The following is a 144,179-nucleotide window of genomic DNA, read 5'->3' as shown; positions in this document are numbered from 1 at the left end:
GCAAATATGTCTCTTCTTTGGTGAGCTTTTGGGTGTTTTAGGGGTGAGAACAGAGTTTGCACGAAGCCACTTACTCTTATTCTTGATAAGACTGGAGTTCAAGGTAGAGGCCATATATGTGTGTTTGGATTTATTCTGTTTTGAGTGGTGGATGAACCTGTGTAACTGAAGGAAGTTGAGGGTTCAGACTGGTACTGGCTGCAATTGCTTCTGGTTTTTTGTTCCCCTCCCTTGACTCTGCCTTCTGCTGTATTGGCTTCATTCCTGGACTCCCTACAGCTGCCTCTGGGAGCTACAAGCCATCTCCTAAGGGGGAAAGATGGCTGCAGTGCTCCGGGAATCTCGATCTCCCCAAGCCCAAGGTCAGCATGTGGAACACATGCTTCTCTCCTAGCTGTCTCACTGAGCGGTTTTGTGAGGCTCATTAGGTCAGCTGGCCATCCAAGAAACAATCACTGTGGCTACTATCTAGGTGATATGTCTGCCCTGGGGGCTGGGGTGGGGCCCATGCTAGCTTCATGGGCTAAAGGTGGGGGACAAAGGCTAAAGGCTAAAGGTTGAATACAATGAATTGTTAGGCCTAGCCTTGGGGGACTCCACCCTGGCCTCTTTGGGCTATGCCCCTTCCCACAGGATGGGAAGTCCATGGGGCCTAAGGGAAGACTTTGCTCTGGGTATGTGGAGTCCCTGAATTCCATACTTTAATAGTTCCAGGCCTTATTCCAGGCTTTGCATAGACCTCCCTGCATCTGTCCTCCCGGCAGATTCTGATGCCTCTGGTGCTATACCCGAGGGACAGTTGTTAAGGGAGTGGTGGGATATGGATGCAGTTTGGATATAGAAACCAGGATACCCCTTGAGTGCACTTGAGGCCTAGGGGTATGGAAAACTGCGGTGGAAAGAAGCTGGGCTGCTTTCCTGACACTTCATGTTCCTACGGGAAACTCTGGAAGCCTGAAAAATATAAATTCAAAGCTGTTCCCCTGGCCTCAGCTTCCTTCAAGGAACATAAAGGCTGAGTCTAGTGAGATGCATGCTAGGGGCATCTTATGAGCAGAGCTTGCCCATCTTGGACTTGGAGAGGTGGAGAGAAACCTTGGGACCCTGTGGGACTTAGTTTGTCCTCCTGCCCTATGTGTAATTGGGTCCTCCAAGAATCCCATACCAAGGTAGGATTAAATGTGCAAGCATTTAATTAAGAGAAATACCTATGGGAGGAAATACAGGTGGAACCAGCTGGGGAAGGTTGGGTAAGCCATGCAGGTCTGACCCAGAGTAAAGGAGAGCGGAAAGGAAGGCAGGGTGGAAGTGTTCTAGACCATGATGCAGCCTAGGGAGATTCAGCAAAGCCATCGGGGGAGGAAGGCAGATCCTTAAGCCAAAGTCCACCATCCATAAAGTCCCATGTGTGTCAGGAACAAACCTGGCTTAGTGTCCCTGCCTTGTCAGTCACGGGCTGGGGGCAGCCATGGGAAATGCAGCCCCTCCTGAGCAAAACAGTGATGAATGTCATAGTTCAGTGCTGGGGTCCTCAGTCAACTTCACCTCCTGTAGTTAGAGGTCTGCAAGGTGCACCCTCATGGCCTCTGCACCTTGAGACCTCACATATTAGGGGTGAACCTGACTTGATCCCTAAATAAGGAAAGTTACTAGAAAATTGGGAAGTGGATCCTGGGGACAGCAAAGACTCCCAGTGACCCAGGACACTGAAAACGAGCAAAATTGAGATATCCTGGGCCTTGGCAATATTGCTTTGAGCTCCGTACAGCCAAGCAAATCCGGACTATCAGTCGCTTTGAGAATGGAAACCAGGACTCCCAGTCTCTGGCCTTATCCCTAGTGGTAGTTTGGGAAAGCTCCTACTCTTACTAGCACATGAGTCACCCAGAAATCTCATTAAAATACATCTTCAAATAGCCAGGCATGTTGGCACGTGCCTGTGGTCCTAGCTGCAAAGGATGCTGCCATGGGAAGGATGCTTGGGCCTGGGAGGTCAAAGCTGCAGTGAGCCATGATTGCACCACTGCACTCCAGCCTGGGTGACAGATTGAGACCCTGTGTCAAACGAAACAAACAAAATACACTAAAAATGCAGCTTTGGAGTTGGCAGGTCTGGGCAGGGAGCGAGGGGTGTGTTCCTCAGCCCCCAGCGGATGCGGATGTGGGGGGTGCCTTGGCCGCATCTTGAGCAGCAAGGAGATACAGCTCTGGCATGAAATGGGTGCTTGAGAAGTGGTAGTTCTGATAACCCTCGTGTTTCCCCAGAAGAGGGCTGTGTAGATCTTTTGCTCAGACTCCCACAAACATTTCCAAATGGGGTCATTTCTGCAGAGCCGTTGCCAACTGGGGAACAATGAAGTGACACACAGCGGTGGCACAGAGAGAGGCTAATGGCCGGCACGTGCTTCCCTCGGCAGGTGTGGGGAAAGCCGGACCGGCTGAAGGGGAAACCTCTAATTGGCGAGGGAAGTCGCTGGGCTTAAACAGGATGCAGGGAGAAGGCTCCATCGGGGCTCCACGGTGGCCTTGGGATTGTGCTTCCAGGGGGCACACCAAGAGCAGCAGAAGCCAACTCGTAGTCAGCGATGAATCTTTGTGTTTCAGCAGAAGGAAAGTGGAGCCAGGAAGTGAAGCCTTTCCTGGTCGTTGGACTTTCCATTACGGGAGCGCCCCACTGGATGCAGGGGATGCCTCTGAAAAGTCCCGTGAGCATTCAGTCCCATTTGCACAGCACGCGGCGCGGTACTGTTCATGCAGCAGATTTTAAAAATGCTCTATGTTTGTACCCTTAGGGCTGCTGTAACAAATTACCAAAAACGTTGTGGCTTAAAACGGCAGGAACGTATTCTCTCCTAGTTCTGGGCGTAGGAAGTTTGAAATCTGTAGCACTGGGCTGAAGTCAAGGTGTCGGCAGGGCCGCAGTCCCTCGGGAGGCTCCAGGGGAGAATTAGTTCCGTGTCTCTTTCAACTCCTGGAGGAAGGCTGTAATTGGTGAGGGACAAACAGACAGAGAAACTACCTGTGTGTGGTGCTTAGAGACAGGCTGCTTGGGTTTACATCTCAGCTTTGCCACTTGCCAAAAGTATGACCTTAGGCAAGTTCCTTTTCCTCTCTGAGACTCAGTTTCTTCATCTGTAAAATGGGATTGATAATCATACCTGGCGTCCTCAGCTTGTGTTAGCATCACTCCAATCTTGGCAGTGGTGGCTTGTAGTCTCTCTGCTCCATCTTCACAGCACTTCCTCCTCTATGTGTGTCAAATCTCCTGCTGCCTCCCTGTCTTTTTCTTTTCCCTTTTTTTTTTTTTTTTTTTTTTGAGACAGGGTCTTGCTCTGTCTCTCAGGCTGGAGTGCAGCAGCATGATCATGGCTCACTGTGCAGCCTCAACCTCCTGGGCTCAAGTAATCCTCCTGCCTCAGCCTACCAAGTAGCCGGGACTACAAGTATGCACCACCACACCTGGCTAATTTTTGTATTTTTTTGTAGAGACACAGTTTCACCATGTTGCCCAGGCTGGCCTCAGTTAATTTCACTTAACTCCCAGGCTTAAGTGATCCACCCCACTTGGCCTCCTAAAGTGCTGGGATTATAGGCATGAGCCACTGTACCTGAGCAGCCTCCCTCTTACAATTAATGTGTTTAGGATCATTCCCATTTGAAGATCCATAACTTCATCACATTTGCAAAGATGTTTTTATTTTTATTTCTATTTTACCACGTGGGGTAAAGCATAGTAAAAAATATTTAACATTCACAAGTTCCAGGGATTCAAAAGTGGATATTATTTGGGACACTACTTCTCAGCCTACCATGTCACATATCTCCCCCATTAGGATATAAGCCCCTTGAGGGCAGGGATTTCATCTGTCTTGTTCACAGTTATGAACAAGTGCCTATAACAGTTCCAGACATGTGTTAGAGGCTTGATCAACATTTGCTAAATGATTGAGTGAATGAATTTCTAAGGCAAGAGGAAGGAAGTTTGCTACTGAGAGACACTCGCACAGAATCCTTTTGTGAAGGGTTTTTGGTCATCTGAATAACTGCCTTTCATTCATGCTCTTAAAAAAGTGAATCTTCCAGCATCTCAGTGACTCCGTGATGCCTACCTTCCCTACACAGGTTGAGAGGTCATTCTTACCAAGAGCAGCAAAGACAAACTCATAGAATCAGCGATGAATCTTCATGTTTCAGCAGAGGGAAAATAACTGCCTTTAGCTCACATTGCAATCGCTGTACCTTTTCATGCCAACATTTCATTGAAAGTGTCTGAGAGCACACAAACAGACTGAAGCACCGCCTGTGTGAGGTGCTTAGAGACAGGTTGCCTGAGTTTACACCTCGGTTTTGCCACTTACCAGCAGTTGACCTTAGGCAAGTGCCTTTTCCTCTGTGAGACTGTTTCTTCATCTGTAAAATGGGATTGATAATCATACTTATCTCACTGAGTCGTGGTGGGGAGTTATCCATCTGATAAATCTTGAGTGTCCAGTGTGTATCAGTCACTGAGTACTCAGTGGGATGAGCACAGCACAGCCTCTGTCTGCCAGGAGCCTACAGTCTCTGGGAGGTCAGGAGAGTGAGGCTCTGCTGTCCTGGGCCACTCCAGCAGTGCTCACATGTTCATGATTATTTTCTTTCTTTTCTTTTCTTTTTTTTTTTTTTTTTTTTTAGACTTAGTCTCACTCTATTGCCCAGGCTGGAGTGCAGTGGCGCGATCTCAGCTCACTGCAACCTCCACCTCCCGGATTCAAGCGATTCTCCTGCCACAGCCTCCCAAGTAGCTGGGATTATAGGCATCCACCGCCATGCCCAGCTAATTTTTGTATTTTTAGTAGAGACAGGATTTCACCATGGTGGACAGGCAGGTCTGGAACTCCTGATCTCAAGTGATCTGCTGGCCTCAACCTCCCAAAGTTCTGAGATTACAGGCGTGAGCCACCACCCCCGGCCTCTTTTTTTTTTTTTTTTATTTTTTTTTTTTGAGATGGAGTCTCACTCTGTTACCCAGGCTGGAGTGCAGTGGTGTGATCTCGGCTCACTGCAGCCTCTGCCTCCCAGGCTCAAGCGATCCACCCACCTCAGCCTCCTGAGTGGCTGGGACTACAGGCACACACCAACACACCCAGCTAACTTTTTGTATTTTTGGTAGAGATGGGGTTTTGCCATGTTTCCCAGGCTGGTCTTGAACTCCTAAACTCTAGTGATCTGCTCGCCTCGGCCTTGTAAAGTGCTGGGATTACAGGAGTGAGCCACTGTGCCCGGCCTGTGATTATTTTCATTAATAAAAAGTCATTATTATTTTCCTTCCTTATTATTGAGCACTGCATCTGCAACTGTCATCCTTTTTCTTGCCTCTGACTTTGTGTCTTGGAACTGAGGGACATTGTACCTTGGAACGGAGGGGTCAGCCTGGGATTCCAACAGAAAGAAATCTTGTCCTCAACCGGCCAGGGTAAATAGGAGGAATTATGTTGGCATATGATTAGGGAGGGGGAAAACAAAAACGAGATTGGGAAGGAAAACAAGCTAAGATTGATGCTAAGTAGATTTAAATAGCAAAAGTGCTGGCTGAGCTAAAATGAGTATTAATCCAGAAAATCTTTCATTGCATGTGGTCTGAACTCTGGACCTTGTAGCTACAGGACAGAAGCAGGCGGGCACATTAGAGCAGGGCCTGTGTGTGACTTCAGCTGCAGGGAGCTCTTAGAGTGGGGCACTTTTGGGTAGGGAAGTGAGAAGAGCTTTAGGAACATGCTTTGGGCAGAGAATGTCCTTGCCTCCGTCCCTCTGGATGGTAGCAGCAGAGCTGTAGGTACATGGAACCTATTTTTATTGTTATTTCTTTTATTTTCTTTCTCTCCTCCCCTTTCTAGATTAGGAGCATCCTGGGAGAAGCATTGTGCTGTCTCGCTCATAGTAAGCAATCATACTAGGAATACATTTCGCTATAAGTAACAGAAAACCCAACTCTTACATTACTTCAACAAACAATGGTTTATTTTGCTTCCATAACAAGAAATCCAGAGGTAGGTGGATATTAAAATTGTTTAGCAGCTCTCATGTTGTGATGCTCTCATGCTGTGATGTTCTTGGGTTAATTCTCTTCATGCTTAATAATGCCCCATGGTCAAAAGACGGCTGTTGTTCCTCCAGACATTGCATCTTTACAGATGAGAAAGAGAGAAAAGAGACCAAAGGCCTCAACTAGCCATATCCATTCCCATTTTCATCAAGAAAGAAAATGCTTTTCTAGAATCCCTTTAGCAGATATCCGTTTATATCTCATTGGCTAGCGTGGAGCCACAAAACTAATGTAGCTTCAGGGAAGGCCGGGCGCGGTGGCTCAAGCCTGTAATCCCAGCACTTTGGGAGGCCGAGACGGGCGGATCACGAGGTCAGGAGATCGAGACCATCCTGGCTAACACGGTGAAACCCTGTCTCTACTAAAAATACAAGAAAATTAGCCGGGCGAGGTGGCGGGCGCCTGTAGTCCCAGCTACTCAGGAGGCTGAGGCAGGAGAATGGCGTGAACCCAGAGGGGCGGAGCTTGCAGTGAGCCGAGATCGCGCCACTGCACTCCAGCCTGGGGCACAGAGCAAGACTCCGTCTCAAAAAAAAAAAAGAGAAATAAAGTATTATCTTTTTTGTTTGTTTGTTTTACAAAATAAGAAAGCCGACGGAACAGGAGGTCAGGGATGGGTTTTGAGAATGAATGAAAGATGGAAGGAATTGGAAATTGTCTCGGGGATAAATGAATGAGCCATTTGATGATTGGATGAACCCGCAGTTCGTCTCAGCCTCGCAGTTTGCTATGATAATGTGTCTTCCAAATGTGCAGAGAAATAATGTGGATCCCAGCACAAGTAAGACCACTGGGCATTAATAACCAATAATTTGAGAACTGTGTGATGTTTAGTTTTAACATGTGCATTTGGTCCTTCATAATCGGATCCTCTTCAGGGTGTCTCCTTAAACTCAGACAAGGCATACACGGGTCTCTTGAAGATACCTTTATAGATGTCTGCAAACAAATGAGTGAAATGTAAGACCATCTGGTCTCTCTAAAGTAAAAGGAGGCAGTGCTTGGGGTCCTTGTCTTGCTTTCAGTCTTAATTAGCTCTCTTTTGTCCTTGCCCCAGCTTCAGGAGTTTACCAGTGTTTTGCCCTTGAGCCCTGAGTCCTTGCAAAGGCAGATGGAAGTTCAACTGGATTGAATTGGGGCATCTCTGCCCACCAGCTCCTTCTCCCGGGCCTTTGGAGATGGATGTTTGGCCAAGACCTTGTCCAACTGGGGCATCTTGGTCCAACAGCCTTTTCTTGGAGGCTCTGGGGGATACGTGCTTGACTACTAGTCCAAAAGTGGAAATAGGAAAGTGTGACCTTGGCCAAGGTACTGAACTTCTCTGAGCCTCAGTGTTCTCCTCTGCATTGACTTGCTCTGAAATGCAAACGAAACAATGCACCTGAAGCCTCTACAGTAAGGTCTGGGACACACTAAGCACTAGGAACAGCGTTCCTCTTCTCCACCTCCTCTTTCTTCTCCTTACAACCATTCGAGTTGGAGAGACCTGGCTTTAAATATCCGATCAGTTATTTATTTTGTTAGCTACAATTTTCTCACAGGGCAAGGATAGCACCTCCCAGTGTTGTGAGACGTTAGACATGTGATCGCTGGAATCAGATAACCAGAGTTCAAATCCTGGTTCCACCTCCTACCAGCTGTATGTCTTTGGGCGTTACTTCCCCTCTCTATGCCTCAGCCTCCTCATCCGTGAAGTGGGGAGAATACTACTGCCTATTTTTTGGTGTTGTGTGAATTAAATAAATTATGCCGAGTGCTTAGAATGGAACCTGGCTGTGGTCAGTGCTCAATCATGGTGTATTACTGTTGTTTTTTATTATTAATATTATTAGTCTTCTTTGAGAGATGCGTGCAGAGGATGTGACACCCACAGAGCTCAATCAAAGATATGTAATGCCATCTAAGCAATCTTCCGCAGGTCTGGGCAGGAAGGGTTGACCCCTATTGGGAAATGGAAGGGACTATGGTCTTCGTAGGGAAGACCATATGAGCGATTTGGAAAAAAAATCACAGGACCCGGCAGTGACAGATACAGGATGGGTATCCACACTCCTAGCTCTAATTATTAAATCACATTCCATCACCAAGAATTAAATTATAGACCGTTAGGATGAGAGGGATACTTAAGTGTCACCTAGTCTAGGATTTTCCGATCACTCAGCCTTTCACTCATTCATTGAAATGTATATGTTTAAAACACATACTCTGTGCCAGCTGCTGTTCTAGGAGACAGAAGTGAATACAACAGGCAAGGTCCCCGATCTCATGGAGCTGATATCCTGGTGGAAAGAAATCATCAACAGATGCATAAATAATATGCTCGTGATATGGGCTAGGCAGAAAAATAAAGCAGGAAAGGGGGTAAAACTGCGTGAGGCTGGAAATGGAGTAGACAACAGGTGGTCAGAGATGGCCTCCCTGCTAAGGTGACATTGGAACAGAGACTCAAAGGAAGTGAGAAAGTGAGTCACACACGTTGCCTGGGGGAAGAGCATCTGAGCAGAGGGCTGGGATTACAGGCTTGAGCCACCACACCCGGCCTGCCCGTTTTTTAAATTGGAGTCTTTGTCCTTTGTATTATTGAGTTAGTTGTAAGAGTTCTCTATATCTTCTGATACAATTCCCTCATCAGATGCATGATTTGCAAATAATTTCTCCCATTCTATGGATTGTCTTGTCACTTTTTTGACTTGTTGCTTTTTTGTAGTTACTTTTTTGACAAGTGATATTGGTTTTCCAGTAAGAACTATGTTGTGAATTTCACCTTTAAATGAATTTACCTAAAAAATGTGAAGAGGTGGCTGACCCCTTTTATTTTACACATGGAAAGACTGGGGGTCGTGAGAAACCCGAGGCAGATGTGGGGCTACCAAACGGATGCCCTGATCACCAGCCCCTGCCTCTTTGCACCAGCTTAAGCTTTGCTTGGGGAGGACACAAGCCAGCATTCTATCCCATCAATTGTGTGTGCTTGTTGAGTGAACAGGAAGGAGGCATCTTGTCTGTACGTTACTGCGGGTGCCTATGGACAGGGCAGCTTTTCACCAGCAGAGCAGCGTGATAGGGTGTCTATGTGCAAGCTGAGTGTGTGGGCATGTTACAGAACCCACTGTGTGTGTGGGGGGGGTGGTATGTGCCAGGGCACCCACACTCGGATGTAAATGTGAGCTTGTGTGCACACATGTATTGCATGTGAGCACTCAGCCAGAGTGGGTGGGAATTAGGAACATGTTCCAGCTTTGCAGACCTGAGCACAAGAAGTAGAACATGGGATGTGTGTGTGTTCATACTCAGGACAGGCTGACCTTGCTTTTGACCTTGAGCTTCTCTGCATTCAATCTTCTCATCTGTAAAGCAAAAGAGAGCTGGGCCAGAACAACTCTCCCCACCCCCTTTGTACCTGCAAGTTTAGTTCAAATGGAAATTGTGTATCAGTATTCTACCAGGAAGACTGCCATCAGGCACAATGGATAAGAGGAAGACTCTGGGATGAGGCCAGGGTTCCGCAGACTTTTTCTATTAAGCGCAAGAGAGCAAATACTTTCGGTTTTGTGAACCATCTGGTCTCTGTCACTATTCTTCAACTCTGCCCTTGTAGCACAAGCAGAGGTAGGCAATATTTACATGAATGGACCTGGACTGTTTTCTAATAAAGTTTTATTTACAAAAACAGATGATTGGTCATATTTGGACCCTGCGCCATAAACTGCTGACTCTGTGTTAGAGAGTCTGAGCTCGTATCTCACCTCTGTCGCCTTCTAGCTGTGTGACCTTGGGCAAGTTACTTAACCTTTCTGAGCCTCAGTTTCCTCATCTGTAAAATGGAGATGATGATCCTACCTCCTTCATGAGTTGTGGTGAGGACTAGAGAAGGTATTTCATAGAAAAGTCCCTAGTATGTAGTAAACACTCAATTAATGTTAGCTACTGTAGTGACATTCTTATGTATGTGCACGTGTGTGCCCATGTGTGTTGACTCTGTGAGTGTGCTCGGCAGGCATGCACAGGTTTAGCACACATTGCCAGCGTGGGTGATCAAGGAGATGTGCACACAGTGCATGCAATATGCCTATTGGTGCAGAGTAGATATATACATGGGATATGTACTTGTGCTGGTTATGAGCTGAACAAGTGTGGGAGTCGTCTCGAGCACACAGAGTCTGTGGGTGCGTGGAAAGCTTGTATTTACACAGGAAGCTGAGTGAAAGGAAGACAGAAGTGGAGGGGAAAGTCAGACCGAGCCTTAAAGAATGAAAGACAGAGAAAAAACCTGGACTTTGAAAAATTAAAATACAGGGCAGAGGAGATAAGTTTGACCAAGACTTAGCAGGAAGATGTGAGCAGGGAGGAGGAGCCTGGGGCTCCTGGGGGCTCTAAATGGGGCAGGTCTGGAAGGTTCCAAGCCTAGGCTGGGCCAGAGGATGAGGCGTCCATGGCTTCTTCCTACGGAGAAGGAGGTGCCCATTCAGTCTGTCCTTCCTCTGGGTAATCCAGAGCCCTGAGATCAGATCTATCGTTTGAAAATGGAGAGGCCCTGAGCATAAAAGAGTACAGTGAGAAACGAACACGGGAACATGCGCACCTCCAAGATCCACCCAGAACTTGAGAAGGTCAAATGCCAGCCACAGAGACCCGAATTCCTATCCAGATTTCATCACGGGCTGCCTATTTGACTTCTGTGTATTTATTCAGTCTCTTTCACTTTCAGTAGCCCCATCTCCAAATGGGAGACAGTAATCATTTTAAAAAGCTAACAGCTACTGTTCCCTTCTAATGTATCTTACAATGTATCCATCAGATCCCTGGGCTTCATCTATGGGAATCCATTTAATCTTCACAACAGCCCTAGGAGGCTGATGCTACTATTATGCGTATTTGACAGGAGAGGACACTGAGGCACAGAGTGGTGAAGTGACACAGCTGGGATACCAGCTCAGGCAGGAGCACACTAGAGGCCTAAATCTTCACCACCTGATCCTTAACAAATAATTGCACGAACTGCCTTTCAGCAGTGGCCACACATCCTACAAAAGAAGCGTGCAGGGCGCATGTGGTGGCGGGCACCTGTAATCCCAGCTACTCAGGAGGCTGAGGCAGGAGAGTCACTTGAATCTGGGAGGTAGAGGTTGCAGTGAGCCGAGATTGCACCATTGCACTCCAGCTTGGGTGACGGAGTGAGACTCCGTCTCAAAGAAGAAAAAAATGAAAAGAAAAAGGAAAAAAGAAAAGTGCACAGCGATCCAGTCTTTGGGATTGGGAACAGGGGTAGGCAGGGACGCCGGGACTAAATGCTTTCTGTTAGGCACTAATTCCTGTGTGCTTTTGGTTGCAAAATTCCATTTCTCATGTGGAAAAACTGAGGTCTGGCGATAAGTTGGTGGGCGTGGCTCACTTGCTGCATCATTTATCTGGCCTTGAGTTCTGGAAGGCTGCCCTTCGATAAATGGTCAGAAGGGACCAATCATGGCCTACTTGGGTGCCTACCTTGCTGGCATAAGCCTTCTTGAGCCAATATTTAATTAATTTTAGGAATGCAGCCAGAGGAAAGGAAATTTGTGTTTGTACCAGGAAACCATGCAGAGATAACCACAGCCTCTCTTCACTGAGCCAATCCGTGGTAGCTGGGGGACATGAATGGCCGTTCCTTTCACTGTCCTCTGGCTCTCTGTGTTTCCTTGTGAGTGTTCAAACATGTGGCATCTGCAGGGAGTGACAGGTGCAGTGGTCAAGGTGATGTGCTTTGTAGATCTTGCACCATGGGAGAGCCAGGCGGCTGCTCTGAAATCCCAGGCTACATTCATAGGGAGACCATGCTTCTCACTATGGCTCCCAGCTGCAGGAAGTCTTAGACAGTTGCAGTTCTAGGAGGCCTGGGACTGCTCTGATGGCCAACTCAGGCTGGAGAACTCCATGACAACCTTGAGGAAGCTTCCTTAGGTGACACGGGAGCCTAGCACTCTGCTTTTCAGCCTCCTTTCTCTTTCCCTTTCACTTAAGAACAGACTTATTTTTAGCCTGACAGCAATCCCAACCTTTCCAGCTCCTCCCTAGTTTTCCCTCACAGATCTTTCTGCTAAAAAGGTCCTTGTAAGTTTCATATCTTTTTGGCAACTACATCTTGGAGGACCAAAGCTAACACAGCTGACGAATATCCACAATGTGCTGGATGGAGATTGTTTTCTGTCTGCCCCAAATTCACTGAGAAGCAAAAAGAAGCCTTGACTGATTTCCCCAAGAGGCTACACTTATTCCTGCAGCAAAAGCAGATGAAAAAGGTGACATTTGTCAGGATGATGGCTGTCAATACAGATCATGAGGAGTTTATACAAAACAGATTTTTTAAAACTCAGGTGCCTTTTTGCAGTATTCTTACATCAGGCTTAGGTTCACATGCTGGCTGTCGCCCTTACTAACTGGGCAAGTAACTTTGGCAAATCATTTACCATGCTAAGTCTCAGTGTCTTCATCTGCAAAACAGGGCTGGTACGAAATCTTGCTTCAAAAGGTGGCTGAGAAGAGTTGATGACGTAGCTCATGGAAAGTATTGCAGAGTTCCTGGCATGTACTAGGTGCTCAATAAATGTGAGCTCTTTTTATTGGTGCAATGACTACTAGACTCGCTTTTGTTATTTTATTTTATTCTCTCATCCAAATGGCCCATTCGGAGGAGAGATTCTCATCTCCATTTTAGAGATGAGAGACTGAGGGTCTGGAGCATTAAAGACATACCCACAGGCACCAGGAGAGAATATAATAATATCTAGGTGTGGAGATATATGAGAATGGACATCCCGTTCTTGAAGACCTTTCAACCTCCCTATTATTTCCTACATGCTACACTCCCCTCAACCCACAAAAGATACTCCAATGTTGCTGAGGTTCTGTCTACAAATTCTAGCTGAGTCAATTTTCAGTTTTCTTTTATAGTTTCTCTTGGGGAGGGCCATGAATTATTAGGTTGGTGCAAAAGTAATTGCGATTTTGACCTTAAAAAGTAATGATAAAAACTGCAATTACTTTTGCACCAACCTAATAATAAGTGTATTTCCCACTCTCCTTCCTAAGGTCAGGCACACTCCTGTTGACCTCCAACTCTCCAGCAGAACAGAGACTTGGGCACCCTGGCTGGCCCAGCAAAGGAGCTCAGTGAAAGAGCTGGCGCATGAAGGAATCCCTTCACAACTGAGCTCAAATCCTCTTCCCAGGAAGATAGGGTTGGAGTCCTTTGTCCCCCACATTGCACAGAGTAGCAGAAAGTCCCATGCTGGCAGAAACGTGGCTGTCCACCACGGGTTATCTCCAGAGTAAGAATCACATGCTGAGTGGCTCAGTGGCCGCTTTTTACATTAGGCCATCAGTAGCAGCTCCCAGAAACTGATTCCAGGACATGTAGTCCCATATTCCCTACCCAGAGCGCATGCTTCCCAAGGGCAAGAGGTATTTTGTTGCTGTTCATCTGTCTCCTTCCGTGGTCAGGTACACACAGGGTATCTGGCACCTGCCTAGTTGCTACTGAGGCTGGAGGCCAGTGGCAAGGTAACTGGGTAACAGTTTTGGGGGTTTCGGGAGAGGCAGCCTGCGGGAGGTGGGTGGGGAAGACTGTGTTTCCAGCAGACGCCTGCATCAGGCCTGCCAGCTCCTTCAGCTCCTCCAGATTCCAGCTTCAACTTGACAAGGCTTTCTCCTAGGCCTCTGGCCTCCACCTGGGATTAGCTTTGAAGCAATCAGAAAGCACTTAAAGATATAAAACAACGTGTAAAGATGTAAATAATTCCCAGTAATTTTACAGAGAATTAACTCTTTCCTAAGGCCGTTGGACCTTCCCTGCCCAGGTTGCCTGACTTGGAACTGAGTAATCATGATGTCAGTGTGTGTTAGATCAGAGAATAACCTGGAGAAGGCCCTGGTCCCAGAGCCGCATTGAAAAGACTAGGGAGACAGAGGCACAGGAAACGGGAGGGGCTTGTTGAAACATACACTCCTGAACCAATACTGAAGTTAAAGCCAAAACCAAAACTTGGGCCTGGGAAGACTTCTGCTTTCTGTTTGAAAGTTTCTTGCTTCAAACAAGATGTCCAAAGCAGTGTGGGGTGTGTAATACGGCAGAGCCCAGGCTCCTGAGGGGGAAACCCCTGTCGCTGCAACTTACCAGCTGAAGATCTTGGAGAAATACTTTGCTCTTATAAGACTCAGTGTCCACATCTGTGAAATGGGCTGAGATGTCAATGGAGTCAAACTTACAAAATGTGTTTATGTAAGGATTAAATGAAACAGTGTTCATAAAGAGCTGAGCACATCTTAAATGCCCAATTACATAAGCAATCAATAGCTATTATGGCTATTATCATCCTCTCCCACACCGCCCCGGTATTGGTACCTCCTGCTGCCCTCTCCAGTTGGATGGATGTTGAATCTATCTTTCTCGTTGCTCAGACCCCAAACCGTGGGAGTCATCTTTGGCGTCTCTCTCTTACACACCACTGTTGACCTATTGGCTATACCATAAAATAGATCCAGAGTCTACCTTCTCCCCACTTGAATGTTGTTCCCTGTTTCCACGCTGTTCTCCCGTGGATTACTTCATAGAACAGGGATCGGTAACCTGTAGCCCCTGGGAAAAATCTAGCTTGCTGCCCTTTTATTGCACAGCCATGAATTAAGAATGGCTTTTACATTTTTCAGTGGTTGGGAACACAAAAGAAAAATGATATTTCATGACACAGAACAATTATATGAAACCCCAGTTTCAGCATCCATAAAGTTTCATTGGGATGGAGCCCTGCCCGTTCATTCATACACTGAATATGGCTGATTTTGTGTTATAGTAACAGTATTGGGCAGTTGTGACCGAGATCATATCGTTCACAAAGCCTAAAATATTTACTATGTGGCCCTTTCCAGAAAATGTTTGTCAACCCCTGTTTCAGATGCCTCGTGGGCCTCCCTGTGTCCATGTTTACTGCCCCACCATCTGGTCCCTACATAGCTTTCAGAGTCATCATTTAAATGAGGAGGTATGAGGCCAGGCATGGTGGCTTGCACCTGTAATCCAAGCACTTTGGGAGGCTGAGGCGGGAGGACTGCTTGAGCCCAGAAATTTGAGACAAGCTTGGGCAATGTAGCAAGACCCCCTCTCTACAAAAATTTTAAAAATTAGCCAGGCAAAGTGGAGCGCACTTGTAGTTCCAGCTATTTAGAAGACTGAAGTGGGAGGACTGCTTGAGCCTGGGAGGTCGAGGTTGCAGTGAGCCATGATCGTGCCACTGCACTCTAACCTGGGCACCAGAGGGATACTCTGTCTCTAAATATAAAAATAACTGATCATCATTCCTCTGCTCACAGCTCTCCAGTGTCTCCTGAGTGACTCAGAATAAAGGCTGACATCTTCACAATGGTCATCAAGGCCCTACACAATCCACTCCCCAGTTCTCTTATTTCATGGGGCCTCCTTTACCTTCTGGTCTCCCCCTTGCTTACATTGCTCCAGCCACACTGGCCTCTTTGCCAGTCTTTGAACATGGCAAATAGATCTCTGCCACAGGGCCTTTGCACTGGCTGATTCCCAACCGATAAGGCTTTTTTCCCAGAAGAAGAGGACACATTCTCTCACCTCCTTCAAACCTCTACTCCAATCTCAATGAGACCTATTCCAATCACCCAGCTTAATCTTGTACCTTGCCCCACTCCTTTTGGACCTCCTGACCCTTCTTACTCTGTTCTACTTTTTTCATTTTCCTATAGCATTCATTGCCTTTTAAAGACCGAGCTAATCTCCTAATCTGTTCTGTTGATCACTTACTGACTGTCTCCTTCCATTAAAGTGGGAAGTCCCCAGTGGCAGATGTTTTTGTTCAGCTTTGTTCGTTTCTGGACCCCAAAGCCCCAGATAGATCCAGCTTCCAAATGCACGACCTGTGTGGTTGCACAGGGCCCCTGTGCTCAGAAGGACCCCTGCCCAAAAGGACCCTGTACTTGGCTCAGTGCTCTGTTGTCACCATTTTGAACTACTAGATAATTTTTGAGCGGTGAGTCTCATGGTTTCATTTTGCATTGAGCCCTGCCAATGACGAAGCCGGTCCTGACTATAGAAACAGGTCAGGCACACAGTAAACACCCTGTATTTGTTGACTGAATGAATGATTCATATCATGATTTAGCTCCATGACTTTCTGCCTGCCTCTGTGGGCGCCGTTGCTGCCTCTCCCGCTTCATCCCTCCCCCACCCTTCCCTTTTGAAAGACTGTCTACTGATGTAAGTGGACAAGGAGAGGAGTCAGTCCGGGGATCAGGGAGCCGGGAGAAGATCGCCTGCAGCAACTGAGAAGACACAATTACTCCAGCAACTGCCCACCCAACCGCAGCTCGGAGCCTCCACTTAATGTAATTGAGTGTGAAGGCCGGCTGGAGACACAGGCGCCCCTGCTGCCCCCTCTCCATAATATAGACACTATTGGTTGCTAATTGGCGCCAGTGGGCTGGTGCTAATTGTCCTAATGCACTCTGCTTGATGGAGGACGAAGCTGCGCAGGACAGGGGCGGGGGCTCCTTGGTAAATGGTGGGGGTGGTGGGCGTCCAGCATCAGCAGACACTGTACAGTATTCATAAAAGTTGGAACAGGCTTTAATTTTGCATCAAATATTTAAGCGGGATTGGGGTGGATATTGAGGGGGAGGTGGATCATGGAGCTTTGCTTGCGGTAACCCGCAAGAGGCCTGGGGAATAGGCCCCCTGCCATCCTTATCAATGGGTTATCCAGACGGCTGTGTCCCCAGCATTGCCTAATTAATTGTGTGAATTTCTGATGACCCTTTTAGTCCCCTAGCTCCTCCCCCAAGCCCCCAAGCCCCGCCTCCTTTTGAGCTGCTCCCTCTTGTTCTACTTGTTTCTGAACATTGTGCTTCAGTGATGAGACTTGACTTCAGCCACAGAGGGAGGCAGCATTGAGCAGAGGGAAATGCAGGGAAGCTGGAGATGGCCTTGAACTCATCGCGTGGTCTCAAGAAACTCACCTACCTCCTCTGGGTCTCAGTTTCCCTAGCAAGTGTCCGTTGGGCTAGTGAGAGTTAAAATACTCCATATCCTCCAACTGTGCACCTAGGATCTTCTTAGAGGCTGTAGAAATATACACATGTATTTGAATATATAGTTAGACATATCGATATGTTTAAATATATGCATATATTCAAATGTATGCATATATTTAAATTTGCAGCCAGGCTTGGTCTGCTGCTAATCTTGTTCTGCTTACTCTGAAATATATATGTATTACTATGTTATCCTAACACATACTGCGTTTTTAGTAATGGCACAAAGGTGTGGTGTGCTGGTCAATGCTTAACAATTAGCTCTCCAGGGGAAAACATCGTGAACTGTAGCAATTGCTAATTTCCATGGTGTAAATATTGCCACCATAGTAGATGCCAAGCTGCCACTGTGATGTCACAAAAGGCAGAGTTTGGAAGAAATGTGGATTAGCAAATTATTATACAGTATTTCCACCATACAAACACAATAGATGAAAATAACCTCAAGTGTAGAGATAATAGCATACTATAAAATAATCATGAGGCAACGAGTTTTAAGTATTTATCATTTTTTCTTTGGAATAAACTTAATTGTAAGTTCATATAATTTAATTTTTCATGATGGCTGCAGTTAATAAACAGCTACCAAAAGTTCTGAGAACTTAACAGTGGCTTTCATGTGCCTGTACAGGCCAGACCCAGCACCTCATTGTGTGTGTGTGTGTGTGTGTGTATGTGTGTGTGTATGTGTGTGTATGTGTGTGTGTGTACGTGTGTGTATGTGTGTGTGTGTGTGTGTAGCACGCTGCCCATGAACTCCGTGATATCTCAGAGGGAGTGCATAGAACAAAACTCAGTTGAAAAAGAATTCAACTTAAAATCAGTACAAAGATGAATATTGAATAGAAAATGGCCTGGGTGATTTGTACGTGTAGTAAATATCATGAAGGTGTTACTCAAAGGATTAGGTAGTTGACCTTTGAAAAACATGGATTTGAACATCATGGGTCCACTTATACACTGATTATTTTCAGTAAGTATATTGAAAAACGTTTTGGAGACTTGTTGCAACTTGAAAAAACTCACAGAAAAATTGCATAGCCTAAGTATCAAAGAAATTAAGAAAAAGTTAGATATGTTAACAATACATAAAATATATGTAGATACTAGTCGATTTTATCATTTACTGCCATAAAATATAAGTGTTTATTACAAAAAGTTAAAATTTATCAAAAGTTGTGCAAACAAAAAGAACATACAAAGTATGATTCATAGTCAAGAGAAATATAAATAATAAAGATACGGTATTAAGTCATAACTGCATAAGAATTAGCTGTTGCCCATACTTTGCTACTGGGATAATTTTGCAGCCACCCCTGCTGCTATTGCAATGAACTCGAGTGTTGTAAGTATCCACCTAAAATGCTATGCAACACTAATCGTCATCTCCAAGTGAGCAGTGCCTCTCTCCAGTAAACTGCAGATTGCAATAAAAAGTGCTCTCTCCCGGTTCTCACGTATTTTTCCTTATATTTAGTGCAATACCATAAACCTTGAAAAACACCGTGGGACCCATATGAAGTGCCACTAGTGATGCTGGAAGTGCTCACAAGGAGCAGAGAAAGGTCATGACATTACAAGAAAAAGTTGAATTGCTTGTTATGTATCTTAGATTGCGGTCTGCAGCTGCAATTGCCCGCCATTTCAGACAGACAATTCATCTTATAAACAGATGACATAAACTTATGGTAATGATAAATACAGTGCAATGCTCTAGATGTATTTTCTCTTCCTTATGATTTCTTTTCCGTTTTCTTTTTTTGAAGCAGGGTCTTGCTCTGTCACCCAGGTTGGAGTGCAGTGGTGAGATCATGGCTCACTACAGCCTTGACTTCCTGTGCTCAAGCTGTACTCCCATCTCAGCCTCCAAAGTAGCTGGGACCACAGGCATGCACCACTGCGCTTGGCTAATTTTTTACATTTTCTTTGCAGAGACTGGGGTCTCGCTATGTTGTCCATGCTGGTGTCGAACTCCTAGCCTCAAGTGAACCTCCCAGCTTGGCCTGTCAAAGTGCTGGGATTACAGGCATAACCCACCATGTCTGGTCCTTTTATTATTTTTTCAAATAAAATTTTCTTTTCTCTAGCTTACTTGATTATAAGAATACAGTATATAATACATATAACATACAAAATATGTATTAACAAAACCAGCTGTTTCTGTTCTCAGTAAGGCTTCTGGTCAACAGTAGGCTATTAGTCATTAAGTTTTGGGGAGAGTTAAAAGTTATATGCAGTGTTTAGTGTCAGCACCCCAACCTCCCATGTTGTTCAAGGGTTAACTGTAATTTGGAAGGGAGCTTGCAGTCTTCCTCTGGGTGTCTGCAACACATGTTGCTAGCAAATGAGCAAGGGTGGGAGTAGGTAGGGTGGCCAGAGTTCACTGCACTCTACCTTGCTTGCTAGAAGGCATGAAATGGCCATTTCACACCCTTCTCTTTTACTGATGATTTTGTCCTTTTTCTCCCTCTTCCCAACCCAAGGCACCTACTTGGAGTCACAATCTCCATCTTTCTTCTCGTATTTCTGTCCCTTCCACTGGCTCTTCTACCTTTCTCTGGACTTGTTTGCATTGCTGGTAATGCCAGTGGCCTAGTACCATGTGCCACCTACCATATGCTTTGGGGAGAAAGAGTGAGGTGGGAAAGATCCCCTGAGGGTAGTGACGGAGCCTTGACTTGAACTAGGACCAGCTTACACAAGGTGTAGGGAAATCATGAATGTTTTACATCCAAGACACCATTAAAAAAAAAAAAAAAAACTACATTCATAATAGAATTTATGCAAATATTTATATTCCCAATAGATTGTATTTTATACGATGGTTCTAGAACACTGCATGTATTTTCAAGCTGTATTAATATAACCCATAGTTTTCACTGGAAAATGAATAAAAACATTGATCAATTTCAAGTATCAGGTCCCATGAAAAATCATACACTTCTATAATGACGTATAGGCTTTTAGAATTATTTTTTTGTTTTCTTGTTTTCTAAAAGTCTCTGAATAAACTGACCTTGACTAAGAAAAAGAGTAGAAATTCAGCAAAATACTGGTCTTATTACAACCTAAAATTGGGGACTATTAAGAGTGGGTAGTAGATTTTCCATATGTAAAAATGGGTCTATTTGTGGAGTTTTGGGTTTCCGGCAGGAGTAATTCAGAGGATAATATTGCTAATTTTATTTTTTTTTAACTTGTATTTGAGTTTCAGGGGAAGATGTGTAGGTTTGCCCTCTACATAAATTGTGTGTTGGGGGTGGGTGGGTGTACAGATTATTTTGTCACCCGTGTGATAAGCACAGTACCGGGTAGGTAGTTTTTTAATCATCACCCTCCTCCTTCTCTCCACTCTCAAGTAGCCCCAGTGTCTCTTGTTCCCTTTTTTTCCAAGACACCATTTTTCTCCCCACAAATAAATTGTCTCAATGTGCTTTCCCCTAGATTTGTCCCATGATGCCGTCGTTGTTGCTTTTCAGTTCTAAATATGGACTGGAGGCTTGCAAACTTGAATGCCCCCGGAGGGCAGACAGGGATTATAAATGTAGGAAGGCAGGCCAGCTGGGGCAAGACAAACTGGAGAGTCTATACCCCTCTACAGGGGTCGATTCGTCGGTACTGCACCAGCCTCCTGTGCTGTGTGTGGCCAGAACTCTTCATTGAAGCTGGAAGTGATGATTTGAACATGAACGTTCTTAAAGTCACATGGGAGCCAAACACAGCCCAATATGGCCTGTGAAAATCTTAGACAACTCAGAAAATATAAAGAAGAAAATAAAACAATTAGTTTTTCTAAAACAATTCATTTTGAAGTCCTGAGCCACACTGAAGAACTCAGACTCCCCTAAAGATACCATATCGGAAATACTACATCAAGAGACCACAGCTTCAGGCAGTTCCAGCCCTTAGTTTTGTGGGTCAGTCCCTCTGAGGACCAAGTTACTAAGAACCAGAAGGAGGCATTCCATACAACCCTGCACACATGGAAGATTCGTTTTAAAATATATGTAATTTTTACTGTTTTAAGTCACTAAGTTTGAGGATTATTTTTTTAGTATAGCAAGAGATAACCAGAACATGGACTTAGCACGCCCATGATATCAGCAATTCAATTGTTTCTACTTCTTAACTCTTAAGCATAATATTACAATGAACATTGTTGTGTATTCACCCTTGCCTGTCTTTCAGATTATTTCCTTAGCTACAAAATTGTTGGATCTATAGGAGTCTGGATATTGTTGAGGCTTATGATAACTATTCTGGCAAATCACTCTCTCAGAAATTGAATGAATCTATTTATGATAATTACTCTCCCAAATTACTCTCCCTAAAAGTTGAATCAATTTATACTCTAACCAGCAGTGAATGAGAGTCCACCCCTTTGGGCACTTTGACGTATTTTTTTTAGTTATGTGAGTGTGGCTGGTTCTGAGTTGTGAAGGGAAGATGAGGAATTGGAGGAGGGAGCCTTAAGTACCGTGGTCTTCTGACTAGACAAATATGAAGTGAGGATGAAAATTCATTCCTAGTTGAGAGTTTGCGGTCTTGAAAGCTGAACTGCAGTTTTGCTCTTTACTGAAGCCGTAAAAAGGATTTGCTGAGTTAATGTCTTGCATAAACAAGAGCTCAGTGCCTGACCCTGGTGAATATCCCTTGCCTTAATTCATAAATTCAGGTGTATTCTCATGGTATCTTTCTTTGTTGTTGTAATAATCATACAAAAATCACATAAAACACAGCCATTGGCCTCTCCAGGGTATGTGATGAAATGTGGGCTTGGTGAGTGTTGCTATAATTACAAGCCAGGATTTGAGTGGCACAGCCTGAGACAGAAGTGGCCCAGACTAGCTGGGGCCAGGAATCTGTGAGGTGACAAATGCTGCACAGGAAAGGAAGTGACCTGGAGAAGAAATAACAACAGAAAAGTTATGAGAGAAAGATAAGGAAGGTCCTGTATCCCTCACAAGCAGAAGAATCTGTTCACAAGTTGAGCCTGGAGAGAAAATAATTTTCATCAGGTCCTAGCACCTGTTTATACAGTTAGTACAACTAGATTTGCTTCTTCTTGTTGCTATCATTACCATTATAATGTAAAGGCTAGAAATACCACTTATTTAACACTTGTGCCAAGCACAGCATCCAGTGCAGCACTATCTCACTAAATCCTTTGAAGAGTGTGTGAGAAAGACTATGTTTGTGCCCATTTTACAGATGAGGAAACTGAGCCCCCGAGAGGTAAATTGACTTGCCCAAGTGTTACAGTCTGTTTTACAGCCCTGGATGCAGCGGGATGATGTTGGTGGCAGGATGAGGTTTTCTTCCTTTCTCATTGCTTTCTCTCATTTTTCATTTTCTTTCCTCATTTTGCTTCTACAGGAAAGGGAATATTTGTTAACACTGAGAGGAGAGGTATAAATTCTGCTAGCAAAATTGCACCTCTAAATTCCTCAGTACAGCGGATGCAGGACTGGCTACATAATTTGTGGTACTCAGTGCAAAATGAAAATGCAGAGTCCCTGCTCAAAAAGCAGGGAAAAGGGCCATTCGAGTTACAAAAATATAAAGCAGTTTCCTTCCTTTCTCTTGACTCATCCTGGTATTCTAGGAAAATGCATTCTATCTAAAGAAAAAAAAGTTACATTATTAGAATAAGTTTTTTAGAATTCATATTTTGATTCTGCAAAGCCAGTTTTAAATGCAGATACCAGAGCACCTGGCATTTCACTCTGATGCAGAATCACCAAAATTGCCCAATTTGTGCACTGTAGCTTCTTCCAGGAGGGTGCCTGAAGCTGGCTGGAAGAGATCAACATAAGCCAGACTTGGGAAGGTTGGAAGGAGGAACAGAGGGTCACACTAGGGACAGAGCCAGTTCAAAGGCATGCTTCTTAGGCACGGTATTCTTAGGTGGGTACAGACTCTCCCAGGCACCCAGGGACCCTACCCTGCCATGCAGGGTGAGCACAAGTTCATTCAGGTCTGATGGCTGCTAGGTCCTCCCACCATCCTCTCTTCCCTCCTGCCATCCTTGCTTCCCACTGCCCCAACTCATGATGGGTGGGCAACCCCCAAGGGTACTGCAACTTCTGCACCAGGATGCGCTAGATACCTGAATCAGCATAAACGAGAGGCTTGTCCCTATTGAATTGCAGCCTCTGGCCAGTCTCCAGCTGGGCAGAGGGTGGTACTGCCAGCCCAGAGTGAGATGGCAGTCACCATGACCCAGTTGGGCATGCAGCAAGGTGCATGCTCCTACCCTAACTCTCTCCATGCTTAGGCTCCACTGTGAGTGGAAGGTAAAGTGACTGCTGGGCAGGGCAGGGAGGAAAACGTGGAGGTGAAATCAGAGGAGAGGATGGCCAAGGAGCCACCCCAGGAAAAGGATGAGATGGCGGGAGGTGGGATAGTTCAAGAGCCCAGGATCCAAAGAACCATGTGTACTCTCTTGTCCATTGGACTTGATTTACACAGACCACTCAATTCAGCATGAACCATAAGATATGAGCTTCAAGCATGGGGCCTTCCTAGTGCAAGGCCCTGTGCCAATGCACCGGTCACATGCTCTTGTAGCTAGTCCTGGGCAGGGTGGACAGTGACAGCAAGAAGTTGTGTTTATATCACCTCTGGATTTTCAATCTTAAAACTCATCTCCTTGTAATATTTTCTCCCTAGGGAGTGTTTCCATTAATCATGGCCCAGAAACAAGGATATAATGAAAGGGTTGCTTCTAGAAAGTGCAAGACATATTATCATTAATATTTCTAATACAACTAATGATGATGTGTCATTTATTGAGCACTTACTACTCACCTGGCATTGTTCCAAGGATTTGTACAACATGATCTGATGAGTATTATTTTTGAGCCCATTTTCAGATGTGGCCACTGAGGTACAGAGAGCTAATGAACTTGACTCCCAGATCTGGCCGCTGGTAGGTAGTGAAGCTGCCGTCATGACCTTGAGCAGCCTGGCTTGGGAACACACACTTACTCATTGTGCCTCCCTAAGCATTTGTTGAATGACTGAATGATGGCTTTCAACAGAGCTGGAATCAGAATAACACGGGAGGTGAAGAAATGCAGCATTTGTTGTAGGTGCTGGTTGAGTTAGCAATGGAATGTTGAGGCTGGGCAGGGTTCTCCATTCTGCAGTTCCGGGAGACAGTGGGACAATCAGGGGTTTGATGGGCTGAATATCCTGATTCCCATTGTTTGGAAAGAGAATATGTGATGGATAAGAACAGAATCACTGGTCTCTAGAACACCACCAGGACCACAAACAGCAGAGGGAAGAGGGAGGAAGCCAGGGAGCTGTCCTTGGGCTCTGGAGTTAAGGCTGATGCTGGAGCCTCGGAGACAGGATCCAGTGGGAAACACAGATGCCTCCTTTCCAAGGCAGCTGGGCCTGCCCTTCCAGAATATCTGGCATCTGGAACGAGAGATGGTAGCATCTGCGATGACATAAAGGTCACACCAGCTCCCCTTCCCTTTGCCTGAGCAGCTCCTTGGATTAATCCTTTCTCAACACATCTGCCTGCCTGTGCTGACACTGTTTCATCCAGAGTAACATGTGATTATCTTTCTTACCGTGATGGGGATGACCATGCAATCTAATCATTGCTGGGCATCCACCCTGTGTCCAGCCCTGGGCCCAGCAGGGATGACCTTGCTGAGAGCCTTTCAAATAACAAACACAATGAAACAGATTCTACTATTCCCATTTTTACAGATAAGGAAAACTACGCTTTAGAGGCTCTCTAACTAATACAAAGCAAAGTCTGGACTCTAGCCTGGCACTTGTCCTGACTTCAAACCTCATGCACATCACAGTCACACCAAGCCACTTCCTGGAACAGGGTCAGGAGCTGGTTAAGAGCATGCCCTTTGGTGCCACACTAACTGGGGCCTATTCCTGGCTTGGGTGACCAACTCTCCTAGTTAGCCTGAGACAGAAGGGTCTTAACTTTCAGTACTAAAAGTGGGACAGTCCTAAGAAAGTTCCTAGCTCCTGGCTGAATTGGGCAACCTAACTTCTTTGTGCCTCAGTTTCCTGATCTGTACAGTGAGGATAATGATAGTGTTTCCAGTGTGTGTAAAGCATTTTAGAACAGTGCCTGACTTACAGTAAGTCTGTGAGTTAGCTAGTTTGACTGATTTTGTTATTGCTGTTGCAGTTGCCACTTCAAAAATTTAGAGGCAGTTTGAATACTGTTGTTAAAAGCCCTCACTTTGCAGTCAGGTAGATCTGGTGCACTCCCTGTTCCTCCCTGGGCAGGCTGTGTGGCCTTGATCTGTGTTGCCCAACGGCTTGGCTCTGCCATTGGATAAGGCTAATGGTCTTGGCCAGGTGGTGCAGGTAAAGCTTTGGGCACAGTGCCTGGCACAGGTGAGGCCTCTGTGCATAGTGGTAGCTTGGATTATTATCAGTTGCCTTCCTGTGAAAGCCTTCACCTTCTCTCTCCCTTTCTATCTCTTGCTTTGCTCCATTATCCTTTGAGGCCTCGATGCTAAGTCATCAAGGGAATCTGAAAGGACAGTCCCTGTCTTGAGTTGCACTTGTTTCTCCCAAAAAGAAAGGATTTCAAGAATCCCACCCCAAACCCTTGTATGTGCGCAACCCCAAGCTCTTTGATGGGGGCAGAGTTCATCTAGCTTGGATTGTTTTGCTCCGGAGGAGTTGAGGTTCAAGTGCCTTGTGGCTGAGGGACCAGTTGGCTTCCTCTTGCCTACTTAGGGTGCTAAATTCTGGGAAAGGCAAGACCCACATGCAAAGATTAAGTTAATTCCAAATGAGAGTGAATCTCCTCTATGGCTAGGAGTTGAGTCTCTTTGAGGTGATGTGTCTTACAGGGAGTGGTCAAATTTTCCATTCATTGACTCACTTATTCATTCGTTCATTCTCTTCACTATTACCCACTACATGCCCAGCCCTGCCTAGACTTTAAAAATGAAGTAGATGATGCCAATTAGGCCTCAACCTATTTTCCTAAAGAAATTATAATTTTTAAAACAACTTAAATGTCCCAGTTTATAAGGCTGAGAAGATGAAATAATCAAATGACTTGCAATATTTAATCTATTAATTAGTTGTGGAAACTATATTTTAGATTTCTTACTATGTGGCCGGGCACAGTGACTGACACCTGTAATCCTAGCATTTTGGAAGGCCAAAGAGAGTGGATCGCTTGAGCCCAGGAGTTCAAGACCAGCCTGGCCAACATGGTGAAACCCCATCTCTACTAAAAACACAAAAATTAGCTAGGCATGGTGGCACACGCCTGTAATCCCAGCTACTCAGGAGGCTGAGGCATGAGAATTGCTTGAATCTAGGAGGTGAAGGTTGCAGTGAGCCGAGATTACGCCACTGCACTCCAGCCTGGGTAATAGAGTGAGACTTGGTTTCAAAAAAAAAGTAAAAAATAAAAAATAAATAAAGAAATAGATTTCTTACTATGTAACATAATACATTAATTTACAAATATCACTTCCTCACCATCCCCCACCCGCATCACGTTTCAAAAAACTGTTCCTTCGAACTATTCCCATGCATCTTCACACTGGTGTCTTTTTCATCACTGGGGATGCTTTTTCGGGCCTCACCTAGTAGCCCCGATGGATCACCTTCATGTCCATCTGTGTTGTTGGTGACACAGCCCTTTTTCTTATCTCGGCATGACACCATCATGAGAGATGTTATTGTAGCCCACAAGAACCCACTCATGTATTCGCTACACATTATGATAGATTTGTTTTATTTGTCCTATAGATTTATGTTTATTTTGTCTCTTCTACAAAGGCTTATTAGCAACAATTTCTAACACTTTCCCTTGGTAGATCATATTCTTGTGACTATCTACTAAATCTGTGTTAATATTTTTGCCTCCCTCTCTCTTTTTAAGTGATTCCATCAAGTGACTTACAAGTTTCTATAAATAACATTGACTGAGGTCATTTCAGACTGACACGTTGTACAGAATAAGGAATTGAGAGTGCATTACCCTCTACATATGCTATATGCAACATGAAAACCTTTTTAAGGGCTGCAGCATGCAGATGATAGTCACAAATGCTGTATGGTAAGGCTTAATAGATTGGTTGGGCAGACAGGCTTCAATATCATCATTACCATCATCGTTATCATTAGCAGTCACCATAGCAACAGTAAATTCAACAATGCAAAAGCAAAAGGGCTGTTTCACTCATGTTGCTGGGATATAATATTTCAGGAAAAAAAGAAAAGTCAGGTAGAATCTCTTCCTAAAGTTACGGTTTGCCCTGGAAAGCCTACTTGGGAACTTTCTAAACTCCAAAACACTTGCCTGAGGTTATAGGAAATTGGGGTTGTTTTTGTTTTCCCCAAGTGTTCGGCACAGACTGTAATGTTCCAAGGGCTTAGGGGTTTGGAAGCCTAAATCCAGGATCAGACAATGTAGTGGAACTAGTCCCACTTAAAGGCAACCATAGGGCGGGCTCTGTGCTGGTGCCATTGCATAAGAGATGTCATTTCCCACCCCAGCAACTCAGGAACAAGTAATGTATCCTCTCATTTAAATTGCGGGCTGCCGGGAGCAGTGGCTTACACCAGTAATTCCAGTACTTTGGGAGACCCGAGGTAGGAGAATCACTCGAAGTCAGAAGTTTGAGACCAGTCTGGGCCACAAAGGGAGACCCTGTCTTTACGAAAAAAACTTAAAAAATTAGCCAGATGTGATGGCTCATATTTTCAGTTTTTTGTAAAGACAGGGTAGTCCCTGTAATCCCAGTTACTTAGGAGGTGGAGGTGGAAGGATCGCTTGAGCTGGGGAGTTTGAGGCTGCAATGAGCTGTGATCATGCCACTGTACTGCACTCCAGCTTGGTAACAGAGGGAGATCCGGTCTCTATAATAAATAAGTAAATAAATAGTAGGGAACAGACTCAGAGACGTGAGGACTTAGCCCAACATCACACAGCTTTCTAAGGCCTCCTCCAATCCACTGGGCATCCCCAGATCTTATCCCTTGCTATTCTCCTTCCCTTGTTATTAAACACAACACACTGTTCTCTTTATAGCAGAAATCACATTTTATCTTCATGTGCTGAAAAACCAAACCAAACCCTTATCTCGTGTCTGTCTCTCCTGGCCTAAGCGGTGCCAGGGAAGGGCCTTTGTCTTGCTCGCTGAGTGTCCAGCATCTTGCATGACGTCTGGCATATAGCAGATGCTTAATAAGCAGCCTGTGTGCTATGAAGTAAATATTAGACATGTGTTTCTACTGCAGGCTCCGGTCCAATAGTGGAATCTCAGAGGGGACAGTGCTCCTCTGGAGTTAAGACTGGGTCCATGATGCCTTTATCTGCTTGTGTGTGAGAATGGCTCCCTGATGCCATCACCACTGTCAAAATGATGATGATAATGATAATGATAACATAATATTCCAGCTCTGGGAGAGAGAGAACCCTTTAGCTTCCTGACAGCTATGTAGAGGCTAAGCCAGATAAATGTGCTCTTTGCCCTTCATTGTCAGTGGGTTGACCTCCTCAGCTGTTGAATCTCAAGTGGAGAAAGTTTGGAGGGTTTGAATGGACCCAAAGGCGTTCACATGGAAGGCAGTTCTAGAGCCCAGCATGTCTCCTCCCGTGCTCCTGGTTCAGTATTCTCCATCAAATATTAGAGGAAGGGGCGGAAGTCCTGGGGAAAAAGTGTATTACTCTCAAGTAAATATAAGAGCAGAGAAAAAACAATAGCCTGAGTGTTAGGCACTGCATTGTGGACTTTATATCCATTCTTTCCAAGTGTCCTGACAATTCTGTAGGTACACATTTTGACCTCCTTTCTTTCTTTTTTTTTCTGTTTTTTTTGTTTTGTTTTGTTTTGTTTGTTTTTTTGGTTTTTGTTTTTGTTTTCTGTTTTGATCGAGCTTCACTCTGTCACCCAGGCTAGAGTGCAGATCTCGGCTCACTACAACCTCCCGCTCCCAGGTTCAATAATTCTTGGGCCTCAGCCTCCTGAGTAGCTAGGATTACAGGTGTGCGCTGCCACACCTGGCTAATTTTTGTATTTTTGGTAAAGCTGGGATTTCACCATGTTGGCCAGGCTGGTCTTGAACTTCTGACCTCAAATAATCTGCCCACTTTGGCCTCCCAAAGTTCTGGGATTATGGGATTACAAGCGTGAGCCAACGCGCCAGTCGTATATAATGATATAAAAGCTCAGAGATGTTGACTGACTCACCCAGGGTCACACAGCTAGTGAGAGGTATAGCTAAGATTTGAGCTGAGACTGTCCACATCTGAAGCCCGTTCTCTCCTGGAAACAAGACCTCTGCCCGAGCCCAGTCTGTGGCATAAACACTGACTACCTTCTGTCAGCTGCAGGAAGTGGGAAATCAGTCCCTTTTGCCTCCTTCTGTGGAAAAGAAGGCTGAGGATGGGGTGACTGATGGGGCTGGGGGGAGGTCCCCCGATCAACCAATAGGGTTTTAATTAGCCCTGCAGAACCTGGCATTAAGGAGTGAAACCCTCTGACCCAGCAATTGCACCACTAGGAATTTATGTAACAAAAATACACACCAGGACAAAGTTATATGTGTGGGATATTCATAAAGCATCATATGTTCGAGCCCAAACTGGACACGACCTAAGAGGCCAGCAAAAAAGGGAGGAAGAGAACCTCTCATGGCACACAATGACAGGGGAGCATAGCCGCTAAGAATGCAGGTCCCTAAGCACAAGTTTCAGTCTGGATTCTATCACTTCCTAGCTGTATGACTTTGACATGATGGGTAATATTATCTTTTTTGTAAAGAACTAAATATGAGGAATAGAACGTTCTGTCTATAATGAATTTCGTTCTTTCTTTTTTTAAATCTACTCTACAAAGGCAGGTCTATATAATGTAATTTCTGAAAGGATACCATAGTGGGTTAAATTGTGTCCTCCCACCCGCCAAAATTCACATTCACCTAGAACTTCAGGTGACCTTATTTGGGAATGAGATTTTTGCAAATGGATCTTGAGATGAAATCATCCATTTAGAGTAGGTCCTAAATCCATTGACTAGTGTTTTTATGAGAAAGGGGAGGGAGATTTGGACACAGGGAGATATCTAGAAAATAAAGTGACAGACTGGGCATGGTGGCTCACGCCTGTAATCCCAGCACTTTGGGAGGCCAAGGTGGGTGGATCACCTGAGGTCAGGAGTTCAAGACCAGCCTGGCCAACATGGTTAAACCCCCTCTCTACTAAAAATACAAAAATTAGCCAGGCATGGTGTTACAGGCCTGTAATCCCAGCTACTCAGGAGGCTGAGGCAGAAGAATAGCTTGAACCCAGGAGGCAGAAGTTGCAACGAGCTGGGATTGTGCCACTGCACTCCAACCTAGGCGACAGAGTGAGACTCTGTCTAAGAAAGAAAAGAAAAGAAAAGAGAGAGAAAGAGAAAGAGAGAAAGAACTAAGAAAGAATATAAAGTAATGTAAAGACAGAGTGATGCATCTACAAGTCCAAGAATGTCAAGGGTTGCTGGGAGCCACAGAAACTGGGAGAGAGGCATGGAACAGATTCTTCCTCTAAGCCTCTGGAAGGAACTGTTCCTGACATTACCTTGATTTTGGACTTCTGGTCACCAAAACTGTGAGAGAATAAATATCTGTTGTTTTGAGCCACCCAGGTTGTGGTACTTTGTTATGGCAGCCACAAGAAATTAATACACATACTGAAATAATGAACACTCACTACAAGAGGGTGTGGCTATGATGCTTGTAGGTTTCTAGGTTTTAGTGTTCCTCATTGTTGGAATATTTTAAGACCATAAAATTGTATTTTTAAATAATCAGCCATAAAGTTCAATCAAGGACTCCGGGTTTCATTCAGGCCCACAGAAATAGGTTGAGAAAGAGAGAGAGAGAGAAAGAGGGAGAGAGATTCTGGCCCAACTACTGGCTCCTGTCCCCATATAAACCTCCCATGGTCTTCACCTTCACCACGCAACCTAAGTCCTCAGCAAACGGTTCTAGCTCATCCTTCCCACCTCATGTTACAGCCCTTGGCTTCAAAACATCAACCTGGGACACTCCTGGGCAAGGCAAAGCCCTTGGAGGGGAAAAATATTTTTTTTAAATGAAGTAAAAACCCGTCATTTTATTTCCGGATCTCAAGTCCTGCTTGCATACAAGAAATTGTAGAAAAAGTTTATTTGCTGATCATTGCTTGAATCTTGAAATACAATCAGTGCACATGGATGTAACCAATTTGAATGCTAGTTGTGACTCCATGCTAGCCCACCACAGTCTAATTTGACATTATTAGTACAAATATATACGTAAATTAATTGCCATTAGCACATGAACTACCTTCTCACTTTCCAGCTTAATGTTGCTTCCAGTTTCAGCCGTTCAGTGTGGAACTCGTAACTAGCCTTATTGGTCAAATGTATTCTGTTCAACTCAGAGAAGCATGGAAGTGGTCAGTAGGATTGGTGGTCCTTACTTGGTCAACACAACAAAGGCTGCAGTTTTGTACTTAAACCTACAGCGGACGTTGATCTTTTTTCCTATCCAGGCGGAGTGCCTAAGGACAGCTATGAATTCTGCAAAGGAAATGAGATGGGACAAACAGGACAAAGAGGCAGCGTGACCAGGCCACTGTGAGTCCTGTATTTCAACAAGGGTAGGTCAGCCCAAATGGCTTTCCTTATCTACTTGAAACAATGGTATGTTTTTCGTCTGAAAAATCTCACCCATGGTTGCATTTCATTGCACCTAGTAAAATTTAAAGAATTTAGAGGCCGGGCGTGGTGGCTCACGCCTGTAATCCCAGCACTTTGGGAGGCCGAGACGGGCGGATCACGAGGTCAGGAGATCGAGACCATCCTGGCTAACACGGTGAAACCCCGTCTCTACTAGAAAAATACAAAAAACTAGCCGGGCGAGGTGGCGGGCGCCTATAGTCCCAGCTACTCGGGAGGCTGAGGCAGGAGAATGGCGTGAACCCGGGAGGCGGAGCTTGCAGTGAGCTGAGATCCGGCCACTGCACTCCAGCCTGGGTGACAGAGTGAGACTCCGTCTCAAAAAAAAAAAAAAAAAAAAGAATTTAGAGGAAAAAACTTAAAGAATCCCCCAAATTATTACATTTTTGGAAGAAGTATTACACATAGGTTCTCTGAAACACTGTATTTTTTCATTGTCTCCCCTGCTCCCAAACATGCAGGTGTTTGAATCACTTGTATTTTTTCTTTGACAACTTTTCTTAAAAGTCTACACCTAAACCTTGTGGGTCTACCTCTGGGAGGTCCTGACAGCTTTATCTGATTTTCCAAAGGTCCATCTCTAAGCTTCCCCCAAAAAGGATAACAAATTGCAGCCTTAAAGATGCCAGATCCATCAGCATTTCTTTATGATACCAGGTACATTTGCCTCTGTGATTTTTCTCCTTCTATCCTCTCCACTAGAAACACCTATCCTCTTTTCTCTGTCCTAGAAAATTTCCATTCACCCTTTGAGGCCCTCACTCAGATTGAGTCAACCGATACATTCCTAGCTCTGGTCAGGGATGGGAAATGCAGTGGTGCAAATAGCAGGCACGGTCAGGACCATCCTAGCAAGCAGGTTTCATTACCGTCATCCATCAAAGGTAAGGTTCAGAGAGGTGAAGTCACTTGGTCCAGACACACAGCTGGAAACTGGCAGAGCCATGGGACCCAACACGAATGCTAAGCTGCTTCAACTTTTTTTCATATGGTACCCAGCTCATGAACATTGTAAGCGGTCCATAAATATTTGCTGAGGAGGAGAGAAAGATAAATAATATGTGGGCTGCTTATATTTCTCACTTTATCCTCTCAACAAGCCAAGTAGGTGTTATTCTCCCTATTGAATCAATGGAGAAAGTGGAGTTCAGAGAGGTGAAATGATTTGCTCAAAGCCACACAGCATGAATGTGACAGAGCTGGGATAAGAGGAGGGTCCTGTGTACTTAACCACTAGACCTGTCTGCCTCTCACACTGTTAGAATCTCCTTGTTTCTGCAGGGTGAACTGAAACCTGGAAAACATGCTCTGCTCTTGGCCATCTCAATGGTGGGAGGAGCCAGAGAAGATAGAGAGTCTTTTTGTTCTATCTCAAAGGCAAATAACATGAGTTCCCAAATTCAGGCCAATAAGGCAAATTTGTTATGGCCACTTCAGAGAAGGCACAGCGGCTTGTCTGGGTCGGGGGATACAGTGGGCATGAATCCATAGATTGGCTAACAAGCAGCACAATTATGGTTCTCAGTGGATTCACACTGTTTTGAAAGGCCATCAGGCACTGAGAGGAAACAAGCAAAGGAGCGTTACAAATTCATTACAGAAACTAACTGCTTTCATTTGTGCATGTGGCAGAGGACTCGGTGGCCAAGTAAAGTGTATGACTCCTTTGTCCGTGACTCTGCTCTCTGGAAGCCAGGTCCTGGTCAGGCCACACCTCCTGGGAGCAGAGAGACAAATCACTGGGGACCTTGTTTTGGAAGCTGGTGGCTGTATTGGTGCAGGGGTGAGGGCTTTGGGAGGTGGTCAGGTCCTGCCTACTCTTGAAGGAAGTGTGTCTTGCCTAGAATCCCTGGTGCCTTGAGCAACCGTATTTTGTGCCATAAAATATTCTCTTCTTATTAGGACAGGGTCCCAGGCACCTTGATTCATTGAGTGACCAGCTACTGTGACCAGAAATTGATTGGCCTGAGTTGAATAGATGACGATATCAATCCATCTCCTGTTTCATCAAATTGGATTTGGGACAAGGAGACACTGTGCCAGGGGAGTTGTGAAAGCTGACTTGAAAGACCAGGAAATAGATGCTAGATCAAAGTGGCCATTTTGGGCCACTGACAACTGATGTTATGGAGAAATTGACCTCATAAGAGGAGAAAAAGTAGCCAGGAGACGCAGAGAGAAGTAGAGATGCATGATGGAGAGGTTGGGGGCCTGGGGAGAAGGGAGAGAGCAAAAGAAAAGGCAGTTGATGGGTTCCAGGTATCACTTTTTTTTTTTTTTTTTTGAGATGGAGTCTTGCTCTTGTCACCCAGGCTGGAGTGCAGAGGCATAGCCTCCACTCACTGCAGCCTCTGCCTCCTGGGTTCAAGCGATTCTCCTGCCTCAGCCTCCAAGTACCTGGGATTACAGGCACCTGCCATCACACCCATCTAATTTTTGTATTTTTAGTAGAGGTGGGGTTTCACCATGTTGGCTGGGCTGGTCTTGAACTCTTGACCTCAAGTGATCCACCTGCCTCGGCCTCCCAAAGTGCTGGGATTACAGGCATGAGCCACCACACCTGGCCAACCCAGGTATCATTTTGTATTAAAAAACAAGCAAACAAACAAACAAACAAAAAACAAACAAAAAAATTCACTTTTCCTGTAGGTCACTTGAGAAAATAAATCTCTGTTTCAACCAATAGGATTTTAAGAAAATGGTGGTCATTGTTTTCAGCGTAGGAATCTCAACCCCATGCCCATAGGAGCCAGGCAAATACTGTAAATGCCTGGTACAGGATGGGCACAGAAGAAACAGGGAGCAGTGAATCCTGGAGAAGCAGAGGCCACGTGCCCTGGATGGAGGGCAAGTCCTTACTGAACTCTGGCCAGCGTTTGACATAAGAGGATGTGGTTTTAGATGCTATAAAGCTGGATTTTAATGAAACTTCTTTAATATCTAAATACTGATAACCGACCAGGTGGAGTGGTTCACACTTGTAATCCCAGCATTTTGGGAGGCCAAAGCGGGCAGATCACTGGAGGTCAGGAGATCGAGACCAGCTTGGCCAACATGGCAAAACCTCGTCTCTACGAAAAATACAACAATTAGCTGGGCATGGTGGTGAGCACCTGTAATCCCAGATACTTGGGGAGACTGAGGCAGGAGAATTGCTTGAACCTGTGAGGCAGAGGTTGCAGTGAGCTGATCGCACCACTGCACTCAGCCTGGAGTGCAGTTTTAAACTCTAGTTAAAAAAATAATAATGATAAAATAAAACTAAATAAGTACTGATAACTAATTTTTAAAATATGGTGACGGCCACACAAGCTCACTTGCATATCTGCTGCACCCTGTGGCTCACTTTTCCAGTTTTTGGCATAGATTCTGGAACCTTTTCAACAACTGAATGGCATTCAGCATAAGGCAAATGTGTGTGAGCTACTCACAACAGTCATTGTTTACAAAGTATTTTCCCCACCGTATAGACTCTGAAACTGGTGCTATTGTGATTTTTCAATTGAACTGCATTTAATTCAAAACTGTGATTTAAAAATTTTACTCGTAGGAAGTGAGTAGGGTTTTTATAAAATAAAAAAAAATCAAACCAAGTGTCGTGCAAACTACTCAGAGACATAAAGTCCAGCCTGGAACGTCATCGTTGATACACTGGTCTGCAAAGCAGCCTAAGTGCGAATGATCCTTTACATGATGAAACCCCATCTCTACTAAAAATACAAAAATTAGCTGGGCATGGTGGCACATGCCTGTAATCCCAGCTACCCAGGAGGCTGAGGCAGGAGAATTGCTTGGGCCTTGGGAGGTGGAGGTTGCAGTGAGTTGAGATCACTCCGCTGCACTCCAGCCTGGATGAAACTCTGTGTCAAAAGAAAAAAAAAATCTATCTTGCTTATTAAACTTTAGTTTGTTCCTAACAATTTATAAGCTTACCACTATGTATCTGAAAACATCACAATTAATTTCTTTTCAAATGCTTTACTTTTTACTGATTTTTTTCATAACTTCCCTTTTTCCGGATCTGATTTAATTATGTTTTACTTTATTTCCTTGATTCTGCTGTCTGACCCCCTTAGAGATTAGAAATTTCATATTGTAGTTTATTTGCTTACCAACATGCCTGAGTGATGAAGTATGGCCATCAGTCATGTATGTGGAGGCAATCTGCATTTATTTTTAGAAAAAATTATTTGGTAATTAGGGTGTATGTTCATCTGGTATCCTTCTCCTGAAGGCAGTTCTGTGCTGAGTTTGGAGACCAGTTCTGAGACCTGGGATTCACACTTGGTTGTCAATGAAACTTGCTGAAGTCCTTTTTTAACTTTTCCTATGCATAAAATGAGGATCATCATGCCTCCCGTGGTTATTGTGAAAGTGAAAAGGACAATGAAGGAGAAGAGCTGTTTAAAGTCAGTGTAAATATTAGATTTGGGGTCAGTATTACAACTGCATACATTAAAAACACGACTTCTAGAAACTCAGGACACAGTCAGTGTCCACATGATATTGAGTCATTTACTTGGCACAAGGAAACAATTCAGCTCAGCACGGAGAGGAAAAGCTTTTCTATGGCCTTCATTCATTTGGGAAGGATTCATCACACATCTATGTGTTTTTGTGAATACAGGGGATCCAAGGTGAATCATGATAGCCATGGTTCCTGCCCTTATAGAGCTTGCTGGCTGCTATAATCCACACTATGATGAGGAAAGTCAGGGTAGGTTTCCTGGACCAGGTGTCATCTAACCTGAGATCTGAGAATGAATTGGAGTTAGGGGAAATGGGTTGGAATTGGAGGAGCGGGAAGAGCAATCTAGGAGGTGGGAAGAGCGTGGCCAGTAGCTCAGAAACAAGAGAGTCTGTGGAGTTTTATTAGCCACACAAAGTTGCATAAAAATGCCACACTTCAAAATGTAATAGAGCAAAATAACAAACATTTATTATATCAGTATTATGGGTTTGGAATCTGATGTCTCTTTGCATGAGGCCTTCACTGACTGTTGGCTGGAGGTAATCAATTTCTTGTCACTTGGGCATCTTCATAAGAACTACTAGCAACATGGCAGCTTGCTTTAATTGCAGGAGAGAGAGAGAGAGAGAATATGAGTATGTAATAAATTTCAGAGTCTTTCTGTAACTTCATCTTGGAATGACATCCCATCACTTTTGCCATATTCTGTTCATTGGAAGTGAGTCACTACTTATAAGTGGTAGCCAAACACTGGTACTCACGGACATAAAGATGGCAACAATAAACACTGGGGACTACTAGAGGTGGGAGGAAGGGAAGGGGTTGAAAAACTAACTAGTGAGTACTATGTTCAGTACCTGGGTAACGGGATCAGTCATAACTCAAACCTCAGCATCACACAATATACCCATGCAGCAAACCTACACACGTATCCATTGAATGTAAAATAAAAGTTGAAATTATACTTTTTAAAACTTAAAGAATAAAAAAGAAGTGAGTCCCTAAGTCCAGTCCACACTCAAAGGGAATTGAGTCCACAGTCACATGTGTGAGTTCAGGAGGAAGGATCATTGGTGCTATTTTCGGGGCTGCCTACCAGAGGCATGTCCAATGATTGAGACTTTAGTCTACATGGAGTACACTGTGTGAAAGGAAGAGTAGTATGAGAGAAGACTGGAGAGGTGACTGGACACCAGATTGTGCAGGCAAATAAGCCCTTTTAAGGATTTAGGATTTGATCCAACAATAATAGAGAAACTGTGAAGAGAGTTAAGAAAAGCTGAGATATAATCAGATTTTCACTTCAGAATGGTCACTCTGATTGCAGCTTGTGAAATAGATTGAAGAGAGGCAATGGTTGTTGCTAGAAGACTACTGCTGTCATCCAAGCAACCAAGATGTTGGCCTCAAGTGGGAAAGTGGTGGAAAGGACAAAAAGAAGTGGAAAGGTTTCAGGGATATTCAGGAAGTCAAATAAGCAGGACTTACTAAATAGATGTGAGAAACATAAGTTAGGGAGAAGAAGAGGTCAAGAATGATTCCTACAATTCAGACTTGGTGGTTGGATACATGATGGATATTCCTTGAGGTGGAGACCAATAGAGAAAGGTGAGTCTGGGAAAGAAGATGATGGAGTTGGTTTGGGACATGTTACATTTGAAAGGCCTGTGTGGCACCTCCGAGTGGAGATGGTCAGGGGGCAGCTGGCTCCTTAGTCTTCAGAACAGCAGGGAGATTTGAGAGTCACCAGCCTCTGCTACCTAATTGCAGCAATGGGACTTAATGAAGTCTTCCCAGAGAAGACTGGTTTGCCTCAAAGAGGACAGGCCCAAATTGCCCAGAGTAGATGCAGGGCCCTTGAACAGAAACATGTGGGAAAGGTGCCAAGATCCAGCGTAGATCTGCTGTCATGCCACCTATTGGAAGAGGAAGATAAAACTCTATGGCTCTTGGGCATTGTCTTCTCTTTGTAGTTTGCTGTGATGCTTTGTTTTCTGAATTATATGATAGCTGATTATTTTCAGATGGTGAGTAGAGTGAGAATTCTATTTCTCTCGGTCTCACTTTCATTTCTGTTCTCTGAACCTACAAACAGAAGTCAGGGTTTTGGGAAGAGATGGGGTGGATTGGGAGGACAAATTCCTTCGCCATTGTAGGCTCATAGCTTACTCCGTTAGTTCAACATACAACTTTTTAGGGTTACTGAGTACCCATTTATCTTAAGTCTTGAAAAGTTTTGAGAAGCAAATGGATAGAGACCATTGTTTCCCTCTACTTAAAATTCAGAGATAATAGAACATACTAGTTAAAAGCATGAATCCTGGGATCACACTGTGTGGGTTCAAATCCCAGCTTTGCCACTTGCCAGCTATGTGACCTTGGAAAATTAGTTACTATCTTTATGCCTCAATTTCCTCACCTGTAGAAGGAGCCAATAATAGGCTGTGTCTTATAGGGTTGTTGTAAATGAAGGAAAGACTTATAATGGTGCCTGGCACATTAAAAAATACTGTATATATAAGAGTTTATTGAGTAAAAATAGAACAAGTGCAGTTATGAGCACCTTTTGGGTTGCTGCCCATTCCATAAATCTTCATTTCTGAGAATCCACCAGAATGAGCCTTAGCAGCCATGCTAGTATCATGTGATCTTCCTTGGTTGCAGCTGACGGGATCAGGCATCAGCTTTAGAACCAAGTTGGGCCAATCAAGTTCTTTCTCACAGGACAAAGAGACATTAGCTAGTCTCTGTTGGTGATTGCATGGTATCAGATGCTAATTTCTGTTATGATGTCGGGGGACAGAGAAAGCCTCTTGGCCATGGAGAGACAAAAGGAAGCAAAGACCAGGTGGTCATAGAGACAGAAGCTTGGAGAGAGGTTGTCTGGTCTCATGATGTCTTTCTAGTTCCTCCTAGAGCCAAGCTGTCCTTCCTGCACTAGTTTCTGCCAGACAGCTGTCTTTCCTTCTCCTAATTCCCCTTTGGAGTTTAAGCTAGTTTGGGAGGTTTTGGCTACCTATTATATAAAATAATTTTCTTTAAAGTGGGCCCTATTTGAGATCTCTTCCTTTTGGCCCTTCTAATCTTTTATTACCCTTCTGTACCCTATTCTGTGTCCCAGGGGCTGCCACTTGCTGGCTATATACAGTCAACAAAGCCTTCTGGCTTCCAAGTGAGTGCTATGGTTTGGCTGTGTCCCTACTCAAATCTCATCTTGAATTGTAGCTCCCATCATTCCCACATGTTGTAGGAGGGACTTGGTGGGAAATAATTGAATCATGGGGACAGTTTCCCCCATACTATTCTCATAATAGTGAATAAGTCTCACGAGATCTGATGATTTTATAAGGGGAAACCTCTTTTGCTTGGTTCTCATTCTCTCTTGTCTGCCACCATGTAAGATGTGCCTTTTGCCTTCCACCATGATTGTGAGGCCTCCTCAGCCATGTGGAACTGTGAGTCCATTAAATCTCTTTTTTCTTTATAAATTACCCAGTCTCGAGTATGTCTTTATCAGCAGGATGAGAACAGGCTAATACAGTGAGTTCAGCCAATGGGAATAGGGAAGGAGGAGGAGAGTGAGGGTGGGGTATTGAGTCCCCTGCCCCCATTCCTGGAGAGTCTCTCAGGCTGGCCCTCTTCCTCAAACAGAGGCACACTGCTCAACATCACTTTCTTCTCCGGGTTCTGGTTAGCTTCCTTCCATTGTCCTTGGGGGCCCAGGGATGGTAACAGGTCAGCCGCTGCTAGCCCCAGGTTTCTGTACTACACTTTGTGCTTGCCTTCCACCTACATCGTTCTGCTTTTAAGTATAGAACCTTCAAAACTAAACCTGTCTGGAATCATCTTCATTTGGGTGTGCCTCTGCCTTTCTATTGGTACGCTAATGGATTTTCTCTTAAAGCAGAGAAATTGAGGCCCAGAGTGTGTTTACATACAGGTGCCCTCTCTTTGCACAAAAGTGCGGACACATGAGGGCTGAAACCATGCAAAGCAATCTGAAGCAATAGGAAAAATTACAATTGTGCCGTGACCTTTGATTTTTTTTCTCCAAACAGTAAAAATCCTTTTACTGTTGAATATAAGTGTATAGAAAAATGCAAACAATTACAACTCTTATTTTGCACACTGTACTTCAAAACATAAAATATGTTGAGAACTACATTTTATTTCTTTGTTAAAATCTTATCTAGTGGTTTGAACAACGCTTGCCTTCACTTGATCTGTAAGGGAAGTGAATGTCTCTTCAACACCTTGACAAGTCAGACTCCTTTCAAGGTTTGAATTCACTTCCAGCGTTTTATTCTTTGCCTTTTCAATGCGGTGGAATATCTACAAGAGTTCCTTTAATGTGAAATTTCTTACTGATACTACCTTTTCTAGGACACTTTCAGCTTTTTCATCACTTTCCTCATTTATGTCAATAAGTTCACCTTCACCAAGTTCCACCAAGTTCTATCCCAGGTCCCTCACATGATGGCAGTGTCCACATTTCCACAGTCAGCTATATGTTTTCTGTAACTCTGTTTACATTTTATGTAAATTTAACTTCCAGCATTATCAGCTTTCTTGCTGCACTTTCATCTTTGTTGGTCAATTCCTTCTTTTGATGATCCAGTTGTATAAAATGACATGCAGGTTGATCCCTAAGGGACAAGGAAGCAATACAGTGACATGTTTTGCTGTCCATGTCTGACCTGAATAACACACCCACAGTGACCAGCTGTCTGCAGACTTGGAACAGAGTGGCATGATCAGTCACTGCTCACGATACACATCTGTTATTTCTGCTGTGACTGAAAGTCAGCAAAGGTTGTATTTTATACAATCACACAATTAATAGACTGCAGTAACTTAAATTTGAACCATGTCATTGGGGAACTGATGTTATTTAAAATTCGCAATAAGTAGAATCTATGCATATTGGAACTGTGCATATGGAACTGTGCATATTGAAACTAAGTGGGGACTTCTTGTGCCATAATTGACTGCTTTCTTATGTGTTCCAGTTCCAGTAAATTATAATCTTCTTGAAGGCAGGAATCATGCCTTTTTTTTTGTTTTTGTGCTTCCAGAATCCAGCCAAGAAATTGGCACAGAACTGGTGCCTAAGAAACACTCATTGAGTGAAATGAGTGACTTAAATTCCTCACCCAGAATCTCATATGTCATGAGAGATATGTGAAGATGTGATCCTAGACCAGAAGTCAGGAGACCTGGGCTTCCATTAACCAGTGTGCCATTTACAACTAATCTGTTTGCTCTTGGACCTTAGTTTTTCCACCTGTCGAGTGGGTGAAAAGAGTTAGATTGAATTTGCATTTTGTCTCAAAATGTTTTTCGAGACAGTTGTCCTGAAAGTGGAATCTTAGAAATAGATTCTGTGCTCAAGTCAGCTTGGGAAACATTGACCGTTCTATCTCCCTTTCAGAATTCACAATGAACTTTAGACACTGAAGCTTCTGAAAAGTCCTGTAAGAAAGAAACAAGTTTCACTTTATTTGAGGCAGAGTTTTCCATCTCTCTGTTTCCCTCTTTTATATGATTTTACATGGAATGCAGCTGATAATCCCTAGGATATACTTTGGGACACTCTGGTGCCTTTCATTTTAGCATTTCATGGGTCTGGAAATCTATGGGGGCGCTGCTATGCCTGACCCCCGGGCAGAAACACATCTCAGTGCACGTTGTTGAAGGAGCATCTCCAGTATGTCTCTTTGCAAGAGAACACATGCAGATGAGCACACAGTAGCTGAGACAGTGCAGTCTCCTCTCGGCACCTGGAGCTAGAGCTCTGCTGACAGCTTAGGGGGCTGGCACACGTGGGACACACATGTATGTACTGCTTTACTCCTTCCCGTCTCTACATTACTTTCCAATTTAAAGCATGTACTTGTGTACCTCCATGCTTCCATCATAGACTGCAGATGACATCTCTCCTTATCTCTGACATGACTGAGCATTTTGGAGGTAGATATTAAACAGAAAAGCCTAGGATATTTTACTTTCATTGATATTCCTGAGATGGGTTGCAGTTTCTGTGATATAGATAGATAGAGACAGACAGATAGATAGATAGATAGATAGATAGATAGATAGATAGATAGATAGTTCATCAGTTAATCTCTCTCTCTCTCTCGTCATAATGTTTTCTATAGATAGCCTTTGAAGGTGACTTTACTTGAAAGATGTGGTCATGTCATCCCTGAGATTTACTTAATAATCCTCCTGCCCCATGGAGGAGGATTAAGGATGGCTGGAGAGGTGGTCAAGGATAGAGTAGTTCAAGAAGGAATTTAGAGTAAAAGGTCAGGGATAGGCTGATGGATTAAGGTTGAGTGTGAGCAAAGAATGGGGGTTACAGTGAATTATGCTGGTGGGCTTTGTATGCTGATGTTCTATTGTCTTACCCCAAGGAAGGAAACTAGATGCCTCTGTGGGGGTTGCAGCCTGCCTAGAGAAATGTAGGTCAATGTGTGTATTGACTTTTCCGTGGTCCATGTGGGTTCCATGTGCATGCACAGAATGTTCCATATTTTGGTTGTATTTTCTCTGTGTGTGTGCACGTGTGTGCGTGTGTGAATTTACACATTTGGTCTGTTGTTCTTTGATCCTTAAACTTACATTTGAGCTTTTATTATGCACATATTTCCATGATAAATTCTTACCAGACTTTTCCAACATACTCAGTCGTCAGATGGACACACATTTCCCAAGTCGCAAGACCATCTCAAAGAAACATAGCCAGAAATGGTATTCCCTACTAAAATCCACTTTCACCAAGATGGTGGCTTTGAATGTCAAGTATATAGGAAGGGAAAGATTTCTTAACAGGAGGCCATGGCATTGGACCCAAGAAGAAGCAGATGTTATTAAGGAAAGGGCCAGTGGCAAGACCTAGGAGGAAAACGTAAAAGGGAACAGACTGATAAATGGATGAGTCATCAGAAGATCAACTAAACAGTTGGATAAACAAATCACCAATCACAAGAGCCTCCTGCACCTGACTATGCATCCAACCTGTTAAATGCAGATTCCCAGGGCCCACTCTGGACCTTCTGCTCATAGTCTTCTGGGTTGGACTCAAGAATCTGTACTGGAGGTAGATAGCTGTACAAAGCTACCTACATCCTCAGGGGCTTTGTAAAGCCAGCCTGGAATTATCACAGGATGAGTCTTTAGGTAATTAGGCCAATTAGAGCCTTCTAAGTGTAGTTTGAGGCTCCTCCCCACCCCACCACAATGCTCTTCATCAGATACAAGGGCAAGAAACACTGCCTCTATTACCAGCCATGACTTGGATCTGATTCGTGATCTTTGAGGACTCTGTCTGGGTTTCATTTTCTAGGGCTGGAGCTTTCAGGGGAGGGCATTATCCTCTGTCTGTTTGTCTTTCTTCTCTTTTATGTCTTTCTGGCTAGGTAACACAGAGCTACAGCCTCGCCTCTTAGAAACTGTTCCCCGCCTCTACATGTCTAGTGTCAGTTTGCAGCTGAGGCAATACAAGGTGAAGGAGAGCTGGATTCAAGGTTGACTTTGGCCTGAGGCTGTTTAGACTGCAAGCTTTAGAAAAGAAGCCGTTCACAGTGGTATGACCCAGCCCTGGTGACTCTTAAGCCCTGCCGTGGGATTTGTTACCAAAGCCTCAACTAATAACACAATGCTATTTTGCTTCCCATTCATCTGGCATTGTAATGACACTCTTTTGGGAAGGAGCAACTATCAGGATTTGGTATTTCTGGTTCCTTGTCCAGAATATTTGCTAAATTTATCTTCAGTTCTACAAAAATTTCTAATGTAAATATCCAATAACTAGAGGGAAGAGGGAAGCAACATTTACTTGAAGACCTACTATGTGTCACTACTTTATAACCATCGTCTCCTCTGATCCTCCCAATAACCACATAAGGTTGGCATTTTAGCTCCTTTTTATAGAGATGGAATCTAAAAGAACAGTGACTTTCCTTTCTTGGAAGGTTGATAAATGGCAGGGGAAGGATTCCAGCTGAGGTCTGGGTCTTCTGAGTATATATTCTTTCCTGGACACAACCCGTCTTCTTGAGGCCAGCTTAGTCCTGGCAGCCTTAACTTGGCACCCTACAGAGCAGGAAGGGAGATGAATAAAGGAAAAGAGTTGTGTGTTATCTTAAATATTACTGTGGTTTTTACAACACCTTTAAAGAAGAATCATTCTCAGTCCCCTAACTCACCAGTGTCTGGAAATGGAATTAACCAGACCACAAACTGAGTCATGTACTCTGGCCCTTGAGGAATTTTTGCGAGGGTGGAACAATGAGAGTATTTTGGGTTTTCATCGGGTGTTGTACCTAACACTACAATGTCACCTGCTATTGACACAATGTCTTCTTGTCATGAATTGGGAAACATAATTGTTGTGGATTGGCAGTTTGGGTGAGAACTAGGAGGAGCTTGGGATTGTGGCCCTGGCAGGGGTTTTGCTGGAGAGGGTGTTGGGAAACAGGGAAACCACAGTGCAGTTATGAGTGTTTCCAAGTTCAAACGCTACTACTGTATTATTGCTTTTCTATTCTTCCTACTCCAAGTCACTCCCAGGATTTCAATTTTTCCCTTCACCTGTTAGGTGGGTTGTTGATAAGTTTTGCAGAAAAGAGTTAGGAGCCTCAAGCTGAGGTAGAGCCTTTTCCTTGTAAGTGGGGTGGGAAGAGGTGGAATCTTCTTGTCTTTGAAGGTGTGGCTTTGGAAACCTTCACAAAGATCTCCAGTCCTTGAGATAGAAGTCATGTGAAGCCATTTTAGTGGAAGATTAAGAACCTGGGTCCCAGAACTTTCTATGATAATTTGAATGTTCTGTATCTGCACCCTTTAGTGTGGTTGCTACCAGACTAATACTGCTATTTGAGCACTTGAAATGTGGCCAGTGGGACTAGGGAATTGGATTTTAAATTTTAAGTATAGATGCTCCTTGGCTTACAATGAAGTTACATCCCAATAAAACAATTATAAGTTGAAAATATCCTATGAGTCAAAAATGCATTTGATGCACCCGACCTACCAAACAGCATAGCTTAGCCTAACCTACTTTAAACATGTTCAGAATACTTACATTAGCCTACAGTTGGGCAATATTCTAACGCAAAGCCTATTTTATAATAAAGCATTGAATAATGGAATTTGTTGAATACTACACTAAAAGTGAAAAACAAAAGGATAGTATGGTATTCAAAGTATGGTTTCTACTGAATGTATATCACTTTCATATTATTGTAAAGTCAACAAATCTTAAGTCAAACCATTGTAAGACAGAGACCATCTGTACTGTACTTCAAAATTAAAGAGTCGCATGTGCCTAGTGGCTTCTGTATTAGACAGCACAACCCTAGAGTTTGTCAATTTCAAGAGTCCTGACTCTACCACTTTGTAACTGTGGTTTTCCTAAGGTATTAGGAAAGCTGTGTCACCATTATGAGCCACAGTTTCCTCATCAGTAAAAGAGGATGAAAATGGTACTTACCTCTAATGTCAATGTGAAGATTAAACATGTTAATGTATTGAAGTGCTTAGCGTGATGCCTGGCACTGAAGCTTTCAATGTTAGGGAACAAAATCTGAGAAAGGAAGGAGACTAAGAGGGTGGAGATATAAATGGCTCTTGGTTGTCTACTCAGTAGCCATTCCGTCCTTTCTGCCTTAGAAATAGAGCTATGATGTTTTCCATGAAGTACTTGGTCAGTCATGCACCTCACAAGAAGACGAGTCTCTCCTCAGCTCCCATTTCACAAGAAGGTGGGCCCCTGAATCATGTCTGGTCCAAGCCAGGCACAATGGCTCCTTTCTGCCTTCCAGCTCTGAAATCATGCTAAAAACTACTTAACTATAATGTCTCACAGTCTTTCCTGCTCCTTGAAAGTCTCCAGAATAGTGCATTAACTATCCACCAGTTACCTGCCCTGGAAAGCCAAAACAGGGATGATGTTTTGAGGTCAAAGAGGAAAATTGATTTCCGTCTATCTGGTATTTCTTTCCGTGCTTGAATTCTGGTTCTACTTCTCCAGATCCTTCATCTTTTGCCTCCTAATGTTTCCCTTCATTTCCCACCAGCTGACAATATTCGAAGTCCTTGTGCTTGGATGCCTTATGACCTTGGGACTTCTTGGTTGCCGGGCTACTGGTCTTGATGACTGGAAGCGGCTCACGTGTTGCTAGGTTATTGGAGGTAGCCAATGGCCAGACAGACTTCTTTGTGCCTTTTGCCTCGTGGAGGTGCAGGCTTTGAGGACAGGAAAAGGCTTTTAAATGGCCAAAGCATGACTGAGTCTTTACTCATTAAGGCGTGATATACTCAAGTGCAGCTAAGCTTGATGGGGCTACAAAGACAGGATGAAAGATAGACAAAATCATAAGTTTTCTGTTATGAGTTTATTAGATCTTGGGAGTGGAGATAATATGTGTATGTGAATGGAGAAGTGAGAATTTCTGAGAAAATATGATTTCTTGAGACCTGTTTCCTTTGTGATTGTTTACAAGTTTGTTTACTTTATATCTCACAACAACCGTTGTTCTCTACACATGCCAAAGGCTTATAAATATTTGGGAGTTGACACTCATTTTAGTATACAAGTCATCAGCCTTTAGACCGACAAAATTGTTAATGGTATACTGCTCCCAACTCATCTCCTTATCAGACTTATCTGTGTCACACTGCAGACATGAAAATTGAATCCACAACTCCAGACTTCCATGTTAGTATTTTTTTCCAATGAAATCTTTTTTGTTTTGTTTTTTTTTGAGACAGAATGTCACTCTGTTATTCAGGCCAGAGTGTAGTGGCATGATCATAGTTCAGGGCTCACAGCTGTCTGCAACCTTGACTTCCTGGGTCTGAGGAATCCTCCCACCTCAGCCTCCCGGGTAGCTGGGAAGCTGGCAATACAGGTGCATACCAGCATGCCTGGCTAATTTTGTGTTTTTTCTGTAGAGATAAGGTTTTGCCATGTTGCCCAGGCTGGTCTTGAACTCCTGGGGCTCAAATGATTTGCCCACCTCAGTCTCTCAAAGTGCTGGGATTACAGGTGTGAGCCACTATGGCTGGCTTTTATTTTTATTTTTATTTTTTTTATTTTCTTATTTGGAGTCAGGGTTCTTGCTATATTGCCCAGGGTGACCTCAACCTCCTGGGCTCAAATGATCCTCCTGCCTCAGCCTTCTGAGTATCTGGGATTACAGCTGCAGTCCACCACACCTGGTTCCTCTGAGATCTTTTGGCCTGCGCTCAGCCACTTCTTACTTTCATCCTTCCTCCCCAGGAAGCCTTCCCTGACTTCACTCTTCCTGTCTGAGTTAGGGCCCTCCCTCCATGTTCCTATGTGTTTTGTTATCTCACAATACCAGCCATTGTACGGTACTTAACTGCTTACTTCTCCATTACCCTGATTTTTAACGTGAGTATAGAAGTTACTTTGGTTTACCATTGCCAGTGGCATATTGATAAATGTTTACCAACTAGTTTTCTCTTAAGAGAGGTGAATAAAAAAGACCATGATTTATAATGTCTGCCCATTTCTGTGGTGTAAATACTGCTACCACTGTGACCACGTTCAAACTACCAATGTAATAGCACTGAACACAAATTTGGGGAGAGATGTGTAGGAACACAGTGTTACTCTGTATTTCTATTATGCGGATATAATAGAGGAAAATAACTAATAGAAAAGTGTATAAAATGATCAGAAAGTGCTGATTTTTGAGAAATAATTATTACATTTGTCTTTAATATACTTTATTTCAATGTAAGTATATATAATTTAAATTTTACCAATGGTGATGATAAACAACTGGCTTATATATTTCCTGAATATGGAACGATTGACTCTTGTGAGACTTTCAAGCTGGCCCCAGTGCACCCCTGGACATTTGTGATTCAGAATATCCATCATACAGCAAGTACTAGTAGCATGCTTTTTTTTTTTTTTTAAATTTAACTCCTGTTTCCTCCTTCTTCCACCTCCCCATACCCAGACAAAAGTCAGATTTGGTGCAGAAATTTTATACATATATGAATTATAAGTTTGGACTGGTGAGACCATTCTAGTTGTTACAATTTTGAAATATTATCATATCACCTAGTAGGCAACTATTTCCTTGATTTCCTTAAGTGTCCTCCTCTACCCAGTGGCTACCTCAGCACCTCCATTATGACTTCCAGACCATACAGTGACACATTAATTTGTTGGGTTAATCCCTGACACTTCAGTTACTCTTGAGTGTCTCTGCCTGATTTGACTCCCCAAAGAAAGCGCTATGTTGACTGTCTCATTATCTCTTGTTGCATAACAAATCCCCCCTACTTTAGTGGCTCAAAACAACATGTACTTATTATCTCAGTTCCTGTGGGTTAGGAATTTGGGCAGGGCTTAGCTCAGTGATCTATCTTAAGGTTTCTCACAAGACTCCAATCAAGTGTCATCTAAGGCCAGGGTCTTATCTAAAAGCTCAACTGGGGAAAGGTCTGCTTTCAAGCCCATGTGATGGTGGGAAGACCCAGTTCCTTGTGAGTTATAAGGCTGAGGGTCTCAGTTCCTCACCAGCTGTTGGCTGGAGGCTATCTTCAGCTCCTGGCCACAGGGACCTCTTAAATTGTCATCTTGTTGTATCAAAAAATGCAAACTGAGAAGGTGTGCACATTAAGAGTTGGCCAGTGTGACTACAGTCCCAACTTACTGTAATCTAATCATGGAACTGACATCCCTTCAACAAAGTTGCACTCTGTTAGAAACATTTTACTCAAGGGAAGAGGGTTATACAATATTGTGAATACCAGGAGGTTGGGATAACTGGGATAATCTTAGAAGTCTATCAACTGCAGTTGTCAAATATTTTGAACATTACTCGCATGTCTTGCATGCCACACTCTATGTGGGCAGACATTAGGTTTTGTGTATGACCATGTTTGCAGTTGTCAGTACTTGACACGTAGTAGGTACTCCACAATATTGCTTCCCTTCCTTTGTTTCCATTGTTCTGTCTTTTCTCATTCTTTCATTCCATTTTAATAGTAAATTCAGTGTAGAGCCAAATACCTCTGCATGAAATGTACTTTCCTGAGTCAACCAGAATCAACTTTAGAGTCATCTCAGATTCTGTGGTAACCTTGCTGCTGCTGCTCTTTCAATTGACAGAGTAAAGCAAGAGTTGATTGTAAGAAGGATTTGCCATCCCCCCCCCACCCATCACCAGGTCCCTGGGACTGTAATTCACTGAAATACCCCACAGCAGTCAGTGAACTTCTCCCAAACACTTAACTCATGCCCAGAGTAATTTACTTAGCCGGTACCTGGTTCCCTAAATACTCCTATAACAGAGATGTAATTTCTCATAAAGAGTTAGGTGGAAGGGACCCCAATGTAAAAACCTCGATGATCCAGGAACATGTATTTCCCATCACACCTTTTCACTAAATCTCTCTATTTGTGTATTAAAATAAAACAGCCTTGAATACCTATTAAATAGTACAAGAGATCATAACCTAATATTGCAACACAATTTCTCCTAGTACCTTGGGGAGAAATAATTCATTATTATTTTTCTATATAACTCAAAATGGGGAAATGATTTAATACACAGAGTAGAACTAAATTGTTTCCAAAGTGGCCAATTTTCACTATGTTTAAAACGATACTGCATTCCCTAGCATGGTTCCAATATCCTTTGACACTTTGGAAAGATTCTGGGGAATGTCACCAAGTGTGGATTGGGCTCTGGCCTCTCCGTGTTTCTCTGTAGAGTTTCCGATGCATCTGGGCCCAGGAGAAAATTGTCAAGCCACCACCTGGATTCATGCCGCAAACACATACTCTGGTGGTTTCGCGACCTCTAATTGTCTGTCCAGGAAATCGTCTCGCCTCAACTCAGGTCCTGAATTTCACTAAAACCCTTTCAAAGTCACAAATGTTAAACTTGGTTTTGTTTAGCATTTTGAGCCAATTTCTGAGAGCTCTTAGGGGAATAAAAATGACATATATAAAATTCCTAGCAGGTAGCAGTGAGTGACACATACTACTTTCTAAGTGCCTGTTTCAAATGTTTTTACACATGATAGTTCATTTTGACCTTACACTAACCTTGTGAGGTACGGATGATTGCTGTCCCCATTTTACAGATGAGCAAACTGAGACAAATAGGCTTGGTCTCCCAGTCCATGCTGTAAGCCATGATGCAGCATTACTTCTATAGAAGACCACCAAAGATCAGTAGTAATTTTTTTTTTTTTTAAACAGGGTCTCTCCTATTGCTGAGGCTGGAATGCAGTGGTGTGATCTCGGTTCACTGTAACCTCTGCCTCCTGGGCTCAGGCAATTCTCCTGTCTCAGCCTTCTGAGTAGCTGGGACTGCAGGCACACACCACCACATCTGGCTAATTTTTGTTTCTGTTTTTGTAGAGACAGGGTTTTGCCATGTTGACCAACTGGTCCTAAACTCCTGAACTCAAGCGATCCTACCACCTTGGCCTCCCAAAGTGCTGGGATTACAGGAGTGAGCCACTGTGCTGGGTCGGTAGTAATTCTTATTATCTGGATATTCCTTAAGAGTATGGTAAACTCATCAAAGAGACAACCAGGATTATTTCCACAGATTCACTCTGGACCTGTAATTTTTACACTGGATTTTCCACTGTGTTAGATCTATAAGCTGCTGAATTTAAAAGAAAAGAAAAGAACAGAAAAGAACAGAAAAGAAAAAAACCTTCATGGTAATATAAGTTTGGAAAACTCTCAGAATTTTGGACCAAAGACTCTGAGAAGATTTGCAGAAAAAGAATTTGTTTAATTTTATTTAAAGAAATGATTCTCATACTTAGTTGAATGTAGAGTAATTTTGTTTGGCATATTATATATGGCCTCCCCTTCCTGTGGACGGGGATTCCACAGATACACTCTGAGAAATCCTGCTCCATCTAGGTGGTTAGAGGATTAAGCCTCTCCCGGGAAAGCAATAGACTCTCACTCCTCCAGGGTCTTGCAGAATGGGGATGGACTTTCTCAGCACTAGGATATCCCAAGACTACATTAAGGTTCCTAAAACAACAGTAGTAAATGTAAGCTTCTGGGGAACTTTGCAAGTGCCACCAACTATGTCTGGGGCTTTCTGCATCTTAGCCCCTGGTCCTCAGCTGAATGGGAAGACACCAGGTATTTTCCATGTGTCCTCTTGCCTGTGGATGTCTTTTCTGACGATGTCTCCAGTAGTGACCTTTGGAGAGGTTGTGGGTAGATTGAGCCCCACAGATTTCCTGCTTTTGGGAGCAGAGTTGACAGAAAACCTCAGAGTAGTTGCCTGTTTGGACCCTCTACTGCATTCCTGCTGAGATACTGTGTCTCCTGAACTGTGTGCAGCCAGTGACTAAGCCTGGGGACGGGATATAATCTCAGGCCATGCCTGCAGGCTGTAGGTTTCTCTAACAGAGGGTGTTAGCTTGAGGTCTACCCATTAGCCTGGACAAGACTTGGGAGTGCACGGTGGTCTAAGGCTCTTCCCTCCCAGTCTTTCCTTCCCCTTCTCCTTTTGGAGGTGTCAGGCCTGCACTGTGGTCTGAAGGGTCTCCCTGCCTACTCTTGCTTTTTCTCCTTAATCCTTCACGGATGTTTCCCTCAATTAACTGCTTGCACATCTAACCCTGCTTTGGAGTCTACTTCTCAGAGGATCCTAAGACAGAAGCCAAAACATCCATGCCTTCTGCTGGCATCTGAGAGCTAGATGGCCATGTTCCAGGTTCAGATCCTGCTTTTGTGGCCTAGAGCAGGAGTCTGCCAATGATAGCCCATGGGCCAAGTCTGGCCTTGCTGTCTATTTTTGCAAATAAAATTTTATCAAAACACAGCCAGGCCCTTTCATTTATCTATTGTCTATACGGGTTCTCGTGCTACAGGGGCAGAGTTGAAGAGTCACAGCAGAGATCATATGGCCTTCAAAGACGAAAATATTATATCTCTTCACTGACTGTTAACAAATAATGTTTATTACCACCTGAAAACACCCCAAGATCAACACATCTGGTTCTTTCAATAGAGTCTGGGTAAATAACCTGTCATTTACCCTTAGTTTCCATCTATTTCTTTAAGAAGTAAGGAAACTGAGAAGCAGATATTAGAGTTCATTTGACAGATCGTTACTGAGTATACTTAATTCTTTTCAAGGCACTGGGACAAGTATTCTCATTTGTTCAATGTATGTTTACTGAGTACCTACTAAATACTAGTTGTTATGGTAGAAGCCAGATTGGATACATTCATTCATTCCTTTTAACAATAATTTACAGAGCCCTGACTTTGTGCCACACTAGGCAGGGGAGACACAGACGAGGATCTCATGTGGTCTCTGAGGAGCATCTCTGTTGGGCAGATGCTGTTGTTGAGCTGCTCACCACTTTTTTCTTTATTTTTCCCATACAACACCCCCAATTTATTCAAGGGACATTGAGCCAAGCCCCAGAGAATGGTCACAATTGATCTAGGTCAACATCAGCAAACCCCTTTTCCTTGGCTAACGATTGGTCCAGAATAGACAATTGGTTCAAAGTTGGCCAGTGAGATATAAGCAGCATCCTGATACAGGTTTGCAGCAAAGATTTCCTTCCATAATTAAAGATGTCTATAAGGACAGAACCCTTTTCCACCAGTCCCATTTCTCCCTACTTTGAGTTCTATCTTCTGAGGGCTTGCTGTCAACAGAGGCAGCAGCCACTTTGTGACCATGAGGGGAGGGCCAGGAGAATAGAGAGGTTGTCCAGATCCCTGCCATCACCAGCCAGCCCCAAAACTCCAGAGTTGCCTAAGACAAGATTCTTGCTATGTGAGAAAAGCAATCTTCCATTCATTTGGGGCACCATCAGCTGGACCTTCTCTTCCTTGACTCTCAAAGTACCCTCAGTGATGCTCTCTCCCCGAGAACATATTTCTGTTTTTTAGTTTTATTGTTTTAGAGATGGAGTCTTGCTCTGTTGCCCAGGCTGTAGTGTCGTGGCGTGATCTTGACTCCCTGCAACCTCCGCCTCCCAGGTTCAAGTGATTCTCTTGCCTTAGCCTCCTAAGTAGCTGGGATTACAGGTGCGTGCCATCATGCCCAACTAAGTTTTTGTATTTCTAATAGAGATGGGGTTTCACCAGGTTGGCCAGGCTGTTCTCAAACTCCTGACCTCAGGTGATCTGCCCACCTCAGCCTCCCAAAGTGCTGGGATAACAGGTGTGAGCTACTGCGCCTGGCCTCCAAAACGTTTTCATTCAAATCCCAGTGGCCAACCAAGTCTACCCCAACCTCACCATTCCCAAGAGAAGCTGTCCCTGAGATAAGTTTTCTGAGATGTGACCTTATTTTCTCTCTACCTTTTTCTCTCTCTCTGTGCTCATTCTTGTCTTGAAGAATATTCCTTTGTGGGCCAAACCTAGACCTAATAATCAAGAATATTAAAGGCAGACCAGGGCGCAGTGGCTCATGCCTGTAATCCCAGCATTTTGGGAGGCCAAGGCGGGTAGATCACCTGAGGTTGGGAGTTCAAGACCAGCCTGACTGATATGGAGAAACCTTGTCTCTACTAAAAATACAAAATTAGTTGGGTGTGGTGGTGGGCGCCTATAATCCCAGCTACTGGGGAGGCTGAGGCAGGAGAATAGCTTGAACGCGTCAACCAGGGAGGCAGAGGTTGCGGTGAGCTGAGATTGTGCCATTGCACTCCAGCCTGAGCAACAAGAGAGAAATTCCATCTCAAAATATATATCTATATAATTAAATAAAAATTATATATATATAATTAAATAAAAATTATATATATATATATGGCAGACCAACCCAGTAGTCTACAACCTTGGGAGGCTTCAAAAGGAGAGAAATCTGTTTCTCATTTGCACCTGGGCACTTCCTTTTGTAGTCGTCAAAAGGAACTGGGGTGGTGGAACTGTTGCAAGGAAACCTACCCAGCACAAGCCACTCACAGCACAATACAGACCTTTCAGAGACAAGACAGGGTGGAACATGAAAGAAACTTCACATCCCTGGGACCATTGGCTATGGTGGGCACGAGGAGAAAGATGGGAATTGGATAACAGAAGTGATGCATTCTGGGGTCTAGAGGAGCAAGACGCAATATATTCGACTCAGTCACCCTTTTCACAAATCACATTACTCAGAGCCACAAGGAAATAACTGATGTGTAGAGATGCTTTAATTTTACTCTGTGTTTTACAACATTTACAACAACCTAATGAGGGCACTGTTACACTCACTGTTTTGCAGATGGGGAAACAGGCTCAGAAAAGTGAGACGTTACTTGCTTGGTGCAGAGATGTGATTTGGATTGCTAGAGTTGCTGATACAAAGGGCCACGTGGACTCCATCTTTCCCTGTGTTTCCTCCTATGATTTCAAAGGCTTCCAGAGTTTTTCTCTTTCATCCTGTCACTTGAATCAGGAGGAAACTTGGATATTAAAATCACCTCCAAACAAAAGAGCTTACTGCTATAATAATGACAAAAAATGACAATAATAATATAGTTATTATTTATTGAGTGCTTAACATGTACCAAACACTGTGCTCAATTTTTTTCTTGTATTCTCTGACTTAATTCTCATACCAGCCCAAGAAAGTGACAATAACATTTTACATGAGAAAACTGAGATTTGGAGAGATTAAGGGACTTACCCAAGGTCCCAGGACTTGTAAATGCCAGAGCTAGGACTGCCCCAGGTGTATCTGATGCTGGATACACATCCCTGGGACCATTCGCTGTGGTGGGGATGGGATGAGGGTAAGGATGGGAATTGGGTATGAGAAATGATGAGTTTTGGGGTCTGGAGGGGCAAGAGGCAATACAGGTTACTCAGTTACCCTTTTAACATAGCCAGGACCTGTTAACTTCACTGGATACTTACTGCCTCTCTAAAGAATACCTCATGTTTGTCTCCATCTCTCATCATAACATTTAGCCACCTTTTGATGATCTGTTCTATCTTCTACTTCACATCTCTCCTGCTGATGTTCATGCCAAGGTTCACTTCTTTTGCCCTCAATATAGATGCCAAATGGGCATGTGTTTGTGTGGGCATCTGCCCATTCTATTTTTCGGCTGCTCTGTGTTTGGCATGCGTTGGGGGTATTAGAAATAGGAGTTGGAGGAAGCAGAGGCCTCTGGGGATTGAAGAAGGGGATGTTATTAACTACAGGCTTTTCTAGGGGAGCCCGTGTTAACTATTATGAGCCAGCAGGTCAAGTGCTCTAAGACAGCCACATCTGGTCAGCAGCTCAGCTCACTGCTTGCAATTTGTGGCTGCAGCTTTTTACCCATCTTACATGGAAAAGCAATATGATCGCCGAATAGAGTTTTAAAGGACAAATGACAGAACAGCTCACGTAGCTGTGACAAACAGAGGCACACCCTTTGTGTACACACTGGCAAGTGCACCAGGAGGGCTATTTAGCTCTTGCCTGATGGCTGCCTGTCCTGCCGTCTAAGGGAAGAAGGGTCTGAATCAAGCTTGCAGCCTCCACATCCTTTTTCCTCCCTATGTGAGGCAGGGATTCATGGTTACAAATCAGGCTCTGGGGTCAGAAAAATCAGTGCTAGGATTCCAAATCTTTCCTTGTGCATTCTTGAAGAAGTACGTTTATGTCCCTGAGTCTTGGTTTAGTCAGTTGTGGGGTAACAATGGCAGTCTTCTTGCAGGATGTATGTGAAATTTGAATGAGTTCTCAGAGGTAAAGAAAAAAATGTTTGCACAATTTTGACACATAATAGGCACTCAGTTAATGATAGCAGTCCCGTGACTGTGACTGTAAATTTTGGAGGAAGAAGATAGTTTTATTGGCATCCTTTGGAAACTCGCACTACTCATCCTAGTTCCAGAAGACTGTTTTCTGCAAATGTGCGGAATTTTTAGTAAATGGGCATGTTCTGATTAGCAAAAAAGTCATCTAATAGTAATTGTTAGCAAAGGTAGGCGTTACAAGAAATTTTTAAGAATAAAATGAAAAACCTATCCAATCTAACCATTTTCACAATGAACTCTTTGGTATGTGTCCTTCCTAGCTGTCCTTTAGTGCATGGGTTGGCAAACATTTTCTGTGGAGGGCCAGATAGAAATATTCTCGCCTTACAACCATCTGCTCTCTGTTGTAAAGATTCAACTTTGCCATTAATAATGCATGGCCGTGTTCCAATAAAACTTGATTTTTGAACACTAAAATTTCAATTTCGTGTAATTTTCATATGTCGTGAAATATTATTCTTTTTTGATTCCCCTCTCAATCATTTACAAATATAGAAAAGCATTCTTAGCTCATAGGCTATTCAAGACAGTAAGCTGGATGATGCCCATAGATCATAGCCAATTCACAAGAACCTGCACCTAAATATTTGCAGGCCTTTACACATACATTGCACACTTAGATTTTAACAATATGTATAGTTCCGAGTCCCTTTTTGTGACACTCGTGGACCTGGGCATTGTCCCGTGCCACCAAATCGATGAAAGCCTTATTTTTTAATGGCTGTTCCATATTTCAGTGTGTAAGTGTCCATGATATATTCTTTAACAGTTTCCTTTAGTTTGCAGTATAGGTTGTTCCATTTACTTGGCTATTAGGGACAATGCTGTGGTGAAATTTAATCTATACCTTCTACATGAAAGAAAGATTCTTACAAGTTCCATAGAATTCTGACATTGTCTTCATCCCCAACCCAGAACAATCCTCATCCACAGACTATGGGGAAAGAACTGTGCAGGTTGCATGTAGCTCTTTAGGGAACAGAATGAATTTTAGAGTAACTTTGGGATGTGTAGATGGAAACTTGGCTGACTCACACCCCCTGCAACAAACATCTTGGACCTGAAACCCATCTTCTTCCCCCCATCCAATGTGACCTACATAAGCAGCCACTCCCAGATGCCATTATAGGAAATTCAGGTCCGTAGAGGTTGTTAATTTTGCCAAAGGTCACTCAGTAAGCTAGCGGTGACATTAGATTTAGAACTTACAACACCTTAGTTTCTAGGGTATGTTGGTCAAGTATCTTGAGCAGATACATTTTACTAATAGAAAAGGAACAATAATGATGCCCTTGTATGTGTGTGTGCGCACACACGCTAATACGCGCACAGGAAAGAGAGAAAGAAAAATGTACTCTGGCCCATCCATTCTGTGCCAATTTCCCCTGTTGGGACTTAGCTTAATCCAACCTTTTGGCTTGTTCATCATATGCACCAATTTCTTCCTTTCCCGGAAACAAACCGAGGTGTCTCTTGAGCTCATGTACACTCCCACTTCCCTCACCTCCCCATTTAACATTTTCCATATGTGTATTAACCTAATGGGACGCCAGCTCCCTTGTTTCCCGAGATATCTGATGCCTGCGTAATGTTCTTGAGTGTTTAAACCTCAGCAGTATGAAAAGTCTTTCTCTTTTTCTTCTGCCCTTACATGAATGGGGGCATTTCTTTGGAATCTCATTTCCTTTGTGTGTGAGTCCCATTCCTTTATTATTACTGCACGTACCTGGCAAAAAACTTGTTTCTGGACCTCTGAAATCACTTTGTCCTTATCATTAAGAGTGAGGAAGACCCATGGAATTCCATGAAATTCTGATAATGGATCAGGGGCTGAGGAGTCCAATTACTTGGTCAGTTGTTTATGGCTAAAATAAACATTTGAGAGGGTTAACGGTTTGCAGATTGAAACACTGAGGCCCTGAGGGTTCATGTGGCTTGTCCAAGGTCACACAGCATGTTAGGAGCATAGAACAAGCATTCTGAGTCACCCAGATAAATCTAACTCTGGGCCATCCTTGCAATACAGCCAGTGAGAAGAGAATGAAGACTCATCCTCAAATTTCTGGGATTAACATGAATAGCTGTAAGCCAGAACTTGACAATTCATCATCTCTTATCAGCTTGGTGCCTCTTGTCATGAGTAGCTTATGGGATGGGATACACACACACACACACACACACACATACACGCACGCACACACACATCTATATATGTATATATGTGTGTATGCATATGCAGATGTGATATGGTTTGGCTGTGTCTACACCTCAATCTCATCTTGAATTGTAGCTCCCATAATCCCCACAAGTTGTGGGAGGGACCCAGTAGTAGGTAATTGAATCATGGGGGCGGGTTTTTTCATGCTGTTCTCATGATAGTAAGTCTCATGTAATCTAATGGTTTTATAAAGGGCAGTTCCCTTGCACATGCCCTCTTGCCTGCTGCCATGTAAGACATGTCTTTGCTCCTCCTTCATTTCTGCCATGATTGTGAGGCCTTCCCAGCCATGTGGAACTGTGAGTCCATTAAACTTCTTCTTCTTTATAAATTACCCACTCTCGGGTACATCTTTATTAGCAGAATGAGAATGGACTAATACAGTGTGTGTGTGCACAAATATATTAGATGTAAATATGCATCTCTGACACATATTTGTTTTAAAAAACAAGTAGAGTGAATTAAGTGGCTGGGCATGGTGGCTCACATCTGTAATCCCAGCACTTTGGGAGGCTGAGGTGGGTGGATCACTTGAGGTTGAGGGTTTGAGACCAGCCTGGCCAACATGGCAAAACCCTGTCTCTACTAAAAATAAAAAAATTAGTCGGGTGTGGTGGTGCTTGTCTGTAGTCTTAGCTACCAGGGGGGCTGAGGCAGGAGAATTGCTTAAACCTGGGAGGTGGAGGTTGCAGTGAGCCAAGATCATGCCACTGCACTCCAGCCTGGGCAACAGAGTGAGACTCAGTCTCAAAAAACCACAACAACAAAAAGAGTGAATTAAAATCAATGAGCAATTGAGAGAGTTGAATACATTAATATATTTGAAGGGCTCAAAATCTACAGAAACAGTTATAAGATTTTAAGGTAAAAAAACACTATTCTTGCATTATTTATTAAATTAGGCAGGAGCAAATTAAATATTTACATTATGAAAAGTCTCACTTTTGTAGTCTTTAATAGGCATTAAAAGTTTTTTGAAAAATAACAATATTGATAATAAAGGTGGGAGCTCACTCTTGCTGAATCCTTACTCTGAGTCATTCAAAAAGCCTCATTGGTTCTTTCAGCCCTGTCCAAGATTTTCTTTGCATGTGGCATCCTGTTACTGCATGAATGATCTGGAAATCCTCTAGATGGATCCATTCTTGCATGCTGTTCACCCATTCTTCCATTTTAATTCAACAAATACATACTGGCTGTTAGTATGTGCTAGTTATTGGACAAGATGGAATATAAGCTGTAGTTGCCATACTTCCCAACTTTCTGATCGAGTCTGGATTTAAAGTGGTCCGTCTTCTCCTTAGTCAAGCCAATGATCCCAGCTGGGGTTTAGAAAATGTGCTTAATATATTAGGTTGGTGCAAAAGTAATTATCATTACTTTTAATGGCTAAAACAGCAATTACTTTTACACCAGCCTTAGCTGGGGACATATGTCTCCATAGTAAAGGGAAGCTGTGGACTGGAATGTTGAAACCAATGACACACTTTATTATTTCTTGTTCTGCAGCTACCCTTAAGTTACTCCCCAAACAACAGTTTGTTGGGCCTTGGGACTTAGAAGTGACTTCCCTTTTACCCCCATTCCAAGGTGCAGGTCTTTGACCTTTCGTTCCCGTGTTCTGTTCCCTGTGTTGTAGGCACTAAGAGAAGAGCAATGGACAAGCTCAGTCCTTGTGCTCATGGCAGTTACAGGCTGGTGGGGATGTTAGCCACGGCGCCAGTCATTACTGTCTGAGCTCCAAACTCGCCCTTTATGCTCTGCCCTGTAATGCTAAGGCTGGGACTCTGAAAATGTCATCTATGCTTTGCCAGAGGCCTCCTCTTGGGCTTTGCCAATGGAGAGCAATAGAGGGAGATTGAATGGCTTTGAAGATGTGAAGGGACTTGTGCTTTCCCGTCTACATGTGGCTCCTATGAGCACCGGGTTTCCTCCTCTACTCTATTCCCAGCAGCAGTGGTGCTTTCTCATATCAACAGGTAAATCCCATTGGCATTTTTCCCCAGTGATCTGCAATTTTTTCCAAGGGTGTTCCCCCTTGGAAACAATAGCACCAGCCGACAGTGCCCCTTCCTCAGAAATCAGGGATCCAGCCAATGGGAGCGCTTTTCTGAACTCAGAATTACTAGTCAAGTTTCAGTTTCATGGGGCCCCTCCTTTACATTTCTAAGTTTTAATCATTCTGACATCTTCCCTCTAGTCCCTAATCCTAGGGCTGGTAGCAGCGTGTTTTAGTTGCTACCTTTGAGATAACCAGTTTCAACAAACAACTGCATGCCAGCCTGGGCAACAGAATGAGACTCCATCTGGGGAGGGGGGAGGGGGCAGGGAAGAAGATAGAGACAGGATGAATTAGGTATTTTATGGGACTTAATATGTCTTAAGTTTCCTCGTTTTAACATGTAATCAGATTAAAATAAAAAACCATGAATGGAAAATTTTACATTTGCTTTTTAAGTCTTCAAAACCCAGTGAGTATTTCAAAACCCTGTAAGTCTTCAAAACCCAGTGAGTATTTCAAAATCCTGTAAGTCTTCAAAACCCAGTGAGTATTTCATACACACAGTATATCTGAATGGGGACTCGTCACACTTCCAGTGCTGAATGTGTCCAGTAGTTGCCGTGCTGGACTGCACCGCACAGCTCTAAAGCCTGACCACCCAGGTTCACATTCCAGCTCTGCCACTCATAACTGTTTAACTTGGCTAAGTTTTTGAATCTCTGTTTCCTCATCTGTAAAATGGAAATAACAATAGGGCCCGCTTTACAAGGCTGTAGAGAGCACTGAATAAGTTAATATGTTTAAAGAGCTCAAAACATACAGTATCAATTATCATAACTATTTAAAAACAACCATCATCGTGTCAAAGGTGTAGAATCACTTAGACAGGCCAGGCATGGTTGTAGGTACACCAGCCAGACATTTGTTGCTGGCATTTCTCAGCAAAAGACTTGGGGACTAGAAGAGAGGATAATTTTTAAAATGTGGTTTAGAATCCAGTATATGAGTTTACCCCAGACCCCGTAGGGTTCACGGGGTCTTAGAATAGTTATAAAGTCAAGAATCCACTTCTGCCTCTGTCTCAGCCCCTTTTTTTTTCCTTTGGCATTTCAGGGGACTCTGAAGCTCAAAAAATGGGAAAATCCTAATCAAAACATGAACATTTCTCATTTTGGAACTGGGACTTAGGAGGAAGCATTCTTGAGTCACATAAACATGGGGAAGGGTTATTCTGATCCAATCAAATGGAAACTGGCAATTAAATGATGAGGATGCTGCCAGTACACCCAGCTTAGGCCAAACCCAACTCGCTCCTGTGGTGCTGAAGACTGTCTCTTCCTTCAAAAGACCAGGCAGCCATGGCAATGATTTCCCTTCCTTTTAATCCAGGGATACACATACACGCCCCGAGCTTGGGCTTTGGGCTTTAATGAAAACATGGAATCCACTGGGAAAATAAACTCACTCTCCTTTTGACCCCATCTGGACTCCCTCCTCCCTCTACAGAGGTGATAATTACTGAAGGCTTAACACCTCTCCTGTATCTTTATATACCCAGTCCTGGGAGGGAAATAACAAGAATTCGTAAGCATTTTCCCTGGGGGAGAATACAAGGGGGTTAGGCAGGATGAAGGAAGTTCCTTGAGTTCTGATGGTGGGGCTAACTGGAAGGAGGTAGACAAGCATTGGTTGCCTGGAACAGGATGAGGGACAAAGCTTCTTCCCATGGCCATGAATTCCCACTGGGGGGGGGCGGGGGGTGCGGGGAAGCTCAGGTTTTAGCCTAGGTGAGGCTTTCCTATTTAACTGTCCAAAATGCATTCCTGTCAGTAGCTTCCTTTACTCTTAGAAGGAAAGTGGGACTTTTCGCCAGAACCAATAATGTCCAGAATCTGGTGCCTGGCTTTGGTGTGGGCACCTGCCCTGGAAACCTTTCCATTTTATGGGCCTCAGGGCCTTTGCACGTGCTGTTTGCTACATCTTGAGTCTGTTTTCTTTCCTTTCTCTCCACCTTTTACCTTTCTACCTTATTTTAGATCTCAGTTCAAATGTTACCTTTTTAGGAATGGAAATGACCTTAACATTTACCAATATGCACTAGTGGAATAAATTATGGTAAAAGCACACAATATAATGCAATGCAGTTATTTTTCTTTTTTTTCTTTTGTTTGAGACAGAGTCTCACTCTGTCACCTAGGCTGGGGTGCAGTGACACAATCTTGGCTTGTTGCAACCTCTGCTTCCCGGATTCAGGAAATTTTCCTGCCTCAGCCTCCCAAGTAGCTGAGATTACAGGTGTGCACCACCATGCACAGCTAAATTTTTTGTATTTTTACTAGAGGAAGGATTTCATCATATTGGCCAGGCTGGTCTTGAACTCCTGACCTCAGGTGATCTGCCCACCTCGGCCTCCCAAAGTGCTGGGATTACAGGCGTGAGCCACCATGCCCGGCCAATACAATGCCATTTTATAAAAGAATGAAGAAGCTCTTTCCTTAAGAATAAAGAATAGTCTTCAAGAAAATCTAATGTAAGAAAAGAAAAAAAAACGAAAGGCATAAATATTGTGTAGAACAGGCCACCATATGTGTAAAAACAGAAATATATATACATATAGTTTTTTATATTAAAAAACTTGAGTGTGTATGTACCTGTGTGTGTATTTGGTAGTATGTACATAGATTATTTTTCTGGTAGCCTCTTAGAAAGAAACTGGGGACAGGGAATCCCTGGATATCCTTTTATATTTCCTGTCTATTTAGTGACAGAGCAGGACACAAAAATGCATGCCAAATATTATCCTATTTTTACATAAAATCATATACACACTCACACAGAATAGAACTGGACAAATATACAACAAAATATATGGATGTGGTGCAATTTCTGGGAGTCGCTTTTTCCTTCTTTTGTACTTTCTATTTTTTTTTCCCCCAATGAGCATATTATTTTTGTGATTTGAAAACTAAATCATGACGTAGAAGCAGTGAGAGGCAATTCAGCCTCAAGGTTGAGGGCACAGATTCCAAGGCACACTGCTTCAGTTTGAATCCTGGTTTGTTGCTGTCTGTGTGACTTTGTAAAATGGATTAACCTCTCTGTGCCTCTGCTCCTTCATTGGTAAAAGAGATGTGATAATAACAGGATGTAGCTCCTAGGATTGTTGTGAGGATTAAATGGATTTGTATGTATGTGTGCATGTGTATATGTGTTTGTAAAAATAAATACAACACATATATATAAATCCATTATTGCAATTTTTTTTTTTTTTTTTTTTTTTTTTGAGACAGGGTCTCACTCTGTTGCTTAGGCTAGAATGCAGTGGCATGATCATAGCTCACTGTGACCTTGACCACCTAGGCTCCAGGGATCCTCCCACCTCAGTCTCCCACATAGCTGGGACTACAGGCATGCACCACCATGGCCGGCTAATTTTTAAATTTTTGTGTGGAGATGTGTTCTCTCCCTGTCGCCCAGGCTGGTCTAGAACTCCTGGCCTCAACCTATCCTCCCACCTCAGCCTCCCAAAATGCTGGGATTACAGGTGTGAGCCACTGCATCCTGCCTACTATAGCAGTTTCTGTTATTATTTTTATTTTTAATCAAAATATGCAAGATATTCCCTATTTTTAAATGTGCAAAATAATAAACTAAATTTGAAAATATGCATTATAACAGTTAACAATTGCTATATGTACATCTAAAACAAAGCCACGACCTGGTCCTTTCTTCCCTGAGCTGGTCCATCGGCGGGAGTGTTCCCTCTCCAAAGCATGTAATCTTGACCGCTCTAGCATGGCGCTGTGGAAACCCTGGGGACAGATGCCGGCCTGCCACCAGACGCCCTGAACACCCCGAACACCCTGGAGCTGTGAAATGTCAGGTGCCAACAGCGAGTATTCTACATTCATCATCACGGCTGATATTTTTCGATCGGTTTCCGTGGTGAAGGAGAAGGAAGGCCCAGGACAAGTTCGCACTGGCGTCTTCCTTCAGAGCCCTGGCCCCTGCCTGGGTGGGTGCAGGCTGACTGGCTGACTTGGTATGACAACTGGCTGAGCAGCTTTGATTAATTAAATATTTCACTCCAAATTTGCAGAACAGCATCTCCTGGCAAGTCCAGCAAGCCTACGTAACGCCTGTAACGCTGGGCTCATTAGCCTAGCAGGTCATTGGCTTGGTGGGCTGTTGTCTGTTTAACTCTTAGATAGGCTGAAAAAATGTTGGTTTTAGAAAGGAAGGAAAAGGTTTAGGATTCAGCTGGCATGTCATTTTGCCTGGTACTAAGATTTCCTTCTAGCCTTCTTGAAACCCCAGTAACTTCCTGTGTGGGAGCCTTAGTATGTGCTAAGTATGTCGGGAGACTTAACTTCTCATTTAATCTGATCAGTAAGAGGAACATTTAGGGCTTCTGTTGCAAGGGCTAGAAAACCCAGTTCTGGCTGGTTTGTGCCAAAAAGGCATAACTGAAGGTTTTATAGTTGTCAACACTATTGGCTTCTGAAATTGAAAAATCCTGGGGTAAGGCAGCTTCAGGAACAACTGGATCCAGCACCCAGTTGTTGTCCTCGGTGTCTGACTGATTTCCTCTCTCCTGCGCTGGCCCCTTTCTCACACTGCATCTTTCTACAGGGACACAGGATGGTTGCCAGGACTTCAATCCTTATTTCTCCCTAGTTTTGTACTCCAGAAAAGCCAAGCAAGAGGTTCTTTCTCAGAAGCATTAGCAAAAGTCTCAGGATATCTCATGGCCTCTTGAAGACTCATGTGGCCATGCATATCGATTCATTCCCTTTTAGTGGTAGAAAAGTCAAGAATTCCTGAGACCACAGGATGCATTGTGCTAATCATGCTAATCAGCAGGGTTTCCTCACCCAAACCACAGGGGTGAAAATTGGGAAGGGAATTTTTTTCCCAGAGAAATTCAGAGTGCTGCTTTTTATTTATTTTTTTTTGTTACAAATATTTTTGAGACAGAGTCTCACTCTGTCACCCAGTGTGGAGTGCAATGGCACTCTCGTGGCTCACTGCAGCCTCAACTTCCTGGGCTCAAGCGATCCTCCCACCTCAGCCTCCCTAATCGCTGGGACTACAGATGCATGCCATGATGCCTGGCTAATTTTTGTATTTATTTTTACTTTTATTTTTTGTAGAGATAGGGTCTTGCCATGTTGCCCAGGTTGGGTCTTGAATTCCTGGGCTCAAGTGATCTTCCTGCCTCGGCCTCCCAAAGTGCTAGGATTACAGATGTGAGCCACTACACCAGGCTGTGTTGCTTTTTAGAAGGGCGAATGGATGTTGAAAACCAACAGGTGTTTATAAGAGAGGAGTATTATTAAAATTCCTACTCTACAGTTGAGAAAACTAAGATATAGATATATTACTTGTCCAAAATTATACTATGGGTGCACGCTTTGAATTCAAGTTGGCCTTACTGCTGAGCCTGTCCTTTAACCGTGATCCTCTACTGCCCTCTCATCCTGCCCTTCCGTCCTGCCCTCCATGCCCATCTATTACACCATCTAATTGTCTTCCTCTTGTTTCACCACACCCTCATCTACAGACCTGGAAAATATAGATCCTTAGCTTTATACAAAGTTTATTTTTACACAGCGGAGAACCCCGCTAGGGAGAATTTATGTCAGGAATCACTTTCTTTCCAGATGAACTACATAGGCAGTCATTTGTAAATTCTGTGTTTGTGTTCATGTCATTGATATGATGAAGCATATAGTATATGCATAATGATAATGATGGCAATATTACTATCACTATCATTGCTATGGCTACTGCTACTAGCTAAGAGTCATCTTAGCTAATGCCAGGCATGATGTTAAGCATGTCTGCATTTAATTCTCAAAACATTTTTGTAATCTAGCTACTACCATTATGCCTACTTTATATAATAGTTAAAAAAATCAGAGGATGGGTACAAAAAAATAGAAAGAATGAATTATACCTACTATGTGATAGCACAACAGGGTGACTATAGTCAAGAATAACTTAATTGTACATTTTAAAAAACTAAAAGAGCATAATTGAACTGTTTGTAACACAAAGGATAATTGCTTGAGGGGATGGATGCCCCATTCTCCCGGATGTGATTATTTCATTTTGCATGCTTGTATCAAAACATCTCATGTACCCCATAATATATACACCTACTATGTACCCACACAAATTACAAATTACAAAATTCAAACAAACAATAAAACAGAATAAGCTCTGTGGCAGCTGTTTGTCAAAAGACAAAAGAATTGCCTTTATAATAAAGGACTTCCAAATGACAAATAAGAAGTCGTACATTGTACCACTTTAATAAATATTCTGTTAAAAGAAGAAAAGAAAAAACAAAGAAAGAAAAAACACAGGTACAGAGAGGTTAATCAACTTGCCCAAGGTCACACAGCGAGGAAGTGGCGGAGCTGGATTCAAACCCCGTCAGTCTGGTATTGCCTCTCATCACATTAAGCTTGTAGTTTCATTGGCATTGTGCTAAGTTTAGTGGGGGAAAGATTTACAGAAAAATAAAAATACATCTTCGTGCTGGTACTTGTGCTGTGAGGAGAGGCATCAAAGAATGACAAGTAGGCTCCGATTCACAGTTGCTTGGAGTGAGAATGATAGCTCAGAGTCCTCCACACTGGTGCATGAGTCCCTTATATAGGGGAGCAGAATTCTTTTGGAAAAAATCCCCAAGGTGCCGTGACTGCCTCACTCTCAGCTAAGGGCCCTAGTCACCATTGTATGCCTGATAAGTCCAAACTCATTAGTTAACCTGTTTAGACCATGGTGGTTACCTTACCCAAGGTGGCCAATTAGAGGTTTCTCCCTGATAATTTAGAGTAAAGAGAGAGGAAATAAAATACATACCCATTCACATGCATATCGATTCATTCCCTTTTAGTGGTAGAATAAGTAACCTGCAAACCTGGGCACAGTGGGATGCCTGCTATGCAGGTCGGAGAGGCAACTGGAGTCTGTTTGCAGTTAAAGAGAGAGAGGTGTAGCCAGCCTGTAGCCGCAGACAGAAACACGGGGTAAAGAAAAGGTCCCACCTGGGTCCCCAAGGATCTTTTTTCCTGTTCTATCCTGCCGCAAGTTCAGCTACTTTCCAACCTAGCTATTTCGAGTATCTCCTACCTAAGAAACCTCCATCAGATTTCCATCACTTAGAACCACACGAATCTAACCTACTCACCCGGCTTGATCTCAAATGCCCAATTTCCCTGCCAAAGGCTGGGTCAAGCCAACAGAGCCAGCGAATGTTCAGGAGGACCACATCCAGAGCAGGCCTTCCCTTGAACCCTGAGGCTCAGCTGAAACTGTGGTTTCAGACAGCAGCCTACAAGAACCCTTACTATCGGAGCCAGGTGAACCAACATGGATTTCTTTCCCCACAAGGTCAGTGAAACCTGGCACAGTGATTTCCCTTTGTCAGCAGTCAAATTGATCATCTTCTCAGGCTGCCTGAGTAATGCCAATTCCCAAGCCTTAGATGTTTGCTATAGAAAGCTGTCTCTTCTCCTGGATGCCCTGGGGCCTTGTTAAACCTCTCTCTTCAGTGCAAGGAGTCAATGCCCAATCTCAGAAATGGCCCCATCTCACAATCCATCCAAGGGGGTGGGCACGATTAAAATCCCTGGTGTCACTGCTGGAGTCTCACTGTCTCTCTTTAGGGTTGATAGTTAAAAATTCATGGTTATTTTCAAAGAAGAAAAAATGCTTAAACTGCTTTCCTATTTGCAAACATTCCCTTTTTGATTCAAAATCAAACTTTTGTCTAGACAGGCAAGGGCTTTTTGCTGACATATCTTGCCAGTTCAGAAACCTTTAGGTTTTCCAAATGCAACATCCCTGCCCCTTGTAGGCGATGGGTCTCCAGCATCATAGTGCTTCCAAACACAGTCTCTGAGCAGCTCAAAGCAGAGCTAACTGGATGGGGAGGCCCAAGATGAACACTAGCAGGTTCTTCCTTTGGCTCCATCATCTTCCTTAACAAATTATCTACACTGGCAGCTATACAGACTCATTAGCACGGTCTAGCTTATTTTCATGCTTGAAGCAGCTGATAAAAGACTCTTTATCACCCAATCGCTGCTGCTGTTTCTCTTTCTCCCTCTTCTTCTTCCTGTTTGTCTTCTCTTCTATTCCAAGTAATATGTGTTCACTTTAGAAAACGTAAATATTGGATAAGCATTAAGAAGAAAATAAATACCTCCTCCCATAATATCGTCCTTTTAAAAATTTTCTCTGAAGATATATACATATATCCTGTCTTAGTCTATTTTCTAGAACTTAGTCTATTTGCTATAACTGAAACTACAGACTGGGTAATTTATAAAGAATAACAATTTGTTTAACTCATGATTCTAGAGACTGGGAAGTCCAAAAGCATGGTGCTAGCATCTGGTGAGGGCCTGCCTGCTGTGTCATGACATGGTAGAAGGCATCTCATGCTGAGACAGAATCAGCACGCTAGTTGAGATCTCTCTTTCTCTTATAAAGCCATCAGTCTCATCCTAGGGGCCCCACCTGATGACTTTATTTAATCCAAATTACCTCCTCAAAGGCCCCACCTCTAAACACATTAATGTATGAATTTAGGAATTAAGTTTCCAACACGTGAAATGTAAGGAAAACATTCAAGCCATTGCATACCCTATAGATGTCTATGTGAATATCTCAAAAATTATCCAAAAACTTTGCAACTTAATCAATTTTATTATCTCAGTTTCCATGGGTCAGGAATTTAAGAGCAGCTTATCAGAGCAGTAGTGGCTCAGGATCTCTCATGAAGTTACAGTTAGATGCTGTTGGGACTGCAGTCTCATCTGAAGGCTTGATTGGCTCTGGAGGATCTGCTTTCAAGTTTGGACACTCCTATGGCTGAGAAGTTGGTTCTAGGTGTTTGTAGGAGACCTCAGTTTCTCACCAGGATGAACTTTCTTTCCATAGGCTGCTTGAGTGCCCTTACAATATGGCAGCAGGCTTCCTTCAAAATGAGTGATCAAAGAGGAAGCAAAACAGAAGCAGCAATGACATTTTTTATTTAGACTTGAAGTCATACTCCTTCATGTGTACCATATTCTATTGATCACAGAGACCACTTCTGACATAGTGTGGGAATGTGGATGAAGACGACCCAAGGATTAGGAGGCAAGGATCCTTAGGGTCCATGCTGGTGGCTAGCTACCATTGTAAAAATATATGATATCCACAATTTTTAAACAAAATATAGTGCTGTAGTATATATAACAACTTTTCAGCCATGTGAGTGAGTCATCTGGAGTAAGATGCTCCAGCCCCAGTCAAACCTGCAGATGAGACTGTGTCCTCAACAACATCTGACTGCAACTTCAGAAGAACTTCAGAGACAGAATTGCCCAGTCAGGACACTCTTGAGTTTCTTACCCATGGACACTGTGAGATAATACACTTATTGTTTTAAGGTGCTAAGTTTCTATGACTTGCTGTTTTCCAAATCAGTGTAGTGTGATCACCTCTTACTGCAAATAGATATAATTTTATAGCATCATTCTTATTGGGTCTCTAGGGAGGCAGTTGGAAATATGTGTTGTGTATAGGTGAGGGTGTTTTAGGTAGTGACACTAACTGGCAGACACTCTGGAATTGGGTAGGAGCCAGGTAAGAGAGCTGTGATAAACAACTATTTCTGCTCACCTATATTTCCAATTGTCTTCTTCTTTAGAGGATATGACATGATCACATTTCCCCTATCATTTAAAATTAGTTATGACCATGTGACTTGCTTGGCCAGTGACATGTGAGAAGTGATAGGTGTAACTTTTAAGTGGAAGCACTTAATTGCCAGTGCACATCTCTACAGCTCTTTCTTCTCTTACCAGAGTGGTCATGGAAGCACATGTCTACAGGGTGCCTTTGTCAGCATAGGCCACTGAACAATGACAAGCAGACACTCCTGTTGAGGGTCTTACATGTAGCATGAACAAGGAAGAAACTTTTATGGTTTTGAGTCACTGACATTAGGGGTGTTTTTGTTATTACAGTTTAACCTCATTCACCATGACTCATGACTAATACATAGTCCCAAGGCAGAAGGTCATCCAGGTCTCCTAAGAGTGGGTCCAAAACCCATCTGCTGTCAGACCTATTCTTCACCCTTCTCTTACTTGACTCTGTGTCTCAGGAGCTGGCCTCTGCAAGCTGCAGGTCCCAGCTTTTCCATCACTTTGTTTGCACTGATGGTACTAATGACATATTGGAGGGCAGGGGAGAGGGAATGCCCAGAGTATTTCCTCCCTTTCTGATATGGTTTGGGTGTGTCCCCACCAAATCTCATCTTGAATTATAGTTCCCATAATTGCCACCTGTCATGGGAGGGACCTGGTAGGAAGTAATTGAATCATGGGGGCAAGTCTTTCCCATGCTGTTCTCGTGGTAGTGAGTAAGTCTCATGAGATCTGCTGGTTTTATAAAGGGGAGTTCCCCTGTACAAGCTCTCCTTGCCTGCCACCATGTAAGATGTGCCTTTGCTTGTCCTTTGCCTTCTGCCATGATTGTGAGGCTTCCCCAGACATGTGGAACTGCGAGTCCATTAAAACTCTTTCCTTTATAAATTACCCAGTCTTGGGTACGTCTTTATTCGGAGCATGAGAATAGACTAATACACCTTACTTTTTGTCTCAGGTCACTGCATCTTCTTCTTGTATTCAGCAGTCTCCACAAGACCCATTGTGGTTCCACTTCCCACCAGGAAACCCCAATTCTGGGCTTCAGTCACATCTCCTTTTCCTTCTGTCCCCCAGTCTCGGGGTGGCAGGAACTCCCTGCTTTGGTTAATATCTGAGTTTCTCACCATCCCCTTTGGCCTCTCAGATTTTCCATCCCTTGGGTAATCCCTTCCCTGCATTAAAGTCCCTCAGTTTCACATACCCAGAGTGGTTTCTGTTTCCATGATAGGATGCGAAATGATATTGAGAGCTGACTCTGTTTCAGGGACTGTGGAAATACAGCAAAGAATAAGCCGGACCCAGGTCTGCTCCCATGAAAACTTACGTTCTGATGGAGCAGACAGGCTTACAACAGTGATTGCTCCATAAAAGGGCGTTACAGAGCCCTGTACACCTGGGAGCTCTTACACAGTCCTGGGGATCAGGAAGGACTCCTTGAGTAAGTAGCATTTTTAAGCGGAGATCTGACATGCCTAACAAGAGTTAGGCACGAGAGAAGTTTTAGAATTCCCCAACCAGGAGGCAGTGGCCAGCCCAGCTGAACTTTCTGGAGCCCCTTTGCTGACTGCCATCAGGGGTGTAGCCGGCAGTGCTGGGTCTGGCTGTTCCCTGCTCCCCTGTGACCTAGCACCTCCACTCATTTTGCTTCCAGTGATCAATCAGTTGATTGCCAGTTGCACTCAGTCTGGTGTTTTGGATCCAGCAGCAGATGTTTCTGAGCACCAGTTGGTTCTGCAGTGAATATGGCTGTGATCCCAGGGAAAGCACAGCATAACCATGTTGGGTTCTTGGCTCCTTTGAGAAGATGGCCAGAGAACATGGGGATTCTGACCAGAATATCCATCCATCCACCTTCGATTTCCTCACACATGTTCTGAGCACCTGCTTGGAGCCCAGCACTCTACTAGGCATTGTGGTGGGAAATGGCCACATGATCAAGTAAAACATTCTCCCTTTTCTTGAGGAACCCATGGTCTCATGGGGGAGAAAGCAGTCACCGAGAAAACAATTGCAGTGTAAATTTCAAAGAGTACACAGGGAATGAAGAGGAGAGAGTGAATGACTACCAGGGTCATCAGAAAGAACAGGGTATTGAGGAATGAGTAGTAGTTTGCCAAGGGAAGGAAAATGAAGTATTCCAGGCAATGGAATAGCATATGCAAAGATATAGATCTGAGAATTTAAAAAATGCATTGTGGTGGTGTGCGTCTATAATCCCAGCTACTCGGGAGGCTGAGGTAGGAGAATCGCTTGAACCCCGGAGGCTGAGGTTGCAGTGAGCCAAGATCGTGCCATTGCACTCCAGCCTGGGCAATCAGAGTGAAACTCCATCTTGACAAAACAAACAAACAAACAAAAAAACAAACAAAATATATTGGGTGTGTTATAGACAAAGATTTGTGAGCTGAAGTGTAGGGTGCTCAAAGTAGCTAGGAATATATGAGGAAAATATGGAAGGATAGAATAGGGCCAGATCATGAATGACTTTGAATGGCAGACTTAAATAGTTTTAGGAGATTAGAACGGGGAAGTGCTACAGCCTCAGCTGTATTTTAGAAAGACCAATCTAACTGTTTTGTACAGGAAGGAGTAATTCGTTTATTCGACAAGTATTTATTGAGTTCTTACTATGTGTCAGGCATTCTACAAGCTGCTGGGAATAGCAGTGAACAAGACAAATAAGCACCCCACCATTCTTGAGCTTTCAGTTTAGTGTGGGAAATAGATAACAAACAAGAAAGCGAATACACACACACACACACACACACACAGTGGTGCTAAATGCTATGAAGGAAAATGAACAGAGCAATGTGATAGTAACAGCTGGGTACTACTTAGATGTTCCAGAGCTGGCCTTGGATAATCTGGGGGTAGGGGGGTGTTCCATGAGGAAGTTGTTTCTTTGAGATACAGTTATTGTCCATGGAAGGAGATAAGATTGAATCTGAATGGAGGACAGACGAGAATTAATGTAAATGAATGTGAGTTATGTAGAAAAAAGGGGAGGTTTGGGAGACCTAGAGAAGGTGACATACTCAGGGTGGGACACATTGAGTTTAAGCTATTTATAACAGGGACACATCATGTCTTTACCTAAAGTTGGGTCATTTTTTTCCTGGCCACACAAGTAGACTACATTTCCCAGCCTCTCTTGCAGTTAGGTAATAGCATGTAACTGAATTTTGTTCAGTGAAATATGGGTAAAAGTAGCATATACCCCTTCTAGGCCTGGCCTCTAAAACTCCCACATAATCTTCTGGGACTTCTCCTTGCTCACCTGCTAGCCAGATGCAGAAGATCCAGCAGAGGATTCTGATACCCTAGAGCAGATTTTTTCAACTGATATTGTGGGCAGATGATTCTTTATTACGGGAGACTGTTCTGTGTATTACAGGGTATTTAGCAGCATCCCTGAACTCTCCTAACTAAATGTCAGGTTGCCTCTGACTCCAGATAGCCAAAAGTATCTCTAGACATTGCCAAATGTTTCTGTGTGAGAATCACTGCCCTAGAAGATGGCAGAGCCATAATACAGAAGCTGCCTGGGGCCCTGAATGATTATGTGGAGCAGAGCTAGCCCTGCTGATTTGCACTAGTCTGTGACATGAATAAGAAATACATCTTTATTGTTATAAGCCAAAGAGATCTGGGTATTGTTTGTTGCAGCAGCTTAACCTACCCTAATACATCATTCACATCTGGAGCTCATTTAGGTCTGGGCTATAGTTCCAGACTTTGGAATTATCCATCAAAGCTGAGAGAGAGCCTGGAATGACCAAGAGTGAGACGAGAAAGGCTTGAGACGTGAATGATCAGGAATAGAACATTTAAGATACAGACAGAGGAGGAGGAGGAATCCCCAAATAAGGCTGATGACAGGAGGTAAGGGGTCAACAAGCAGAGGGTGGTGCCATAGATGCTGATGGAGGAAAAATTGGAAACTCAGCAGGGAACATGGGTAACAGGAACTTATTCGAATTACTAGCTCTCAAGTGAATGTTAACTCAAACCTAGAGACTTAAGAATCTGGGAAACAAATAACAACCAGTGTGGAACATAGGCATAGAAGGCCAGGCAGCTGTTTTCCATCCTGGTACATTCCTTGACTCTGTAGGCAAATCACTCTTCTCTCTTAACTGTTTAGAGAGCTTTGTTATGTTTTCCCATTAAAGATCACCATTGCCAGCCTTGCAGGATAAATGAAGCAAAAATCTATGTAAGGCTTCAATCTGGCTTTCACTCCTTTACAGCCCAGCCCTGGCCCCCAAAGAAAGGTGTTATGTAAATAAAAAATACTGTCATTACAATGTGCTGGACAAGTGTTTGATAAGGATCAGAGGAAGGCTGGGGCCCCTAATGACCACTAGTGGTGAGGGAGGTATGATTCCATCCTTGTGTTTCAAGAAAAGTTTGTAAAGGAAGCCATGTGGCAGAGACTCACTGGGATGGTTTAAAAAATGAAGGAAATTCCCCATTTCCTGGTTGTAAGAAAATATGGGTGGAACAAGTCTTAAATGAGCTGATCATGGCTCTGACTTTGATGTTGGATGAATGACAACGATCTCCAAGGCAGGAACACAATGTAATGAACTTGCCTGGCTTTTCCATGAAAAACAAAATCACTGAAGGGGTCTTGTGTTGGAAAACAAAGGCGCTCTGACTGCAGGGCGGGGAAGAGGAAGGCTTGGGGGGTGTTCTTGAGCTGTAGCTAATGGGAAATGAAGGCATGAGGGCTACTAGCTTAAAGTGGTGGGGCCATGCTGGATTTTGTAGGGGCATCTGCAGTGCTACTTTTTTAATTTAGCAAACATTTATGAAAGACCTACTGTGTGTCTTGACTTGTGCCTGGGTCTGTTAAGATGGAGATCAATATGCAAATCCACAGTCTAATAGAATAGTTAGAACACTTGATTCTTTTCTCCCTTCCTCTCTCTCTTCTTTCTTCCTTTTTTTCCAACCATATTTATTGAGCACCTACTGTGTGGCAGGCACTGTGCTGGCAATGGGGATATGATAATGGACACATTAGATATGGTTCTGTCTTCAAGGAGGCCAAGGTCTAGCTGGGAAGACAAAGCAGTAAACAAGCCACATGAGAAAGTGTGTGTTAAGGGCTATGAAGTACAGAGAACCCTGGGTGCTCACATTGGAAGCATGACAGTGGGGCACTGGGCAATAATAAAGTAGGCAGGAGAAGTTGGGATTAATTCCATAAGGGAGGCCAGGCTTCAGAGGCAGAGGAAATGACATTGCTTAAGCTGGGTTTTGAAGGATGAAGAGGAGCTCGCAGGAAGACAGGATAGGGGAAAGGCTTTCCACATACAGGGAACAGCAAAGCCAAGCCATGGAGGCTTGAAAGAGTAAACTGAGTTTGTGGCAACTACAAATAATACAGGATTATTGGAGCAGAAAGTTCAAGAAACAATAAGACAGGAGCCCTGAACAATAAACAGGAGTCAGATCATGGAGGGGCTTTTAGACCTAACTGTGAAGTTTATTCTAAAAGTAATAGGGGCCATAGAAAGACTATGAGCAGGAAAGTGACATGATCAGGTTTATGTTTTGTCAGACGCACTCTGGCCATTGAGTAGATGACAATCTGGAAAGGTAAGACTACAGATATGAGTCTGGAAACCTCATACAAGATGGCATGTGAGGTCAACCTTGGCTTCAGGTCAACCTTGGTTCTGTGGTTAGAAATGTGGAATGAGGGTCTCAGCCCTTTCTATAAACTGTTGACTTCTTGCCTTGCTACTGGCTGGTGGCAGAGACTGGGGATAATGGTGTTTCAATTATTACCATTGCACATTAAAATATACAACCATGAGTCAGGTGGTCAAAGCCATTGCTGGTTGACCAGAGGGTTAGGATTAGATTGGGGTTAACAATTAGATCCATTAGTCCATTTCTCCATGAGTGATATGGCTTTGGGTGCACATGTGGGTGTGACGCCACATATTTCTCCCTAGAGGTACACCAAGAAGACACTGATCTCAAAGGTGAAAGCTAGCCTTCAGGGGTTTCCCAAACTGCCCCTTCAAAAGGAGATGGAAGCAGAGCTTATTGGTTAGGAGCATCCATTTGATGTTAAATAGATCCAACCTTTATCTTTTAATAGTTGTGCAAATTATAGAACCTGTATCCTCTTTCTGAGCCTCAGTTTTCTTCATCCATAAAATGAGCACAAATGTGGCGTGCAGTAAGTGCTCATTCAGTATTTCCTGCCATTTTTGGTATTTGCAGCGTTAAAAATCAAGATGTCATTTTGGTCTTTCTTTGAATTTGTTTTTACTGTGGTGTTTTCTTATGTCACCACCACTTTTTTTCTTATCAAGCATCATTCTCAAGCAAGTTATCAATGATGCCTAGATATATTCCTGTTAACAGAGTAAAGTATTGATTTGGATTGGAACCTTTTCTCCAGAGAAACAAAGCCAAGAGTGTGTGTGTGGACATTTATTTTAAGATTTTAATAAGGAACTGGCTCACATGATCATGGAGGCTGGCAAGTCCATCATCTGCAGGGCAGGCTGCAAGGTTAGAAACTTGGGTAGAAGTTGACGCTCGTAGAAGAATTTAGTAGAAAGGAATTTGGAATTTAAAAAAGGAACTAGGAGCCTCGAACCAGCACCATAACCCCATCAAACAGAAACATGTCCTCAGTTGCACCAAGAGATGTACCCAGAATGCTCTCAGGAGCAAACAACTTGAAATAGCTTAAATACCCACACAGCATGATGGATACATGAATTACTGTGTATTCTCACGGCAGAATACTGTCTGGTGGTGAAATATGAAATGCTGCTACATGCGACCACATGGATAAATCCCACAGACATAGTATGGAGAAAAAAACCCAGACACAGAAGAGTACAGCTCTATGATTCTGTATATTTAAAGTGATAAAGGTAAAAACTAGATTCTAGGGAGGGAGTCAGTACATTCGCCTCTCTTGGTGATTGCACCCTGATTTTCCCTCAGGATGCCATTCATTCCCTCACTTGTAGTCTTTGACTTCCAAAGGGAAGGGACCTACTTCTTGTCCCAGTTTGGTCAATCAGCAAATTTCATCCCCTGGACCTCAGGAATAGATTCAGGGTGATAAGACCCAAGGCAGTCCAATGGCAACCAACAATACTAGAATTCTGGATGGAAATAACAGGAAAGAAGAACTCTTTTTTTTTTTTTTTTTTTCCACTGGGATTGCAGAGCTGGTGGAACATCTGTTGGGAACTGCTGGTGGACATCTTGCCACCATGACATACACCTGCTTAAGAATTAAGCCAATACAAGCAGGCCTGAGAGACGCCTTCAGCCAGTCAGAGTTGATTTCCCTACTCAGGGGCTAGGAAATGTCTGTTCTAAACCACATCAACACCTGGGTGTGTGACAGCAAAGGAGGGAGGATGCTGGGATCAAGGAGTGATGAAGATCCACTCTACATTTCCTGCCACTGCCATTTTTCCTGGCTGGTAAGGACCCTAGTAAAAAAGACCTGAACTCACCAGGTGCCACAGGACATTAGAAAGTGCATCTCCTTCTCCTACCCACTTTGTCTCCTAGATCTCAGTTTTTCCTTCCATAAAATGGGTATGCTTGGGCAGTGCAGTCATTCCGGTTGGGCAGCTTGTTAATTTCTGTTAGTTACTTCCCTGTGTCTACTCCTGACCTTACTGAAAACCTCAATGTCTTCATAGTAAAATAATCGGTAACGTGTTGGGCACTCGATATGCACAAACACATGCTAAGTGCTTTATCAGGGTTGTTACCCCCTTGAATCTTCAGGGCACTCACCCCGCAAGGGAGATGCTGTCCCTGTCTCCCCTTTGCATATGGGGGCAGTAGCCAGGGAAGAAGGACACATGGGTCAAGGTTCGTGGACTGCCACACAGAGGTGAGCCAGGACTAGATTTTTCATGAGATCTTGCTTCCAGTTCGGTATAGCCTTCCAGTTTCCAAGTGGCTTTTATCTCCTCATCAATTCTCACCTGATTTCTGGAGCTGATTTCTTATTCCCATTTGATAGATATAAATACGCAGTTTCGGCAAGGGGCAGGGAACTTACCCAAAGCCACACAGAGCTGCTGCTGCTGCTGCTGCTGTTTATGGTGATAATGGTTGATATCTTGTAAGGAGCCCTCGATTAGGTCGCAGTTACATGCAGCTTAGGAGAAGGAGGTATGATTATTATCTCCACTTTACAGATGAAGATACTGAAGCTGAGAGAATTACGTCACGAAGACCAAGTTACTTGACTGATTATGATGGAGTTAGGATTGGAACCCAGGCAGTTGGGTGCCCCAGCTCACTCTCTTAAACCCGGTCAGTATGTTCTCTTTCCAGAAACAGGATCTGAAAGCCAATCGCTGAGCCTCCTGGGCCATACACTGTCCCACCATTTCAGAAGAAACTCAGTGAGGAGAGGGCAGAGGGAGAATATGTCCAGAATCTCAGCCTCATTGTTTTCCACTTGGCAGCCCCCTCCGGTTCAGGTAAATAGAAGAGATTCTGTCATTGTTTGTCCCTGGTCCTAATGACTTTCGTCTTTGTGTCTTCGGAGCCAGACCTCACCCCTGGGAAGCTGGCCTGGGGCCTGAGAGGCACCAGCCGCCTCTGTGAACAATGGCCTTTGTTCTTCACACTTTCCCTATCAAAGCCTCACAGCAGGGATGGCCTTCAGAGGCGATGGGCGATGTGATAATTCCTGTGCCGGGGCTGGGGAGGGGGGCAGGAAAGGAGGGGTCGGGTCCAACTTTGACCCAGTTACTCACTCTGGGGTCTGCTGTCCTGCCCTGGTAAGAATAAACTCTTAGCAGAGGCTATGAATAGCTTGGGCTTATTAGCTCATCTTGTCTTCTGTGAATTGTTCTCCTGTTATCTTCTGGGAGTAGCAAGTCTGGAAATGATGTTGGTGGACAGGGAATATTAATAACAACAATAATAATTGATAATGATGATGATGATGATGCCTGGCTATATTTATGGTACACTTACCATGTTCTGGGTATTCTGCAGTTACATTTAAACCTAACTACAACCTTGGAAGATGAAAACTGTTATATCAGTTACTATGCATCCTTATTGTAACTCTCCATAGTTTTCAGATGAAGAAAATAAGGCTCAGGGGGGAGCAGATAAGTTGCCCAAGGTCACAGAGCTGGGCCATGAACCCAGGTCTGTATGACTCCAAAAGCCAGTGCTCTTAACCACTGGGTTCAGATGGATCTTTGTAACAATGAGCAGCATGAGAAATGGACAGAGGAGGTGCACTGGGGGCAGGCACACTAGAGTGCTGCCGCTAAGTTGAGTCATGTGACCTTGGGCTGGTGCCTGTAATCGCTAAGCCTCTTTGTCCTCATCTGTGAAATAGGATAAGTCGTCTTCATGCATGCAATCTCATCCATCTGCCTGCAGAAGACAGACTCTGCCCTAGATGTTCAAACTATGAGAGTTTAATTAAGGGACTACTTACAGCAGGGTGGATGGGGTTCATCACATGAACATGAGGTGCTGAGGCATCAGGAGTCTAGCAACAGTGGAGAGCTGCTCACATCCGTGAGCTGAAGTAGGAAGAGAAGAGGAAAGGGTTCAGGAGCCCGGGCAGGGCTGGGGGCATGGTGGATGAGTCACCTGGCACAGAGCAAGGACGGACACACCCCGCCAGAAATGTGGTTCTGAATTAGGGAGGAAACAAGGAAGAAGCACCTGGCTTTTCTCCTTCTTCCCTTTGATCTCCTGCCAGTGCTTCCTATTAGATGACCTCAGCCAGAAGCAGACCACAGGGGCGCCAGGAGGTGTCATCCACAGGGGTGCCAGGAGGTGTCATCCACAGGGGTGCCAGGAGGTGTCATCCACGGGGTGCCAGGAGGTGTCATCCACAGGGGTCAGCTTCGGCGGCACAGGACAGAGAAGGGTAGAGAATAGGCAGAGCTGGCAAATGGAGACTAACTGCAGCCCCATCTTCCAGGGTCCTGGTGCAAAGGGAATAGGGCTCTGTTTTTTTTTTTTTTTTTTTAAATTAATTAATTAATTAATTAATGGAAAGCATCTGGTCTGCAAGGGGCACACAATAAATCAGTTCTGTGACTGGAAAGGGGTCCTGATCCAGACCCCCAGAGAGGGTTCTTGGATCTCTTGCAACAAAGAATTTGAGGAGTCCATAGAGTAAAGAAAGTGAAAGCAAGTTTATTAAGAAAGTAAAGAAATAAAAGAATGGCTACTCCATAGGCAGAGCAGCCCCAAGGGCTGCTGGCTGTCCATTTTTATGGTTATTTCTTGATTATATGCTAAGCAAGGAGTGGATTATTCATACGTCCCCTTTTTAGACCATACAGAGTGACTTTCTGACATTGCCATGGAATTTGTAAACTGTCATGGCGCTGGTGGGAGTGTAGCGGTGAGAACGACCAGAGGTCACTCTCACCGCCATCTTGGTTTTGATGGGTTTTGGCCGACTCCTTTACTGCAACTTGCTTTATCAGCAAGGTCTTGATGACCTGTATCTTGTGCTGACCTCTCGTCTCATCCTGTGACTTAGAATGTCTAGCCTTCTGGGAATGCAGCATGGTAGGTCTCAGCCTTATTTTACCTAGCCCCTATTGAAGATGGAGTTGCTCTGGTTTAAACACCTCTGGCAGCTCTATTTTGCAAAGTGTGTACTCAGTGCCAGACACAGGACGGTATACAATGGTGTCATCTTTTCACAAGAGGCAAAACGGCATCCCCACAAAGGGGGCAGATGCTGGAGCCAGATAGCCTGAATCCAGGCCCTGCTCTTCTGCTGCCCAGTTTTATGACCTCAGGAAATTCATTTATTCTTGTGCCTCAGTTTCTTCATCTGCAACAACAGTAGTACCTACACCTCACAGGGATTGGCAGAGGATTGAATGAGTTAAAACATGTGATGCTCTTACCCAGTGCCTGGCCCCTTGTCGGTCCTCAGTAAATGCTGGCTATGATATTTCAAGATGCTTACATTCAAGAAGGGCTGTCAGACAAATCAACTAAGTGCAAAGTCCGATGTGTTTTCGCAATGTAAGGAGTGGGTATTGATTGGGAAGCACAGACAGGAAGCCCGTTTCGATCAAGTAAGACCTCTCTGAGGAGGTGATGTTGAAGCTGAGACCTGCTGGATGAGTGAGAAGCGTCCAGGCCCAGAGAAGGGTGGTCTGGGCAGCACAAAGAGCAGGTGCAAAGGCCCTGAGGCAGAAACAATTTGGGATGTTCAAGGAACAGCAAGAATACCATCAAGGGGAGGAGAAGAGTATTTAAGGTTAGAGAAGTGTCATAGGCCTTGTAGGCCAGTGCAAGGAATTTAGATTTTCTTCTGGCAAAAACAAGAAACTCCTGTAAGGGTATTACAGTGAGAAGCAACCTGGCCCAGTGTGCTCATCTGGGCCCTCCAAGATGCAGGTGCCAAGACGAGATTAAATGTGGAAAGGTTTTTGTAGGGGAAGTACCTGTTGGAGAGAAAGTGGAGAGAGAGCTGGGAAAGTCAGGAGAGCTAGCTGGAGGATTGGCACACAGGCCTGATTTCTAGTGAAGGAGATGCAGAGAAGCTTGGGTGGAAGCATCCTAGGCTGCCAAGCTGTCCAAGAAAGATTCATCAAAGCCCTGGGGAGTCCTTGAACTATTTAAGGAATTCTGTCTCCCAGGAACGGGCCTGCCTTAGTATCCTGCTATTTTCAGACATTGGCTGGGGGTGGCCCACAGAACACACTGCCTCCTGTTCACGCAGGGAGTTCCAGAGCCCAGCAGCTGGGCCCTCAGGCCATTGGGCTACCTGCTCTTCTTGTCCCATGAGGTGCATTTTGCCCCACTTGACTTACATTTTCAGATGTGCACTTGGGCCATTCCAAGAAGACAGGCTGAGAGGGTGGACAAGAGGTACATTGATGACCGTTAAAGGCTCTAGTGCCAAAGGCCTATGCAGGGGGCTGTATGGGCAACCCCAGATGGGGCTTAATGTGGAGACCAGACAGAGGTGTGTGCCTCGCAGTGAGCTGAGCCCTGCCTGGCTCCAGCCCTGCCTGTCCAGCCTCCTGACACCCCCGCGAATCCCCTGTTTCCCCGGAGGAAGTCAGGCCTGTAGCCTGGCTTCCTGCTATTATGCCATTTTTACAGCCTGGACTTGATTTAGGTGTTACGCTCTTGCTAAGAATATGCCCTGACACTTGAAAGGAACTTTATTATTGTCCTAATTTGTGAAGAATTAGTCGTTGCTTTTTTTTTTTTTTTTTTTGCCCCTGCTCCCCTTTCTTCTCTGCAGGGTCAGGCTGGAGCCGCGTTATTGTTGTTAAATTTAGATCTGAAACTATATTGGGCCTGGGCTGGTGTCTCTATGCTTTCACTTCTTAAAACAGGAAGGAAGGCCCCAGCTGGGGGGTTTCACAGAGCCAAGAAGCTGCTCTGAAGGCCTCGGGAAATGTGTTTTGGTGGAAACCACTAGATATGCTTAGAAAGGACCAGATTCAGAGAGTGTCTTGGTGTGGTTACATTGAAAGATTTTCCCCTGGCCTTCTGATATGCCTCTGGGCCAGGTCTGCAACTATGGTAGGTTACAGCATGGGCAGTGAAAGCCACATGACTTTGGACTGGGAACTCCTGCTCAGCTGCCTCATTGCCTCAGTTTCCCCATCTGTAAACTGAAGATCATGATTTTACCAGAGGCTGGTGGTAGATTAACTGAGGTAGCATGAGTAAAGTGTGTAGCAGAGTGCCTGAAGCATGCATAGGTAATGTGTGAGCTCTGGGTTTCCTGGCTGGTGGAGCTCAAACTTAGAACAAATCAAGGAAGGTCTCAGAGATAAAAAGAATTCCATGGTAAAGCATTAAATGATCAACTGAATGAACTACTAGTTACTTGAGAATTAATACCAGCAAGAGTTATTAAGAAATAGCAAAAATCATTTTGTGATACTAGCTAATGTCGACTGAGCGATTTCTACATGTCTGGAAACAGCTAAATCCTTGATACATGAGACAGCACAGAGCATAGTGACAAGCGGGGCTCTCAGGGCACTTGGTTCACAATCCCAGCTTTGCCACTTAGCAGCTGTCTGGTCTTAGGTAAGTTACTTTACTTACCTAAAGTAAGCCTCAGTTTATTTTATTTATTTTATATTCTGAGATGGGATCTCACTCCATTGCCCAGGCTGGAGGGCAATGGCACAATCATAGCTTACTGTGGCCTGGGCAACAGAGCAAAATCCCGTCTCAAAATAAAATCCAACATCTTGACTGGAACCTTCTGAGAAACCCTCAGCCAGAGCCACCAAGTTAAGCCACTCCAGAATTCTTGATTCACAGAAATGATAAGTTTTTTTTTTCTTTTTTAAGTGGCTAACTTTTGGACTAACTTGTGAAATGGTCATAGCTAACTATATGAACTTATGTAATTTGCTTGACCTCTCTAAGCTTCAGTCTGATCATTTGTAAGATGGGAATAACAGTCTTTCTCTCAGGGGATTGAGGTTTTTAAATAAAATAATTTTGTAAATAATAGCAAATGTATTAGCAATTCTTTCTAAGTACCAGGCACTTTACATAAATTAATTCCTTAAAGCATTGACAAATTACCAGAACTTTAAAGTGCTGGTAAATGATTGGCCCACATCTGAAGGCTGGACTAGGGGTGAAAGATCTGCCTTGGCTGTTTGGTAAGAGGCCTATTTGTTGCCATGTGAGGTTCTCCTCAGAGCTGCCTGAGCATCCTCACAATATGGCAGCTGGCTTCTTCCAGAGCAAGTGATTCAAGAGAGAAGGCAGAAGCCATACTCTTTTATGACCTAACCTCAAGGTGACATACTATCACTTCTGCCATATTCTATGGATCACACCAATCTTGATACAACAAGGGAGGGAATTGAACAAAGTTGAGAATGCCAAGGGGTGGGAAATACTGATGGCCATCTTGGAGGCTGTCACCCTGGTCACCCTGTGGTAAATGATGGAGACAGGAGTTGAGTTTAGACTCTGCATTCTGCGTTGATTGATGTGTCCTGCATCTACCACACACCAGGGACCCAGAGCCTTCAAGGTGCTCCCAGGCCAGGAGAAAACTGATGAACAACAGAGCAATTGCCTCGGGGGCAAGTGAGGTTAGAATGTGGACTGTGAGAGCTCAGCGGAAGGGGTCCTTGTGCCGACTGGGGGATGAGGAGAGTTATTCTGGTTGAGAGACTGGAGAAGAGCAGTTGGAGAACAGGAAACAGCATATGCAAAGGCCCAGGGGTGAGATAATGGAGTTTACTACAACTGAAGCATGGAGTTCCTCTTGGGGAGTTGTAAGAGATGAGGAGTGAGACATTCCAGGGTCACTTTCCATGAGGGCATTGTAGGTTATACTGCAGAGACCGGGCTTCTTCCTTAGGGTGGTGATAGCCATTGAAGGTTTTTGATAAAAAAGAAAAATGGTCAAGTTTATATCAGCCACAAGAGCACAGGACCTGAGATTAGAAATAAGACATCGGCCGGGCGCGGTGGCTCAGGCCTGTAATCCCAGCACTTTGGGAGGCCGAGGCAGGCAGATCACGAGGTCAGGAGATCGAGACCATCCTGGCGAACATGGTGAAACCCCGTCTCTACTAAAAATACAAAAAAAATTAGCCAGCACGGTGGTGGGCGCCTGTAGTCCCAGCTTCTAGGGAGGCTGAGGCAGGAGAATGGCGTGAACCTGGGAGGCGGCAGAGCTTGCAGTGAGCGGAGATCGCGCCACTGCACTCCAGCCTGGGCGACAGAGCGAGACTCTGTTTCAAAAAAAAAAAAAAAAAAGAAATAAGACATCTTTGGTTAGACCATCTTAGCTAAATCCCTGTCCCACTCCTAGCTCTGAGGTACTTAGATCTGTGAAAGGGGGACAATCATTATACCGACTTCATGGGCTTGTGGGACCATGGAAGTGAGAGGCATGAGGATGAATAGGAAAATGTAAAGGGCTTGACAGATGGAAGTTCTCCTCTGAAATCATTGTAGAGGTGTTGGTGAGGCAAAGGATAGGCCCAAAGACTGAGACATCGAGTGGGAAAATGGGAGACGCATTAGCTTTGTCTCCAAGGCCCCCTCTCCAGTCAGACTTTTCTCAAGATACCATTCCTACTTGTCCATCAGTGGGGTGTGGGCAGGAGAGGAAGAGCCAGGACAGATCTGAGAGCAATTCCTTGACCCTTGAGCTACAAATACTTGAGGAAAAGACCTCACAGAAGTGGAAAACCTGGCACTGCCAGAATCCTGGCTTCTCTCTTTGCAAGCTACATGATCTGGAGCTACCAGTTAAACCCACTGACCTGGGGCCACCAGTTAAACTCACTAAGCATCCATTGGATCATCTGTAAGATGGGGATGACCACGTCAGCACCATATGAACAGGAATCTTTTCTGCCTTGTTCAGCATTACATTTGTAGTACTACAGCAAATATTGGCACACAGTAGTTGCTCATTAAATATAGTTAGATGAGGAAAGAAATTTTCACTGCATGATTATCTAGAAATCTAGCTCCTATGGTTATGGCTCTGTGGTGAGATCTAGCACATCTATCCCTGCTTATCATTGTTTATGCTGTTCTCTTGTCCTAGAATACTCTTTCCTGTTTCTCCATCCATGCAAGTAAGCCAAGCCTTCAACCCCACTACGTGGAAATGGCCTCTGCTTCTGAGTTCCCTATGAATATGTAAGGAAGAATCCCTGGACCCACCACCTACTAGATCTGTGACCTCAGGCAGGATCTATGACCTCTTTGTGACTCAATTTCCTCATCTGCTAAAATGGGGATAATGTTTCTACTTATAACCCATAAGGTTGTTTGAAGGTTAAAAACGGTAGTGCCCAGCACATAGTAAGTGCTCAAATGTAGTAGCTCCAGGTTTTATTAATTTCCCCCTCCAGGAGAATCCAGAATCCTTAGTGCTTCTGTAACTCACCCTGCTTCCCACCATCCTTACTATCGTTTCTGCAGGGCTTCGTTGTCTGTCATTCCTCCAACACACCAAACACACTCCTGCCCATGCAATTCCCTTTGCCAGAAACGCTGTTCCCCCAGATATCCACATGAGTGACTTTCTCACTTCCTTTAAGTCTCTACTCAAATGAACACTACGGTGATAACAGGCGTTCTGGACTGTCCACTTAAAATTGCATTGCTCTCCCTACTAAAATAGATTCCATTCTCCAGTCTTGGTTTTCTGTGTGCCATTCGTTTCCACTTGAACGCAGCTCATCTACCATATTCCTTTATTCACCTTATTTATTTTGTTTTCCACCACTCGAATGTGAGCTTCTGACGGCACAGATTTTGACTGTTATATACATGCTGTATCCCCAGTGGTTGTTGAATGAATTAACAAAAGAGTGAAGGATTGAATAATCTATGTAAGAAAGGGGAGGTTTGGGAGAGAGAGCATTAGGACAAATACCTAATGCATGCGGGGCTTAAAACCCAGATGACAGGTTGATAGGTGCAGCAAACCACCATGACACCTGTATACCTATGTAACGAACCTGCACGCTCAGCACGTGTATCCCAGAACTTAAAATTTTAAAAAATTAAGAAAAGAAAGGAGAGGTTTGTTTCTTCCACTGTCTTTGCCATATATAGGTCCTGGAAAGTTAAAGCTACTGGTCTTCCTTCAGAAGAGAGGAAGAAAAAGGGCTCAGAGATGTAGAAGACTCCTCCAAATACCACATAGCCAGTAACAGCAAATACTTAAATATCATTCACTACATGCCGAGGACTGTTCCAGACTACTCATTTTATAAGAGATGTGTATTATTTACCCAGGGATACTGTAACAGAATGCTAGAAACTAGTTGGCTTAAGCAACAGAAATGTATTGTCTCATACTTTTTTGGAGGCTTGAAGTCCAAGTTGAAGATGTTGGCAAGGCCATGCTCTCTCTGAACACAGCAGGAATAATTTGCTCCAGGCCTCTCTCCTAGCTTCTGGTAGTCCTTTGACTTGTGTGAGCATAACTTCAGTCCTCACGTGGTATTCTTCCTGTATGCAGGCCTGTGTCCAAATTTCCCCCGTTAATATTGAATTAGGGGCTCACCTTACTCTAGCAGGACCTCATTTTAACTAATTAAATCTCAATGATCCGATTTCCAAATAAAGTCATATTCTGAAGTACTAGGGGTTAGAACTTCCACATATAAAATTTGGGAGGACACAATTCAATCCAATAACAAGAAGGAAACTGAGGTCCATTATAATCGTTTGCCCAAAGTGAACCCAGCTAGTAAGTGGTAGAGTCACTGTTTGAACCATGGACGCTCTGACCTGAAACCACAACACTGAATGCAACCGTGAACTTGAGCACCCAGAACCGGGTCTGAGTGCTGTGTTTTTGCATTGCATTGACCCAGAGGGAAGAATGGTCACAGAGGTTAAAAGAGGAGATGATTATCCAGGCAGGTGGTTAATACCCAGAAGCTTGGCTATCCTTCAACATACAAACGAGGAAAGCACTTCCCAGTGGAGGCAGCAGCAAGAGGGTACGAGGTGACGGAGATTGACAGGTGGCACTTCCTCTCTCCCCAACTCCATTACCCTCCCCTCTTCCCTGCCCCCACCCTCCAGCCTGCCACCTGGATAGACAGCAGGAGACAGCTGTCTGATGCAGGAGAATGGAGCTGAAAGAGGCAGCTGAGAAGGACAGAAACATGGTTCTTTTGATGACTTTATAGATTTTCCTGCACAGAAAGACCTTCCCACTCCTTTGAAGGATGGGGGTAAGGCCCTAGCAGAGATAACAATATCTCTCATTCCTTTTTCATAATTCAGAAGCCTGTCAATCACTGGAGGGGACCAAGGTGGGAAGGGCTGGGGGAGATGCAGTTGAGGTTATGGAAGCAGAGAGGAAAGGCCCTCTGCTGTACTGACTCCTTGGCCACCCAGCTGATGTCACAAGACATCATGATCATGTCAACTGCCTGCTTAAAATGTGTTAATAGTGCCCTTTGTTTTAAGCGTAACGAAAATATTTACCTTGGGCTGCAAGATCTAGGTGACCTCTCCTCATCTTTCTCAGCTCATGTCTTAAAGTAAGAGAGTGAGATTTCATAATGTTCCAGTGCTTGCAACAGAGATAATAATCATGATTACGATAATAAGACAGACTCTAAGGTGGTCCCCATGACCCCAGTGGAGAGGAGCATGATTGGCGGGGGCGAGGGTGGTCCTGTGATCAGTTAGACCTGAATGTGAATCTCTGCTTTGAAATGGACTCCCTGGGGGATGAGGGCAAGTGGCCTCCTGTCTCTGAGTTTCAGCTTTCTCCTCTATAATATGGGCTGGCAATGCTTACGTTGGCATAAAGTCTTTGACACTGTGCCTTGCATATTGCTAGTGCTCAGCAAATAGTGTCTAGCCATCTGTGTATATTTCTCTATTCTCCTGTCTCCCCAGCTGTAAGCCCAGTATGGAATGAATGAGCCAAGGCTCTAACTCAGATTGATACTTTCAAGGGTGAAGACATGAGTTCTTTCCAGTGGATCAGGGAAGGCTACTTGAAGAGGGAGATCCTGGCTGGGTGGAATATTATTGTCAATGTGGAGAGCTACAAAATGAAGGTTGGCAAAGCACAAGGTCTATTAGTCTTTTCCTCATCTGTTTGGCTGTTCTTAGCAAATCATGTCCCTTGGTAAGTTCCAGGCCCTAGGTGCAGAGAATGACCTCTTTCCACATTCATAGTCTAGAGAACATCTCCATGAAAGATCTCTGCGTAGTAATGTGGGGTTCATAAAGTGTGGTGACTAAGAGCACATGCCCTAGAGCCAGCCAGCCAGCCACAAAGCCCAGCTGTGTGACCTTGAGCCCATCCCCCTCTCCACAGTGTCTTCATCTCTAAAATAAAGATAATAGCACCTACCTTACAGGGGCATGCCGGGATCCAGGGAGACAATCCATATAAAGCACCTGGAGTTATAGCAGGCAAGTCCTAAGCTTTCTAGAAGCATTAGCTGTTGTTAATATCACATCTTGCTGGCCTTATCTGGGTTTGCAGAGTATTTTGAATCTAAGCACTTTTTGATGTCTGATTTGCATCACCATGATATACTCTTTCTTAATCCCTTCTCAAACCAGAGCTCCTTGTGAGCAGGTACACCATCAATTCATCTGTTTCTCCTGTACGTGGAACCCAGTAGGTGCTTTATGAATATCTCTCGAATGGAATTCTCAAGAGTGGCCAGAGGAAAGAGGTCATGAGGAACAAGGAGGCCCTGGAAGGAAGGAAGGGGTTTTGGGTCATTGCAGGAGGTGGCTCTTCTGCACAACTCTAGAAGATAACTTTATGTCAATGGAACAGGCGTTGTTTTCAATCATTTAGAAATGTTATTATGAGAAGGGGTCTATAGGCTCCCAAAGGAGTCCCTGGCATGTGAACTTCCAGAAGAGACATTAAATAAACGGTGAGAAGGAAGGACCCTGGGGGGTCTCTCTCTCCTTCCTCTTCCCACCCCCTCATCTCTTTCTCTGTTTTCCTCCTCCTCCTCTTTCTCTTTCTCTCTGTCTCCCTCCCTCCCTCCCCCCGTTCCTCTTCTCTCCTCCTTCCCTTTCCTCTCTCTCTTGCTGTCTCTGAATTACCGTGTTTTTCTACGTGCAGCTGACATTGCTTTCTTTACCTGTGACAGCATGATAGCTGGACAGTTGTGGGTTTCCTCTGTGTGTGTATATATATGCCTGGATGGCTCTGTATGTATCTCCATGCGTATGTAGTGTCATATATATTTGTACACCTGGTAGCTGGCATGTTCTTTTTGGGGCCCTGGGAGTTTGTGTCTGTGTGCATGAAGGTGTGGGTTTCCTCTATGTATGTGTGTGTGTTTACTTAGATGCTTGTGTGTCTACTACACCTGGATGGCTCCAAGCTTTTGAATGTGTACACTAGGATGTTTATCCGTATCTGTGTGTCTCTGCATGTCTTCTCGATGTTTGCTTTTCTCTGTGGGTTTATGCCTAGATATCTGTGTGCTCCTGACTGCCTCTAAGGGTGCGACCCCTTGTGTGATACTCCTGGAGGTCTGTGTATTTGTCTATCTCTTCCTCTCCCAAGAGGCTAGGATTTTTCTGCCATTGCACATCCTTGCATTTGCCCAGATGATACCAATAGGTTGAACTTTCATGATCTACACCACAGGTTGGCAAACTTTTCCTTAAAAGGTAAGAGAGTAAATATTTCAAGCTTTGTGCGCCACATGGTCTTTGTGATAATTACTTTCATCTCTGCCTTTGTAAAGTCTAGGCAGTCTTAGATAATACATAAATGAATGAGTGTAGTGGTACTCCACTTAAACTTAATCTGTGGACACTAAAATTTGAATTTCATATCACCTTCATGTGCCATAAAATACTACTTATTTTTATTTTTGAGAGGGAGTCTTGCCCTGTCACCCAGGCCGAAGTGCAGTGGCACAATTTCGGCTCACTGCAACCTCCGCCTCCCGGGTTCAAGTGATTCTCCTGCCTCATCCTCCTGAGTCTCTGGCATTACAGGCACATGCCACCATGCCTGGCTAATTTTTTGATTTTTAGTAGAGACAGGGTTTGCGATGTTGGCCAGGCTGGTCTCAAACTCCTGACCTCAGGTGATCTGCCCACCTTGGCCTCCCAAAGTGCTAGGATTGCAGGTGTGAGCCACCGTGCCCGGCCAAAATCTTATTATTATCATTGTTATAAACTATGTAGAAAGGTAGAAACTATTTTTAGCTCACGGGACATACAAAAACAGGCAGTAAGTGGATTTGGTCCTCAGGCCTTAGTTTGCAGATGCCAGGTCTATACACATGGAATGGGCATCCCTCCTTTATCCTCTTCCTGACTGGTGAGAGTTGAGCGTCAAGGGCAACTGCTTAACCCTTTGTGGGCCTAGCACACAGACCTGCAGCCCGCCCAGGAGACCTGGAGACCAGAATCTCTGCTTTGCAATTGGCTGGCTGGGGGATGAGGGCAACTGACCTCCTTCTCTGAGTTTCAGCTTTCTCCTCCAAAATATGGGCTGACAATGCTTACCTTGGCATAAAGTCTTTGACGCTGTGCCTAGCATATTGTTAGTGCTCAGCAAATAGTGTCTACCTATCTGTGTATATTTCTCTATTCTCCCGTCTCTCCAGCTATAAGCCCAGTCTGCAATGAATGAGCCAAGGTTGTAAGTAACATGGGTACTTCCAAGGGTGAAGATGTGAGTTCTTTCCAGTGGATCAGGGAAGGCTACTTGAAGAAGGAGGATCCTGGCTGGGTGGAATGTGACTCTCAATGCAGAGAGCTACCAAATGAAGGTTGGCAAAGCACAAGGTCTATTACCCTTTTCCACATCCATTTCAGTTTGGCTGTTCTTTGTTGTCATGTTCCTTGGTAAGTTAGCCCTGGATGACAGAAAGTTATGATCACCTATCCCCCAGAATTTATTGAAGATCCCCTTGACTGGGCTTTGAAGCTAAGATCTGTTGAGAACAGAATGGACAAACCATCTACTTTTGAGTCCCAGTTCTGCTACCTACTAGCCTAATTACTTTTGGCAAGTAATGACATCACCTTTTCAAGTCTCAGTTTCCTCACCTGTAAAATGGGTCTACTAAATGCACCTTCTGTGTAGGGCTGTTGTGAAGCCTCAAGACATGATGGGCCTGCACTTAGTACAATTCCTGTTGAATATGAAATGTTCGATAACTTTGATTACATTTATGGTCATTCCCAAGTACAGTGAACCCCTCAAGAGGGGAAAGCAGACTTCTGCCAAAGTGACCTGGCGTTTTGTGATTCAGCTTTGCTGTGCTTTTCAGGTTCTTAGGTTACCTGGAAATATTACTCTGGCATTTCTATGAGATTCCCCAGATAAAAACCTGGGTAATTATCGCCTTTGCCCCTTTAATGAGCTGTTAAGTGGCTTTGCTTAAATAATAGAGCAATTATGTTTTAGAATGCTGGCCTCTAGGGCCCTCCCTGGTCTTGGAGCTTTCACATCCCTGCTCGCTTTACCAGGGTGAAAAATGGAGACAGCTCTCTGATTCTTCCTCCTCCCCAGGCGTGAGAGGCACGTAAGGCTATAGGTCACTGAGGGATCAGTCTTGGCAAAGATGCATGTGGGTAGCCCTCAGAAAGTTGCCCTCAGAATTTAACCTACACATGTGCCCCACATGTAGGCCCCTGGAAAAAGGCCTGCTCCTGCAACCACGGCTAAACCTTGGCTGCTTCTTGACTGTCCTTCACCTGACATCATGGTAACCTGCATGACGTCCTATGCCAAGAGTTTAATGACATTTTGACTTAACGTATGTGACTTCCTAAATTTTGGAAATACCATTGCCTACCATGCAGTGGGATAAACGTATAACTGAGGTTCCAATCTGTTCTTGCCACTTCCTAGCTCTATGACCTGGGAAAGCTAATGAAATTCTCCTAACCTCAGTTTCCTCATCTGTTCATTGAGGCCAATAATAACTTGGAGAATCCATTTTAAGCAGCCTTCCCAGGCAAAATGTCCCCCAAGTCTTTCTTTATGGTGTCACAATCCTGCTCAATAACCTCCCATGGCTTCTTGCTACCTTTGGAGTTAAAGTCTAAGGATCTTACCCCCAGAATTCAATGCTTTGTATGATGTGGTTTGGACCTACTTTTTCTTATTGCATCCCCTTCTATGAACCACCCGATCTATTTGAATTGGTTTCTTCATGGCTCCGCTATACCACGCACTTCCAGCCTGTTGGCTTTTGCTCATAGAGCCCTGTTACACGAAATGCGTTTTCTGTTACTGCTCATCTATCATAACTTGTCCTATCTGTACCACTTACTAGCTACATGACCTTGGGCAAGCTACTTTGCCACCTACGTGAAATTTTTCATCCGTAAATGGGGGAATCATAAAATGACATACTCAGGGTGCTCTATCCAGGAGTCAGCAAAATATTACATGTTAAGAGCAAAGCAGGGTGCCTCATGTACAGGAAACTCACAGTTAGCAGTTACTGGTTTTGCTATAGCTAAAATCCTTCTCCCTTTCTAAGCACCTTTACTTATAACTCAGGTTCCTTTTGATTCTTCTCTCCTTACAGCTCTAAGAGCAATTGCCTCCCTGAAGCTCCGTCCAGCAGCCAGTCACCATGGATGTTTTCCTGGCTTTCCAAGCAGACTAGACCCCTCTTGCCCCAGGGGGTTTCCTTCTGAGTGTGATTTGCCCTATTGATTATGGCCTCTGATATCCTCACTAGTGTGCCTTATCTTTTGTTCTTGTAAGATGTCTCTTACTTGACCCCTATGCCAGTATCATGATTCAAAGCCTGAGTCAAAAGTTCCTGAATTCTATCTCCAAGAGCAGCCTTTTAAGCAGGAAGGTCATTGTCAGGATCTTTAGAAGAGAAAGCTGGGAACAGTCACCCCCCAGGAAATATTCTAGTTTGGCCAGATACCGGAGCCTCAAACGAGTAAGGGAAAATATTCTGTGCAGTAAAATGGTTCTTCTGATGCATATTTGGCTTTAGACTCTGCAAAGCTCTTACACTCAAATTACATTTCTCAGTTAAGACTCCAGCACCACTGTGAAGGGAGTACTGTTGATCCCATTTCACAGGTGGGCAAACTGGTTTGGAGAGGTTAAGTGAGTTGCCTTAGTTCACACAGAAGGTAAGTAACATAGAAGGGGCTTGAACTGAATTTTTCTTTCCCCAAATTCCAAGCACTTTCAAATACTCTGAACTTACTGTGTCAGAAATCCCCCTTTTTAGCTGAGCACAGGGTCACCAGACAAACAACTACATTGTCCAACTTTACTTGTACTGCGGCCATGCAATTAAGCTCTAATTGATGAAATAAAAGAAGAGCTGATATATGGAACTCCTGGGAAGATGGATTTTTGTCTTTTTGTTTTTTTAGATGGAGTCTTGTTCTGTTGCCCAGGCTGAAGTGCAGTGGTGCGATCTCAGCTCACTGCAGCCTTTGCCTCCCAGGTTCAAGTGATTCTCCTGCTTCAGCCTCCCGAATAGCTGGGACTACAGGTGCACACCACCATGGCTGGCTAACTTTTGTATTTTTAGTAGAGATGGGGTTTCACTATGTTGGCCAGGCTGGTCTCAATCTCCTGACCTCAGGTGACCTGCCTGCCTCAGCCTCCTGGAGTGCTGGGGTTACAGAAGTGAGCTACCCGCTCAGCCCTGGGAAGACAGTTTAAGGGGTGTTGATGTGGCTAGGAGAAGCCTATTTTGCCCCTCTGCCTTTCCTTCTGCTCTAACCTGCAATTTGAATGTGATGGCTGGTGCTCTAGCAGCCATTTTGAACCAGGAGGCAGCCATGAGACTAGATTATGTGCCAGAAAGTAGGGCAAAAATTGAGTCTTGGGTTCCCCATGTCACTACTCACCTGCCATGTCAGCCTTGATCTGCCACCTCTCAACTTCTGTTAAATGCTGAAGAAATAAACTTCTACCTCTTTTTTTTATCCTTTCCTTTCTTTCTTTCTTTTTTTTTTTTGAGACAGATTTCATTCTTGTTGCCCAGGCTGGAGTGTAATGATGCTCACTGCAGCCTCTGCCTCCTGGGTTCAAGCGATTCTCCTGCCTCAGCCTCCCAAATAACTGGGATTATAGGCACCTGCCACCATGCCTAGCTAATTTTTGTATTTTTAGTAGAGACAGGGTTTTACCATGTTGGCCAGGCTGGTCTCGAACTCATTACCTCAGGCGATCCACTCACCTTGGCCTCCCAAAATGCTGGGATTACAGGCGTGAGCCAATGTGCCCAGCCTAAATTACCTTGTTTAAGCCACTGTCAAGTTGGATTTTTCTGTCACTTGCAGCCTTCTTCCTCCTGTACTTGCTCTGATTCTGGCTCTTTTTAAATGTTCTTATGGCATCTTATATGTTTTCTTCATGACACTCATCGTAGCCAGAATGTATTATTTATTTTACAATTGTTATTTAATCTACATTTCCAATAGTGTGCAGTCCATTGAAGGTAGAGACTGTGTCTTTTCTTATTTGCTGTTCCACCTTGGCATATGGCAGAGGGCCAGGCCAGAGGAGGCACTGAGGAATATTTAGAGAATGAACAAATATTCCTTGCTCCCAGCCTCTCCGATAGGTCCCGGGCGGTTAACCCAGGGAAGAAGAAGCTTGCATCTTCCTCTCAGCCTCACACGCTCACTTCTTCTCCCCAGTGGATTCCCTTTGCCTGCAAATGCCAGGACTTTCGGGATGAACTAGTGCCACTGGGAAGAACCAAGTTCAATACACTGAAAATGTATATTTTCCTTTGTCTCCAAGTCTCTATCATGTGTCTTCTAAGTCACCTTTATGCTCAGCTATGAGAATAAGTCTAAGAAAGGTGGAAAAGACAAAAGACTCCAAGGGAGCAATTCCCTGTTCTGATGCACTTTCAGTTCACTACTAAAAACAAAGTGAGTTTCAGGCAGAGAGAATGTAGGCAGAAGTGTAGAACTTACTGAGCTTGTACCATTAGCATCGCAATCGAGCTGCAGGACCTGGCGTTGACACAATCTATGTTCATTTCCTAGACCTGCCACTTTCTACCTGTGTGACCACAGACCCTTCCTTTGACCTCTCAGAGCCTCGGTTTTCTCATCTGCAAAATGGAAACAATTAAAGTTCCCACCTCATAGGTTTGTTGTGAGGATGGAATGAGGAAATTTGAGTGTAAGGTGTAGCAGAGTAAATTCCTCTAAACTGGGAACTATTTTTATACTTTCATTCGCTGTAATCCATTTAGAAAGGCTTGCTGTTGTGACTGTTTTGTAGCACTGATCCCATTCTGGGCTTCCTGAAACCTTCCAGATGAGCTGAAAATTGACTGTGATGGATGATGGCGCCGAATTGGAAAGAAAGAATTCATTCTCTATCAGCTGTGTAGATGATACACAATGCGAAGTGCTCATGTCTAGCCTCGCTCCCCTCCCCTCCGTAAACCTCTCTTATTCTCTTAGCAGGTGTTTATTATTCCCTTGCCAAACATCCATATAAGCGGGTCTGGTTTTATCAAAGGGCAGAGAGTATAGGGCCCTTGGACCAGGGTGTGCGTACAGGAGTCTTTTAACAGACTGAGTAGCTTTCATGTGGCCTTGTGGATGACAAACAGCTAATCCTTTTTACTAGGTTCTAAGTTGAAAGGACTGTGGTGTGGAACCTAAAAATCTATCATTTGCTTTACTGATCTTACCGTTTCCAAGCAGTGCCTGCTTGCATTCCGCTTGGAATCAAATCCAAAGGTTTCACTACAACTCTGTAAGAAATAGGGCATACTCTAAAAGGGTGCTGAATAAAGGGAGCATAAAACTTTGGTCTTTGGGATTCCAGATTTTTAGCTGTGCAGGTCATCCAACAAAAAATGATGGGACCCCATGGATGCTGGCAAAATAAAGTTGCATCTAATAACATGTTGGATGCTTGCACCCAATCAACCATCAGTACCCAGTGGTTGTCTGAAAGTGGTTAATGGAAGACTGCAGTACCCAGTGAGAAACTGTGGGCTAGTTATAGCAGACAAATAAGCTGACGTTTAAAAAACTGAGGTGAAACTCACATACCATACATTAAACCATTTTAAAGTGGATAATCACTGGCACTTGGTATATTTACACTGTTGTGCAATCATCATCTCTGTCTTGTTCCAAAGCACTTTCATCACCCCAAAAGAAAATTCTGCACCCATGAAGCAGCCACTCCCATTCCCTCCTGCTCCCAGCCCTTGGCAACCACCAATCTGCTTTATGTCCTTATAGATTGGTCCATCCTGGAAATTTCATAAAAATGGGATCATACGATATGTGACTTTTTTGTAACTGGTTTCTTTGACTAAGCGTCAAGTTCTCAGATTCATCCACCTTGTAGCATTATCAGTACTTCGTTCCTTTTTATGAATGAATAATATTTCATTGTATTTATAGACCACGTTTTATCTGTTCATCCAGTGATGGGCATGTGAGTTGTTGTCACCTATCTGCTGTTATGAATAATGTTGTTATGAACATTTATGTACAAGCACTTGTTTGAGTATCTGTTTTCAGTTCTTTTGGGGATAGACAACAGAGTTGCAGGATCATATGGTAATTCTATGTTTAACTTTTTGAGGAACTAACTAATCTGTTTGTACACACATGTGGTCCACTGCTGGTGGACTCTCAGAAAAACCTGGGGTGGAGAGAGCTCAGTCAACTAAGCTCTTGCTTGAGCAAGGAGGAAGAGTAGCCAAAGAAAGTTGGCGTTATTATCGTTATTGCAAACTTCTCTAATGCTGTAAGTGCCAGGGAAAGGTTTACACTGGAAATACAGAATTTTCCATTTTGTACAAAGTGCTTCCCTTACCTCATTCTCTATTGATTTTCCCAGTAGTCGTTTGTGAACAGAGAATTGGGAAGGATGGGCTAATTTTTTTGGGAATTTACAGATGGAGGGGAATGTCCTAAACATGATCCTGCCTGTTGCTACATGAAACAGGCGTTTACACAAATTTTTGGTGCAAATAGTTGATGTGGAGTCTGGCACTTTCTGGACCTACGCTGGCTGGAAAAGCTATCAAGTGCATGCAGAAGCTGCCCCACACCTGACCTCTGTTTGTGCACAACTGTGGCTCCATTCAGGGCGGGGAAGCCACCCGCTGTGGAACATCAGCGTCGCCACCTCTAATTGTTGGGCCCGGAGCAAACTTCCTGACCTGGGAGGGTGTTCTCAGCCGGGAATCAGCACCCTGTCATGCTAACTGAGGTTCCACGAGGAACCCAAGTCAAGTTCTTCATGGGTGGGGATCCTAGGAAGGGGCGAGTTGAACATGGAGAATGCTCAGAGCTTTTTCCGCTTTCCTCAATTTCTTCCCCTCGATTCCTTCATCAAATGATAAGCTCCTTAAAGGTGTGGACCTTATTTTCACTGTTATTTTTATCTCCACTGATAAGCAAACAGTAAGTGCTTAACAAATGATAATGAATAAATGAATGTATGCATTAATGACTTTTATCTCTTTCAAAGTCCTTGGACAGGAGGAGAATGATATAAAATAGGCATAACAGCCTTAGCCATCAGAAAGAGGTTCTAGGTAGCTCTGTGCTTCCAAGGTTTTCTCCTATGATTGATCCTGCAAACACTCCAAGCATTTAGGACCTTCCCAACTGCTGTTCCTGCTACCTGGATGCTGTTCCCATAGGCAGAGTTCACTCTCTCATTTCTTTTACATCTCTGTAGATACCAGCTCCTTACAGAGGCTTTCCCAGACCACCACAATAAAAAAATAAATAAAATAAAATAAATAGCAGCCCCTAGCCCTCTAAATTGTTTAAGCCAGTTAATATTTGACACATCCAATAGAATACATGTAGCGTCTCTTAAGTTACAAAGACCCAATAATAAAATCACACCTTTGAATCTACCACTCAACTGAAGAGCTGAAACATGTCATAGCTGTTAGAGCTGTTGCTGCTCCCTGCTCTAATCCCATCTGCTTTCCTGACCCCAACTCTACCCAAGCATCACTGCCATTGTGGATTTTTGCCCTTTTCTGGGCTCTGTATATTATGTAGCATTATGTATATTATGTAGCATCAGGTGTTGACCTGATGTATCGTATCATTATTTATTTGTGAACTTACTGTCTTCCTTTCCTGAAATCTAATCTCCACAAAGGCAAAAGGTGTTGTCTACTCCTTGTTGTCCTCACAGTGCCTGGTACACAGTAAGTCCTGAATAAATATTTACTGAATAAACAAATGAATGAATCAATGAATGAATTAATGTTGGTTGTGGAAATCTTTTCTTATCCATGATTGTTGCTTCAAAGCGGGAGGGCAAAGACGGGCATCTTTGAGGCTGGTCTACGTAACTCATGACCGGTGCTGGGCTTCCCCTGGCTCCAGGATATCTGTATTTATTTCACATTATTTTTCCACCATAACTTTAATTGCTTCCCATACAACCTCCACACATATATTCATCCCTTCTCTACTTGGTTACTCCTTTCCAGCCTTCAAGGCTCAACCTGGGCAGCACTTGGGAATGATTTTCTCACTGTATGCCTAGGCTGGATTTATGCTTCTTCGGGGTCAATAATAACATAGAGAATTTATTTTACAACACCTGCCCAAAGAGTCCCCCAAATCTTCCTCCATCATGTCACTATCCTGCTCAATAGCCTTCCATGGCTCCTTGTTAACTTTGGAGTAAATTCTATGCATCTTATCCTGGGATTCAAGGCTTTCCATTATGTGGTTTGGATCCACTTTTTCTGCCCAATGTCCATCTGTGAACCACCTGCTCTATCCAAGTTGGTTCTCACTGCCCCATCTAAACTTCTTCTGGGCTTCCTCCTTCCTCTCCAATTTTATCACCCTGATTTTACAGCACTGTACTTATTATTTTGCTTTTCCCTTAATGCCACAAGAACTTTATTCCTGCAACTGCCCTTCGTCTCTGTGTCTCAGCACCTAGACCGTAGAGATATTCTAAGAAATGTTGTGAAGGAAATGAATGATCAGGTGATTTCTGTTTCATCTCATCACACAAGGAGAACATTGAGGAGAACCCCAAGAAGTGAAGATTTCTAGCTTTAGTATGAAGAATAGCTATTCTTCTGAGCAGTTGGCTTGGTTTTGTGCAGTTATTTGGAATCACACAACTTTGTAATTCCTCTTTTCACATTGGCTGGCAGGAAGCTGAGGGTCCATCCTGGCAAATCAACAGAACATGTGAGAAATCTCAGCCTCCTTTTCTGTTGTTTTATGCCCTCACCATTGACAGTAATTTCAGGGGAAAAAAGTTGCCTAACTCCATTTTACTTTGGGTTATTTTTGTTGCATTTTACATAGCATCGAAAGTGACTTGAAAACCTTTCTGGAGTAAGGCAATACATGAGCTAACTGTATTAGTTTCCTTTTGCTGTAATAATAAATTATTGCAAGTTTAGTGGCTTGTACAGTTGGAGAGATCAGAAGTCCAAAGTAAGTCTTATGGGGCTAAAATCAAGGTGAGGTTTTCTGGAGTTTCTAGGGAGAAACAGGTACCCTGTCTTTCCCAGCTTGTAGGAGCCACCTGTATTCCTTAGCTTGTGGCCCCACATCACTCTATTCTTTGCTTCTGTTGTTGCAGCTCCTCTTCCTGACCCTCCTGCCTCTCCCTTATAAAGGCCTTTATAATGGAATTGGTCCTGCCCAGATAATTCAGGATCATCTCCCGTCTCAAGATCCTCAGATTTATCACATCTGCAAAGTCCGTTTTGCCACATAAGGTCCCGTAGTCACCAGTGCCAGAGATTCTGGGGATTAGGAAGTGGACATCTCGGGGGTTGGGGGAGGAGGGAGGGTATTATGCAGCCTACTACATCAGCTTATCAATCATCTAAGTTGCTCCTGATAGGAAGTGGTACCTGGTGACCTGCGATTTTCATCAGGTAGTGTAGTAATTATCTTTCACGAACTCTTAACAGGAACAATGAACAAAAGTGAGATGGAACTTTTATTTTTGAAGTTCAATCTTTCCAGGGAAACCAGGGTGTCATTCTAAATAAATTAAAGAAAGAAATCCATCCCGAGTCCACATCTCAATGGCCTCCCCTCTTCCACTACTGGAATCTTCCGGTTCATCCTCCTCGCCCCCACTCCTCTCTGCTCCTCTCCAGCTGCTTTTACAAGGAGGTGCCCTGGCCCTTAAGCAATTCCCTGAAGATCAAAACCTGTGAGGTTTCCTCAACCCAGTGTGCCCTGAAGCTGACACCTCTCCTGGTGACTTGGAAGCATTGCTGACACCCAGTTTTAATTAACCAGCTGAAGAAGTGTTGTCTTAGCAGAAAGTCTAAAGCATTTTGAAATAAGTTCTTGACAATTCAGCTCCCAAGGGAAAATCCAGATTGCCTTTCTGGTTTGCCATGTTTAAACCTTTTGATGACTCCGTAAAAGTCTGACCTTCTCGGGCACTGGCAGGCAAGATGCTTGGAACAATCGTTCTTTCTCTTTTGCATTGTGATTTTCTTCATATTCATTCTCCCTGGTTGCCCCCAGCAACAGTCCTTTCCTTCCCTGCAGAGCCTTACTTGCTCTGTTAAATCCAGTCACTCCCATCGATCAAGCAGATATTTCTGGATGTGGCAATCAAATTCCAGGCCCCGATGGGAATATGAAGCATTATACGTTGTCTCTATTCCTGTAGTGCTCATTCCAGGCACTGCTGCAATGGAGAAATCTGAAAACAAAAAGCTTAAAAACCCTAACTATGTTTCTCTTACAAGATCGAACTTTTCAGATTCTATCTCGCTCAAAAAAGGAAAGTCTGGGGACAGAGCCTGGCTTAAGTCTCTTGATTCACTTTATTGACTGTGTACACTTTAGTAAATTACTTGAACTTGTTGAATTTCAGTTCCCTTTTGGGGTGTGAGGTGGAGACACACAACATGCACACACACACACACACAGACACACACACACACACCAGGGCAAAGATCTATGACAGCAAAAATATATTCCTGAAACTTGGCTCGTGCTACAAAACTTAAATAAATACATCCAGAGAAGCATGGGTGACTGGGGGAAAAGGTATAGTCAGAATTAATGGGTTATGCTATTTTTTACCAGCTGTGTAGAATTTTTCTTTTCTCTGTCTTTGTGTTTCCTAATCAGTAAAATAGTCATAATAATGTCACCTTAGAGCTAGCTGGGACTTTAAATTAGTTCATATGTGCAAAGTGTTTAAATGCATAAGCAATAGCTATCATTATTTTTATTATTCTGTAAGATGGAGGTGATCATTAGAGATTTATGCAAAGGACTGGGTGGTAAAAGGAATACAGTAGATGTTATCTATTATTATCATGGACAGTTGTTCTATGCATTTGGGGCTGGGTTTAAGAAAATGTAATAGATCACGGTTAGTGTGGAAGATGGATAGAGAGGATTTCAGTTTGCTGGTCCAAAGTGGTGGAAACATTTAGAAAAGGCAAGAGGAACAAGAGTTTTCACATAGGTGGAAACTGACTGGTAGAAAGTACTTTGGGACCATGATTGGAGAGACTGAATTAGATACCAAAGCAAAGATAAAGAATTACATCCTTCCGGCTGAACCTCTGCACTGCAGATGATGAATGATAGAAGTAATTAAAGAAAAATCAAGCTGAGATGAACCTTTTCCCTTTTAGCTCATCATAAGCTAGTAGCTGTTTTTCGTTGGTCAATATTTACCTCCTGAGCTGAGAAATGGGAGTCAATACTTACTTCCTATTGTTAGTACATCTATTTTCTGTACACTACATGTAAGCGGCCTATACACACAGGCACCAATACATTAATAGCTATATCAATAGAAAATCAACAATAATCATTTATTTTTAATGGTCATCACCACTGAAACACCAAACAGTGCAATATGCTTAAGACAAAGAAGGAACACTTAGCGTGATAGATGTCTGTGGATAATTGATTTAGGTTAACAACTTCCTTTCCTAATGGTGCTAATTGCATTAATCAACAAGCTGATTTCATCAGAGACTTTCCAAGAGTCATCCTGGAGGTTGCCGGCTCTTTCTCTGGTTGATGAGTTAGTTCCCCAAGTGAGGACACCTAACCTCGATTTATAATCATCAGCAAAACTGTTTTAGTGATGGCTTACAGTCCAACCAATTAACCTGTTCAGCAGTTTGTGGTTCTGTTAGAATTCATGGGCCTGGTTAATTGGGCAGATCAGGTCTAGTGCAGTGTATATTTGGTGGTGGTGCTGGTGGTGGTGTTTTGAGCTACCCAGAATTTTTTTTCTCCTTAATGTAGTCCCTCAGTTTCCTTTATGGGCAACTCACCCAACTTCATTCCGTGTTCTTCCAGTGGACAGAGAGTCTATGTGTGAAACCAAGAGACACTCTCTTAGAAATTAAAATTTTCAGCAAAAAGATGCAAGGGTAAGAGAAAAAAAATAGACTTAGAACACATTCACTTCAGCGGGAGAGTCCAGACAACTCTGCCAGCCTACTGGGTACCTGCTTTCAAGGGCTCCAGGAGAAATTCCCAGTTGCTAAAACTTAGTCCTTAGAATTCTCCCATATCCTTTTAGTGGAGTCCCTTTTGGCTTATGGTACCAGAGTCAGCTACTGTTGCTTGCAATCAAGCAGTCACAACTGGTTCAGTTGTCAAACTGGCTTTATCACCGTGCCAATTCTAATTAATTGATAATGGCTACATGGAGTGTTGTGTTAAGAAGGATTCAGAGGATTCATCCAAAAACTGCGAAGTGTGTAGCACTCAATTAGAAGTACTTGCATAGAGGAAGTGTTGGGGGAGGACCAATGTAGGGGGTGGGGTAGAATATTACTAATGTCAAATACATGCCAGGGGCCTAGAGGCATAGAGCACAGTGGTCAAGGAGGGTGGAGGAAGGGGATCTAGAGCTAACATGCCTGAGTTCACATCCTGCTTCTCCCACTTCTAAGCTGTGTGATCTTGGACAAGTCACTTAGCTCTCTGTACCTCGGTTTCCTCAACCATACAATGAGGATGCCAGCACACCCTTTGTAAGTTGTTGCAGGAATGAAATTGGTTAATAACAAGTAAAGGACTTAAGATAATCTATTTGGCCCATAGTAAGGGCTCAATAAAATGTTACCCGCTACTGTTGGTGTTGTATCATTGTTGTTATATTTGGGGTGTAGATGGTTGCAACCCGGGCAGTGAATGAATGCCTGAATAGACAGAAGAATGGATGAGTTGTCATTTTGAAGGAAAGCAATCAATTCCAGAGTAATCTGCAGATTAAAGTCTGTGGCCATTGCCATCATTTCCTTGATTTGATTCTCTGAAGTCATCTTTCTACTATACACCTGTGTGCAATTTGGGTCCAATTTTCCTTTATTAGGGTTTCTATAGGAGCGAAAACTACAAGATCAAATGTTTTTTTTCTCTGTCTTTCCTTCCCTCCCCCCATCTCTGTTTACCCCCCCCCACTCCTGTATTTAAGCCAATGTTTCTATTTCACATCTGCTGTATCTTTTTCTTTAAATAGGTCATATTGAAAATATTTATTCCTAGCCATTTCCTTTTGCTTATTACTAATATATGTTGTTTTGAGAAACTATTTCGGTCTTTTTTCTAAAGCGAAGGCAATAAAATCTAAAAAATCCCAACTCCTTGGAATCTTAATTTGTCTAATTCTATTTGTCTAATTCTTTATAGGAAGCTTATTTAACGTATTTTAATCCTGATCCAGGAAATATTCTATATACGCATCTAACACAAATAGTATCTATCTATCTATCCATCCATCTGTCATCTATCTTTTTAAACTATTTTTGGATGTATATTTGTATGTATGTATGTATATATTTCTGAGAAAGGCTCTCACTCTGTGGCTCAGGCTGGAGTGCAGTGGTTTGATCACAGCTCACTGCAGCCTTGACTTCCTGGCTCAAGTGATCCTCCCACCTCAGCCTCCCACATAGCTGAAATCACAGATACTTACCACCATGCCCAGCTAATTTTTTTTTTTTTTTTTTTTTTAGTAGAAATGAGGTCTCGCTATGTTGTCCAGGCTGGTCTCAAACTCCTGAGCTTAAGCAATTCTCCTACCTTGGCCTCCCAAAGTTTTGGGATTACAGGTGTGAGCCACTGCACCCAGTTTACCCATCTACGTATCTCTCTTATATTTATTAATTCCCTTTTCTTTACAACAGCTAATGTTTATTCATCTCTTCTTATGTGCCAGCCACTGTGCTGAACACTTCTCATTCGAATGTCCTGAAAACCTAGGAGCAAAGTGCTCTTTCCCCCTATTTTGCATATGAGGAAACTGAGGCACAGAGTAGTCCACTGACACTATGACTAATGGTGGACAGGGCTGTCATCTGGACCTGGGTGGGTCTGGGTTCTACAATGCCCTGCTGCCTTCAAGAGCTGCTTATTTTCAAAATGTCATAAACATAGAAAAGCAGAAAGAAGAAAATAAAAGCCTACCATCTTTTGAGTAAGTTGAAGGCTGCTTATTTTGACGTATGGGATTAATAATGACCAGAGCTGATACTTACTGAGTTCCTGGTTAGTGCCAGGCATAGTGCAAATGCTTCATAAGATTATCACATTTAATTTACACATCGGGCCTCCAAGGTAGGTGCTATTACTGTCCTCATTTTGCAGAAGAGAGACAGACACTTCTGGCCTTTTGGGGGGGGGGTCCCAGAAGCGATGTCCTGACCTGAGACAAGATATCAGGTGAAAGTGCTTTATTTGGGAGATAATCCCGGAGCACTGGGTGGGAAGTGAGCAGGTCACCCCTGCAGGAAACAGGGGCTCAATCCTCCCCAGGAACACTGAGAGTCAATGCAGAGCAGGCACCGCAGAGAAGAGGCAGCTCCTATCCATCAGTGATTGAGGGCCACTGGGTGGAAGCACTGATTCAGGCCACTTCCTCCACGGCCTGTGCACAGGCAGAAAAGAACCTCAGGCTGAAGAGTCCAGGTGCTGACAGCTGTGAGTCTGACTACTTGCATTGAAATGGGAAAGTGAAATAGAAACATGAGACTCAGGGAGCTGGGGGCTGGGAGGGCACATGGCATTCACCGCACTCAGGTGGTTAACTTCCTTCCTCAAGGCTACACATCTACTACCTGCAGCCAGGTTAAAAAGCCAAGTCTTTGCTTGTTTAAATAATCTGAGAGAGTTGATGGGTGTGTAAATTAGTTCAACCACTATGAAAAGTAGTGCGGTGATTCCTAAAAGACCTAAAAAACAGAACTACCATTCGACCCAGCAATCCCATTACTGGGTATATATAAACAAAGGAATGTAAGTTATTCTACTGTAAAGACACATGCATGCATAGGTTCATTGCAGCACTATTCACAATAGCAAAGACATGGAATCAACCTAAATGCCCATCAGTGGTAGAGTGAATAAAGAAAATGTGGTACAAATACACCATGGAATACTATGTAGCCATAAAAAAGAACAAGATCATGTCCTTTGCAGGAACATGGATGGAGCTGGAGGCCATTATCCCTAGCAAACTAACGCAGAAACAGAAAAACAAATATGGCATATTCTCACTTATAAGCGGGAGCTAAATGCTGAGAACACATGGTCACAAGGAGGAGAACCACACAAATTGTGGCCAGCAGAGACTGGAGTGTGGGAGGAGGGAGAGGATCAGGAAATACATTATAACTAATGGGTACTAGGCTTAATATCTGGGTGGCAAAATAATCTGTACAATAAACCCTCATGACATGAGTTTAGCTGTATAACAAACCTGCACATGTACCCCTGAACTTAAAGCGAAAGTTTTTAGAAGTTCCCCTTAACAAAAATAATCTGAGAGAAAACCCATGGGTTCCGTATTCCCTTGCCTTACTTGTCTTTCCCCAGTCATTCCTTATCCTCACCCTGCCCAGGTAAAATCGGGGGACCTCATCAGTTTCAGCAATCCATGAAGGCTCGGCTTCTGGGAAATAGAAGAGAAAACTGCATTTCATGTTTTGTTTTGTTGGTACCAATTTGGTGGGTGGGTGGTGGGGGCTTGTCTGAGACACTAGTTCCTGTTGACTTCTGATTAAAAATGACTTCCACTCACTTGCCTCCCTTCTATCGAAAGCTAGTGCATTACCATTAGTAAGAGTATTGATGTTTAAAAATGAGCCTGTTACTGAACCTATTTCACAGCTATTGAACTACCCATGTTTAAATATTTACTCTGCACGATTCCAGCCTGTTGGTCTTTCCTCGCCTCTGACATTGGATAGATTGTCAGAACTTCCATCTCTGCAGCTTCTGTGAAAAGAACACTTCAAATATTATAATATTAATCGGTACATTCAGGAGACAGGGTGTTTAAAGAAAGTGGCTTTTGTGGGTAACTGAGATTTAACATGAAATCTGGATACCTGGCACGTCCAATCTTTTGTGTGGGTAATCATTGTATCTCATTCATTCATTCATTCATTTCGTGCCTGCTGTGTGCCAGGCAGAGAGTAGTGAGCTAGGCTAGCCTAGAGAAGTCTATGAAACTGCATATTTCCTTGTTGTGTCTTGTGACCCATCATTTAAAATATCTCCTTTCATCCAAGTTTGAAGATATAAGACAGAGTTTCCCAAATATTTGGGAGTCAGAGGTTGCTTTGAGAATGTGATGGAAGGCAATGAGATTTCTCATATGAGCTCATCATTTTGCCTCCATTTTCACTATGGTTGGTTATCCATGGGTCTCTGGATTCTGGGAGTCAGGGAAAGAACATGTGGATGTTACTTCTGGAAGTTTTATCTCTCTGTTTACTAAACTTCTAATAGGCAATCATTTTTCTCCCCATTTGTTTTCTAAAATTTGAGCAGGACAAAGAATATCTGTTAATTGGCCGGATGCGGTGGCTCACACCTGTAATCCCAGGCTGAGGTGGGCAGATCACGAGGTCAGGAGATCGAGACCATCCTGGCCAACACGGCAAAACCCTGTCTCTACTAAAAATACAAAAAATTAGCCAGGCGTGGTGGCGGGTGCCTGCAGGCGAGATCGTGCCACTGCACTCCAGCCTGGGCAACAGAGTGAGACTCTGTCTCAAAAAAAAAAAAAAAGACTATCTGTTAATTGAAAGTACTAGCCCTTTAGGAATTTGTACCCTGGATGCTGGTTCTTTGTATTTTTCAGCTATTCATAAACTCACTTTTTTTTTGTTTCGCCCCCCCGCCTTCCTATTTCTTCTTTAAAATTCTTTTTTTCTTCTTTTTAGAGACAGGGTCTCACTATGTTGCTCAGGCTGGTCTTGAACTCCTGACCTCAAGGGATCCTCCTGCTCTGGCTTCCCAAGTAGTTAGGATTACAGGTAGGACAAGCTATTGTGCCCAGCTTCCATAAATTCACTTTATATGAACAGTAAAAATCTCCTTCTCTACTTACAAGAAAACAGCCTTACTTTATACTCTTAGGACAAATACACAGAGCTTCAAACCCTCTCTCATGATTTATGAACATTTCTCTATAAGGGTAAGAAATGATCCCTATCAGCGTAAACCTTGCTCAGAGTTTTGAATCACTACAACCCCTGCCAAGCCTTGTTCATTGCTAAAGCACTGGAACAATGGAACTGAGCCTACCTGATGGCAGTTTGACATCTGAAATTCTGCTTCTAGTTGTAAAATTTTAAAACGTTTAATATCAATCTCTTTCTGATGCAATGTGTAGTAAATTTAAATTGTGGAAAGCTTATTAAAGCATATACCCATAATATTGTATTACATATGTTCACATATAATAGTTTCCATTATTAATCATTTAGTGTATATTATTCTTAAAACGTTTATTTTAGGTTCAGAGGTACACGTGCAGGTTTGTTATATAGGTAAACTGTGTGTCACAAGGGTTTGGTGTACAGATTATTTCATTGCCCAGGTAATAAACATGGTACCCGATAGGTATTTATTCTTATCCCCTCCCTCCTTCCATCCTCCACCCTGAAGTAGGCCTCAGTGTCTGTTTTTCCCCTCTTTGTGTCCATGGTGGTTTTTTTTTTTTTTTTTTTTTTTTTGAGACGGAGTCTTGCCCTGTGGCCCGGGCTGGAGTGCAGTGGCGTGATCTCTGCTCACTGCAAGCTTTGCCTTCTGGGTTCACGCCATTCTCCTGCCTCAGCCTCCCAAGTGGCTGGGACCACAGGCGCCCGCCACCATGCCCAGCTAATTTTTTTGTATTTTTAGTAGAGATGGGATTTCACCTTGTTAGCCAGGATGGTCTCGATCTCCTGACCTCGTGATCTGCCTGCCTTGGCCTCCCAAAGTGCTGGGATTACAGGTGTTTTAATTGTTTAGCTTCCACTTATAAGTGAGAACATGAAGTATTTCATTTCCTGTTCTTGTGTTAGTTTGCTTAGGATAATGACCTCTAGCTCCATCCATGTTCTTGTAAAGGACATGATCTCATTCTTTTTTTTTATACTGTGTAGTGTTTCGTGGTGTATACATACCACATTTTCTTTATCCAGTCTACTGTTGATGAGCATTTAAGCTGACTCTGTGTCTTTGCTTTTGTGAACACTGTTGCAATGAACATACACATGCATGTGTCTTTATAGTAGAATGATTTATATTCCTTTGGGTATATACCCAGTAATGGGATTGCTGGGTTGAATGGTAATGCTATTTTAAGTTCTTTGAGAAATCGCCACACTGTGTTCCACAATGGCGGAACTAATTTACCTTCCCATACTTGCATTATTTCTTTTAATTCTTATAGCAGCACTATGAGGCAGGTATTGTTATGAGTCCATTTTTTAAAAGATGAAAAAGAAGTTGAGAGAGAATATTAATCCAAAGATACTTGCATACGCATGTTTATAGCAGCACAATTTGCAATTGCAAAAATGTAGCACCAACCCAAATGCCCATCAATCAACGTGTGGATTAAGAAACTGTGATACACACACACACACACAATGGAATACTACTCAGTCATAAAAAGGAATGAATTAATGGCATTTGCAGCAACCTGGATGGGACTGGAGACTATTATTCTAAGTGAAGTAACTCAGAAATGGAAAACCAAACGTCGTATATTCTCCCTTATAAGTAGGAGCTAAGCTATGAGGATGCAAAGGCATAAGAATGACACAATGGACCTGGGGTCTTAGGGGGAAAGAGTGTGAAGGGGTGAGGGATAAAAGACTATAAATTGTATTCAATGTATACTGCTCAGGTGATGGGTGCACCAAAATTTCACAAATCACCACTAAAGAAGTAACTCGTGTAAACAAACACCACTTGTTTCCCAAAAATCTATGGAAATAAAAAAAATAAAAATAAAATACAAATGTTTTAGGATAAAAGAAAAAGAAAAAGAAATCCAAGTAAAAGATAGTGAAGCCAGGATTTGATCCAAAGGTCTCAGGCACCAAATCTCATTTGTTTAATATCATTTCCGTTACCCAGAGACAACTTTTGTTAACATTTTGGTGTCTTTCTTTATTCTTGATCCTTAAAACTTATTTAAAACTATTGAATATTTTTTTATTCTGCCTTTCGTTCTAGCATCAGAAGTCTTTCTTTTACATGTCAGTAAAAGCTTTCTAAATATTTTTATTTACTACTTAATTGCTAGCTAACCATTCTCCTACTAATGAACTTGTAGGGCCTTTCAAGTTTCTTGTATTATAAACAACACCGTAAAGGACATCTTTAAACATGAATATTTGTGTAGACTGATTTCGAAAATCAGGTTGTGGATCTGAGTTCGATATGTTTGCTTTTTCTTTTTGTTTTTGGAAAGTCTTAGGGAGGGGAACATATTTTTCAGGTCAAAAATGAGTCTTTGAATTTTACCTTATCTCTGCCCTACGCCAATTTCTCAAAGTCAGACTCTTAAAGATACTTGACTCGTCTTCTTTTCTACATTGCCTAAGTGAGTTTTTTATTTCATAATGTTTGACAACTCAAATAATATTTTTGAAATATTTGAAGCATGGGCTATCTCATACCATCGAGACATGTAGGGAACTGATGAGCAGGAAACCCCAAGGAGTGGAATATTGAAATGTATTTGGTGATTGGCCTTGGAGTATGTTATATGAATTACCTTGTAGGTTGCATTCGGCTAATAATGAAGTGGTTTCGTATTCTCCAAATATTTGCTGACTCCAAATGAATGAAGAATTTGAGAGATATTTGCTGTATAGCAAAAGCAAGCCCATGTGGTGGTTTGTTTAAAATCCCACCTGAATTTTCTCTCTAATCATGTAACTTGTCACAGTGTGTTATAGTTTCTTGTAGATTCATCTTTATCCTCCAGTACATCAGGGATTTCAGGAAGCCATAAATGTACATCTGGTATACGGTGGCTGATAATATAGTATCTGGCACATGGCAGGTATTCAGAAAATGGTGTTAGAAGGAAGCAAACAAGTGAGAAACCCAGTCATAGACAGCCTTGCAAAAACAACTCTTGAGAGATGACTCTGTTTGTTAGGAACCATCATACAATGGAAAATTTCTTAAACCTTCTTTTCAGGCATTATAAGGGCTAACTTTTTAGAACCATAAGACTTGCAGAAAATGGCGAACTTAGGTGGCCTCTGGGGTCAGAACTTTGAGGACATGACTGAAATGAGTTCAATCACTCTTTGAGGTCACTTTATCAAAACACTAATTCTGGGCTCCGTCTGAGGAGGGGGGTTTCAATCTTAACTGGGGGGAACCTCTGCCTTGACAAAAAAATAAAAGTCATCTGTTTATGTTTCATAGACTCTAAGAGGAACTGTCTCAGGCCATGAAATGCAGGCTGGACAAGCCCTTTCACAACCCTTCACAGAGCGTTTTCTTTCTTTTGTTTTCGAATTCATAGAATGTCACAATCCATACAGGATGGTCTGGCCCAAACCCTTCACCTGCCAGAAGGGGACACTATGGGGTCAGCCTCTTCTGTTCTGACTCAGATAGCATCGCTGGGCGCCACTTGTGCAATCATTGGTCTCACGTGACTCCTCAGTTTGCTCTTCATCCTCTGCTCTCCTCGCAGGCTATGAAGGACAAGGATTAATTTATGGTGCTATGAAATGCACTGGGCTTATCAAGGGTTTTTATGGGTTAATATCCACAAGCTTCACCTCCCTTACCTTTGGTCCTGGAGATCATGTTTACAGTGCAAGCTTGAACTTAGTGGAAGGGGTTAGGTGAGGAAGAAGGCAATTAAAGGACTCCCAGTCACCTGCTGGCCTGTTCAGAGCAGGTAAGACTTGCCTAGGTGTGGGCAGGGGGCCCTTCACCCAGAGCCCTATCTCTGGAGAAAGATAAATTCACAGTTAATAAAGATAAGGGCCTGAGAGAAATGCCATTCAGGACTGCATTGCCAGCCCAGCCCAGCCGATCAAAGCCAACGGTGACTAATTCTCTTAATGGGAAATACCGGGGGTCACAGAAGGTTTTGTGTCACAGGGTTGGTGAGGAAAACCAGCTTGGGCAGGCATGGCTTTGAACCCTGCCTTCATCACTTAACAGCCACGAGATCCTGAGCAAGTGTTTTGCCTCTTTAAGCCTCAACCTGCGGGATCTCTCTTTCCTCAGGCCTCTTGGGAGCGTGAACTATAATGATGTATGAAAAGCAACTGGTGCCATGCTGGGCACAGATTAGCTAATCAATAAATGTGAATTTCCCCCTTTACCCCCTTTCCCCTTTTCTTTCTTTGACCGTGCCTTTGAAAATAAACTCATTTGGAGACTGGGCGCGGTGGCTCATGCCTGTAATCCCAGTACTTTGGAAGGCCGAGGCGAGCGGATCAGTAGAGGTCAGGAGTTCGAGATCAGCCTGGGCAAGATGGCAAAACCCCATCTCTACTAAAAATACAAAAATTAGCCAGGTGTGATGGTACACGCCTATAATCGTAGCTACTCGGGAGGTTGAGGCAGGAGAATCGTTTGAACCCAGGAGATGTAGGTTGCAGTGAGCCGAGATCACACCACTGCACTCCAGCCTAGGTGACAGAGAAAGACTTTGCCTCAAAACAAAACAAAACAAAACAAAAAAACTAAATTGATTTTGTTTGCTTGTATCCTTTCATTCATTAAGCCATTGATTCATGCAACAGACATATAAAGCACTTACTAAGTGCCAGAATCCAGGCTCAGCATAGAGCATATTTAAAATATCAGATGCAAAATTTGTCCTTATGAAGCTTTGGTCTAAAGAGGGGAAGAAACGTTAATTCGGATAGCTACCACACATTGAACACTTACGATATGCAGTGCTTTTCCTGTATTTACTCATTGAATCCTCATAACAACTCTCTGAGGTAGATACCATCATGATCCCATTTTATGGATGAAAAAACTGAGGCACAGGGTCATGAAGTAATTTACCCCAGATGCCACAATTAGTAAGTGTCAGAGTATAAGTGTACCCTCTAGCCCGTGTGCAGAAAACCACTGCGGTGTTACAAGAAGATAAGTATTAACCCTTTGCACTTGGTGATTTACCCATTTGGGGGACTGTTGGTGGAATTTGGCTAATTTGGTTGTCTACCCCCTTGCTGCTAATCCAGAGTGTGTGGTCCATGGCCTGGCAGCATGGACATACCCTGGGAGCTAGCAAGAAATACTGAATCTCAGGCCCCACCTCAGACCTGCTGAACTAGTCTCATTTTGACAAAGTTCCAGGAGATCTATGTGCCCGCTGGAATTTGAGAAGTGTTTGTTTATATGTCCAAACTATCTTTCCACTGGCATAATTAAAATTACAATTAAAAGCCACCCAGGCAGTGCCATTGTGTAACCCTGAAGTCACTGAGTTGAGGAGACCTGTGAGATGCCCATAGGAAGTAGCCTGAGCACCCCTTAAGTGGCTTGACCCCACATTTCTTCAACCCCCTTAAGACTCTGCTGTCACCTACAGTGTCTTCCCTAAAGTCATCAGCGGGGTTCAAATGTTCCTTGGCATAGAATCTCCTGCAATGCTTCCTAAGCAGAGATGTTGACTTGTAGAACGTGCCCTGTTATAGGCATGGGTGGGGTTAGGGTCAGTTTCTGGTCCACTCTCCAGCGTCCTCATGGCCCTCATCATTATCTGCAATGACATGAGTCATTCAACCGTTCACATCTTCACCATAGAGTCATTCCATTAGACTGTCGCTTTCATGGGGGCAGCTATTTACCTGGATCAATTACCTTTACATCCCAGCACCAGGAAGAGACCTGGCACATAGGAGGTGTTCCGTAAATATTTATCGAATGAATGAATAAATGCAGAAACCTATTCTAAACCTTTTTTTTGAGACAAGGTCTCACCCTGTCACCCAGACTGGAATGTAGTGGCACACTCTCAGCTCACTGCAACCTCCCCTTCTGGGACTTGAGCAATCCTCTGTCAGCCTCCCGAGTAGCTGGGATTACAAGCATGTGCCACGATGTCTGGCTAATTTTTTCTATTTTTTGTAGAGATGGGGTTTTGTCATGTTGCCCAGGCTGGTCTCGAATGCCTGGACTAAAGTGATCCTCCTGTTTCAGTCTCCCAAAGTGCTGGGATTATGGGTGTGAGGCACTACGCCTGGCCTAAACTTTTAAGTAAATAATTCCCAAACTTTAGTGATTGAACATTGATTAGAAATAAATTTTGTGTCACACCTTGCAACTGACCACAAGCTCTTCAGGGTGCCTAAGAGGACTGAGATTGGAGAACAGCCCAAACTTACCCATTGTATTAATTTAGTACTGCTGCCACAACGGAATTACCACAAATGCAGTGGCTTGAAACAACGCATATTTACTATTTTACAATTCTGGAGATAAGAAGATCTAAAATCAAGGTCTTGGCAGGGTTGCATCTCTTCTGGATACTTTAGAGGAGAATCAGTTTCCTTGCTTTTTTTTTTTTTTCCTCCTAGAGGCTGCTCACATGCCTTGGCTCATGGCCCCCTTCCATTCTTCAAAGCCAGTAGTTGTATTGCTCTGGTCTCTGCTTGCCTTCACATCTCCTCTGTCTCTGGTTCTCCTGCTTCTTTCTTATGAAGATCCTTGTGATGACACTGGACCCTCCTGGGTAATCCAGTATAATCCCCTCATCTCAGCATCCCTAGCTTAATCACAGCTACAGAGTCTCTTTTGCTATGTAAGGTCACATACTCACAAGTTCTGGGGATTCCAGGGATTAGGATGTGGAAGTCTTTGAGGGGTGAGGCATTATTCTGGCTACACTGACTTTACTGCCTACCCCAGAATAAAAGTGAGTTGAGGCTGGTATCTCCTTGGAGTGGTATCTGCTGTCTAGATCCATCATTGCTCATCTATCTCAGGCCTTTTCTGTGCGATGACTCTCTGGCTGTCTTCCATTTCATTTCCTCCAGGATCCTCCCTCCCTTTTATGCCACCTTTCTTGGTACTTTAGATTCTTAGGATATTCACGCTGAACAAATATTCATTTTTATTATCAATTGTTTTTTAGGACAGGGATAGCCAACCTTTAGGATTTAGTGTTAATCACTAATTGTCAACTAACTGTCAATCACTAATGAATCAACTAAGATTGTCCACTTTGTATATGCCACCTTGAGAAGAGCCGATTCCAACGGTCATGGGATACATGATATTATTTTGTGGTGATGGATGATACTTATTTTGGTTTTTGTTTGTTTGTGTGACTTTTGTACCGCCCATGAAGATAATTTGAATACTCTTAGAAGGGTAATCAAACTAGACCAGGATCTTGGAACATCTGAGAATAAACCTGAAATCAATTAATCACATCTACTACATGAAGAAATGGTTTCTTTGGCTCCAAGCTCACAAGGTGGATCCCAAGGGAGAAACAGAAAGTGGCTTAAGAAAATAAACCCAGCTCCGTGGTCCCTGAATGTTGCTACCCAATGTCAAGAAGTGACAACCTGGTTGTGAGAAATATGTCTTGGTGGCACCATTTTCTCTAGAGTCCAGTGAGGATAAACTACAGCCCTGACTGAATTCAACTAAGAGCGTAGGACTAAGTACTGGCACCAAGGCCTTGCTCTCAAAGTCGGGTCATTCTAAAGTTCCAGAACTTTCTTTAACTTAGGCAGTGCTGTCAGGCAGAGGCTTTTGAAGGGCCAGATGGGACTTGTGGAGAAGAGGTTAATTCTTATCACTCTTGGGGCATCTCTCCTCACATCTCTTTATAACTCGTGAGATACCTGGCTCCTGACTGACTGTGTCAAGGAGGGTGTGGCCTCCACGTCTGGGCCTCCCCTCTCCTGCTCGTGAGGCCATCATGTTCTGATTAGTATTAATAATTGATTTATATAGCACCTTTTACAAGCTTGCAAATACTGTCTGCAACCAGTCCCTGTGTGGACACACGCATCACTTCACTCTCAGATGATAAGCTGCCACCTCACGGGGTGGGCAGGGAGGTGCGGCGGGCGCCAGTCACCTCAGTGGCGCCAACGACGTGACAAGGAGGCAGTTTACTGGAGGAAGTAGGGCAGCACCTTATCTCTGCTGGCTGGGGTGGGGGACCGGGCGGAGGTGATTCTGGGCTTGTAATTAGTAACTTGAAGGGTTGAACTTGTGAGTACCCCAGGTCAGGAAAGCATCTTTTGGCGTAGGATAGGGTTGCTTAATTATCTCATTATTTAGTCGAAAAAAACCCCAAAACAAAACCCTGAGATGCTGATGGAATAAAAGAATGCCAACGGCAGAGACAGGGTAAAGCCAACACGTCTGCAAGTCACATCAGTGTGTAACCTGGGGCTGTACGCCTTTGTTTCCCCTGCCAAGCTGAAGCAGATGGTGGAAGATGGTTATCCAAGGCTCATGTCATTGGCTGCCATATCGTATGGGGCTTGGGGAGCTCATCTTATATTTCGAGGCATCCTAAGTTAGTGTTTGAAGGAAACTGAGGGTTTACAGGGCCCTCATTTGAGCTATGGGAAGTCCTGTAGTAAAGAAACTCATTAAATTTAATTTAGTTCAGTATTTCCCAAACCTACTTGATGTTATCATTTTGATGAGGGTCTGCCTGTTGGAGTTCATTTAGGATCTTTACTTATGTTTTTGAGAAAAATCAGCATCATGTAGTTGAAGAAAATGAGTTCTGAATTAAGTCAGTTTTCTGGTAGTCTTGAATGAGAGCATTCATGTAGAGACAAGTTCTACACCTTACTAGGTGGGTAATCATGGGAAAGTCACAGACCTTCTTGTAACCTCAGTTTCCTCATTTATAATAGTACCCACTGCACAGGGATGAGGCACAGTGCCAGGCACATAGTATCTGCTCTGTAAAGATAAGCTATTTCTTATTTTATCATCATGAGGAGCATCAACATGTCCATCATCTTCATCAAATAGCAATGTTGTCTGAGGAGAAATGAAACATCTTGGTAGGTCAAACAACAACAACAACACCACCCAGTTTCCCAGAAACAAGGGAGGAGATACAGAGAAAGGTTTCCATGTTTGCTCAGATTCTAGTGTCCTATTCCTTGGGAGGTCAGTGGGGAGAATCCAGATTCACCTAGGAGTAAAGCTCAGGGATGAGTCAGAGCTCTTGAGTGGCCAAGTGGAAGGATTCAGAGACCAGGAATAAAGTACGAATTCCCTAGGAAGCCATGCGATGGGGTGTGGACTGAGATGAGGAAGAATCTAGAACTTTGGCAGAAGCATCTGAATTAGAACTTTTCAACTCCATTCCACCCAACTCTAGTCCATGTTCCATGAACAAAGGGTGGCATTACTAAGTCAATAGGGGGATGGCAGCACGTGCTTCCCCTCCCGGAGAGTCAGGAAGTTGATCCATATAGTAAAAGCTTTGAGGAGTCTTGCAGTAAAGAAACTCATTACATTTAATTTAGTTCAGTATTCCCCAAACCCATTTAATTCCTGGACTACCTCCTTTATTTTATTATTTTATTATTTCATTAAAAGAATACATATTTTTATCTAAACATACTTTGAGAGAGATTGATTTAGACCATGAGAATTTGGAAGAATTGTCTCTTCCAAAGCTGGGAAAAAAATAGAGATTTTAAAAATCGAATTTATGTGTTTTTAATGTATCCTACTTGAACATCTTTTTTCTGTTTGTGTGTTTGAACTTGTAAAGAGACTCACCACCACTTCTAAGTTATTGTTATTGTGTTTGTGTTTGAAGTGTTGGTCTGGATTTTGCAGCATTTTAAATGGTTTACTTAAAGGATGAGGAGGGAGGAATAGCCATGTTCCCAATTTGGGATAATGTCAACACTATTTATGATCCCGTTGATACTAGCCACAATAATGTGTTTTTATGATCATGTCAATACCATTCGCGATCATGCCAGTACAATAGTAGCAACAACTGTCATTGATGAGTGCCATTTAGGAAGTCATGTCTGTGTACCCTTCCCTACACTAAGCAGGTGACATGTGTTATGTCATGTAGTTCTCCAAATAGGAAAATGAGGCTCAGAAGAGGTAGGTAGCTTGCCCAAAGTCATGTCACTAGAGAGTAGCAGAGCCAAACTTGAATCCAGAACAAACCCTAAGAACAAAGCCATGGCTTCCATGTTGTACCTCGCATGCAGTTGCTAATTCTTCCTTCCTACCTCCATTCCGAATCCTCTCTGAGTGACTCAAGGGTCCTATCTAACATCAGGAGCAAGAGCTGCTCTGAGTGATTGGAAGCTGAGGCTCGGGACCTAGAAGGCTGCTGAGTCACCAGCAGGCTGTGCTGTGGCAGAGGCAGCCTTAGCGGGGGTAGATGCGTGCAGGTCTCAGGCTGCCGGGGCTCTGTCCTATGGACCTTGTCCTTTGGGTGCCAGACACAGCTGTGTGTTGTCCAGGTGTCACTTTCATTTTCTGAGGCCCACACTTGTGCACACCCAGAGAGACTTTACATATGCACCTTCTTGTTATGTACCCAGGAGGGTACTAGCCACTCTGGTTTGCCCAGGACTGTCCTGGTTTTAGCACTGAGAGTCCTATGTCCTAGAAAACCCTTCAGGCTCTGGCAACCGGGGCAAGTTGGTCACTCTAAATTGGTCCCTTGGTCTATATAGAGCTCCTCAGGTGAGACTTGTCTAAAGGCAAAGGGAAGCTAAGTTCAGGGCCTTTAAAAATAAGCAGTTTCTGCAACAGAAAAATGCAGTAGAATGCAGGAAGGTCAATTCTGACTATCGGAAAAAAAGAACCCTCATTGGAAAAATTAAAAGAAAAATTTTTTAAAAACCTCACCAAGTCTTCTTCATCGAATCCAGCACTTACTAATTCAATAAAAGTGCTTTTAAAATAATACTCTTCTACTCCTCCGTGACTCACTAAGTTGTGAGTGTTTAATGCATGCCAGACTCCTTGCTCAGCCCCTGACCTACAAAACTTCATTGAATTTGGACAATTACCCCAAAAGGTAGGCATTATTATTATTATTATTATTTATTTTTTTTTTTTTTTGAGACAGTGTCTTGCACTGTCACCCAGGCTGAAGTGCAGTGGCACAATCTCAGCTCACTGCAACCTCTGCCTCCCGGGTTCAAGCAATTCTTCTGCCTCAGCCTCCCGAGTAGCTGGAATTACAGGCACCCACCACCACACCTGGCTACTTTTTATATTTTTAGTAGAGATGGGGTTTCACCATTTTGGCCAGGCTGGTCTCAAACTCCTGACCTTGTAATCTGCCTGGTAGGTGCTATTTTTATGCACAACTTGACAGATGAAGAAACTGAGGCTCAGTCAGATCACTTGCCTAAGGTCACAGCTAGGAGGTGCCTGATGCAGGTGACTTAGACTCAGGTGACCTGAGAGCAGGCTGTAGGCACTCATCACCCACTAGTCCATACTGCTCCCTCCACTAGCTAGTGATGGACACTTTAAGAAATGAATATCTTTGGCTCATAATCATATGAGAGTATGAGCTTTCTGAGGGTAGCTTATTATTTGCGAATGTATCCTCAGAGAACCGAGCATGGTGCTATGCACATAGCAGATGCTCAGTGAATGTTCGCTAAATCGTATTATAGTAAAAAAAATTTATATTTTCTTTGCCCATAGCAAAAAAATTATTTTGCAGAAGTCCTGGTCTGTTTTCTTTATTTATCCACCAGAATAAAAGCCATTTTAGCAGGGGGCAGTGGTTCACGTCTATAATCCCAGCACTTTGGGAGACTGAGGTGGGTGGATCACTTGAGGTCAGGAGTTCGAGACCAGCCTGGCCAGTATGGTGAAACTCCATCTCTACTAAAAATAAAAAAATTTACCTGGGTGTGGTGGCACGTGCCTGTAATTCCAGCTACTTGGAAGGCTGAGGCAGGAGAATCATTTGAACATGGGAGGTGTAGGTTGCTGTGAGCCTAGATTGCACCATTGCACTCCAGCTTGGAGGACAGAGCAAGACTCTGTCTCAAAAAAAAAAAAAAAAAAGCCATTTTAATATATCTGTCTTCACATAGGATTATAAACTCTTATCATATATGTACATATACATAAACACACATATATAAACATATATATACAACACACATAATACGCTAATAATATATATATAATAGGTGTTATACACACACACATATGCATATATATTTATTTATATAGATAAGCCCATACTCTTTTATTCATCTCTGCATTGCAACTATTATCACAATGCCTGGCACATAGCAGGGGCTAAATAAATACTTCTGGAATGAAAGAATGAATAAACGCAAGCTGCCCACAAGAAAAACTCTGAACAGAGAGTTCCATGTTGCTCCTACGGAAATTTCCTCACATGCTCTTTCAACCACATCTGGGCATCGTGTGAGTCCAGCAATTTCAGTACGGAGGGCTGGGCTGCATCAGTTATGAAGAGATTGTCTGAGGATGCCTATTCGTGGCAGAAGACACGCAAACACACTCTCCGTCTCCTTTTTAAGCTGGTGCCATCAGTAACTGCTCCAGTCAGTCCCACTGAGAAAGGGCAGCCCAGGGGCTTCAGGTTTGGGTCCCAGAGACTATCTGCAGATGAAGAAACTATCAAATCCTAATAGCAAACATGCACATAGCATTTTACTTTGTGCCTGTCTCTCTGTTGAAATGTTATGCGTAATTAACTCAATTATACTTCACAACAACTCGATGAGGTTGGTATCATTTAATCCCCAACTTACAGATAAGAAAATGAAGACTTATGAGGTCATGTAACTTGCTCAAGGTCACAGATCTTGTGAGTCTGGCTTGAGTCCATGGTCTTTACTCCTTTAAGGCATTGTCTATAACCTGTAAAGCAAAAGATGATGGGGCACTTGGGTGACCAGTCCCATAAATGCTACTATGTGGTATTTATTATGCAAGGGGCTGATATTCCCAAAGAATACTCATTTCTCAAATGGCACAAAAGTATCAATAATCATCAATACTAATAGCTACCACCATTGAGCAGTCTCTATATGTGCGACAGCTTCTGGCCATTTGCTTGTTAGTACAACAAGAGGTAGGTGCTTTTTCTCATCTCCACCATACAGACAAGGAAACTGAGGCAGAACAAGAGATAATGGCTTATGCAAACTCAGACAATAGAAAGAGAGTAATTGGGATTTAATCCAGGACTTTCTGATTCTGAACCCATGCATGAACGCATACCATAATACTTTATTATCTTAGAAATAACAGGAAAAATGGTCTCAGTAGGTGAGAACTCCAGGAAACTTGAGCAAGGGCTGCATTTCTTCTACTATACCAAAGCAAGCATGGGTAGGTAGCAAGAGAAGGTGATGTGTGAAGGATGGATCATACTATGCTCTGGAAGCATAAACCTGCCCCCAGTTTTCCACTGTTTTCTGAATACACTACGTGATCCATGACTCTCCTGACTTACGCTATTTCTTCTTTCTCAAAAGCCCTTTCCACTCTCTTCCACCTCCACTACTACCTGTTTGACCAATTCTTCTTCATCTTCATGACAGTTCAAATTCTCACTGCCTCTGCAGATTATCCCCAAGCTTCCCCAAACTCTACCCTGTCACCTCCGGTAGTGCACTTCATGAACCCCAATTCTATCTAGTTCTAGTCTCCTTTTGTCTACATTTCTCTAGTGGAGAGGGGAACAACACTAGTTCTCTAAGACGTTCCTTAGGTAGAAAGAGCTTTCAGGGTCAAATACAGTTGGGGAGTGCTGCTAACTCTATGTTGCTAACTCAGGGAAGTTTACAAAGAGACACTCACAGAGTAAAGGCCCTGAGAAGTCCCACAGTGAAGACAACAGTATTTCGTATTTGACAATGGAACACTTCCCCTGCCAACCAACATTTCTTTGGCAGTAACATCCTGTTCATGGAGCAGATTGCTGTAGTTATTTGTTTGTGGACCTGCCTCCTCTACCTAATTGTGAGTTTTCTTCAGAGATTGTTATTTTATGATCTCTAGATCTCCAACACTGGGTTAATATTTATTGTGTTGAATTAAAGCGGTTTCACAGGCAAAGCCAAGCAGAGGCAAAGCTGCCAAATCCTGTATGCAGATGCCACGTAGAAGGAAAGTTTGTCCCTCTTTCCACCCTCACTGCCCCACTGGGCATTTGGCAACCTTCGTGTGATCAAATAATAAGCTTCCTCGCCATCAATCTCCATGGATGTGGGTGCCCTCAGGATGTGACAACTCATGAAAATTGTGGTTGAACACATTTTAGCCTTTCTTTCTAAATTCCCCGACTTTGTCTTTTTGAGCTGTCTCCAGAATCTTCCCAAGGGGGATTTTCCTTGTTCCTGTAAACTAGAGATTTATGTTCCTCATGTGGACTTTTCCCAGCTTAGCTGAATGCTTAGTTGTGGGTGTGTTCCTTCAGGCGGAAGTGTGTGAAGCAGAGGACGTTGGAGAAACTGCTTTGTAGTGAGATTCTTAGACTAGTTCTTACCTGCGAGGAATAATTTGCAAGGTGACGTGGTGTAGTGGAAAAGACGTTGGCTTCTGGAATCAGAAGAGCACAGAGTTTGCCTCCTGTAGCCCTGTGACTCGGCGCATGTTCCCTAACCTTTCGGATTCCCCTCCATATCCTTATCTACAAAGTGCGAGTGACCACGTGTGTCTTGTAGGATGCAGAGAGCACAGCTGTTATTGTTATGCATTGTCTTCCCTTCGGATCCTGAGTACTACTCTTGTTAAGGTCTCTCTCCCCTCTCATCATCTCTTTACCACCACCATCAATTCAACTCACTTTTGGTGTTTTTTTTTTTTTTTTTTTTTCTGCATCCCTCCTTCCAGCTGTTCCAACTTCGTAACCTTATCTTTCTTCTTTCATTCATGTGCTCGATATCCTACTTAACCTGGTTCTCCTTATGAATCGTTTTATTTAAAAATCTCAATTTCTGTGTATTTTTGAAAGAAAGTCTTATTTTGTACCTGTGGGTATTAGTGGGCTTAATTAAAATATAATCAGTTGAATCGATCCAGCTGTTAGAACTAGGACTTTTGCCAGAAGACAGGTCAGGACGTATGTTTTCACTACTTTCCCCCACAATTTGGCATGACTTTGACGGCTGAAATAATGTTGGGCCACAGTTGTGTCACTGAACGTAGGCCCTAAAGGGGTCTTGTTGCCTCGCACCTAATAGCTTTCAACAAAAGAATTTGGAAAAAGCACATCAAAGCAAACCATGCAAAAGCAGAAGAAAAGAAGTGGCTAATATAAAATCAAACAATAAGGACAAAAAAAATGATCAAAATTTGGTAAGTAAACTTAAGAGATTATTGTTTGAGAAACAAATCTTCAAACAGCAAGTTACAGAAACGCTTCACAAAGAGAAAAAATGAGGAAATCTAAATACTCCAAGTTAGCAGTGAGAAACAGGATATGAAGATATAAAGGGGATATTTAAAGTTATAGGAGTGTTATATATATTTCTGCATCAAGATTTCTCAACCTCAGCACTGTTGACATTTTGGGATGGATAATTCTTTATTGTGGGACCTGTCTTGGGCATTGTAGGATGTTTAGCAGCATCTCTGGTCTCCACCCACTAGATGCCAGTAGTACCTCCCATCCCTAAGTTGTGACAACTGAAAATGTCTCCAGACATTGCCAAATGTCCCCCGGGAGGCAAAAATCACTTGCTGTTGAGAAACACTCTTCTATATTAATCACTTTTTAAAAAATGTAATGACGTGACAAATTTTCTAGGGAAATCTTTATAAAATTCATTAAAAATTAATATATGTGTGTAAGTATACAGGTATGTATGTGTCTCTATACATGTAGAGAAACTAGGGAAAACATTTGCACAACTATCAATATGTCATCCTTAAAAAACAAAATCCTGAATCACAGGAATTTATCAGGGAAGGACTTTCCATCTTCAAGAGATAAGAAGTCATCATTCTCTATAAACTGCCAAGGTGACCAACTGCCCTGGTTTCCCAGAGTGGTTTTCTGGGATGTCGGGCTTTTGGTGATAAAACTTGGAAAATCTTAGGGAAATCTGGACAGTCCTAAAACTTCCCCATAGATAATGGCAGAGAATACACCAGTGCAGCACTAAAATGAAAAACTGCAGGCCACACCCACTTATAAATATAAGTAAGGACGTAGTAAACAAAAAACCATCGACCTCAAATCATGCTGTATATAAAGCTAATGTTTTTGTTTGTTTGCTTAAGAAGCTCTGTTCAAATAAAATCGCTTGTGAAGTCTCAATTTGTTGCAACAGTGGTGCTGTGAGTAGATCGTCCTTCTGGGTCTTCTGAGTCTCTCTTTTCCAAAATCCCAACCTCCCCTTCCTTCTTCCCCAATCTTTCCCTAAACCCACTCTCATGTATTTCCTGAGGGGCTCCATGGAGCTCCCAGTGCCTTCTGGAGCACAGCTGGAAATCCTACATTAGAAGGATAACCACCAAGGTGAAGTAGGGTCTATACCAGGAATATAAGATGGTCCAACAAGGTTATTTTGATGCAGGTCAAAAAGGAGTACTTGGTAAATTCAAAGTCCATGTGATTTACAACAAGAATAATAAATAAGCTTTCATTAAACTAGAAGTAGAAGTATGTTTCTCTAACATAATACTGTTTTTCTTTTTCAAATCAATAGAAACATCATTTATAGTGGAGGCCTTCCCATTGAAAGCAGAAATAAGGATGCTCATGATTACCTTTTAGTAATTTTTAAGAAGTTTTAGTCAATGCATTAAGGCAGGAAGAAAACTACATAAGATGAAGATAAATAAGAAATAGAGACATAAAAATATAATTATTTGCAGATGATCTGATTGAATCAATGGAAAACTTTAAGAATAAGAGAGTTAAAAAAGGAAACAAAATCTTCTCTAGTTTAAAAAAATAGCCTAAAAATTTTGAAAAATATTTTTCAAAGAACTCATCAAGATTAAGCAAAAATGATCTTAAAGTTAAAATTAAATGAAAGTAGCCATAAAGTTTTCTGTGAAAAATAAGAAAACTTACATTACCAAATTTAAAACATATTATAAAGCTACAGTACTTAAAACAATATGGGTCTAATGACAAATAGACAGATGAAATTCAATATAAAAATCCCATGAATAGTCTCAAGTATAGATAAGAATATTTTATTTGTTTGCTTAAGAAGCTGTGTTCAAATAAAATCATTTGTGAAGTCTCATGATAAAGGTGTCAGTTAAAATCAATGGAGACATGATCAGCAGGTGAAGAATAATGCTGTGACAAAAGATAAATAATTTGACAAAATAAAATGCTTACTTTATGTCCTGTAGTAAGCTTAATATAAGTAGATTGAGTCACATATAAAAATTGAAATTATAAATGAATTAGAAAAAATATAGATGAACTTTTATCGAACTCAGGTTGGAGGAGCATTTTTTAATCATAAAAGATGAAATCACAAGTTATATACTAAACCAAAGAAAAAATTAAAACCAGAAAATATCATACAAATCAAAATAAAGAGGACTGTAAATTGAAAATATAGACATTATGGAAGTAAAATGATTATTTCATTATATGAAGAGTTACTATAAATTAATAAGAAGATAAAGGTATAAATAGAAAAATCAGGCTAGGGATATGAATGGCCAATTAAAGTTACAAAAAGGTAATCAAAAGCAGCATTATAATAAAGTCAATGCAAATTAAAACAAGAAGATACTGGTCTTTTGCCTATCAAATAGAAAAACAATATAGAATAATAATTATTGAGGTGATGGGAATAAGAATCAGATTATCAAAGATACTCATCAAGATATATATATACAAAGATGGTCATAAAATTACAATAGGGAAAAAGGAAATTAGCTGTTCAGCAGTAGATTCTTACAAAAAAAAATATCATAATGCAAAAAAGGGCAATCACAGCCAGGCGTGGTGGCTCACCCCTGTAATCCCAGCACTTTGGGAGGTGGAGGCGGGCAGATCATGAGGTCAGGAAATAACGACCATCCTGGCTAACATGGTGAAACCCTGTCTCTAGTAAAAATACAAAAAAACTAGCCGGGAGTGGTGGCAGGTGCCTGTAGTACCAGCTACTTGGGAGGCTGAGGCAGGAGAACGGCATGAACCTGGGAGGTGGAGCTTGCAGTGAGCCGAGATTGCCACTGCACTGCAGCCTGGGCGACAGAGTGAGACTCCATCAAACAACAACAAAAAAGGACAATCACATATAGTGATTAAAACCATGATCTTAAAGAATAGAAAGAAGTATTAGTGATAGACAAAATGAAAATAGTTGTAATCTAAACAGCATGATAACATTTTTTGCCACAACCCCAAATATATAGGTATCTACAACCAAGCAAGAGTGTAAAGATGGAAGAAAGCATATAGTGTCCATGGTTTTCTGATTGGTGACTTTTATTTTCTTCTTTGCACAATTTTTTAATGTCCTGAATTCTTAAGTGTTGCTGCTTTAGTAATAAGAAAAACATTAAAAATGTTGTAAAAATAATTTCAATCTGGCTGATCAACAACCTGACTGTTCTTTGAGCAGTTTTCATTTTTAACACATAAGTATTCACCTATGTTATTTAAGATTTGTCAAATCTGTAGGTCAGGGATAAGCAGAATGTTTAGTGGGATGATGAAGGCTCAAAAGAGATTCCAATCCATAAATATTTTCCTATGAGGGCTTCTCAGTGCATTTGAAATAAATTGTTTTAGATTAAAAATTGTCCTTTCCTTTCCTCTCATAATTCAGATACCTCTAGAAGAGGTAACAGTATGAGACCTCCAAGGTGCTCAATAAATATTGGTTGCCTTGAATTGAATCGAAGGCACCGGCAGTACAAGACAACTTTGTTTATGACATTAGTTTTATCTAATAGATGTAATGGATTTGATTTCTGGGGTTACTCTGTACTTGGGATGTGAAGAACAAGAGTACATAGGAATGCTCAGTATAAAGGTATAGCCACTGAAAAATAGGTAAAGAATGGAATGTGGGATGCATAGAGCATATTTCTCTAAGCATATAGTTTTTCTCAAATTCATCCTTATAATCACCATATTCTTGGCAGAGAGACATTTGATTGGTTATTGATCCTCATAAAATATTCATTCATCCATGTATTCATTCACTCATTTATAGTCCTAAGAAGTCCATGAGCCCTGTGGTTCAATCTCTAGTCTCTATCACTGTTAATGAAACAATCAAAAATTAATTTCCCATAACTCAAGTTCTTTATTTGTACTTCCTGTACACTGTGAAACAGACATAAAACCTATGGGCCATCGACCATTTCTCTTATTTCTATTCTTTCTTATTGTGATTCTGTATAATAAAATCTGAATATTCAGTAGTAGAGCAACAGTTGAAGCCTCCAAGAGAGAAAGGGAAATAAGCTGAAGGGGTAGACCAGAATTCTCTTTGTGTGTAGCCAGAAGGACAGATGCCTGCTATGTGTTAAGCACTGTTGGAGATATTTGAGGTACTTCACATCCCTTCTTAATTTTTTTTTTTTGTTGAGATGGAGTCTTGCTCTGTCACCCAGGCTGGAGTGCAGTAGCGTGAACTTGGCTCACAGCAACCTCCACCTCCGGGTTCATGCAATTCTTCTGTCTCAGCCTCCCAAGTGGCTGGGACTACAGGTGTGCACCACCACGCCCAGCTAATTTTTGCATTTTTAGTAGAGATGGGGTTTCACCATGTTGGCCTGGCTGGTCTCGAACTCCTGGCCGCAAGTGATCTGCCCGCCTTGGCCTCCCAAAGTGCTGGGATTACAGGTTTGAGCCACTGTGCCCAGCTCCTTCTTATTTAATTCTCATACTAACAATACAAATTGGATAATTTCATCCTCATTTTGTAGATGACGAAATGGAAGTTCATATCCAACATATATACTGACTTGTATGTATCTAATTTAGGATTAAGATGAGCACACCTCTCACTTTACTTTGTTCAGTCCCACAATTTACTTATGTTGTCTTGATGTAATTGGTAACAGTGTCTTTGGATGATTGGATAAAGAAACTGTGGTATTTATATGCAATGGAATATTATTAGGCCATGAAAAAGAATGGAATCATGTCTTTTGCAACAACATGAATGGAACTGGAGGCCATCATCTTAAGTGAAACAACTCAGAAACAGAATGTCAAATATCATATGTTCTCACTTATAAATAGGAGCTAAATAACGTGTACACATGGACATAGATTGTGGAATAATAGTATTGGAGACTTGGAAGGGTGGGAGGAAGGGAACGGGTGAAGGATGAGAAATTACCTTGGGATGAGAATTTATATTGTCACCTATTAGAACATTACTAGCTTCAAATTACAAGAAACAAAGATTCAGAAGAATTAGACATCAGGGATTTTACAATCTCATCGACCAAGAAATGCAGTTAAGATGGTTCCAGGGTTGAATAATTCCACAGTTCAACAGTATCATTGAAGTCAGAAGCTCCTTCTGTCTTTTCCTTCACCAGCCTTTCTAGGTTGCCTCTGCCTCTGTTCGTTGTGCCATTTCAGGTGTCACTTTCTCTCATATACCCATGGCTGAAGCCAGAAAAAGGTTCATTCCTTCTGTGTTTATTTATAGAGCAAAGAAACCTTTCGAAGTAGCTCCTAGCAGATGGCTTCTCGTGGGGGTCACATGTTCTCTCTTCATCCAATCATTAGCAAGAAAATGGGAGGAGGCAGTTACATGATTGGCTTTAACCAATCAGGATTTCTTCAGCAACTTAGGGGCAATGAAAGAAAAACTGGGCTCTTCTAGAATGGAAGATGTGGAAAGGGGTGGTTGGGTAGGCCAAGCACAGCAACTGCTACAGACTAGTAAGTGAGGAGAGGCCAGCCAGTTCTAAAGCACCACGGAGACTACTATTTCCATCTCCCCAGCCGCCCTTCCTCCAACACTGTGCCCTCCAAGGGGTTATGTCTGAAGGTTGGGCGTGGTGGGGTAGGTCACTGCTTGAGAGAAAATGCAAACTAATAGCTATAATAATGTAGCAAGGCCTGTAGGAGCCTATGAAGGCACTGAAGGCATTCAAGAAACAGTGGCGTTTTTACGAAGGGTCAAGAGGAGCTTGCTCTATAGCTGTTAGTAGGGGTCAGTGCTGGGTATTTCAGCTAGAGGGAGCTGCATGTACAAATACCTGGAGATGAGAAAGAGCCTAGCGTGTTCACAGAGCAAGCGGCACCGCAGTAGTGATAGAAGAGGAGCTTAGGAAGGTGAGCAGAGCCACATCCCAAAGGGTAAGTGTAACTTGACAAGAGGAGGAGATTTATTCCTGGGGAGTCATTGACCTGAAAGTGGTCAGACTTCCTGTTGTTCTTCTAAGGAGGTTCTATTAGCAAGGAGTCAAGACTTCTAGGGCAGGTATTTTTATTTCTTTTTTCTTTTTTTCTTTTTCTTTTCTTTTCTTTTCTTTTCTTTTTTTTTTTTGAGATGGAGTCTCACTCACTCTGTTGTCCAGGCTGGAGTGCAGTGGCATGATCTCAGCTTACTGCAATCTCTGCCTCTTAGGTTCAAGCGATTCTCCTGACTCAGCCTCCCAAGTAGCTGGGATTACTTGGGTGGCATGCGCCACCCCATCCAGCTAATTTTTGTATTTTTAGTAGAGACGGGGTTTCACCATGTTGGCCAGGCTGGTCTCGAACTCCTGACCTCATGCAATCTGCCTGCCTGCCTTGGCTTTCCTGAGTGCTGGGATTATGGGCATGAGCCACCGCACCTGTCCCTTTTATTTCTATTTTTATTTAAGGGGCTGGAAATCCCAGCTGGTGTGTTGGGATTTCTTATGGCTAGGGGTGAGGTGCACAGTTCTGAAAATACTTAATTTTGGACCTTTTACAGAAGAAGGACATCTCTTTTCCCCATCTATGTATTCTTGAGACTTTGTGGCAGAGCCTGCTATATGTTCACCAAAATTCTCTTCTTTTGCCTCCTGGGCACAAGCTACACTATGTTCCCCAGTGTCTCTGGGAGTTGAGTAAGACCCTGTGACTAAGTTATGGCTAATGGATGGTGGGCATTAGTGGTATTCCCAACTTCTAGGCCTGGCCCCTAAAAACCTCCCACATCATCCTTCATGCTCTCTCTTCTCATCTACTTGCCAAAAGAAGAAGACTTTAAAGACATAGAAAGGCAGAGCTACTAAGTGGAAGGATACTGGGCCCCTGAATGACTGCATGGAACAGAGCCCTCTGCCGACTTGCATTGTATTTAGCTTTACTGTGATAAACCACTGAGATTTCAGAGTTTTGTTTTTACAGCAAATAAAACATACCTTGCAGGTGTTTGTGCACCCTTGAAATACGAGGGAAAGTGACAAAGCAGCTTCTTGATAAAGTCAAAGAAAATATACTGAAGTGTGAGGGAGAGTAACTGATGAAGACTCAGAGGGGGTTTATCTGTGAAGCAAAGACAAGGAAGTCTCATCTTGCTTGGCTATGGTGAGGGCTGCATGATACTGTGTATGTAAAGCACCTAGCACGAGTTGTCTCTTAATGGAATAAGTTAGGAAAAGTGTTTTGGAGTTGGTAGTAATCAATTTTATAATTATCTGTAAAACAGAAATAATAAGAATATTTACCTTGGTGATTTTTTGTAAGAATTAAAAGACACGATGCTTTTAAAACACTCACTTGGTACAGGGCCTATAAAATAATATGGCAGCTTCTATAATAGTAATTACTGCTTCTTATCGACATTACTGATGTAAGACATGACTGGGCTGTGAGAGCAGGAGGTTTTAGGAGGGAGAAAGTGTTTCAGGCTGGAGCTGTGTTGGGAGTGATGGAGGGAGGGGTGGAAAAGCAGGGGGGCGTCAGGGAGAAGGGGAGATGAGATGCATGACACCAGGTGGAGCAGTTGAAAAGCTCTGTTTACAGTCCGATGACCACTTCTGACCAGACTGAACCTGTATCATTCCAATTGCCACCGGGCACACATCTCTGCAGCACGCTGGCGCCTAATCATATCTCGAGTGCTGTTTCCAAGAAGCTCAAAGGGCTTTCTGGAAGTTATCTGCTGGCTTGACCCAGCAGCCCTACGTTATCATTCCCATCTCACAGATGGAAAAACAGGACACCGAGTGGTAAACCTACTTACCGAAGATCACAGTGTGAGTCAGTGGCCTGCGTGCAATCAGATTCTAGATGGCCCCTCCTGCGGCTCCTGCAGGCTAGCTTTGGGCTGGGCCGCCAAGCAGGCTGCATTTCTTTTTTCTCAAAGAGAGCTACTAAGCATCCAGATTCTGCATGTGATTTAATTATTAGCCTGATGCTGATCTTTGATGACAAGAAGTTTGATTTACAGACTAAATATTCTCCTAGGTGCTGGCGGACATTCTATACTTTTGTTCCTAGCATTTATTATAAAAATGTTCAAATAAACAGGAAAGCTGGAAGAATTTTAGTCAATACCTGTATGCTTAGGAGCTAGATTCTACAATAGACACTTTATTGTACTTTGTTAACTGAACTACTTTTTTAGCAGATAGGTGAAGTTGTCACCTTTGACAATGATAGTCGAAGTGATGCTATTAAAAATTATTTAAATATCTGCAAATGATTAAAAAATGGTTTTAAAAAATTTAAGTCTTTCAACTCACCAGTAGACTAGTATTTGCTACCAAAGTGAGGTTATAGTAGATTTCAAGAATGTTTGCATGCTTAGTATATAACCTAGCATGAGTCTTTAAAAATAAAATGTCATGGCATTTCACTAGATTGGTCTAGTTTTTAAAAGAGAAGACCCCCTCTCCAAAACAAACAGCAAAACCCAGAGATTTGGAACAGGGAGTGTGGCCTACCTGCAGCCCTGGAATAAAGATACACTTACTTACTTTAAGGATACTACATATACTTATGACTTCATACACATTTAGGGGAAGTGTGTATTAAGTCAAAAGATAGAAACTGCCTGACCAGAGACTTGAAAGGGCCAAATAAATTGTTAGATTAAGTGTCTTCTTTTATGGATAAGGCCCAGAGATGGCAAGTCACAGAGCAAAGGCCTTTCACTGACAGTATTAGACCAATAACTTTCTTATTTATCTATTTGTTTTTAGAAATAAGATCTCACTATGTTGTCCGGGCTGGAATGCAGTAGCTATTCACAGGTGCAATGATAGTTCACAATAGCCTCGAATTCTTGGCTTCAAGCGATCCTCCCGCCTCAGCCTCCCGAGTAACAGACTACTGGCATACACCACGGTGCCCAACTAGACCAAAACTTCTTATACTGGAGGCAGAGTTGCTGAAAAATATTCAAACGTCCATAGCATTTTGTCTCTCTCCCTTCCCCCAATTCTCCAATTCCAACCATCCTGGAGGCTTCGACATACAGGCTCTGTCTTTCTTTACAGGGACATGTGAGCTTAAACAGTGAGCATTAGTTATGACTGCTGCCACCAGAGTAGGTCCCAGAAATAGCCATTTTGGGGCCTGGCATGGTGGCTCACGCCTGTAATCCCAGCACTTTGGGAGGCCAAGGTGGTTGGATCACCTGAGGTCAGGAGTTCAAGACCAGCCAGGCCAACATGGTGAAACCCTGTCTCTACTAAAAATACAACACTTAGCTAGGTGTGATGGCAGGCGCCTGTAATCCCAGCTACTTGGGAGGCTGAGGCAGGAGGATTGTTTGAACAAATAATGTTTGTTATTTGGAGGCGGAGGTTGCAGTGAGCCGAGATCACACCACTACACTCCAGCCTGGGCAACAGATTAAGTCTCTATCTCAAAGAAAAAAATAAAAGAAAGAAAGAAATATTCCTTTTGGGGAGTTGGTGGGGGAGAAAGTGTTGGCTGGGCAAACTGGCTTAAATGTGGATCTGAGCTGCCTTCATGAAGCAAAGCTGCCCAATGAATGCTCTTTTGGCACCACCTTTTTGACCTTCTTGGCCCAGTGGCTTTGCCCCAGATGCAGTTTCTGAGATGCTGATGCCTGGCAACTCCTGAGCCCCCTTGTTGTTTAACTACTGATACTTTCTGGATGCATCCCCTGATCAGAAAAATGAATACACAAATAAACCCTATGTCACCGTTCTTCTCCCATCGCTCCTGAATTTATTCAAGCACAAAAGGGGCTGGTTCCCACTGAGACCCCTGCTTGCATGTTTGGTGCAAAGCAGACCACCAGGCCAGGACCCATTAAGAGAAATCTAGCCCCATCTCTTGACCCCCAGAGCTGTCTCAGAAAGGGTGGTTTCTAAGCTCCTGACAGAGGCTCACGCTGCAGGAAGGAAGCAGCAGAAACATCCCTGCTGTATCAGTTTGTCATCTTTGGCCTGTGCAACCCTCGAAAACCTTAATCTCTCTGGGCGTCAGTCGGGATTCTGTCCCTTGCACTAAACTCATTTAAGGCAGGGGGGTGTGTATGAATAATGAAGATAACTAAACAGCCCAGGCTGTGATATTCCCTGACCTGCCCCCAGGCGGGCCTTAATGACTGTTTGTGAAGTGCGCCAGAGCCTCAGATGAAAGGCACCCAGGTGAGCACAGTCCTGCCCCCTGAAGTCAGGACACCTGCTGAGCCCGGCTCATTGTGGGGTCCAGCTGTTCTAGCAACCGCTGGCTCTGAAGGCCTTGCCCTGCAGGCAGGCCGGCCGCGGAGAAAGTGCCACAGGACCCTGAGATAGGGCAGGGGACAGCCAGAGTTATGGGGAGGGGGGAAAAGGAAAGGGAAGATACAGATAAATGAGTGAAAGAACGGAGAAGTGAGAGGGAGTTGGGGACGCAGAGAGAGGAGGACAGGCAACGACTCGGAGAGACAGGAAAGGGAGAGAGAAGGGGAGAGGCAGGTCAGAGTCTGAAAGATGGAGAGAGGGAGAGAGAAGACAGACACAGGGAGAAGGGAGGGACTGGCTCCCAGTTAGGTGAGGAAGAGACAAATAGAACAGGGAGAGAGGGAGAAACTAAGAGGGGATGCTAAAAGAAGAAGAGAGAGACAGAATAAGCTGGAGGTGAGAGAATCAGAGAGGTGGGGAGTGGGAGACAGGTCAGGAAGTGCACAGAGACAAATACAGGAGACGGGGCAACTGGGGACACAGATACACACATGCACACGCGCACACACACGAACACGCGCGCACACATACGCCAGCGGCAAGGTCTGGGGAGGGAGGGAATGTAGGGGAGGGTCGCAAAAAAGAGACAGGGGCAAGTCATACACTTTCGGGAGAGGCATCGCAGAGGGAGAGGCAGAGGAAGGGCAGGGGAGGGGAGGGGATGGGAGCCCGCTCCAGCTGCCCGCCCCCCGCCCCAACGCCAGCATCCTGCGCCCCTCCCCCGCCGCCTCTTATCAGCGGCGAGCGCGGCGCGCGGCGGCCTTGGACGCGAGGCGGCGGCGCGGCGCGGGGCCTGATTGCAGGTGCGCCGGCGCCGCCGAGTCTGCAGCGGCCGCTCAGTGGCCGGCCCGGCGGCCGGGCGGGTGGCGGCGGCAGGCACGGCGCGAGCGGGGGCGCGGGGGCGCGGCCTCCCCTTCGCACGCAGGGCGGTAGAATGAGCCGCAAGGCCGCGCGCCGCTCGCCCCGGGCCGGCCGTGAACTTGCCGGGGCCTCCTGCAGGGAGAGGCGGACCCCGCTGGCACCTGCGGCCCTCCGCTCCCAACCCCGTCCACGCCCTGGGCTCGCAACCCACGCGTACAGGAGACTGCTGGCTACTGGCATCGTCACGAAGCTGCTGTGTTTGAGCAACGTCTATCTTGAGAGAGATTAATAAAAACAGCGACGTTTTCCAGAGATGCCACTGTTCACAGGACATCCATTCTTTTTTTACTTGCTTGGCTGAAGTTAGCAGAGCCTTGAATAGCAGGGCCTACCTGGCTTTGCATCTCAGCTTTGCCTTTTACTAGCTGTGGCCTTGGGCTAGTGTCTTGCCCCTCTGCGCCTCTGTCTTCTCCCCTGGGAAACGTGAGGAATAAAGGTGTCTGGGTCATAGGGATGCCGGGAGGTTAAAGACAGGCAAAGAAATAAGTGGTTCAACAGTCCCCAACACATAGAAGCTGTTCTGTAGGACTGAGCTGGTGTTATCATTAGTGGGGCTGGGGAGGGGTTGGCAAAGGAGCTGGTGGACCTCCACCTCCCGCTAACCCCAAGGATCGGTGCCTGGGAGTCTCCTTCCTCTGAGCTGCAGGAGGCCAGGAGTCCTGGGTGTGCCTGCTGGCCTCCCTCCGGAGTGGCCAAGTCAGCTCCTGGCTCAAGGTCCCATAGTCCTTCTCCGAAAAATGGGCCGTGGGCCATCAACCCAGACTGCAATAACCTGTCTTTCCCGGAGGGTTGCCGAGGATCCAAGGGTAGGGTGGCTACACGCCTGATTTGGTATTGATATCTGGTTCCATCTCTAAGAGCTCTGTAGCTTTGGGTCAGGTCATGTCACTTCCCCTAAGGCTCAGCTTGGCAATAGCAACAGTGGTGCCTAGGGGCATTGTGGGGATTATCTGGGTGCTGCAGCCCTGGAGCTGGGAGTTTCGGACCTCCCTGTGTGGAGTCCTGCAAGCTGAGAGCCTCCAGATCACCCACCTTAAGATCCACCCAAGCATGCACCCAGCCAGGACCTGCTCTCCCAGCTGTCCCCAACCAGTGATTGGGCATGGTAGAGGTGCTAGACCCCAGCCTCTCCTGCCTGGTTTGGGACTGCTCTGATGGACGGTCTTTGCGGGCCCCTCCTCATCACCAGGCAGAGACTTTCTCGGACCAGACCAGACCTATCACTACAGGCTCTTCCTGCCCAATCCTCCTTCCTTCCCTTCTCCTTCCCCTGTGGGACCTGCATCCTGATGTGCAGGTTCTCCTGGACTACTCCTGCTTCATTCCCCTTTCTCCTTCACAGACATCTCCCTCAGTAAATGTCTCATTCCATCTAGACTTCCGCTTCCCAGAGGACTGAAACTAACACAATAAATTAATAGGTAAAAGACTTACATACAAAACCCCCAGTAAGTGCTAAGAACTATTATTATTATTACTATTATGATGATGCATTTCTGCTGTCAGCATTCTAACTGAATATCCTGAGCAAATGAGCCTTTTCTTCTTTTCTGTCTCATTTTCTCTCTATTCCACAAACACTTCCTGAGAGACCCTCCCAGATGCCAAGCTGCATGCTTCCTGCTGGATTTACAGAGCTCAGCCCCTGCGCTCTCCCTGCCCAGCAGGGGAGACAGAGAAGAAGCAAGGATGATAAGAGCATGGATAGGCAGAAGCAGCAAAAGGCAGCAGGCTGGAGGAGGGAGGAGCAATCAGGGAAGGCTTCCTGAAGGAGATGACATATGTGTTAAGACATGAGAGATGAATGAAGTTATTCAGATCACCCAGACAGATGGGAGGATCCATACCCAAATAAGTTAGGCAAATGAAACACAAACCTATGGTGGGGCCAGGTGGGAAGTTTTCTGTTGGGAGGGTTTGAGAGTCTTTGTGGAAAGGGTGACATTTAATTTGACACTGTGGTATAAATACGAGAGTTGTGTTGCTGAATGGTTAGAAGAGTGGAGGGTCTCAAACTAATCTGCTCACCAGAGCCAGGAAATTCAGAGACACAAGTGATGGGGAATAAGGCGGTCCCCTTATCTGCCAGGGGGTTGGCTGCTCTCCATGTATAGTCAACGGTTGCCACATGGAAATGCAAGCCCAGGGGGCTGGATTTTCTGATGTTGCAAGGAAAGCTGGATATTTTAATGTGAAATTTCCCATTTTATTTTATCTTGATGACTCAGCAATAAAGCATTAAGGGGAATGTAAACAAAACCAACAAACACTGGGCAGGTTGAACAAAACGTATCCATGTACCAGATCTGGCGCTGGAAGCACCAACTCGAGACATCTGGGTTGAAGCCGAGATGCTGGAAGAGAGGGCAGACCCAGATATCAGATCAAACAGGACCTTTGATGGATGTGCAAGCATTTTACTCTTCAGGTATTGACAAGGCCTCTGACCACCTACTCTCCCTTGAATTTGAGCTTTAAGCGTTTTGGGATTTAGCATGAACTTTAAACCTTCTTTTAAAATCAGCTCCTCCTGAGACAGCCTTGTGCAAAGGCCATTATGGTTCAAACAAGGAGGCCCGGAGGGTCCTAAGGCTGCAAACCCCTTGTCTGAGCACTTTCTTCCAGCTGCTGATGGGTTTGCCACAGGGCAGAAGGACGGGGAGCCTTCTAGAACCACAGGCTTAACTCCCATTTCTCCCTCACTAAAATGATGGCTCTTTCCTTAATCCTTTCTTGGGGCTGGCCCATCTTTTCCAGTTTTCATCATCATTAGGACTGGGCCATGCTGACCCGCACACTGAAATGAAGCAAATCAAATAAAATGTAAACAGACCTGTCGAAATCCTTTCAAAACAGCCAAAGGGAAGTTCCCCCAAATCAAGGCAGCACCTATGAGCACAGTAGTCAGAAAGGAAACCTTTTAGCTGAAACCAAGAACATTCCCAGCTGAGGTATTTCATTATAATAATGGCCTATCTTGGATAGGCAATTTAAGAGAAAGGTTAGTGGCTGAATACAGTTCTTGCCCTGAGAATGCCAGAAGGCTATACAACAGGAGCCTGTACATTCTTCAGTTGGAGGCAGGGAGTTTGATTTGATACAGGTGTATTTCCCTGGTTTTGAAGCCTAGGCATTGCAGATAATCTTTGTTTTCAGACTTTCAAGGGAGGCGTGGCTGATAGACTCCGATGGGAGTCTTTGATTACTTCCGACTACCCATTAGTTAATTGCTCAGAGGTGAGGAGCTTACAGGGCCGTTCTCTGATGATCCTCGGGGGTAGCCTACTTGCAGTGGGATTAAGTCAGTGAGATGGAGCACACGCATGCCTCCAGGTCCTTGTGAATCCACATAGTCCTTCCTGTGTGTCCCAGGGAGGGCAGACTCCAGCAAGAGCCCAGCCGTGGCGGTGGTTCTGGGGCCTCCAGAAGGGGCGACAGGCCTTGGGAGTGTTTAGTTAACATGGAGGAGGGAGACTTGCATTCATGGATGCATGCAGGGGCTATTACTGAGGGCCTACTGTGTGCTCCCTGAGGGTGTGGCAGCAGCCAAAACGGAGTTGACGCTCTCAAGGAGTTGGTTCTTTCTTGGCAAATGGCTATTAGATAGATACTTATACAAATGGCTTGATTCTAGGTATGACACATGCAGTAAAGTAGGATAAGGTATGTATTAATTTCCTATTGGCTGCTGTGACCAATTACAACTGGGTGGCTTAAAACAACAAAAAATATATTCCCTTGCAGCACTGGAGGCTGGAAGTCCAAAACCAAGGTGTTTGTAGGGCAGTGCTCCCTGTGATGGCTTTGCGGGTAGAATCCTTCCTTGCTCCCCTGGCTTCTGGGGAAACCCTTGGCTGCATCACTTTCTGCTCTGTCTCTGTTGTCACATGGTGTTTTCCCTGTATGTCTGTTCTCCTTTTCTTTTAAGGATGCCAGTCCTATCAGATCAGGGCCCGTGGGCGGACCACATCTTGACTTGATTCCATCTGCAAAGACCCTATTTCCAAATAAGATCAAATGCTTATACCTAAGGCCAAGACTTCAACCTATCTTTTGGGGGGACACAATTCACCCCCTACTAGCATACTGGGAGAACTGATGTCATTTTGTGGTGGTAGGTCAGGGGAGTTGTAAGGCTTCTCAGAAAAGCTGAAGCCTAAAGAATGTATAAGAATGTGATGTTCGTTTCTGAGAAGTGGAAAAACATTGAGGTTAGGAAGGTTTTGCCCAGGCAGTAAAGGCAACCAAAGAATCAGGAGAAGACCCAGTGATTCTTTCCAAAGTCTTCCAAACTTGTGTCAACAACCTGTAACTAAATCCATTCTTCTCTATCACACCAACAATATTACCTGGATACACTTTGATTTATTCCTAAGAAATTTCTTCATGCTAGGCTTATGTCTGCCATTGTACCTGGGCCTCAGGTAAATATATTAAAATCAAACCAAGGTGGAAAAATTAAAATCAGGTGGAGAGTGTTTCTGTGGATGTCCTGAGTGAGAAAATGGAAGAGATGCAGATAAAAGTAAGAGGTGTTTCAACAAAGGAGAGAAGAGATTAGGCTTTGGAAATTGAAAAAATGGGTTTGATTTCCACTTTTCTCACTTCTGAGCCGGCGTGAACTTGGCCACAGAAGGTAACCTATCAGTGCCTTGGTTTCTTATCAGCAAAATGAGTTACTAATAACCCCTGTGACTCCAGCTTGCTGTCCAGAATAGGTGAGTTACTGTCAGCAAAAGACAAAGTACTGTGGCTGGCATATAGTAAGCATCCAATAAATGGTGAATATCATGAAGACTTGACAAGGGAACTAAGGAGAAATTATCCACACATGAGATGTTAATTCTAAAAGACATAGCCAAATAGCAAGATAGAAATAGAAGTGATAGCACAAAGCAGAGAACGATTTAGTTGTCCAATGAACTGTACACATAATCATTGGCATAAGAAAGAGACTGAGCTTGGGAGCGGAAATGTTTCCGATGAGGTGGAGTCACAGGGTCAGTAGGATTTAGTTATGCAGATGGTGGCAAGGTGAGGGCGACCCTACAAAGATAAAGGGGTGAACAGAGTCATGGACTGGGCAAGTTTTAGGTGTGCTTTGAAAATAAGGAATAGTTTGACTGGAAGCAGATGGCCCAGTTGAAAAATGGAATCCTGGCTCATGTTTGTAAAAAGAAACCTGGGGCTCATAGTGGTTTCAAAACACATCCACAAATTCTTGCCACTCTGCCTATCAAGAGGTGGATGCTAATTCCATCCCCTTGGATACAAAGGATCTTTGTGACTTTTGGTAGAAATGATGCTATGTGACTTCTGAGGCTAGAAATTAAGGTCATAAGGTGGTGCAACTTCTGCCTGGCGCTCCCTCTTGAGACATTCGCCTTTGGAGCTCTGAGCGCATGGTAGAGGGAACACAGAGAGAGATGACAGAGAACAGAGATGTCCAAGGAGCCCCAGCTATCTGAGCCCCAGTGGTTTAATCTCCCCAGCCCAGGCACCACATATGTAAAGGAGAAAGCCTTCAAGATGCCTCCAGACCCTGCCACTATCTGACTCTAACACAATCCATCCTGCTGAACCTAGTTGCTTCCTAGAACCATGAGAGATGAGAATAATACATGATGGTTGTTGTTTCACGTCACTAAGTTTGGGGTGGTTTTTTATACAGCAAGAGATAACCAGAGCAGGGCTGGACTATGAAAGTCAGCCTGAAGGGTTTGAACAGTGGCCAGTGGGAGCCATGGAAGGTGTTTGAGCTGTGAGCAAGATAAGCAAGGTGGTGCTTTAGGAAGATTAATCTGAAGGCTTACACCAGTAAGTATAGAATAAGAGGAGACAGATGTGAAGACAACTGTTAAGAAGTGGTTAGAGGGTTGAAAGAATATTAACTGTAATTCTTAAATGGATGAATCTGCTGAGATTCTGGCTATAACCTAAAACATTTGGGACAGATTATTTTTTCACCCATTCAATTGTAATCCATCCTTGAGAGTTGAGGATGTGGCCAGGCCAGGGCATTTGTCTGCAAGTAGGGTCCTGCCTGCTGCAGGGTAGGGAGTGTCAGAATTGTCCAAGGACAGATGACAAGGAGAAAAATCATTGAGATGGAGACAAGGATGCAAGAAGGCATTGTGTGAGGTCTCTAGGCCTATCTGTACCTCTCTCCCAGCTGCCGGATCTGGGGGTGTGGGCATGAGTAGTATCTTAAGTGAGTTTAGGATTAGCAGGTAAATCTTGGTGAAATCTCAAGTGTGTAATTTACCACATGAATCACCTGGTAGAGCATTTACATGAAACTTACAGCCTGGGGTGGCAATTACTGCAATTAAACAGCCTAAGATGCTTTGGAGTTGAAGGTACCTCCATTCATAGGCAACCTAGCAGATATACTGGGGGAAACTGGGGGAAAAAGCCCTCACAGGTAATTCCAGGCTGGAGTCCTTCGGATCAGCCACAGAATGTGCATGACCCTTTTAAAAAATGTAGAGTCATTTTTGGGGGAGGCAGGCACAGGGTTAGAGGGACCTCTTGTGTCTTAGAGTTTCCTCTCAAAAGCTGCATCAATTGACAAAAGCTGCATCAATTGACAAAAGCTGATTAAAAGCATTGACTGGGACAGTGATTCTTCTAAGTGTGGTCCAGCTCTGCTTGCCTTAGGATCATCTGGAGGCATGGCTTCCAGATGCAGAGTCCAAGGCACCACCCCAGACCTATGGCCGTAAGAGTGGCTGGGAGTTTGGCCTGGGAATGGCTTTTTTTTTTTTTTCTTTTCTGAGACAGGGTCTTGCCCCATTGCCCAAGCTGGAGTGCAGTGGTGCAACGATGGCTCATTGCAGCCTCAACCTCCTCGACTCAAGTGATCCTCCTGCTTCAGCCTCCTATGTAGCTGAGACCACAGGCACATGCCACCATGCTCTGCTCACTTTTAAAAAATTTTTTGTAGAGACAAGTCACACTTTGTTACTGGTCTCAAACTCCTTGGCTCAAGCAGTTCACCTCGGCCTCCCAAAATGCTGGGATTACAGGCAGGAGCTACAGCACCTAAACTGGAAACGACATTTTTAACAAGCACCTTAGTGCTTGCTCTGAAATTTGAGAAACCTGGTCAAGTATTTTAAGAGGAAATTTCTTCCTGGATTTCTATCCTAGTTTGCACATGAAAAGAGTGTTTAATTTTCTTTTTAATTATAAAATTAACACATGCTCAGTGCACCCAATTAGGAAAATCTGGTCTGCTTTTAATAAGTAATTAAAGGCGGAACATTCACAGAATGATTCATCTGGAAATGCTCACTGGATTGTCTTCTACTTACCAACACACATCTTTGGATAGTGATTTACAGCTAGGTTAGCTAAGGGAGTAAGAGGGAAGAACATTTCTAACTTGCCTAAGTGGCCAACCACAGGAAAGCTGCCAAGCATGAGAACTCTAGTTTGAACCCCTTAGAAGTTCCTGGGACAGGCCAGGCTGGAACAGCAGAGCTATAATTGAACGGGTGAAAAAAATAATCTGTCCCAAATGTTTTGGGTTCTAGCCAGAATCTCAGCAGATTCATCTATTGAAGAATTATTTATGATGTGCCTACTATGTGCCGAACATTTCTGAAACACTGGAGATGCAGTAGCAAACAGATCTTGTGATTGTCTCCCATTCTGGATTCTGGTGGGGTGATGTGCTCACATTGGTTGCAACCTGGCCCAGGGTCACAAGAAGAAAGCAAAGCCACATTTATTCACCTTTTCAGGAAAAGCTTCCCCTTAAGAAGAACTTTCTCGGAAACTTGGACAAAAGACAATTTCGTGAAATGCTGTTACAGAGATTTGAGAATCTCACATACTTTGTAAAGTGGGGGTCGACAAATAGTGATCTAGTGGCTAAATCTGGATCATTGCCTATTTCATGGGAACACAACCAGCCTCATTTATTTCTTTGCATATGGTCCAAGGCTGCTATTGCTTTTGTGCAATAGCAGCAGAGTTGCATAGTTGAGACAAAGACCCTGTGGTCTGCAAAGTCGTAAAGAGTTACTATCTGGTCCTTTCCAGAAAAAGTTTGCCAAGATCCTACTGGAGAGAATGCCATGTGCCTCAGACATTTAGATTTTCTAGACAGTCCATAGGATTGGGTAAGAGAGTGAAACATCAGGTCAGTCTGGTGCTCTGGAGTTTAAGAAAAGGAGGCACCTCCTTCTGCCTCTGCAATCTGGCATGCATCTCTCTTGCTGGGTGGCATTCTTGGCCTTGTTGAGGTCAGATGACAATTCCGTCAAAGGTCACACACTTTCTCTGCTCTGTGGACTTCTCTTCAGGCCCCTGAGTGATGTCTGGGAGTCTCACCTTAATCCACCAACAAGTCCTGGGTGGGAATGTAAGCCTTGTTTGGTTCTTGAGCCATGTGCTGCAGATCCGCAGATAACCTGGGAGCACAGCTGCCCTTGGGGCCTGAGGTGGATAGAGATCAGGCAGAAGGTTGTTTGGGAAGACACAAGGTAGGGCCATAAACCATCTTGGCAAGACTCCCATCCCAGTTACTGGCTGGATTCTTCCTTATCCTCCATCTGCCAGGGTTCCTCTTTGTTGGGGGCTGTAATTACAGGTAGCAGGGTTGCTAAGAGGCTTTTAATCCCTAGATTTACTGGTTGGTTTTATGCTCCTAGGTGCTTTTGCTCTTTTATTCTCCAGCAAATTGGCTAGCTGCACGAGAAGTTCAAACCTTTGGTGTATTCTGCCTCCTGGGACGTTAGTGATGCTTTGTGAAGGCTGCCAGCTTCCACGGGGACAATTGAATTGCCCCAGAGCTGAGTTTTCATCAGTTTCCCAAGCTCATGACTCAAAGGGCCTTGACCAAGGGCATGGAGAGGAAAAAGGAACCGGACAGACCACGAGCAGAGGTTTAAATCTCACCTCCACCCTTGGAAATTATCTGGCCCTGGGCAAGGACAAAGCCTCTTTAGACTTCAGTTTTCTTCTTTGTAAAACGACCGAAAAGGATGGTTGAGAGGATTGAATTAAATGCCATATGTTGCCAGCTCTATCGTAGGCACTCAGTAAAAGTGAATCTTTTCCCCTGTGGCATCTTCTGTTCTGAAACCTTACGTGGTTCCCTTCTACTGGCCTGATCAGACCTAAGAAGGGAATTAGCCAGTGGAGAATGGGAAGAACAATGTTTCAGACAGAGTGGACAGTCAGCACAAAGGCCCATGGAGAGTGTGGGGTGTTTGGGCAGCACCTGGAAGGCTGGAGTGACCAGCAAGGGAGACAAGGATAGGGACTTTGGGATGGGCAAATCACCAGGGGCTGAATAAAGAGTTTGGATCTGATGGAAAAAAAAAAAGGAGATATTCTAAGCAGGAAAGCAATTTGATCTTGCAACAGTTTAAGATGATTGCTATCTGCTGCAACGTGAATCCTGGCACATCCTTTTTGTAAGGGCTTGGTGGATGGTTTTGTCCCAGTGACCTTCCTCGGTGCCCGAGGTTTCAGAAGCATGGCAGATCTGAAAGGATTGAGGAAAAGCCTGTTTTCTTTCCAAGGCCAAGTTGAGAGCCTGGGATTCTTGGCTGGTGCTGCATAAAAGCTCTGTGATTCTGCAGGAAAAAAGGCATTGGGCACAGGTGGTGGTGTCTTGCCCATGCTCTTCCTGCTGGTTGCAATCGTCTCCATGACTTCAGCCCAAGGAGAACGAAGCACACAGTGTGGACCGTCACTAAAAACCATGCTGTGTTCCCTGAGGGCTTTGGAGTCAGATCGATCTCACCTTAAATTGTGGCCCTGCCACTTTCTAGTGTCAAGTCTTTCCGAGTCTTGAGTTTTTCATTTGTAAAATGTGAACAATAGTAGCC

At 43.6% G+C, this 144,179-nt stretch overlaps 4 long non-coding RNA genes across 6 annotated transcripts; all 4 read right to left on the bottom strand.

Moving 5' to 3' along the window:
- Positions 1 to 6,020: 6,020 nt before the first annotated feature.
- LOC110740768 lies at positions 6,021 to 9,568 on the bottom strand. Its single transcript, XR_002515879.2, has 3 exons — positions 9,391 to 9,568; positions 8,290 to 8,364; positions 6,021 to 6,165 (listed from the first exon to the last, which is right to left on the bottom strand). It is a non-coding gene; the product is annotated as an uncharacterized LOC110740768 (long non-coding RNA).
- A 7,120-nt stretch (positions 9,569 to 16,688) lies between these two features.
- LOC110740767 lies at positions 16,689 to 24,631 on the bottom strand. The gene is made up of 2 exons (XR_002515878.2): positions 23,981 to 24,631; positions 16,689 to 17,198 (listed from the first exon to the last, which is right to left on the bottom strand). It is a non-coding gene; the product is annotated as an uncharacterized LOC110740767 (long non-coding RNA).
- Positions 24,632 to 58,006: 33,375 nt separating this feature from the next.
- Positions 58,007 to 89,342, bottom strand: LOC103876089. Of its 2 annotated transcripts, XR_004176212.1 has the most exons (4): positions 88,961 to 89,342; positions 88,078 to 88,165; positions 86,935 to 87,099; positions 58,007 to 58,024 (listed from the first exon to the last, which is right to left on the bottom strand). It is a non-coding gene; the product is annotated as an uncharacterized LOC103876089 (long non-coding RNA). The 2 variants fall into 2 exon arrangements; XR_002515877.2 differs by having other exon boundaries at positions 88,078 to 89,342.
- Positions 89,343 to 105,251: 15,909 nt separating this feature from the next.
- Positions 105,252 to 117,855, bottom strand: LOC103876090. Of its 2 annotated transcripts, none has more exons than XR_635175.4 (4): positions 116,990 to 117,855; positions 106,732 to 106,809; positions 106,394 to 106,483; positions 105,252 to 105,526 (listed from the first exon to the last, which is right to left on the bottom strand). It is a non-coding gene; the product is annotated as an uncharacterized LOC103876090 (long non-coding RNA). The 2 variants fall into 2 exon arrangements; XR_635173.4 differs by having other exon boundaries at positions 105,252 to 105,460.
- Between the last annotated feature and the right edge of the window lie 26,324 nt (positions 117,856 to 144,179).

This window comes from Papio anubis, chromosome 9 (assembly GCF_008728515.1).
Source record: "Papio anubis isolate 15944 chromosome 9, Panubis1.0, whole genome shotgun sequence".
Taxonomy (NCBI): Eukaryota; Metazoa; Chordata; class Mammalia; order Primates; family Cercopithecidae; genus Papio; species Papio anubis.
Note: the sequence above shows the minus strand (reverse complement) of the source record. Positions and strands in the feature narration are given on the sequence as shown.